At 42.0% G+C, this 128,343-nt stretch overlaps 1 protein-coding gene across 1 annotated transcript; it reads right to left on the reverse strand.

The window, feature by feature from the left end:
- Nucleotides 1–70,543: 70,543 nt before the first annotated feature.
- LOC309549047 (cytochrome P450 2K1-like) lies at nt 70,544–121,471 on the reverse strand. Its single transcript, XM_082249009.1, has 10 exons — nt 121,335–121,471; nt 113,525–113,721; nt 111,543–111,705; nt 105,334–105,483; nt 100,778–100,938; nt 98,876–99,052; nt 98,483–98,624; nt 93,610–93,794; nt 72,183–72,315; nt 70,544–70,748 (listed from the first exon to the last, which is right to left on the reverse strand). Exons 2-10 carry the CDS (start codon nt 113,705–113,707, stop codon nt 70,570–70,572), a joined length of 1,473 nt encoding a protein of 490 aa, XP_082105135.1. The 5' UTR covers nt 113,708–113,721; nt 121,335–121,471; the 3' UTR covers nt 70,544–70,569.
- Between the last annotated feature and the right edge of the window lie 6,872 nt (nt 121,472–128,343).

Raw genomic sequence — 128,343 nt, forward strand, 5'->3', positions numbered from 1 at the left:
ATCTTTCTGGGCCTTTCCCTCCACATGGGCATAACTAAACAAAGTGAATTGCGGCTATATTGGTCCACTAGCCCAGCTCACCATATGCGCATGTACTCTGGCTCCATGTCCAGGGGGAGATACGAGCAAATTCTGCGATTTATGCATTTCAGCGACAATGAAATCTGTCGTCCTCGGGGAGACCCTGCATACGATCGGCTCCACAAAATTCGGCCCCTCATAGACCACTTCAATCAGCGGTTTGCAGCCTTGTTTACCCCCGAACAAGTTGTCTGCATTGACGAGTCCCTGATTAAATTTACTGGCCGTCTTGCTATCAAACAGTACCTCCCCAGCAAGCGTGCCAGATACGGGGTCAAGTTGTATAAGCTCTGTGACAGGGCCACAGGCTATACAGTTAATTTCCGTGTCTATGAGGGAAAAGATAGCACTGTGGAGCCCCCGAACTGCCCAGACTACATAGGGAGCAGCGGTAAGATTGTTTGGGACTTGGTGTCACCCTTATCCGGAAAGGGGTACCATTTGTACGTGGACAATTTTTACACAAGCGTGCCACTATTTAGTCACCTGCTTGATTTACAAATCGGCGCATGTGGCACCGTGCGACCTAATCGCCGGGGCTTCCCCCAACGGCTTGTACATTCCCGTCTTAGTCGGGGGGCAAGAGCCTGCTTGAAAACGGACAAATTGCTTGCGGTGAAGTGGAAGGATACACGGGATGTTTATGTTCTGTCCTCCCTTCACGCAGACACGACAGTCCAAATCCCTACGGCAACTGGCGTTATGGAGAAACCCCTCTGTGTCCACGAATATAACCTTAACATGGGAGGGGTGGACCTTAACGACCAGCTTTTGGCGCCGTATTTAGTTGCCCGTAAAGCCAGACGCTGGTACAAAAAAGTGTCTGTTTACCTTTTCCAATTGGCTATGCTGAACGCCTTTGTCCTATACAGGGCGTCAGGACGAACTGGACCCTTCCGGGAATTCCAGGAAGCGGTCATCCTTGCCTACCTGTGCCCAGGAGGCATGCCTGCCCAACTTCCCCTTCCAGATGCAGTGAGCCGGCTGCATGAGAGGCATTTTCCTTATGCCCTCCTGAGTACCCCTACCCAAATACGACCCCAAAGACGATGTCGTGTCTGTAGCAGGCGCGGATTTAGGCGTGACACCCGTTATTATTGTCCCAAATGTCCTGACCAACCTGGTCTCTGCATCGGGGAATGTTTTGAGCGCTACCATACACTAGTGGAGTATTAGTGTAGGGTACAGCACGACACAGTGTAGGGCACACAAACACAGGGTCTCGAAGGATGTTGGATGTCCATCGACATTTTGAGAAACCCAAGCTGGAAGATCGCAGTCCCAAATCAAGACATAAAGAAACAGTTAGAGAGAAAAATAAAAGGATCCAAAAACTGTTGTTGTGTCAGTCATTTTATATGTCCTTCTACTCTTCTTACTGTACTTTTAAATGTCCTTTGTTATATGGATATATATGGATACCTTTGCTGATAGCAGCTGTGGTGATTTTCTGATTTCAGCACTGCAGTTAAAATCTTATTTTGGTATACGTGGATAGTGCCGTGTCATCATTAAATTCAGTGGGTGGTTGTTTGGGCGGTTAATGATGAGAATCCAAAAACTTTTGTTGTGTCAGTCATTTTATATGTCCTACTCTTCCTAATGTACTTTTTTTTTAATGTACTTTGTTTGTTTTTTCATTCTTTTGTGACCTGTTTCTCTTGCAGGTACTCGTCGGCTACCACGCATTGATTTTATATATTCTGACACAAACAGCGTTTGCGCTCAGCATATATGGATACCTTTGCTGATAGCAGCTGTGGTGATTTTCTGATTTCAGCACTGCAGTTAAAATCCTATTTTGGTATACGTGGATAGTTTCGTGTATACCCATCATTAAATTCAGTGGGTGGTTGTTTGGGCGGTTAATGATGAGTAATACTACGCATTATTCCTGTGCTGATTTCTGATAGGTTCTCTTTTTTTCCGTTCAGCCCACTGGTACGTTGCTGGACTTGTACCAGGGCTTGATTTCTGACACTCACCCCTTCACTCTGGGTTTTCCACTTTTGGTTCCACTTCGGGTCTTGCATTTACAGCTCAATATATATGTCCTATTGGCATTTTCTATTACCACCGGTTTTTCAGTTGTTTCAACATGTCTAGCACTCACACCTGCAACTTCCCTTTTTTTCCTCTTTTTCACTCTTTCTTCACATTCACATATCCCCACACACACTCCCCCTTCCTTGTGCATGTTATCTTACAAACTTCACAGGTTCATATAAAATCCCTTATATTTATTTCCAGGAAATACTGTCTCTACACTACCTTTATACCCAAGCCCTCATTTTTGTGTACTCCAGCCGCACACAAGTATTTTGTGGATGGGATATCAGAAAGTTTTTGTGCAGTTTAAGGGTCTTTACCACCCTCAGTTACATGTCTGTCTGACCTGTCAAAAATATCTGTATACTATTTATACTACATTGGGAGCACACGGAGATATGCTGAGCCTGCTTAACTGATTTTAACACATGCAAGCAAAACCATCTCTACACAGCTAAGGCTATGCAAGTATGTATCCATTCAGAATTGTCACCTAAGACTTCGGAAAGTTATTTAAATATATGTAATTGTTTCTAACATGTTTTCATGTTGATCTCATTGTAGAATTCTATATACGATTTTTTACATTTCCCCTGAAGAAGAAGCAAATCGCTTCGAAACGCGTTGGGTATATGAATGTGAATAATCCAATTGCACGCCCCAATAGCTGTGTTGTATTTTAACATCTGCTTGCTTATGTTTTTATGTATGTGAAATATTATTGCTGTTTTTACAATTTTTCTATTGATATCAATAAAAACCTTTTGTTATTCTTTCAAATACTACATATTTATACCTTATTTCTACTAAACTGAGTGCCGTTAAAGTCCCAACCCCTTAGGGGAACCCCTTCTCTATTTTGTGTCTTGCTTTCTTGGGATGTGGCACCTCCCCCTATAGGGGGCTACTGGTCTAGGACAATCCTTTGTATACTTTGATAGGTAGAAAATACCACTTCCCCGCTCCGTCCTTGACCATCTCCCCCTACAATTTTTCGTTTTTTCCTTATTATATACATATAATCTTTCCTTACCATTTGGTAAAGCTATTTTTTTATAAATTCCTGCTGAATCCGTTTATTTATATATTTGAAACTTGGGAAGTTAACTATTTGATTGCAATGTCGGAATTCACTGGAAAAGAATGGGACACGCTTATGTCTAATTATTTAAAAGATTTTGGAAAGAATGAAATGGTCGATTCAGATATATCCTCCCTTTTCTTTAGGATGTCCAAACTCCTGGAGAAAAAATTGCTTTTTTTCCTGGCATGTACAGTCATTCCAGGACTATATTAAGGAAAACATCAATCCCTTTGGCCTCAGGGTCCAGATATTTCCCATGTTGGACAACCTGGGCCCTGAGTTCAAGAGGGATTGGGAAAAAGCTTTGAGCGATTGCTCTAAGGCAATGATGACCCTCCTGATAAAAGAATATAAGTCAAGATCAGAAAAGGTTGACGTTGAAATCAACCTACTCCATACCAAAATCCAAAATTACAAATCTCATAGTTCGTTTGCTGAAAAAAACAAAAAATTAAAGGAGCATCTTGATGTCTTTAATAAAAATGTACTCATTAAAAAACAAAAGAAATTTGTAAGGGACATCAATGCCTTCCAAAATCAAAAAGCATATAAATGGACACAAAGTAGGAGATTTAATCAATGGGAGGAGAAAAAAGACCATTATGCAAATCTATCACATTCCTCTTCCAGTCTATCTTCTATATCTTCTCAAACATCGGGCAATTCTAAAATTCCTTCAAAAGGAAAACGACAATTCCCCGAAGATTCTTCGGGAAGTCAAACTAAAAAACCAAATACAGTAAAAGCCCCTAAGACTGGCCTGTCCCTTTTCAAATCCAATGATTCCGCACAAAGAGATCACAGATCCTCACTTTTTGATTTAACACATCTTTCTTTAGACCACCCTGCAGAACCCCTAGAGGGAATGCATACATCATTCAACAACACACTTTTGGAGAATGCCTCCACTCACAACCCCCCTTTGGGGTTTCACCTTCCTCCCTCACTGTCCCATCTCTACACATAGTCGAACAATTTCCCTCACCCACTGATCCCAACCCTCCAGCACCCACTAACACTATCACTGATTTATCTATCATCAACCTTTCTTCCTATTCCCTTTCGGGATGAAGAAATCAATGTTCTCTCACAAGGTTTGAGTTTTTGCCCAAATGAGGTTTTGGACAAGTTTGAATTTCTAAAAGATATACATCTCTTTGCACGGAAACTCAATTTCAAAATGATGTTTCACAAACAACAACACTCTGAAAAACAAAATACTGTGAACGATTCTGCTCTTGAGATATTGATGTCCCTCCTAGAGGAAAACGAGGATTTGATCGACCGTGTCGATCTCCCTCGTCTCCTCAGGGAGGTAGATAATGAAAATTCTTCAACTGTCCCTAAGCCCTCCTCGCTATCAAAAAAATCGGACAAATACCCCAACACCAATTTAAATCCAAACATTAACACCTTTCTTAAGTTGGTGAGTGCAGATATTGAAAAACTCAAAATATTTCCGTCTAAAACTCCAAATATTACTCCTTTAGAGAGACAAACTCTTAGGAAACTCTCTAAAAACCACTCTATCATCATAAAGCCCGCAGACAAGGGCGGAAATGTCGTCCTGATGGACTCCCAAAAATATGTCAAAATGTGCATGAAAATTCTGAACAATGTATTTTGGTATAGACGAATAACAGTCGACATTATAGCCAAATATACAAAAGATTTCTATGAACTTGTGGATTTTGCATTTTCTAATGACACAATCTCAAAAAAGACTTGGGAGTATATCAGAACTACATTCCGGGTTACACCTACATTTTATGCCCTTCCTAAAGTGCACAAAAATAAAAACATTCCCCCTGGGAGACCAATTATCTCCGGACGGGGAGCACTAACAGAAAATGCTAGCAGGCTAGTGGATGAATTCCTACGCCCTCATGTCATCTCACTACCATCGTACATACGTGGCACCATTCACCTTTTACAAACTATAGAGGACATTACTATTCCAGCTGAAGCCCTACTTGTCACAATTGACGTTGAGGCTTTATATAGCTCGATCCCCCATTCCAGGGGGATCGCAGCTATTAAACATGTCTTGTCACAACTGGGACCCGGCCAACAGGCATATGGCGAATTTATTGTCTCTTTATTGGAGTTCATCCTTTCACACAATGTTTTTTCATTCAATGGCTCCCACTACCTCCAGGTACAGGGCGTAGCGATGGGCACCTGTTGTGCCCCATCCTACGCCAATCTGTACCTGGGGGAGTGGGAGCGATCGGTCTTTACAGACGACTCTTTGTCGATATATAACGACCACGTTTTAATGTGGTATCGTTATATTGATGACATTTTTGTCGTATGGCTGGGGCCCCAAGATCTATTACATCAATATATGGCAAGACTAAACAAGAATGAATTCAACCTCTGTTTTACCTTTCAGGCAGACCCAAGCCTCATTTCTTTCCTGGATGTGGAGATCAGAAGGGGAGAGGATGGCTCCCTCCGCAGCAGCCTGTTCTGAAAGTCCACAGCAGGTAATACTATATTACATGCTTCGAGTTTTCATCCGAAATCATTGATTAATTCAATTCCTTATAGTCAATACTTACGCATTAGACGTAACTGTTCGGACTTTACATCGTTTCAAACGGCTGCTGTTGGACTTCGGGACAGGCTCCTGCGGAGGGGCTATTCCAAGACCTCTCTTAAGAGGGCCTACAAAAAGGCTGCTACTTCCAACAGGTCAGACCTCATTCGTCCCCCCTCCAGGAAAGAAAAAGACCAAGCTGATATCGTTAGAATAATTACAAAATTCTCAGATCAACATCCTCAGGTGAGACAAATCATCAAAAAATATTGGCATGTCCTCTCTATGGACCCTATCTTGGGTTGCTATCTATCCCCCACCCCACAGTTTACCTTTACAAAGGTCTCTGCCCTGAAAGATTGCTTAGTCCAAAGCGAATATAAAGGTATAAACATGAACTGCCCCTGCAAATACAGGGGCACGTTCATGTGCGGAAGCTGCAAGTACTGTAAATTTATGTGCACAACCAAAAATCTTACATTGCCTAATGGTTCAAAATATCGTCCCATACACTTTGCAAACTGCCGTACCTTTGGTGTGGTGTATCTCTTGCTATGTGATTGCGGTTGCTTTTACATTGGCAAGACAAAGCAGGAGTTCTGGAGGCACGCTTATCCTCACATATTAAGCATGCGCACCTGTGACCCAGACCTCCCTTTAGGCCGCCACACCACGTTGGTCCATGGTGGGAAGTTTCCCAGGATTAGGTTCCTTATATTGGACCGTATCCACCCGAGCCCCAGAGGAGGGGACTGGAACAAGGTCCTCCTCCAGATGGAGCTCAGGTGGATAGTTAGTAATAAAGCTACCCAGCCCCCAGGTCTGAATGACATGGTTTCATTCAGACCCTTTTTGGAGGGTTTTGTCTCAGGAGGCATGGAAAAATAATTACCATTATGCTTGTTCTTTTCTCTTCCCCTCTTCCCCTTTTTTTCTCTTTCCCCTTCCCTTCCCTTCCCCTTCTTCCTTTCTATTTTTTTTTTTTAATTACCATTAAAAATGACACCCCAAAATACATTCTGCTACTCCTCCTGAGTATGGCGATACCACATGTGTGAGACTTTTACGCAGTCAGTTCACATACAGAGGCCCAACATTGAAAGAACACCATCAGGTGTTCTAGGGACACATAGCATGCACATACCATGAATTACACCCCAAAATACATTCTGCTGAGCAAAGGGTAAACAAAAGCTTACCTGTAGTTTTAGAAGCACAGTTGTCCACAGGAGTTGAGTCCAGGCAGCAGGCAGGGACTTGGTCAGCAACAGTGCATGCAATTCTCCAGGCAAGGATACCAGTCCAGTGTCAGTGCAGGCCAAGATATTGTGAGCAGTGCTGGTGTGGTCAGTTCATGCGGCAGGCAGAGGCATGATGGTAGTAAGTCCTGCAGGCAGAAGTAGGGCCTCTGTCGGGATAGAATGGGGACAGGGGTAGAGGCTTCTCCCACCCAAATCGCTTTGAAGCCTCCGGGATCCAGACCCTAATCTGAGAAGAAGAAAAACAAAAAAATTGTTTTCTTCATCCAGAAAAACAATTCTGGTCCCCTCACATATGCGAGACCCCTGTGGTATGAATCCCACTACTTCAAGAGGCAGGCAAAAATTGTGGTCAAACAGTCCAGGGTCAGTTCCAGAGCAGGCAGAGGTAGGTACAAAATCAGCAGGCAAAGGCGTGGTCAAATAACAGTCCAGGGTCAGTTCCAGATCAGGCAGAGGTATCAACAGAATCAGCAGGCAGAAGCATGGTCAAAAAACAGGCCAGGGTCAGTTCCGGAGCAGGCAGACATATGTACAAAATCAGCAGGCAAAGGCGTCGTTGAATAAAAGGCCAGGGTCATTTCAGGAGCATACAGTGGCATAAGGGGTGAAGGTGAAGGACTACATTTACCATACTTCACTAATAATTTAGACAAGTATGGTAACGGCGGAAACAGTCTTCTACACAGAGGCCTGGTTGGGAAGGACACTGGGGACAATGATAACGGGTGTCTTTTCTAATTCCTGCCTTGGTACACACCCTACATTTTTTCTGCCGTTTTTGGTTTGTTTGTGTGGGAGGGATTTTACTGGGAAAATGGCGTTCAGAAAGTCTACTGATTACATCAGATCTAATGTTTTCTGGTGGGCCGTTTGGAAATATAAGGGCAGTGAAGATTTCCTCCAGGTAATAAAGGAAGGGTTGGGGGCTTTCGGTGGACTTGCGGTATAATATGTACGAATTGTATGTGGCCAAATGAAAAATATAAATTGCTACTTTTTTGTACCAATGATATGTACGTCTTGTGGGTAGATAGGGTTCCATCATTTGGTCGTTGAAATCCACTCCCCCCATGAACAAGTTGTACTCAGATTGGGCCATTCCTTCTTCGGGCCTCCACATAGTTGTCATTGTGGATTGAAGACAACATGTACACGTCTCTTCTGTCCCTCCACTTCACAGCCAAATCTTCCTCATTTCTCAGACTCGCCGTCTCCCCTCTTCTCAGCTTGGTGTTAACGAGCTTTTGAGGAAAGCCTTTCCGTTTTTTTCGGACCGTGCCACATGCAGGAGTCTTCTTTCTGTGAAGTTTTCGGAACAGGAGCAAACTGGTGTAGAAGTTATCTACGTAAAGGTGGTAGCCTTTTTCAATGAGAGGGTAAATGAGGTCCCAAACTACTTTCCCGCTTGATCCCAAGTAGTCCGGACATTCAGGGGGATGCAGCTGGGTGTCCTTCCCTTCGTACACCCTGAAGGCATATGTGTACCCTGTGGCTCGGTCACATAATTTGTACAGTTTCACCCCATAGCGGGCCCGTTTGCTGGGAATAAATTGTTTGATGCCCAGCCTGCCGGTAAATTTAACCAGGGACTCATCCACACATACATGTTGGTCTGGGGTAAATAATTGAGGGAATATTTCTGAAAAATAATTTAGAAGTGGCCGAATTTTATATAGCTTGTCAAATGCTGGGGAATTTCGGGGAGGGCACTGGGTATTGTCATTAAAATGGAGGAACCTCATTATCATCAAATACCTGGCCCTGGGCATTACTGCAGAGTAGATGGGCATATGGTAGATAGGTTTGGTTGACCAATATGCTTGCAATTCATTTTTTTTATTGAGTCCCATGTTGAAGGTGAGGCCTAAAAAGATCTTGAACTCCCCCAGCGTCCCGCTGCTTATGACCGGCTCGTAATTTACTTCGGAGTCAGACTCTGACTCCGAAGAAGATTCCGAAGCAGAAAGCTCCCTGTTGATATCCATGTCCACACTGAGGATATTGAAGACCTCCTCGGCTGAAAAAAAATTTTTTGCCATCGTTGGTGATACTGATGGGCACTTTGACACTGGCACACTGATGGACACTGTGATGGGCACACTGAAGGGCACTGTGGGCACACTGATGAGCACACTGATGAGCACTGTGGGCACACTGATATGCACTGTGGGCACACTGATGGGCACTATGGGCACACTGACGGGCACTATGGGCACACTGATGAGCACTGTGGGTGCACTGATGAGCACTGGGCACACTGATGAGCACTGGGCGGGCACTGATGAGCACTGGGCGGGCACTGATGGGCACACTGGTGGGCACACTGGTGGGCACTGGGCACACTGATGAGCACTGGGCACACTGATCTGTGGGCACAGATGGGCACTGATGGGCACACTGGTGGGCACTGTGGGCAACTCAGATGATACACTGTAACACTCACGATCTCTCCTCTCCTCACACTACAGTCTGTGTGTGAGGAAGGAGAGCTGGCAATGAGAGATGATCTCATATGTTTACATTTGAGATCATCTCACATTGGATGCCTCGATCGAGTGACGAATGGCCGCTGTGATTGGCCATTCGCCACGATCTGTGATTGGCTGTGTCCAAGGGACACGGCCAACACAGATTATCCCCGGTGCGCGCTCGCAGGAGCGCGCGGGGAGACTGTTACTGGGAGGCAATGAGTGATGATCTCATATGTTTACATTTGAGATCATCTCACATTGGATGCCTCGATCGAGTGACGAATGGCCGCTGTGATTGGCCATTCGTCACGATCTGTGATTGGCTGTGTCCAAGGGACACGGCCATGTAAATGAAGTAGAAAGTGGCACTTCCAGACCCAGGAACTTGGAAACTTGAGTTTATTCCTTCAAATCATAGGTACAACATCAGACAAGACTGCAAGACAAACTGGACAGCAGACGCGTTTCACACCTTGTGCTTATTCATTGCTGATTGCACACAGACAAGTGCCTCCTCTTTATGAGCCAGGTCGTATCACCTTCACCAATCAAAAATGTAATTGCCGGGACACAAACACCTGGCTCTAACAAAGGGAGACTCAATCATCTGAGTGCTAGCAACACCCACACACATGCAATATGTATTCTCAATCGTTTTTACGATATATAAAATTACAAATTTTTTCCTACAATCTGCATGTGTGTGTACAAATCCACAATGTTCAATATGTATGAACAGACAAATATACAAAAAAGGTTTATAAAATCATTAATAGAAAAAAGAAATAATTCTTACATAAATCACACAATACATAGCTGACGAATAAATGCATATATGTGGATGCAATTAGAAAAGATAAAGAGGCGCTCTAAACATAAAAAAAAACTGTAAAAATAGGAAAATGACAAAGTCATTCCCTAAAACATGAATGTCACAATATAGCGCATCCTTTGTGTTGAAAGACTAGCGGAGCACTGAAAAGACTCACCCTCCCCCCTTCCTTTTTTTTCTCTTTTATGCTTGACACACCTTTATCACTGAAAGCCAACATCGATCTGGGAAAAAACCCTATTCTCTTCATGTGTATGTGTATACAAAAGAGACAAACTTCAACCGATCACATGTGAGAGTTTGCCATATTCTCATCTCGGACATGTGAATATTTTTGGAAATAGACACAATCAAAAAATATATACTTGTAACAATTTGTGAAGTTCTTTTCACTGTTTACAATTAAAGGGTGTATCTACACAGCTCCAATAAATATTGGTCCACATACTTGATCAACAGTTATTAAACCTATCGGGAAGGTAATAGAGAGGGTTAAACTTTCATGTAGAGGAGGTGATTTGTTCAAGAGCCTATGTAAAAGAGAGGTGTACTGGATATTCCATCTAGACACCCGCATTCCGAAAGGTATGAACTTTGAATGTGATGTATCCCACTATTTTGAGTGAAGTGTCTGTCCCTCATTAACATAGTTTGCCTCCATATTAATCCCTCTCTGTTCCATCCGCAAAATTTTCCCTTTCTTGGGGTCTGTCTGTGGCATCTTTGGTTGGAGTTTCGATTGGGCCCATGATTTCTCCTATTTCCTATGATTGTGGGGTTTTTCATTTTGCATATAGGGTCTTTGCCCATTAGGGGAACATACATATACGGTCAAACTGCTTATTTTTCTCCAAACCATAGGGGATTAACCTACTAATTTAGGTACCTTTATTTTCATATAAATAATATGATTGTCTATTAACACAAAAAATATATGCACAGACAATCTGTTCATTTTGCACCAGACACCAAACAGGGGTCAATTTTTACACATATATAAAAAGTATGTCTGCATAAAATATACGTATAGACTATATGTTTATCCTATACCAGGGTCTAATAATAATAATTCTTTACACATATACTATTATCTTCCCGATAGGTTTAACCACTTGCCGACCGCCGCAAGTAGATTTACTGCGGCGGTCAGCCCCTGCCAGGCAGAGTGACGTTAATTAACGTCACTAGCCTGGGAGGGTCTGGGGAGCGAGCGCGCGCCGCCGGAGGCGCGCTCCCGCGCGGTCACGGACCCCCCGCGCGTGTGACCGGCGGACCCGATGTCCGCGGGTCACTCGGCGATCGTCGGGGGAGAGGGAGAAAGTCAGGCGGCTTGTGTAAACAAGCCACCTGTCATTCTCCTCGGTGTAAAAAGACTGATCACACGGATCTAGTATGTAGATCCGTTGATCAGTGTCCTTACAGCTGAAGCCACAGCCAATCACAGTAGAAAGCACGCCCCTAGGGACACACACAGCTCCTCCCTCCCAAATAAAGTTAACCCCTTCACTACCAGTGTATTTTTACAGTAACAGTGCATATGTATAGCACTGATTACTGTAGAAATGTCACTGGTAACCCCAAAAGTGTCAAAAATGTCAGTCAAGGGTCCGATCTGTCCGCCCCAATGTCGCAGTACCACAAAAAAAATCGCAGATCGCCGCCATTACGCGTTAAAAAAGAAAACAACAAAAATGACAAAAATCTTTCCCTTTGTTAGTAAACGCGATAACTTTCTCGCAAACCAATCAAAATACGCTTTTTGCAATTTTTTTTACCAAACATATGTAGCATAAAACAAATTGGCCGAAAATGTTAAAAAATTTTGATTTTTACATTTTTTTGGGGGGGAATTTCATATAAAAAAATGTGAAAAATATTGCTATTTTTGCAAAATTGACGCTCTTTTTATGTTTATAGCGCGTGATCAAAAAATCGCACAGGTGATCAAATACCACCAAAAGAAAGCTCTGTTTGTGGGAAAAAAAGGACGTCAAATTCGTTAAGGTACAGCGTCGCACGACCGCGCAATTGTCCGTTAAAGTCACGCAGTGCGGAATCGCAAACTACCCCCTGGTCTTTTAGCAGGAAAATCCTCCGGGGCTTAAGTGGTTAATAACTGTTGATCAAGTATGTGGACCAATATTTATTGGAGCTGTGTAGATACACCCTTTAATTGTAACAATTTGTGAAGTTCTTTTCACTGTTTACAAGTATATATTTTTTGATTGTGTCTATTTCCAAAAATATTCACATGTCCGAGATGAGAATATGGCAAACTCTCACATGTGATCGGTTGAAGTTTGTCTCTTTTGTATACACATACACATGAAGAGAATAGGATTTTTTCCCTGATCGATGTTGGCTTTCAGTGATAAAGGTGTGTCAAGCATAAAAGAGAAAAAAAAGGAAGGGGGGAGGGTGAGTCTTTTCAGTGCTCAGCTAGTCTTTCAACACAAAGGATGCGCTCTATTGTGACATTCATGTTTTAGGGAATGACTTTGTCATTTTCCTATTTTTAATTTTTTTTTTTTATGTTTAGAGCGCCTCTTTATCTTTTCTAATTGCATCCACATGTATGCATTTATTCGTCAGCTATGTATTGTGTGATTTATGTAAGAATTCTTTCTTTTTTCTTTTTTCTATTAATGATTTTATAAACCTTTTTTGTATATTTGTCTGTTCATACATATTGAACATTGTGGATTTGTACACACACATGCAGATTGTAGGAAAAAATTTGTAATTTTATATATCGTAAAAACGATTGAGAATACATATTGCATGTGTGTGGGTGTTGCTAGCACTCAGATGATTGAGTCTCCCTTTGTTAGAGCCAGGTGTTTGTGTCCCGGCAATTACATTTTTGATTGGTGAAGGTGATACGACCTGGCTCATAAAGAGGAGGCACTTGTCTGTGTGCAATCAGCAATGAATAAGCACAAGGTGTGAAACGCGTCTGCTGTCCAGTTTGTCTTGCAGTCTTGTCTGATGTTGTACCTATGATTTGAAGGAATAAACTCAAGTTTCCAAGTTCCTGGGTCTGGAAGTGCCACTTTCTTCTTCATTTACATGGATTCCTCAGGTCACGGACCTTGGTGAGCACCCACTCCTATAGGACTGCCACAGTTGCTCGGGATCCATCTGGCTCATGTGATTTGTTTCATTTTGGTTTCAAGGGACACGGCCAACACAGCTTTTCCCCGATGCTCGCTCGCGGGAGCGCGCAGGGAGCGTGTTAGTGGGAGGCCATATAAAGACGGCCTCCCGAAAATGTGAGTCCCCGCTGCAGCCGTACATAGGCTGTAGCGCGGATGGGAGAAGGTTAATTTGGAACTACTAATCAATATGAGGATAGGAGTTGACTATCTAAAAAAATTTCAGAACAGAAGCCATATAGGAACTTTGTTCGTCTTGACTTCCTCTCCTTCTGCAATGTCGCTGCGGTATGAAAAATTAAGAATAAGAAAAAATATTTTGCGCTTAGTGCAACAATATGTTTACAGAGCTGCACCTACTTAACATCAGAATACTGGATGTTAGATCTAAATACATACACATATAATAGATGTGCATCAACCCAAATAAAGTCCATGTTTTTTACATTCAACCTAGTGTGTCAGAGGGGTTGAAGTTCTTAAAGAGGTTGAGGCAAATAACAGAAGACCCATCCTAACCCGTGGCTCCTATAGCTTACAGATAACACTACATCTGTTTGCTGGTATATGGGGCCACTGGTAAAGAGCCACTAATGGCTGATACAGAGAGAGGCGTGGAGACAAGCCCCTGATCTAAAGTTAGCTGTGACCCAATGAAATTAGCAGCAGACCCAGAATTAATGAATGCAAGAACAATGTTTTACTCACCTGTGGCATGGAGATGGATAACGAGAGCCAAAGAATTTACAGAAAATGAAGAGGAATGGTCCTGTAGGCCCCCTTAAAGTGTACTAACCCTGGAGGGTTCTTGGACTCTGGGGATATTGATTGAAGAAATGCCCATTCTCCCATTAAAAGATGCAGTGGTCCTGGACCCAATGATTATCTTTTTCCTCAAAATATAGGCAAGCTCAACCCAGATGCGTGGGTTTATCTGATGAGGATTCCTGACAAGAAATGTCCACCAGTAAGTAGTTAGAGGAGGAGTCCCTTTATAGTGCAGTTTAAGCAGTGGAATCTGCAGCTAGCACATTTCTCCTGTGTAAGGAGTAAGTATCTCCCATGGTTAAGAGAAGTGGTATTTATCTTTAATTTTATGAATAATGTAGGACCCACTGAAAATTGGGTACTTTGATGCAGTAGTGGGCTTAAGCATGGTATAACCATATGGTGTGACTAAATCCCCATATTTACTTATTAGGATCAGGTGTTTTTAGGTAGCATTGTAAGATTTGAAAGCAACCTTTTTTTGTGTATGTGCACTATTCTCTGTGGTTCTATTTGTATATTGGTCTTTATAGCAGCACCAGCTTAAAAAATGCATGTTTAGAGTGTGCATGTTGAGAGTTTGTTTGTTTGTTTGGTTGGTTGGTTGGTACGTACATATTGAGTCCTGACCAGACTTCCTGGGGTGGAGCACCTCACTCTCCCACACCAGTACTTCATTATCAGTGTCCACCAGTAAGTAGTTATAGGAAGAGTCCCTTTATAGGTCAGTAAAGGCAGTGGAATCTGCAGCTAGCACATTTCTTCCATGTAAGAAGTAAATATGCCCCATAGTTAAGAGAAGTGGGATTTATCTTTCTTTTTTTGAATAGTGTAGGACCCACTGAAAATGGGGTTCTTTGACGCAGTTGTGGGCTTAAGCATGATATTGCCATATAGTGGGACTAAATCTCCATATTTACTTGTTAAGAACAGGTGTTTTTAAGTAGCGTTGTAAGATTTGAAAGTAACTTTTTTTTTGTATGTGTGTGCTATTCTCTGTGGCTCTATTTGTATATTGGTCCTTATAGCAGCACCAGCTTTAAAAATGCATGTTTAGGGTGTGCCCACCCTTTGTTTATATTAATTGAATTAAGGTCTACTACATGCCAAACAGTCTTTCCTGGCTTGTCATGCTTCTAGTTTTCTTAACAAGGTGGCTTCTAGATGCTCAGAGGTGAGCATAGGCACCTGGCATGTGTCCACACTTGAATCAAGCATTCTGTCACAAACTGAGTTGTGGAACCTGCTCCTCTATGTGAGAACTTGACTTATGTGTGAAATCTAAGGGATAGCTGCTTGCTACCCCAGGCAACTGACCTTACAGGTAATTGTACATGTGGAAGGGGTTGCTGCCTGCTGATGGAAAACTGGAGTGAGAGAGAGACATGAAACACAGGACAGCTGCAGTCAGGAATGAGGCTGGAGACTGAGTGCTGAGATTGTACAGCACAGGTTTAGTTTATGGAAGCAGTAGAGACTGAAGGTGTAGAGAAGACAAAGTGGCAACTGATGATGTGCAAAAACCAAATCAATGGTTAATAAAAAAACATCTGTTTAGAAAGGTGCTTGTGTGCCAAAACTTATTTAAAACTTTCATCCACATTGAACATTCCAAAAAAAACATTATAAGTGCAAATAAATCATAAAAAATGTGCAAAAATGTTTTTCCGGTTCAAAACAAGCCAGTAAAAGACTATAAAATTATGTTTACTGTTTAGTTCCATAGTATTCTGTAACTCTCATGCAGTGATCTGCACCCCAAAGTTATTGAACATACCAGACCTTAACAATACTGCATGTGGGTCTATCAAGCTTGTTCTGGTAAGTGGAGAGAGGTCACTTCCTGTGGGTCCTTAAGAGATCACCACTCGTATATAGGAGAGAGAGGATCCAAATAGTGTAATACGTTCCTTTTATTTAAATACGCATAAAACAATTCACTTACAGTGTTCCAGAGATAGATTTGCAATTCATACAATCTGTGCAATACAATGAGGGCAATCGTGCAGTTCACCTAGTCTAGGAACAAGCATGATGTCCGCATTTCCATGTGCATTCCACTGCTAACCGGACGTGTTGTCACAGAGAAACCCCAATCTGCGTTGACGTGTTTCGCTCCTCCCACAGGGCGTTGTCAGAGCCATGCACGGACGATGCCCACTCACATGACCTCATTATTATTTCCTGTTGGGTGTACTAGGCTTCACAGCCAGCTTGTATGATTTCTTCCTGTAATCACAACCTGTTGTTTCCCACAGCCTAATACTAAAAGCTATTATTATTTGCATATTCAATATATACATCATATCCTATTACTTCCTCATACTGTTGCTTATAACTCTTGTTGTTTGGATATTCTAAATGTATCTTTATTCCTAAAGACCCCTTACAACTAAACCTGCAAACCCAGCTAGATGGACTAATTATGAAACCAATGGGGTATTGGGAAGTCTTTAAAGGTTATGTCCAAAAATTTGATATATACTGTATTGCAAAAAATATTAATCTATTATAGATTCAATTATGAAAATACAAATAAAAGATATTTCAAATAAAAAATGTAAAAAAAAAATTATTTTTGTGATGAAAAATATTAATAAAAAATTCCTTTAATAAAAAATATAAAAAAACAAAAAAGTTCTGAAAAGCCAAAATCCAAGCAATAAAAAATATATTTTATGTGAATATAAAAAAACTATTACTAAAAACTATTCCAAAGTCAGCTGCAGACACTACAATACAACAACAAGATTAAAAGTGTTATAACACATAATAAAATCATAATTGTAATTATAAATACCGTGTATACAAGTGTATAAAAATTGGTGAAAAATGTCAAAAGTACAAATGCAAAAAAATGTGCAAAAAAGTATCAAATAAAAGTACCCCAGAGGAAGTCCAAGATGACAAAATGTACATCGGGTTACAGTGAGCTTTCTCCTCGATACTGCGCCTATTCAAGACACGTGTTCTTATGCTTATCATTCATATGAAAAATGTAAGTTCTTTACCTTTCAATAAATGTCCAATTTTGGACGTTATCACACTATGTGGAGTTTCTTTATCTTTTTGAGCACCTGAGCCAGTGAAAGGGGGACTATACATCAAGGGTCATTTCTGCAAGTTTATATAACTAAGGCTCATGCGACTCTCTTACTGTATGGTAACTAGAGTCCACTATTTCTGATAAGCGCTCCCAATTTTTCTTATTTGGTGATTGGAGCACTGGCAGTGTCTTTTCCTTCTTTCTAATTTGGAACACACAACTCCCTTTCCTATGGATATCATCATTTATTTATTAGGTTTGCAAGTTTTGCACTTTTTCGGTTCCCATTGGAAGGTGGAAGCATTATTGGACTTTTATTTGATACTTTTTTGCACATTTTTAAAATATAATATGTGGCAATTAGATATAATGAAAGATATTTTACTACTGAGATCTTGGATCACTCTGTAGATAATGAACCACTGGAAAATCCCAAAAAAGTATTAAAAATACAGCAAAAAGACAATTAGCTGTTATGGGAATCTTACCAATTCGATAAAAAACAGTTGAGGTCTATGTTCAATGTTCAACCCCTTAGGGCTCATCTTATTTAACAAGTATATCTATTTGGTTTCATTTTGGGATATACCTTTTTCATGTCCCCTCCCTTCCAATGGTCGAGATGAGAATATATTGAGGACTCTTAAAGACTTTTATATTATATGTTCATATATCCATATTCAGTATGGCAGTCTAGAGTCCCCTCTTAATCCTTGAATATACTTTCAAAATAATACGTTTTAGGATTTCAGTCTGAGTCTGTTTGTTATGTTGTCTTTATTATGAATATGTGTCAAGTATAACATGAAATGTTCTTCCAAAAATTATAAGATTCCCGGAAAGAGATGTTTATGAAAACAAGCCCCTTATTACCGTAAAATGTAAAAAGCCCCCAATCAATCATTTTTAATTGTCAGACTAACTTTTCACTCGACGTCATTATAATGTCAGGATGACCGTATGTGTAATTAGACTGTATTATGAAATCTTGTGCAATATTGTGAAACTTTGTATAGTCTGTAACTTGGGTTTGTGCCCATTTATGTATTATAAAAAGTCTGTAACAAATTTAATCTGTGTCACACATCCACTGAAGGATGGTGTGAACCGCTGTATGGCGTATATTCTGAGTAAACATATGGAGACGAATGCAAACCTGATTGGCGTAGATTATTTCATGGCTCAAGCTTAACATGAATTTAACATTTGGTGACCCCTCGAACCGTGTCTTTCTGACCGTATCGAAACCCGCCAGTTTGCACCCCGCAACAGGAGGGACAGCACAGAGGCCTCAGGTGAGAAAACATTTTTATTTCTCATGATGAAACTGTCTTTTTCTGATGTGTGGTGGTGTGCCGGTTGGGGGAAATGCGGCTACGAAAGGTAACACGTATCCTTTGAATTTAATTGCATTCTGTCTGTGTATGATTACTGAGATTATTAAATGGTACCAATAGGAAATACTATGTATGAAAAATATTATTTTCTAAAAAAAATATATATTTTTTTTAATTCTCCTTATTACAAGAAATGACAATATATATATAAGGGACGATTTCAGCAGAGATATTAATATTTTCTGGAGTGTGTGTGTGTGGTGTTGAAAGACAAATGTGGAGGTATTAGGGCAGGTATTGCCTTAAACCCCAGTGTCTGTATAACCTGCTGAGTGTTCTTTGGATTGGGGAGTCAGAGAAAGACTAGCCTATATTCACTCGTTCAGAAGACGTTCGAACGTGTATAGAACAGATTAAGACATGTCGTAATGATAAAGTACCGGGCTGTTGGTACGCAGCTGTTGTGATAAAGAAACGGAGTTCTTGATCCCAGAATCTCCAAATATTGTCATTTCTTAAAGTGGTAACGAGAAATAATAAAATGGGAAATTTAATTGATAAGAATGTTTTGCCCATTATGAAAAACTTCGGGCTTACAAAAACTAAAGCAAAAATGTATTAAAAATAGCAAAGAAAACGGGCTTAAATGTTGCTAAATTGCATCCAGGTGCACCCATCGTTAAGATGATGGTGAGTGGTGATCCAGACGCCCTCAAACATCATGTAAAATGGTGCAGAATTACAAAAAAAGCGTATGAAGAAGATCCCTCTAAATGGTGGCCACCAGAGGGCTATTTTGAGTACGCCTAAAAATTGATGCCTTGTTTAACTTGCTATTTAAAATGTCTGATTGTGGGGGAATTAAATGTCTAGCAGCATGGGAAGGAAAAAATATATAGGTGAAGCCCCTCCCTATAAAATGTGTTCATAAAAAACTGCTTTAACAAATAGATGGTTTAAGAGTAATAGAAACTGTTTTATCAGGGAAAATGTAGTTTGCCGTAGTTGGCAGGACACTTTGAGATTATTTTTTATATATAGAATTGCAGATAATGAGAATTTACATTTTGCTTATAAATCCCTGTATGAAAGGGAGCTGTGCTGCAAAATTTTGAAAATTGGCTACTTGTCAATTAAGGGTTCAACAGTAAATATCTTCGGTCCCGTTATAATTATGGAATTTATTTTTGCACAGAAAGGGTTACCGCAATTAGTGTGACAATTGGACCCTGTTGGCACCGAGCCAAAAGTTTTAAATCAGATTAACTTTTTATCTGATTATAGTTTTTGAATGGTATTTTAAGGGTGTCCTCTATTGAAGGAGGGGAACCTCTCGTCAGATTTTTGTAAAAATGACACAAAAAAGGAAAAAAAGTAGAAAGTTTTTTTTGTAAGTTTGGCACGGAGCCAAGAAAATGTTTTAGTTTTATAGTTTTATCTGATTTTAGCATACAAGTGGTATCTGATGTGCCATCTCTACTGATGGCCATACCATCCGCTGCTACTCACTTTTACAGTGAAGTAATGCGTTTTTTTTTTTTAGCGTCCTGGTGGACGAGGAGACAAAGCCATCTTAGTTTCTTGTTTTTCAGTCCAGGTAACTGACCTGGTGTAGAAATGCCCTTAAAAATGGGTGATGGAGGTTAGTATACAGCAAGGATATGGAAATTGTATATCCCTTAGAAACCCCAAGAAATTAGGGCAATTGTAGAAAAACTCCCAAACATTGCCAAGAGTCTTAAAAGAAATGGTACAAAAGGTTGATGTGAATGGAGAAAACTCAGCAAGCTACATATATAGATATGTGGATTTTGATTGATTGTGCAGTACCTGAGGAAAAATATATGTGTATGTATGGAACACAGTTGCAGTAAATAAGTACGCATGAATAAGGGATATTGAGGATACAGGCACATGGCCAAAATACGTATGAAACAAAGATTGATACAATGAAATTCTAAAGAAATGGGTAACAAGTATGTTTGATAAAGGACAGGATATACGAATGTTATTGGATGTTGTTTAGAAGGAAGGTGAGGAGATGTTGAACTATTGTAATAGATTCAAAGATGCTATATAGAAGCAAAGTGATTGGGTGACTGAAAATGAAGATGACATGAAACAACCTAAAGTGATAAAAATTTTTGTAAGTGGATTCTTGTCTGAGATTAGAAAAGAAAATGGAGCTCCGCATAGCAGGCTGGAGAATTAAACCTGTCCCTGAGTTGGTTGACATACCACAGATAGCTTGTGAAGTGTTACAAAAAGAAAGGAAAAAAAAATAGAGAGAAAGGAAAAAACTAAAATAATGAATATGCAAGTCCCTGAGGTAAAGGAAAAGGTACATAAACCCAGGGGAATGTCAGTTTCTACAGTACAGGTGACGGAACTCCCTTATCCCCGTCAGGAATAAGTGTACATTTCCAATTTTGGGGTCCCCAGGTCAAAAGGGAGAACTGGAGATCCAAAGAGGGGCAGTGTAGGACCCCTACAGGAATTGTTAAAAAGACAAACAAAAAGCAATAATAAATTTACTTTAGAAGAGTTAACCCCTTCAGTTAGGGAGGCATTTAAACAAATCAAGCAATCTTTGCTAACAGTGCCCAGTCTTGGTTTGTCAGACTATAGCAAAGATTTCTATTTATTTTGCACAGAAATAAATGGACAAATGCGAATGGGGTGTTAACGCAACACTTCTGTGCCAGACATCGCCCAGTGGGGTACTATAGTTACCCATTGGACAGCTACCTGGATGTCTAAAATCAGTAGCGGCAGTTGCCCTACTGGTTGAAAAAACTGCAGATATTGTATTAGGCAACACTTTGTATTTGATGTGCCCCCATGATTTGGAGGCTATGTTAAATAGTGCCTATACTAAACACTTTGCAGTACAAAGGATAGCACATTACAAGTTGATTTTGTTATCAGCTTCTAATCTAAAAATTCAGCGCTGCCAGACTCTGAATCCAGCTATTTTTCTATCGGAAGCTGACGGTGAGGAGATTGATGGTTCTGAAATACCTAATACATGATTGTGCTACCTTTATTGATGAAGTAACAAAACCCAGATCTGATCTTCAGGATGAATCCATTGCTGGTCTGCCTGTATGTTCAGACTTGTTGGTAGATGGCTCATCCCTCAGATGACCTGATAGGTTAACATTAGCTGCCTGTGCGGTAGTAAACGGTGAGAGCCGACTACTGCATACTGAAATTCTGCTAAATTCTAAGTCAGCGCAGGCTGCGGAACTTACAGCTCTCTGTGTTGCATTGGAGCGAGCAGAATGAGATACGGTAAATATCTACAGTGATTCTGCTTATGCTGTGGGTATATTGCACAGCGTTGCACAATTATGGCAGGAAAGGGGTTACCTGATAGCAACAGGAACACCCATTCAACACAAAGAGTTAATTGACAGACTGTTGTTTGCAGTCCAATCGCCTCTTAAAGTAACAGTAATTAAATGTAAAGTACATACCGGGTTTAATGACAGTGTATCGGTTGGGAATGTTTTGGCAGATAAATATGCAAAAGAAGCTATTCATTCTTATCAGCCACATGTAGTCCCTATATTTTTGGTCACAAATCTTCAAGTTGACCATGGGGTTGTCAAGGCCCTACAGGAAAATTCACCCCACTGATCCACTTGGTCTACAAAAAAGAATTGTTTGCGGACCAGATGGCCTGTGGTGGTTGAATGATAAACTGGTTGCTCCACCGACTCTTTTTCCTTCATTGTTGGCCTTGAGCGATGGGCATTGCCATGTCTCAACAGGAGGCATTATGAACAAACAGTGGTGGGCACCAGGTTTTTACACATATGCTGCTAAACAAGTTAATGAACGTACTGTATGTCAAATGCATAACATGGGTAAACCAGTGCCTACCCCTATGAAACACATTCCGCATACTGAGGAGCCGTTTCAAAATTGTGCAAATTGACTTCTCAGATATGCCCCCTTGTGGCCGATTTAAGTATCTTTTAGTTTGCGAATAAGGATGCCAGAACAGTAGTTAAGTGTCTTACTAGAGAATTGATTCCTAGGTTTGGTATGGGAGCTGTGATCTCTTCAGACAGAGGTACACACTTTGATAACAAACTAATAGCAGAGGTAGTAGGTATTTTAGGTCTGAAACAACAGTTACACACCACATATAGACCACAGGTTAGTGGGATGGTGGAACGCAGTAATCAAACCCTAAAAAGGTATCTGGCCAAGATGACTACTAATGGAAAGAGCACATGGGTAGAAGCATTGCCTATAGCCCTAGCAACTATCAGGACTACCCCAAAGGAGAAGATGTATTGTTTGGGCACCCTCCTAAAAAACTTCCTACAGCATCTGTAACATCAGAAACAGTGACTTTAAGACTTTAACACAAATGTGTTTTCTGATACTTTTTCCAAAGCAGGACAACCAGTGGACCTAAGTGAAAAGACTCATGGACTAAATTCTGGAGAGTGGGTGTACATCAAGAATCACACCCCGAAGACTACTCTGTCCCCTAAGTGGAAGGGACCGTTCCAGATTATTCTTGTGTCTCCCACAGCTGTAAAGCTAAAGGATTACAAGTATTGGGTGCATGGTTCCCATTGTAAGAAAGCAGTGGATTTGAACAAACATACAGGCCAGTGTACTGCTGGCAAGGACTTTTCTGTACCTTTACCTTCTAGGTCATCTCCACCGCTGACTCGGGCTCGAGCCAGAAGACTACGAATACAGGAGAATGCATCTTATAATGCCGAGAGCCGATCTGCATCTCTGGGGAATCATCCTAAGTGGAGGAGCCTTGGTGTGGATCACGGTCATGATGTATGAATGGACTCACATGATAAAAAAAGGTGAGACGCATGATACCTTTTTCCTCAATGCTACTGTAATGACTAAAAAGTTACACATTACCTCAGAGTCGGGAGTTGAGCAAAGGCTGAAGAGAGACTTACATGCTAAGCTGAGACAACCCTTCTATAATTCATTTGTGGCTATGCAGTTGCAAGCTGCCAAGAAGTTGGAAATCACTAAGCGTTGGATATGCACACATTCACCTATCTCACACAAGACTTTGCCCTTACTAGGTATACCCAGTACCCTAGCTGAGATGGAAGACGGTGCTCACTTTAGCAATATCAGTGCTAAAATGGTTGACAAGGCCATTTCACTGCTACTATTTACCAAGGGCCCAATGAGAATACCAGCAGTATGTATTAACTTTACCCGTATTTATCTGCCAGAACTACTTAAGAAAGGTTTCAAGAATACTGATCGAGCAATTGGAGACTCTCAGTGCATGGACAATGCGGATGTCAGGTATTGGTTCGATGGTAAAGATGTAATGTGGAGCACAGACCGATATCAGGAATTGCATGATTTCACACACCGCCAGCATTCACGCCAGAATAATTTGAAGTTATTAATGTGCCTACTACATGGTACATGAGTGACAATGAGTTTAAAGAGACGCAATTGCATAAAATTCCTGCCCATTTCTTCAAAAGAGCCCTCACTGAACAGGATATTCCAGTACAGGCTACCCTTGGACAAATGGCAGATGACACTGAAGAAGAGACTAATCTTGAAATACTAACACCTATTCCAACCCAGAATGAAGACCCAGAAAGAAATGATGATGATATTAATATTGAGTCCCATGATAAAGAGATAAGACCAATATTTTCTATACCTTGGGTGAATAGATGTTGTATTAAAAAGGCTTTCAGTTTTATTATAGATTTACAGTAGCTGATTTAAGGGTTTAACATAATTGCTCTGTATAACAGAAATTTCATATTAATGGCCACTGAATTAAAAATGATTAAAAAGGAGGTTTTGCAACACCGACTGGTGTTGGATTACCTTACTGCTAGTCAGGGAGGAATGTGTACCGTAGTGGGAACCTCATGCTGCAATTACATAGGAAATGATACGAAAGCTGAAGATGCAATCATTTCACATGTATAAAGGGCGCAGCAATTAAAGCTTTATTTTTGTAAGGAACATACCGAAACCGCTTGGATTGGAGTTAGCTGGGAAAGTTGACTCTCTTGGCTAAAACCTGTCAACTGGTTTACCGGTATTGGAGGGTGGTTCACAGGTATATTGCATGGTATCCTGTATATTGTTGGAGTTATAGTATTGATTATACTGGTAGTTAAATGTGTACCAATGCTATGCAAATGTTGTATGAAAATGGCTACTGCTCGTACTAATACCGGTTCTTTTGAGCTCTCGAGGTCTCGCATAAAGACGGCCCATGAGATGGTTACCCGCATACCTGAAAACCAACCTAAAGACACAGAAGAAGTTTAAAAGTATAAAAGAAAAGACACAGATGAATTCTAAACTCAGGAGGGACTGTCGAGATGAGAATATATTGAGGACTCTTAAAGACTTTTATATTATATGTTCATATATCCATATTGAGTATGGCAGTCTAGAGTCCCCTCTTAATCCTTGAATATACTTTCAAAATAATACGTTTTAGGATTTCAGTCTGAGTCTGTTTGTTATGTTGTCTTTATTATGAATATGTGTCAAGTATAACATGTTCTTCCAAAAATGATAAGATTCCCTGAAAGAGATGTTTATGAAAACAAGCCCCTTATTACCGTAAAATGTAAAAAGCCCCCAATCAATAATTTTTAATTGTCAGACTAACTTTTCACTCGACGTCATTATAATGTCAGGATGACCGTATGTGTAATTAGACTGTATTATGAAATCTTGTGCAATATTGTGAAACTTTGTATAGTCTGTAACTTGGGCTTGTGCCCATTTATGTATTATAAAAAGTCTGTAACAAATTTAATCTGTGTCACACATCCATTGAAGGATGGTGTAAACTGCTGTATGGCGTATATTCTGAGTAAACATATGGAGACGAATGCAAACCTGATTGGTGTAGATTATTTCATGGCTCAAGCTTAACATGAATTTAACACAATTAGTTAAGACTCTATCTATTCCACAAAACGTCAACAATGTGGGATCTCGGTTATTGGCCAATCTAAAGTGATTGGATAAACTGTGATGTTTGAGCCCTTTTTTTATATTATTGACATGCTTACGCACTCTGATCCCGAGCTTTCTTTTGGTCCTCCGGCATATTGTAGCTTGCATGGACATTCAAGGAGATAAGTTACATGGGTGCTTTCGCAAGATACAAACTTATCTATCTTGAATGTTGTCCTTTTAGTCTGTGATTCAAAGTGGGTGGTTTTCCTTTTCTTATTTTGAATGGTTTTACATGCTACACATCTCCCACAATTGAAAAATCACACCTGATCCAAAAATGTGGTTGTTGTTTGGGGGGGTCTATTACATTTTTTTGCCAGCTTATTTCTTAGAGTAGGGGGCTTTGTATAAATAAATAAAAAAACATTTTTAAATCGTTCCCAACGTTTGGTCTTTCAGTATTATATACCAATGTTTCTGTATTATTTTTTCTAGTTGTTTGTATTTCCTAGAAAAATTGGTCATAAAGGCCAGTCCATCAGGAACTCCTGTGGTGCCTTTGAGGTCTATTATGGGTACTTATCACTGTTGTGAGACCTATCATCTCAGGATGGGTCCCCATTGTACCTATGATACTCTTCGGTGCATTAATATTTTGTTATATAATACTGATGGTTGGAATCTTTAGATTTCTAGGTTTACAACTCACAAGTGCCTTTTCTCTCCCCCCCCCTCGCTGGTTTGTCCCTCATGTGCCTTTTCGTGGGTGCCCGCGCCCTTAACGGGGACAATTCGGTGTCTCGCCGCGGGTTCCTGTGGTCCCGGGGCGCTGGACCCCACGAATGGTGTCTGGACTTAATAGTCCTGTGTTTTGTTGTATTTTTGATGGGTTTACATGAGTTGCCCGTCTCCCTGAGATGTTTTTCACATCTTAGAGTCTTTAGGACTCCTGTTGGTATTGTTTTTCTTTTGATACCACAAAAATATTGTTTTTTGAAAAATAGAAAGTCATCCATTCAGATCATTATAACCTTTTTACTGACTCCTCAGTCAGTTGACCTGTTTGCGATCTCTTGCTTGAAGGTTGCACCACTTCCTGTTTTGGGAATATTTTTGCCATGCTATCATCAAAATGTTGCATTTAAAATGTCTCTTGTATATTGGCTTCAAACACGCTTAATAGTTTTTTCAATAATTGGGCTCAGTCTCAGCTATCTTATCCACTGATTATCAGATTATATAGATCTTTCCTCCTCATTAATGATGGTTCTTAAAATAATTTCACATAATGTTCAGGGTTTCAATTCCCCAAATAAAAGACATAAAGCATTTAGACATTAGGTATTAAAGAGTTCACTTTTTACTCCCACCCCCATGAAAGCACGGCCAGATTGGACTATATTTTTTGCACACTGATTTTACTGGCTAACTCCTCGGATGCTAGGATACACACCTGTCCTTGGTCGGACCATAAAATTGTGTCATTCGAGGCATGCGGGGTCGGTTTAAAGAGCTCAACATTTAATTGGAGACTTAATGATTCTTTGCTGAATGACTCCACATTTACAACCCAGATTGCATCCTCCTTGGAGGAATATTTTAGTATAAACGAAAATGGTAATACTCTCACGTCAACAGTATGGATAGCACATAAAGCGGTAATTATTATTGCCCTAGCTTCAGCCAAAAATAAATCTAGACTAACCGACATAAAATCCCTTACTAAAGAGTTAGATAGGTTATACAATTTACATAACCAAGCTCCCTCCTCAGATTTGATGGATTTGATCTCCACCAAAAGACGTGCCCTAGACGAGATTTTATCTGGTGATACTGAAAAGGCCCTCAGGTGGTCCAAGGCAAAATTTATGCTTAATAGCAACACCATGTCTACGATGTTCGCTAAAAAACTTACGCAAGATTCCAAACCCACCCATATTTATAAACTTAGAAGGCAGGATGGAAAGATGGTTTCTCACCCTGAAGAGGTATTGAAGATTTATACAAATTTTTATAAAGACCTGCTATCAGTATCATCCGATGTATCTCTGGCTGAGTTTGACTCTTGGGTGGGGAAATTACAGATTCCCTCCCTCTCTGCTTCTCAGAGGGAAGAGTTGGAGGCTCCTTGTTCGGAAGAGGAGATCCTACACTTGATCAAATCCTTGAAATCTTCCACCGCTCCGGGTCCAGATGGATTCTCCACCTCTTACTATAAAAGTTTTGCCTCAATCCTGACTCCTAAATTAACCAAATTATTTAACTATATTTTACAAGGCGGTAACTTCCCTGAAGAAATGCTATATGCTAACATGTCACTCATCCCCAAACCCGATAAAGATCATTCTCTCCCACAAAACTTTAGGCCCATCTCGGTCATGAATAATGACTTGAAATTGTTTGGTCGCCTACTTGCTAATAGATTGGCTAAGTATATCTGCCATTTGATTAATCCTGATCAAACAGGTTTCATCCCGGGTAGGCAACTTACCGACAATATTAGGCTAGTCTCTAATATAATACAGGATGCCAATATTAGCAAATCTCCCACTTGCCTAGTTAGTCTAGACATCAACAAGGCGTTTGACAGAGTCAGTTGGGCTTTTTTAGATCATCTGCTCCCAAGATATGGCCTGGGTGATGGATTCGTTCATGGCTTTAGGGCCCTGTATGAATCCCCACAGACGAGAATCCGCCTTCCTGGATGCAACTCCGACTTTTTTCAGTTAAAACGGGGTACCAGACAGGGGTGCCCCCTTTCCCCTCTTTTGTTTGCCCTGGCAATTGAACCTTTAGCAATCTCTATAAGAAACAATGTCAAGATTAGTGGCTACCGTAAGGAGGGAAGGGAGTTCAAACTTAGCCTTTACGCTGATGATGTCCTTCTTTTTTTGTCCCAACCTCATATATCTCTTCCTCAACTATTAGTGGAACTGCAGCAATTTAGCTCAATCTCAGGTTTAGGAGTTAATCTCTCCAAATGTTCTCTCATGCCAATCAACCTCCCGAATTGGATGCAGATTTCCATCAGAGAATGATTTTCATTTTCTTGGTGCCCGAGATCATTCAAGTACTTGGGAGTGCATATTACCCCTCACTATGATTCTCTATTTTTGCTGAATTTCCCTAATATGTTCAAAAAACTAACACTATTACTAAAAACCTGGTCTACTTATCATATCTCTCTCCTGGGTAGAGTTTTAGCGGTAAAGATGATTGTGCTCCCTAAGTTGTTATTTCTTTTCCGTGCCCTCCCCATCAATGTCCCAAAGACACATATTTTGTCATTCCAAAGAGAGATTTCAAAGTTTGTTTGGTGTGGAAATTCTAGATATAATTAATCTAGATATAATAAACAGGTTTTACATGCCCCTCAATCTCAAGGTGGTCTGGGTCTCCCTGATTTTTGGCTTTATTACCTCTCTGCCAAATTCCAACAGTTGGCACAGTGGTGTTCCAAGGATGATAGTGTCCCTTGGTTGGATTTTGAACGGGCTTCGGCTGCCCCATGCTTGTTGGGGGCAATACTCTGGGACATTTCAAGACCACCTCGGTACAAAACTTTCCCCAACAAAATTATTAACCATTTACTTCAACTATGGTTCAAGCTGAGGACTCCTTTGGAAATGGTATCCCAAACCTCACCTCTGACCTCCTTTATGAACTATTTGGGCTCTCCCTCTTTCCCACTAGAGGAAACAGAACTGGAACCTTGGATATCCAGAGACCTGGTTTCCCTTAAAGCCATCACAATTTGTAATACACTCTGCACTTTTGATCAACTCACTCAACTACACAATATTCCCAGCTCTGAACTGGGCCATTATTTAACTATAATTGATTTTTTTCGCTCAAAAGGCACCATATCACTTAACACACCATTTACTGTGTTTGAGAACATTTGCTCCTCCTCTCCCAGAGGAAAGGGTATTATTTCTTCATTGTACTCACATTTGGTTGGTGTCTCTCTTCCTGAGAAGCAGGGGTATATGATTAAATGGGAGGGAGACCTGAGTTGTGTTTTTTCACCTCTGGAATGGAATAATATGTGGAGTAATCTACGCAAATGTTCCCGTTCTAGCGCTTGCAGGGAATCCCCCCTTAAACTCTTTACTAGATGGTATTTAACCCCCTCTTTAATGCACTCTTTCTACGAGTCGGTCCCTTCTTCTTGCTTTAGGGGTTGTACTGAAGAAGGTACTCTGCTTCATCTCTTCTGGGACTGCAATTTTTTTGCGACCCATTTGGGATCAAGCCCAAAAGCTCATTTCGAAAATTGTTGTGTCAAGTTTTTCCCTCACCCCTAAAGTTTGTTTACTCTTTATGAAAATTCCTGATATTCCAACCCTAACGGGGAGATTAATCCATACATTAATGTGTTCCATTCATTAGATGGTAGCTCTTAATTGGAGGTCAGATACCTTGATATGGTCTCAGGTTCTCTCCCGAATGGAACGCTGTCAAAAAAAGTCTTTCATTCTGTACATAACTCAATGGCAATATTTCAGGCCAAATGGGCCATATGGGACTCCAATGTTTGAACTTTTAAACTTTAGTACATGGCCTCTTTGATCTTGTAGTAGAACCATACGGCACTTTTTTATCTTTTTCGGTGCCATTGTCATTATGCTTGTCTTCCTTGTGATTTCTAATATGCAGACCCTTGTTTGTAATATCTTTATTATGAGATGCAACCACTGTGTATCGCTAAAAAATTCCCCCTTTTTTTTTTCTTTTTGATATATGTTGAAAATGATCTGTACTGTTTTTCATGACTTTCTAATAAAAATCTTTTGAAAACAAAAAATAAAGGCCAGTCCATAATTGTTGTCGGTATTTTTCCTTTTTCTTTCCAGCATTTTTTCTCTATCTAACCTACGTACGTCTTCACTTACCATATAATATCTCATTGGGCTGTTTGACTTTAATAATCCTTTTCATTATCGCAGTTTCTCTGTATTTTTACCATCTGACCTTTTGGTATCCCATTAACCTCACTGGCGGTATTCCCGAGTGTGCCTCGGGTTGAAATTTCAGTGCCATTAGTATCCCCGAACCACACTCGGGTACCGCCAGGGAGCATCGCTGGATCCCGGTAGAGGGTACTTACCTTGTCCCCGGGATCCCACGATGTGTCACTGCAGCATACGGCAGCCGGCTCTTCTGCCCGATGCTGTGAGCCCCTTCTTCCCTCTCCTGCGACGTGACGCTTGCAGGGGGGTGGAACCGGCGGCAAATTTGAAAAGTAAAACACACAAACACATTGATATATTGTAATCCTATTGGATTACATTACAAAATAAACTAAATTGACATTGGTTTGACCCCTAGTGCCCTTTCCTGCAGTTTTACTGTACTTTTTATATATATATATATATATATATATATATATACATATATATATATATACACACATATATTATATATATATATATATATGTATATATAATATATAATATATGTATACGTATATATATATATATACTTTAACTTGTTTATAGTTATTTATTTATTATATTATAATTTATGATTTTGTGTTTCAAACTTTATCATACCCAAGATGTTATAAAGAAGAACGCACAGTAAAAAAAAAAAAATCATATGTCAATAGTTGGTTTGGGCTGCTTGTCCTTAAGAATTACTAGCAAAATAATTGTACCGCTTTCAGCACCTAAAATCGGAAACAATCCCCGCCAGGGAGGTTAAGCAATCTGGGAGGGGGGCAACTGCTTTTCAGAATGTACCCATTCTGATCAACCTCCTTAAAATGTGTCCTGGTATTCAATTTCCCATCCTGTTTAAATATAACCATGTCTAGGGAATTGACAGGTATTGCGTCAAATGTTTCTGAGAATGTGATATCATATCTATTGTTGGTCATTTCTTTGAAGAATTCCAGGAAAGTTTACTACTTGTTGACTACTTGACAAAGCTAAATAGATTGGTAGAGGACCAGGACACTTATGAAAAATTAAAGAGGAACCCCACAAATAAAAATAAGGCAAAATTAAAGAGATGAATTAAAAAAAAGCACAGAAGGAGGAACTGATTAATAAGAAAGAAACAAGATATTTTTTACCTAATGCCCCAAGGATGCCAGTAATATATCAAATACAGAAGATACATAAATGTAGGGAAAAACCTCCGGGGAGACCATTACTAAGCAGTATTGATTGATTATATTTTGGTGAGTATTGATGTTAACTAGCTTTACACAAACATCAAACAGAACCATTCCTTAGAGGTGGTAACATGGGCTCTGGGAAGAACTGGCCTAAAAAAGGAAACAGAAGGAATTTTTGCTCAGGGCCTTGGATTTGGCTATGAGCAAAAATATTTTCTGGCATAATGGAAACTACTACAGACAGAAAAAAGGAGTAGCTAAGGGGGCCAATTATGCACCCTTAGTAGCAAATATATTTATGAGCAGATGGGAACATGAGGCCATATATGGGAAATCCAGACCAGAATTAAAATTATAAAGGAGGTATATCGACAATATCCTTATTGTGTGGGCAGTAACGCAAGAAACTTTTCTGGAATTCCTCAAAGAAATGACCAACAATAGATATGATATCACATTCTCAGAAACATTTGACACAATGGCCATCGATTTTCTAGACTTGGTTATAATTAAAGAGGATTGGAAATTAAATACAAGGACATAGTTTAAGGAGGTCGATTGTAATAAGTACATACCGAAAAGCAGTTGTCACCATCCCAGATGGCTTAATGGGATACCAAAAGGTCAGATGGTAAGAATATGGAGAAACTGTGAAAATGAAAAGGATTATGAAAGTCAAACAGCTACTATTATAAAAAGGTTTCAAGAGAAAGGGTATAAGTCCAATAAACTATTATAAGGTATGAGAAAAAGTAAAAAAAAAAAAATTTTACATACAAGCATCTATTCTAAGAAATAGGCTGGCAAAAAATGTAATAGCCCCCCCCCCCCCCCCCCAAAAAAAAAGCAAACAAACACATATTTGGATCAGGTGGGTATTTTTAATTCTGGGAGATGTGTAACATGTAAAACCATTCAAAATAAGAAAAGGAAAACCACCCACTTTGATTCACAGACTAAAGGGACAACATTAACGATAGATAAGTTCATATCTTGCAAAAGCACCCATGTAACTTATCTCCTTGAATGTCCATGCAAGCTTCAATATGTGGGGAGGACCACAAGAAAGCTTGGGATCAGACCGCGTGAGCATGTCAATAATATAAAAAAGGGGGTTCAAACATCACAGTTTATCCAATCATTTTAGATTGGCCGATAACCAAGATCCCACATTGTTGAAGTTTTGTGGAATAGATAGAGTCCTACCTAATTGGAGGGGAGGGGACATGAAAAAGGGTATATCCCAAAATGAAACCAAATCGATATACTTGTTAAATGTGATGAGCCCTAGGGGGTTGAACATTGAACATAGACCTCAACTGTTTTTTATTGAATTGATAAGGTTTTCATAACAGCTAATTGTCTTTTTGCCATTTTTTAATACGTTTTTTGGGATTTTCCAATGATTCACTATCTAAAGAGTGTATGTCAGGGACTCAGATGCCGCTGTGCAGCCTATGATCCATCTAGGCGAGTGCGCATGTGCGTGCGTCATGATGCACATTGTACCAACCCAGCCTCCTCTTAAGGATCACTCACCCTCTAATCCAGTGCTGGATTATCGTCAGCTTCCTGTTTCCTGTTGTGACCTCGGCTTGCTACATGGACTTGTCTCTGCCTGATAACCTGTGTACCGACCCCCTCTTGCTCCACGGACCTGCTTCTGCCTGATAACCTGTGTACCGACCCCGGCTTGCTCCACGGATCTGCTTCTGCCTGATAACTTGTGTACTGACCCCGGCTTGCTGTTACTTGGACTGACCACATGTGTATGACCCCCGGCCTGGCATTTACCACTGCACTGCTTGCTTTCACTGAAGCTTCTCAGAAGGGACCCAGATATCCCTCTCAGCCATCCACCTGCACCACCACAAGCATCCAGTCGCGTCACCTCCTGTCTCACTTCCAGGGGTGATTCGCACCGAGCTGCAAGGGAAGCCCTCTCAGCACTTTGGCCTCCACCCAGTGATCTGACAGTGTAGGGGAAACCCCAAAACTCGTGGGTTTCTGTAACATTTTGACTGTTGAAGCCAGATTGAAAAATATATTTATTTTACAAAGATGTAGGTAGAAAGACATGTTTGGAGAGCAATTCAGTCACATTACATTCCGTTGGTTTAAAAACAATTGCTCTAAGGACTTGTATTACAATGTATATGTTTTACAAAAGGTGGGACCTCTCTATATAAAGTTTCTTTGAAGTCACATCTTGATTGAAATGCAGAATAGTTGTTCACAAAGACTTGTCACTTCCAGTAGTTTGGCTCCTTGGAGGAACAGGTCTTCAAAAGCCTAGATAGCAATCTAACAGTTGGATGTGTAAATGGCTTTTGAAGACAACAGCTGTTATACAATATGACTTCTAACAACATATAAATCCAATATATCTGCTTAATCATGAATACATGTTTGATAATCATAAATAAATGTTTGATAAATAAAATGGCTGTTCCATTTTCCCTTTCAAAAATGATCCAAGATCTCAATAGTACAATATCGTTCAGTACATATAATTGTTACATATTATATTTATTAATTTTTAAAAATAATTTTTATTGCTTGGATTATGGCTTTTCTGAATTTTTTTGTTTTTTTTTTATATTTTTTATTAAATGACTTTTTTTATTAATATTTTCATCACAAAAATAATATTTTTATTCAATTTTTTATTTTAAATGTCTTTATTCGTATTTTCATAATGTAATCTATAATAAATGAATATTTTTTGCAATACAATATATATCATATTTTTGGACATAACAAGAGGGTGAAAGTGTTGTGCGGCCCTTGGACTAATCAATATATATGGTACCTTCAAATGGAAAGAATTACAAATTCACATCAATAGGTAAAGTGCATTAGCCTTACTTAATACCGACTTAAAAAACTATTTCATAACCAACTAATTCTCATAAAGTACCAAAGTGCAAATAAAGAACAAATACTGCAACGTGCAACACATTGTGTAAAAATAAACAATAAAATCGGAATTAAACAAGTCCTTGACGTGTAAGCAAATGTGTCCCTTCACATCTGTAAAGCACACCGTGCAAAAAATGCAATCTTGAATAAAAAATAATCTATAAAATATATCAATAAAGTCAATTGAGTGTGAACAAATCCTTAATGCTCGTTCAAGTGAATCCCTTCACCGATGTGTAGAAAAAATGTATAGGGTGCTCTTCTTCCTCTGCATGCCCCTAACTGTGCTCTCTAAATTCTCACCTCAGTATAACTTGAAAAATGCATATAATACTAGCCCATCATTGGAGTGGTCATAATCTTTTCTGCCACTAGATGTCCTCGGCGTGTATATTTCCCATCATGTGTCAGCCCTATCTATTGGAAATAGACTTCTCAACCGTCAAGATACTTCAGGAAAGTTATTTATTCTATTAAAGTAAAGCAAAACAAACAATACAGAACAAAACAGAAAAGCTTTCACGCATAAAAAGGAGAGAAAGAGACGTGTTACGTGTCTTCAGAGTGTAAGATATTATTTTCTCTTCTATGTTTAATCTATAGATATAACAAATATAACAATATTCAGCGCAAACATACAAAATAAAATTCAAAATTGGAATGCCAACCAAGAATACCAAAAATCCTCATAAAACATATAATAAAACAAAGTGCAGCGCATTAAAAGAACAAACTGATAAAAAGGGGACACCCAATTATATATGTAAATACAGTTAGATCAGTCCATGAGCAGCTGGACCTAAATTAATAATGCAATCAGAGAGTAACAGGAAAAATACAGCCACTGTGGGATGGATCGTGCTTCCCTAAAAGATGCGGGTTTTAAAGGTAACACTCAGCCCATCCACCAGAGACAAACACTGCCTCTCACCTCCTGAATTCGACCTGAAAAGTTATACAGTATAAACCCAAGGCATCTGACGTAAACTCCTGTATACAAATCCTGTTGACAGATAGAGATGTACAGAACTGTTCGCCGGCGAACAGTTCCCGGCGAACTTCGCATGTTCGCGTTCGCCGCTGCGGGCGAACATATGCGATGTTCGGTCCGCCTCCTATACATCATCATTGAGGCAAACTTTGACCCTGAACATCACAGTCAGCAGACACATTCCAGGCCAATCAGCATACCTCCCTCCCACACCCTCCCACCTCCTATAAATAAGCAAGGGCAGCATCCATCTTAGATCATTTCTGTGTTACTGAGAGCAGGGAAAGTGCTGGTGCTGCTGCTGCTGTTATAGCTGGGGACAGTTCCCGGTCTTGTTAGCCAGTGTTCTTGGTACACTCCTGCTGTAAGGACAGCACCCCAAAAAGCCCTTCCTAGGGCTGGTATTTTTTTTTTTTTTGATATATATATATATATATATATATATATATATATATATATATATCTATTGTCCCCAAAAGCCCTTTTGAGGGCTGGTATTTGTGTAATTTTTTTGTTCTGTGATATATATATATATATATATTGTCCCCAAAAGCCCTTTTGAGGGCTGGTATTTGTGTAATTTTTTTTGTTCTGTGATATATATATATATATATATATATATATATATATATATATATATATTGTCCCCAAAAGCCCCTTTGAGGGCTGGTATTTGAGTATTTTTTTAATATATATATATATATATATATATATATATATATATATATATATATGTAGCATGTCCAGAACCAGAAAAAAAAGATCATATAGGTGTAAAAGGGGTTCCCACCATCCCTGCTCTACTGAAAAATTATCTTTTTTTTTCTGGTTCTGGACATGCTACAGAGCTGAAACTTCACAGGTACACTTTTTAGACCCCCTAGACACTAAATCACACAAAAAAAGTTCTTAAAAATTGTCATTTTTGATAGAGAGCCAATTATTGGAAAAAAAAAAACTTAACAAAAAAAAATTTCTTTGGATTTATTGTTTGGGGGGGTCTAAAAAGTGTACCTGTGAAGTTTCAGCTCTGCAGCATGTCCAGAACCAGGAAAAAAAGATCATATAGGTGTAAAAGGGGTTCCCACCATCCCTGCTCTACTGAAAAATTCTTTTTTTTTCTGGTTCTGGACATGCTACAGAGGTGAAACTTCACAAGTACACTTTTTAGACCCCCTAGACACTAAATCACACAAAAAAAGTTCTTAAAAATTGTCATTTTTAATAGAGAGCCAATTATTGGAAAAAAAAAAAAAACTTAAAAAAAAAAATTTCTTTGGATTTATTGTTTGGGGGGTCTAAAAAGTGTACCTGTGAAGTTTCAGCTCTGCAGCATGTCCAGAACCAGGAAAAAAAGATCATATAGGTGTAAAAAGGGGTTCCCACCATCCCTGCTCTACTGAAAAATTATTTTTTTTTCTGGTTCTGGACATGCTACAGAGCTGAAACTTCACAAGTACACTTTTTAGACCCCCTAGACACTAAATCACACAAAAAAGTTCTTAAAAATTGTCATTTTTGATAGAGAGCCAATTATTGGAAAACTTAAAAAAAAAAAAAAACTTAAAAAAAAAAAATTTCTTTGGATTTATTGTCTGGGGGGTCTAAAACGTGTACCTGTGAAGTTTCAGCTCTGTAGCATGTCCAGAACCAGAAATAAAAATAGAATCAGGGTTAGGGCTAGGGTTAGGGTTAGGGCTAGGGTTAGGGTTAGGGTTAGGGTTAGGGTTAGGGTCAGGGCTAAAGTTAGGGTTATTTTTAGTGCTTAGGGTTAGAGTTAGAGGGGTAGGGGTAGGGCTACTAACTCTAACCCTAAGTATCTCACCGTAACCCTAACCCTTGCCCCTAACACTAAACCTAACCCTAACCCTCTAACCATAACCCTAACCCTCTAACCTTAACCCTAACCCTCTAAGCCTAGCCATAAAAATAACCCTAACCCTAACCCTAGCCCTAATTCGTATTTTTTTCTGGTTCCGGACATGCTACAGAGCTGAAACTTCACAGGTACACTTTTTAGACCCCCCAGATGCTAAATCCAAAGAAATTTTTTATTTCTTTTTATTTTTCCAAAAATTGGCTCTCTATCAAAAAATTACAATTTTTAAGAACTTTTTTTTGTGTGATCCCTCTCCGGCATGCCACAGTCCAGGTGTTTGTCCCCTTGAAACAACTTTTCCATTACTATTGTGGCCAGAAAGAGTCCCTGTGGGTTTTAAAATTCGCCTGCCTATTAAAGTCTATGGCGGTTCGCAATGTTCGCCGGTTCGCGAACATTCGCCGATGTTCGCGTACGCCGTTCGCGAACAGCGAATTTTATGTTCGCGACATCACTATTGACAGACTCCCAATTATCAATTCTTAGATGGAATGGCTGCATTTGTTTTCTTTTTTTCTTCTATTTTCTTTTTTTTTTTTTTTTCCAAAACAGTTTTTATTGAATAAAAGGTACAGGTCATACAGCCATTTGAAAGAGTTGCAACATATAAATGGAACAATAAATTTTGTACGAGTAGTCATATGAATAGCATTCAGTTACATACAATAGAAACAAATATGTTAGCCTCAGTATAAAAAGAAAAATGGGCTATGCTCAATAGAACATATCAAGCTTTTTAAATACTAAACAGATTAAGTATACAAGTCCTATAGATAATGTTTAAAGAAGATGCGAGTAGAAAAACTCCGTTGGAGTATGTAACGCTACAGTATAGTTTGTAGGCCTTGCTAGTAAGTACTATAAACGATCAGGTTTGGAAGGTTATATAGTCTTTGTTCGACTAGGATAGTCGATTATCTCGTTTAATTATAGGTAATAATCAGAGCGTGGTTTTGAGGATACAATCATCCGCGTATCCTTTGAGATGGATCATGTCTGTATAGCTAGCAATTGCCTAATACCGTGAGTCTCGTCAGGAGATTTCAAAAGGTGTGAGAGGTCAAGTCGAAAGATATTAAACTTGGGATGTTGCTGCTAATGATTCTTGGGCACGTAAAGCTGTGTGAAAAATTGTGGACGAGAGGAGAGGGATATCCTAGGGGGATAGGTTCCCTGCTACTCTCGTTTTGCTTACAAAGAGTAAAATATGAGGGTGTGGGGGGGGGGGATAAGTGGGGGGGTAGTGTGGATAGGGAGGGGAAAATGTAGGATAGGTCAGGTCAACTCGGTCTCTGCCCTTCTCTGAGGAAGAGTCGATGGGAGTTTATTGGGGTGGGGAAAGATCCCAAAGTGAGTAGGATCTGTGTGATTATGGGTCATTTCAAAGTGGGAAAGTTTTGTCTGGTAAATGGGGAGGACTCTTACCAACAACCCGGTTTTAGGGGGTAAGAGTGGATTCCCTGTATAGAGAGCGTATGGGACTGTATTACTTCTGGCCAGGTTAGGTAGGGCCAAGTGTCTAAAGGTATATGTTATTAGGTTAAGGATGCTACATAAGCGTCAAATGATGTGAAGGTGAACCATTTGTCCCAGATGAGAGCGAATTTGTCATTCGTATCATGTGCGATTGCAATCAATTCTTCTAATTTTACGATTTTATCGATTCGGTGTATCCAGTCTTTCAGAGTGGGAGGGAATTTAGAGTTCCACTGGGATGGTATACATGCTTTGGCTGCATTTATTAGATAGGGTGTCATTGATTTGCAATAACGGCGAGGTGGAATTGTAGTGTGGTGGAGTAGGTATTGTGCAGGAGAGAAAGGAATTTGGAGGCCAAGGTGGGTTGTGAGGATATCGTGGATTTTAGTCCAGAAGGGTTGGATTTTCGGGCATGTCCAAAAAATATAAAGAAGGGAGCCTGAACATTCGCAACCTCTCCAGCATTTGTCTGGAATGTCCGGAAAGAACCTGTGTAGAATAGTTGGTGTCCTATACCAGCGCGATAGGAGTTTGTAGCAGGATTCTTGCATTGAGACGTTTAAAGAGTTTTTGTGGGTGATAAAACAAATGTTCTCCCAATCGTGTTCAGAGAGCGAGATATCTAGATCAGATTCCCAGTCACTAAGGATTTTGGGTTTCAGTATGTTAGCGGCTGTGAAGAGGAGATTGTATGTAAAGGAGATTAAGTGTCTTAGTGGCTTGTTAGCAAGGATGACTTTCTCGAACGGTGTCAACTGTCTTGAGAAAGACTTCGATCGATTTCGGGAAGTGAGGAAGTGTCTGGTTTGCAGAAAAGACCAAAGTGGCATGGCCGTTGTTTCAGATGAATAAGGCAAGCGTGATCGCTCAAGGAATGAACCATCTTTAAAGAATTGGTGTGCGCGCATTAACTCAAATTTCCAGAGATTGGGACGAAAGGAGGTTGACATTCCGGGCGGAAAATCAGGATTGTGTTGAATTGGTGTGAGGGGACCTATTATGGAGGAGAGTGATGATTGTTTGCAAACCTCTGAAAAGATACGAAGGGTAGTACCAATTAGGGGATGGGATTTCACAATTTGAGGGGCTTTGTCTAAGCTCAACCAAGGAAGGAGTTTAAGTGGGGTATTTCCAAGAGAGTTTTCTAGAGTCACCCAGTCTTTATTATTTTCATGCAAGGACCAGTCTAGGATTCTGGTGAGATGGCAAGCCCAGTGGTATTTTTGTAGGTCGGGAAGCCCTATGCCTCCTTTCAGTTTTGGCTTAGAGAGGAGGGCGAATGCGAGTCTGGGTCTTTTTTGGTAACAAAGAAATTTTGTGCATAGAGATTTGAATGAAGTAAAGAAGGTTGAGGGGATTTTAATCGGGATGGTCTGGAGGAGGTATAGGATGCGTGGGAGAATGTTCATTTTGATGATTGCGGCCCTACCAAACCATGAGAAAAAGGGTTTGTTCCATTTCTGGATGTCCTCCTTGATGGCTTTGAGGGCAGGTGTGAAATTCTTTTCGAAGAGGTCTGAAAGTTTAGGGGGTAGGTTTATGCCTAAATATTTGATGGACTCCTTTTGCCATTGGAATGGGAAGTTATTTTCACATTGGGCAACAGTGTTTGCTGGTAGGGAGATATTAAGAGCGTGTGATTTAGAGAAGTTAATTTTGAAATTAGATATAGACTGGAAGAGTTTAAATTGGGATAGAAGGGTTGGAATGGAGAGAAGGGGTTTGCTTAAAAAGAGTAAAATATCATCCGCAAAGGCGGCTATTTTGTAGGAGTGCGTATGAATTTTGATTCCGTGTATGTCCGGATTAGAATCTAGGGAACGGAGGAACGGTTCCAGGGTGAGGACGAAAAGGATGGGGGAAAGGGGGCATCCCTGTCTGGTCCCGTTTTCGATGGAGAAGGCGTCTGACAGGTGACCGTTGACCTTTATTTTGGCTGTAGGTTTAGAGTATAGGGATAAGATGAAGTTTAACATTCTAGCTGGGAGGCCCAGTTGTTTTAATACGCTAGTCATGTAGGTCCAGTCAAGCCTGTCAAACGCCTTCTCAGCATCCAGTGACAGCATAAATCCCTCAGACTTAGAAGAGGAAATCCAGTTATGGATATTGATGGCCTTAATGGTATTGTCCCTTGCCTCTTGGCCTGGGACAAAACCAACTTGATTTTTATTGATTAGGGAGGGAATGATGGGGAGCAATCTGTTAGCGAGGATCTTTGCAAATAGCTTAATGTCTACGTTTAAAAGGGAAATTGGTCTATAGTTTACAACAGATGTAGTGTCTTTACCTTCTTTAGGGATTACAGTAACATGTGCTTCCAGGAGCCTGTTAGGGGTATCGAGGGGGGATGCCAAAGAGTTGAATGCTTTAATCATAGGGCCAGAGAGGATGTCAATGAATGTTTTATAGTACGGGGCTGTGAAGCCATCTGGGCCAGGGCTTTTTCCGACCTTAAGCTGCTTGATCGCAGTTAAAAGCTCTTCTGGGGAAATGGGTTCGTCTAGTATACGGGCAAAATCTCGTGGAATCGGATCAGGGCAATGTTGTGATAAAAAATTGTTTATAAGAGATTCCTTTGCTGTGGCTGAAGAGGTAGAAGGGAGATTGTAGAGTTTGGAATAGTACTGCTTAAATTGATCTGCAATATCTAGAGTGTTGGCAAAAGGTTGTCCTTGACTGTTTTTGATGGAGTGTACAGTGGAGGCCGCTTTTTTCGCCTGGAGGGCTCTCGCAAGGTATCTACCGCTTTTGTTGCCATATTCATAGAAGAGTTTTTGTCTCAGTATAAATTTGCGCTTTACTTTTATATGTAAGTCCTCCAGAAGTTGTTGTCTGAGCTGGGTAAGATCATCATAGGTGGCCAGGGCCTGTGTACGTTTGTGCAAAGCTTCAAGTGATTTAATTTTTTGTAGGAGCGTTTGTGATTTTGCCTGTACTTCTTTTTTTTTGGAGGTCTTGAGAGCTATCAGAATGCCCCTCAAGACGCATTTGTGTGTTTCCCATATGTTAATTGGGGAAGTGTCAGGTGAATCGTTGAGGAGAAAGAAGTCTGTAAGTGATTTTTTTAGATACTCAATATCAGGGGTCTTATTAAGAAGTGTAGAGTCTAAACGCCAGAATTTAGAGTTTGGGTTGAACGAGGGGATAGAAATGGTCAAGGAGATTGGATGGTGATCCGAGAGAATCAATGGTTCAATTAAGGCGTTTTTAAGTAACGATAAGTCTGCTTGGGATAGAAAAAGATAATCCAATCGCGAGAATCTGTTGTGTGTAATCTTTGGAGGATGGGTTGAGGGTACGCCAGGAGTCGTGTAGAAGCAAGTCCTGAAGTTGGGTTCTAATTTGTTTAAGGGCTCTAAAAGGCATGGAAGAGGTGCCCGTTGATGTGTCAAGTAGTGGGTATAGGGGGATGTTGAAGTCTCCTCCTAGTATAGTCGTGCCCTTCTGAAATTCTGAGAGGATATTTGTAATATTTCTAAAAAAAGAAACTTGGGCTGAGTTAGGGCTGTAAATGTTGGCCAGAGTGAATATTTTGTTTCCGATTTGTCCTCTTAAGAAAATATATCTGCCTTCCTGGTCTAATATGGAGTCATGGAGTGTCCAGTCTATTTTTTTGGATATAAGGATAGCCACTCCTTTTGTTTTGGCCAGGGGGTTATTAGAGAGGTAAGTGGTGTCGTATATGTGGTTAGAGAGTTTGGGAATGTTGTTTGAGCGGAAATGTGTTTCCTGGAGGTAGACTATGTCAGCTTTCATTTTTTTCATGAGGTCTAGTATTTGAGTACGCTTCTCTGGAATGTTAAGCCCTTTGGCGTTGAGCGAAACGATTTTAAGAGGCAAAGAGTCAGGAGACTGTGGTTGGTTAGGCATTTTGAGATTTGGGTAGAGTGGTGTCGGTTAACGCTGGGATAGGGGGCTGAGTAACTTGGTACACAGATATGGAGTCAAGAGAGTGAATGTGTGTGATAATTGGGAGAGGGCAGAGACCGAGGGGGAATTACTGTTGGGGGGAAGAGAGGGGTGGAAAGTGGGGGGGAGGAGGGGGATGGGGGTATGTAGAAGTGTGGAGGTTTTCCCGAGACTGGAGAGACAAAAGTTGGGTAACTCTCCAGTTGTGTTTTAACAATTCGGGTTAGTGCGACAGGAGGAGGGGGGAGCCCAACCCTGTCTCTTGGAGGCGTGATTCACGTCTGGGCAAAGAAGGGAACCAGATAGGAGACCCAGTCCACCCAGGGGAATAGGTTTTTAGTCTAGACTGGGTCCCAACCGATGGGAAGATTTGATCAGTAGGCATGTGGAGGGGGGGGGGGTTATTTGGGGGTTGTGATGAGGTGCGATAATTTTGGAATTCAGTGCGATGGGGTGAGTCAACTTAGAGACTGTGAAGGGTTCATTGTCAGATGTGAGCTGGGAAGAATAAAATGGGGAGGTAACGTTATGATCTCTTTCGACAAGGCTGTGTAGGGCGGGTGTAGAAAAGGGGATTAGGAGTAACCCAAGAGAGGAAAGTGGGGATCTTTACCAAAATCAGGAACTAGAGAGGGAATATGAGGGGAGGATCAGGTAGAGAGCAGGAAGAGTGGGCAAGAGGAATTGAGAGGAAGTATCTGTCAACGCAGTGTCCTGAGTTTTTCTCACTAAGTGAGTTTATGCTTCCGTTAGATCATTTCTTCTGTTCGGGGTCTGCGATGAGCCGGGGAAGCGGAAGGGCTGGTAACATCGCTGGGGTGTAATTGTGGAGCAGGGTCTTTTTGGGAAGCCGAGGATCTCCTACGACCTAGCTGGAAGTCCTCTCGTTCTGGTATGGTGTCCATGGATGAGGCTCTGCGGAGATGAGGAGGTTGAAGGCTCCTGAACCAATCTGGGAGGTTGATCTGTTGTAGGCCTAGCGCGTTGCAAAAAGCAGGTAAGTCCCCTGGAACACGGAGGTAAGCTGTGCGACCATTTGTGGAAGCAGAGAGGCAAAATGGGAACTTCCACCTGTACTGTATGTTTCTTCTTCGGAGGGCATCCAGCAGGGGGCGGAGATCTCTCCTGCGTTGCAGGGTGATGGGTGACAAGTCCTGAAAAATTTTTATTTCTACGCCATTGTACAAAATGTTACGTCTATCTCTAGCTCCTCTCAAGATATCTTCCTTCAGCCTGTAGTTGACGATACAGCAAATTATATCTCTTGGGGGGTCAGAGTCCCTGGGTTTTTGTCTGAGAGCCCTATGTATTCGCTCAAATTCTATAGGAACATCAGGGGGCCTTCCTAGAATGTTGTTGCATATTTCAACAGTAGCTTGGGTAATTTGAGCAGGTTCAATTGTCTCGGGCAGACCTCTAATCCTTAAGTTATGCCTGCGACCCCTATTATCTAGGTCTTCCATTTGGCGGCTTAAGTCTCTAAGTTGGATCGAGTGAGACTCACTTGCAACAGTTAGAGAGTTTATGGAATCTTCTTGCTGGTGTGCTTTAGCTTCAACAGCTTCAATCCTGCCCGTAATAAGGTGGATGTCCCTTTTTATATCTGCCACAGCAAAGGCTAATGAGGCCTTAATTTCATCCGCCAGTGATGACTTGATCTCATCTGCTATGGACCTTAAGTCATTAAAGTTCAGCGGGGGGGGGGGGGGGGGTTTGCACTGCGTGCGGTATTTGAACTGGTGCCATAGCCCCCATGTCAGCGGAGGATTGCGGAGGGGTTGAGTAGCCACTCATTTCCTTATCAGGACTTACTTTTGGCGGCGAACGAACGGCATCTGCGTAGGCCCGAGATGAAGCCGGGGCCTCGCGTGATTGCTGCTGCTGCCGGAACAGATCGGGTATGCTGCGGCTGCTTGTAGCGGGCGGAGCTCGGGGCGAGCGGGATCTGGAGGGGGAGGAATGTGTTGAGGATCTCCCCATGCTCTTTTGGAGGTGTATGGTCAGTTGGGTACGCTTCTTTTCGGGCTTTTTCCCCTGAATCGGCCGGGAGAGAGGAGATCAGGCAGCCATCTCAGTCCGGCGCCAAGCCACGCCCCTCTCTATTTTCATCTGGTTATCCAGCCAGTAAGTCTGCTGTTCTCACAGGTGAAGGGCTTCTCCCAGTCGCCAACAAAACAAATGTTATGCAAACCTTTTATTTGTCTCTTTCAGAGCAGTCTTTCACATCTAAAGCTCTCCCAGGTTTTGGCTTTAGAGCAACCTGGTCAACCTAGATCATCAAAGATTTTCTTCCTTCAGTCTCGTAAATTTGTTTAGCTTGTTGTAAAACTCGTACATCCTTGACCATATCATATAACTGTTTTCCTATTTCAATGTGAGGAAGAGGTAAATTATATCTTTGATATTGACAAATTATATTATTCTATAATCTAAATTATTGGTGGAAAGGTAAAATTTCCTCTATCCCAATAAATTTCAATAACTGAAAGGTTTGTACAATATAGACCTTTATACATTATCTTTGACATGGAACAATTATACGTATGATATGTAATTTACTCATCTGTAGACACATGAAAACATACTCTCCATTATTCAATTGCCATATTAATGGTTTATGTATTCTCTAACCAACAAACAACTTTTTTCTATATTCTTCTTTTCCCAACATTCCGTATTATTCAGTTCAACAGTAACTCCATTGGGACATATTAAATCAGATCCTTCTGGATATAATTAGCATCTTCCTCACCAGAAGTATATATCCATAAATCATGATGTGAAATTCCTAAACACTAGGCTCTTTTCCATTTATCAGCTTCTATCAGCAGATTGTCGTCTTTAGAAATCTTAAAAGAGTCTAGTAATTTTATGTTAAGTCTATCTAAACCTGTTGCTGCCCATACAGCTGCTTTTAACCTGCCGGTCTGTGTTCTTAAATCCAACACATCAAATCCCTCAGCATTATGAATTTGTACATGGTAGTGCGAAGGAAGATATGAGAGGAAATACTGTTCAATTTCAGCCTCATCTTGTATTTGCAGTTTAGACATAAAATTTTCAAAGGTACAAATATTTTGAAAAATACCCTTTTTCCATAATATGATGGGATGCTTTTAAATAATTGTAATCTATTGAGAACCCTACTAGAATGTTCTACTGTTTTAGATTTAGGAGTAGAAAACAATTGGCTACACCCAGAATCGTTTTCATCATGTTTAAACTCAAATTGTAAACTTTTTTAAAATTCCCTTAATTTCTGTTTCCTTATCCCCCCAATCTTTTAAAGCTGGTTGTAAAGCTTTTTGTAATGGTTTAAAATCACCTGCTTGTGAAGCTTCAGATTCACTAGTTTTTCCCATCCATTCATCTAATTTGCATTCAGTTCTTTCCACAATATCAATCAATGGATTCTCCTGAAAGCTTTGCTTTTCTTTCTGTAATTTTTTAGAATGACCACATGTAACAACATATTTTCTTTTGGCTTTAAGGGCTTGAATATTCATCAAAAGATAACAATTTATATGCTGCATTAAACTTAGTTGATTCTTTGCTAAACATTTTGTTGTCAACACTCTGGCACTGATCAATAAACCACTGCATGCCTGTTTTCCATATATGGAATGTATCAGGTCCTGATAATACAGGATTTGGTTTATACTTTTGAGCTTGAGATGTTAACCATTGCATTTTTTCTGCTTATATGAACAAACACACTCACTCCTGTTAAGAATGACAGTCCTGTGCACATCTAAAGAAAAACAAGAGATGAGTAGTGTCTTTTTTTCTTTTGGCTTTTGTTCTTTCTTTTGTCTTTGGACTCCCTTCTTCAATATTCAGAATCCGACTTCCAAACCTCCCTCATCCAAAGGGAACTTCTACCGGGTTTCCTATAATGGTGGGCTTTAAAAAATTATGTGAAGTCTTAGTGCCAATTAAAGCCCTTTCCTCTGGGATTCAATTTGATATCCTGTGAGAACGTCTCACGTGTCCTGGCTACCAGCTTCCACTGGCAGGGACTATAATCTTGGCAGAAATCTTCACTAAGGTAACTTTACGATTTCCACATAACCTGAAAGTCCTTTCTGGATCTAAAATACTTGAAGAAAACTGTCCAGATGACAATGTCAATCAACCGCTTACAAGCTGTTTCTTTTTTTTTTTCTTCTCCTCCTGAACCGCAAGCTATTAATAGATGAGAAAACAGACAAAAAACTCACCCCCTGGAGCAGGATCGGTAACTGGAGTCAAAGATAAATAGACTTCCAGGTCCGCATTCTTCACCAAAATGTTCGAAATAGACTTCTCAGCTGTCATGATACTTCAGGAAACTTATTTATTCTCTTAAAGTAAAGCAAAACATACAATACAGAACAAAACAAAAAGGTTTTCACGCATCTAGGGAGAGAAAGACGGGTGTTACGTGTCTTCGGAGTGTAAGATGTTCTTTTCTTTTCTCTGTTTAATTTATAGATATAGCTGTCTTTTATGCTATATGTAAAGACAATGTCAGCAAAAAGTGTGTGCCAAGATGGTAGTAATTTAAATAAAAATGTAACACCCACTCTTGCATATATGGTTTTAGTCTATAGTTGACACATAACCCTACCCAACATACTAACATAGAAACTCAGAATAGGAATACATACATAGCAAAATGGCTTCTCTCTCCTTGACAAAGGGACATATGAAATAACCTTCAAACAAACATCATTACATTATATATATTTCAGAGACTTTTATAATTTAAACTCTAAATCTAGATCTAAAATTTCTTACACTATTAATGGCTGATCCTCCCGAAGGCTGCTCAGCTCACTTGTCACCATATAGTCATGGGGATACAAAAGGATACTCTTATGGTATAGTATGTATAACTGTTTATTAAAACAAATGCTGCATAAACTCACAGTTCAGATTAAAACATCCAGCAAAATCTCGCAAACATTTGTATCCATGACAACGTAACTTCTGGTAACCTCCGTCCACACCCTATGCGTTGCGTCATGATCATGGGACGTTTGCAAAATTTCACTGGATGTTTTATTCTGAACTGTGAGTTTAGAGGCACAGTTCTTCATTATGGTTGAGCGGACACCTAGATGTCCGTGTTCGACGGGTTTGGCCGAACTTTAAAAAAAAGTCCGGGTCCGTGTCCCGGACTTTTACCGAACTTTTCCCGGACACCGAACCCCATTGAAGTCAATGGGGACCCGAACTTTAAGGCACTAAAATGGCTCTAAAACACCAAAGGAAAGGGCTAGAGTGCTGCAAATGGCAGCAAAACGTAATTAAGAGCATGGCAAGTGCTCTGCAAACAAATGTGGATAGGGAAATAACTTAAAACAACAAAAAAAAAACAGAAAAATAAAACAATGTTCTTCTTCATCTCTGAAGGACGAGGCCCATATGGAGTAGGAGGGAGGTTGAGGTGGTGGTGGATGTGGCGGTGACATAGGCATGCGCACAGGGTGTGCCGGGTGTGCCTGGGCACACCCTAATCACCTAGGGCACATAGCATTGCCAGTGAGGAGATGGGAAAGATCTCCCTCGGACCTGCTCTGCTCTATTTCTCTTTGCCTACAGGTACATGGCCCCGATACATTACTCTCCCTGCTGGCAAACACATGCATGTGTATTTCAACTTTGGGGTGCACACCTTAATGCAATAGGCTGCGCACACCTATGGGCGGTGTAGGTGGAAGCGGCGGTGGAGGAGGACCAGGGCCGGATTAAGAGCATCATGGGCTTGGTGCTGAGGATTTTGAAGGGCCTTAAGGGCCGTGCCTTGCCATGCACCCAGAGGAGGAAGGGTGCAGCCATGCATGCCTAATTCAACATGGGATGCTGTCTCTGAAGCCCATAAACACATCCATGCATCGGCAACTGTCCCTCCTTGTCCGGCCTTCGCGCTGTGTGGGGAGGTTCTGAGGGTGCTGCCTGGGGAAGCGAGCATAGAAGCCAGACTTCTGTGTTTACAAGTGACAGAAGAGCGGTAACAGTGAATATGGCCAACCCGGGGCCTATATAAAAGGTAGGGGCCTGGAGCTGCAGCTCCAATAGCCCCTACGTTAATCTGGCCCTGAGGAGGAGGACGAGGTAGCCAACACTGCTTCTTTTCACAAATATTAAATGAGGGTACACCCCAAAAGAGTGAGAAAGAGCAAAAATGGAACAATGGGTGGGTAAGGTCGGTATCCATTGCTATTCTGCATAAGGTACGGAAAAGTCCCGTGGGATCCATGCCTGGTTCATTTTAATGAACGTGAGCTTGTCCACATTGTCTCTGGACAGGCGGCTGCGCTTGTCTGTTATAACGCCCCCAGCCGTGCTAAATACCCGTTCAGATAATACACTGGCTGCAGGGCACGCCAGCACCTCCAAGGCGTAAAGGGCAAGCTCAGGCCATGTGCCCAATTTGGAGACCCAGAAGTTGAAGGGGGCAGACCCCTCATTCACTACATGTAGGCGTGTGCACACATACTGCTCCACCATGTTGGTAAAATGCTGCCTCCTGCTAAGACGTTCCATCTGAGCTGCTGGTGCTGCTGTTTGTTGTGGCGTGCTGACAAAGCTTTTCCACATTTCGGCCATGCTAACCCTGCCTTCTGAGGTGCTGGCGGTGCCCTGGTTGCGTTGGCGACCTCCTCCTCCTCCCCCTCCTCCTCTGCCTTGTGCTTCCACTGCGGCCCCGCTGTCAGATGGGAATGCCAGCAGCATGGCGTCTACCAGCGTGCGCTTGTACTCGCGCATCTTGCGATCGCGCTCCAGTGAGTGAATTAAGGACGGTACGTTGTCCTTGTAACGGGGATCCAGCAGCGTGGCCACCCAGTAATCAGCACAAGTTAGAATGTGGGCAACTCGGCGGTCGTTGTGGAGACACTGCAGCATGTAATCGCTCATGTGTGCCAGGCTGCCCAGAGGCAACGAAAGGCTGTCCTCTGTGGGAGGTGTATCGTCCGTGTCCTCTGTATCCCCCCAGCCACGCACCAGTGATGGCCATGAGCTGGCCTGGGTGCCACCCTGCTGTGAACATGGTTCCATCTCCTCCTCCAGCTCCTCCTCCTCCTCATCCTCCTCATCCTCCAGAACTGTGCCCCTGCTGGACAATTGTGTCCCTGGCGTTTGTGTGTGCAGGAACCCACCCTCGGAGCCCCTTGCGAATGACTGCCCTGAAAGCCTTTGAAATGTTACCTCTTCATCCTCCTCCTCCTCCTCATCCTGTGCCACATCCTCTTCCATCATCGCCCGAATTGTTTTTTCAAGGAGGCATAGAAGTGGGATAGTTAAGCTGAGAACGGCGTCATTGCCACTGGCCATGTTGGTGGAGTACTCAAAACAGCGCAACAAGGCACACAGGTCTCGCATGGAGGCCCAGTTATTGGTGGTGAAGTGGTGCTGTTCCGCAGAGCGACTCACGCGTGCGTGCTGCAGCTGAAACTCCACTATGGCCTGCTGCTGCTCGCACAGTCTTTCCAGCATGTGCAAGGTGGAGTTCCACCTTGTGGGCACGTCACATATGAGGCGGTGAGCGGGAAGGCCGAAGTTACGCTGCAGAGCTGCCAGGTGAGCAGCAGCAGGGTGAGAACGCCAAAAGTGCACACAAACGGCCCGCACTTTCTGCAGCAGCTCTGACATATCGGGGTAGTTTTTAAGGAACCTCTGCACCACCAAATTCAGCACATGCGCCAGGCAAGGGATGTGCGTCAAACCGGCTAGGCCCAGAGCTGCTATGAGATTTCGCCCGTTATCGCACACCACCAGGCCGGGCTTGAGGCTCGCTGGCAGCAACCACTCATTTGTCTGCTGTTCCATGCTCCTCCACAACTCCTGCGTGGTGTGTGGTTTGTCCCCCAAACAGGCAAGTTGTAAAACTGCCTGCTGTCGTTTACCCCTGGCCGTGCTGAAGTTGGTGGTGAAGGTGTTACGCTGTCCGGATGAGGAGGCAGTAGAGGATGAGGAAGCGGAGTAGGAGGAGTTAGGAACAGGAGGCAAACTGAAGCGCCCTGCAATCCTCGGTGGTGGAAGGACATGCGTCAAATTGCTATCCGCCTCAGGCCCATCCGCCACTGCATTTACCCAGTGTGCCGTTAGGGAGATATAACGCCCCTGACCGTGCTTACTGGTCCACGTATCGGTAGTTAGGTGGACCTTGGCACAGATGGCGTTGCGCAGTGCACACCTTATTTTTTCCCCCACTTGGTTGTGCAGGGAAGGGATGGCTTGCCTGGAAAAGTAGTGGCGGCTGGGCACGACGTACTGTGGGACAGCCACCGACATAAGGTTTTTAAAACTGTGCGTCTCCACCAGACGGAATGACAGCATTTCAAAGGCCAATAATTTTGAAATGCTGGCATTCAGGGCCAGGGATCGCGGGTGGGTAGGGGGGTACTTCCTCTTCCTCTCAAGTGTTTGGGAGATGGAAAGCTGAACGCTTCCACGGGACATTGTGGAGATGGTTGTTGGTGACCCAGGTGGTGGTGTTGCTGACAGATCGTCTGTTTGCGGGGTGGCAGGTGCCGGTATCACTACAGATGTGGCTGGAGCGGCCGAGACTGCAGCAGAAGAGGAAGCAGGATGAGCCAGAGACGTTTCTTGGTTTTGAAGGTGTGTACTCCACTGCAGCTCGTGCTTTGCACTTAGATGCCTGATCATGCAGGTTGTGCTCAGGTTGAGAAGGTTTATGCCTCGCTTCAAGCTCTGATTGCACAGGGTGCAAACCACTCGTGTCCTGTCATCAGCACATTTTCTAAAGAACTTCCACGCTAGAGAACTCCTTTGAGCTGACTTTGGTGTGCTCGTTCCCTTGCTGCGTTGGGCAGTAGCGGGCGTAGTGTCTAGGGCACGGCCGCTCCGCTTCTTCACCCTGCTCCCTCTTCTGCTGTGCTGGTGGCTCTGTGCGACCACCGCCTCTTCCTCCAAACTACTCAGGTCACCTGCATGACGTTCATTCCATGTGGGGTCGAGGACCTCATCGTCCTCCACATCATCTTCCACCCAGTCTTCACCCCTGCCCTCCTTGTCGGTCTCCACAATGCTGAACGCCGCAGCAGTTGGCACCTGCGTTTTGTCATCATCGGAGACGTGCTGCGATGATCCTTGCATGTACTCATCTTGAGAAATAAGTGGTTGGGCATCGCTGCACTCAATCTCTTCCACTTCTGGGGCAGGGCTAGGTGGATGGCCCTGGGAAACCCTGCTGACAGAGTCATCAAAAAGAAGAAGAGACTGCTGTATGGCTTGGGGCTCAGACTGCTTGCCTGATTTGCAAGGGGGTGAGGTGAAAGACGGTTGGACATCGGCTGCAGGTGCCAACTGTGACCTTTCTGCAGTAGACTGGGTGGGAGACAATGTGAAGGAACTGGAGGCACTGTCAGCAGCAAACCAATCTACTATCGCCTCCACTTGTTCTGGCCTCATCACTTCTAGGGGCGTATGATGCCCTACCAAATACTGATGCAGGTTCTGTCGCCTACTCACACTTGAGGAAGGTGTTTCACTTGTGCGTGTAGCTGGCACAGATCGACCACGTCCTCTCCTTGCAACAGGAGCTCTACCAGCAGCACCACGACCCAGGCCACGGCCCTTATTTGACGGTCTCCTCATATTTCTGTAATTTAAGATCTTGCCCTAGAAAGGTTTTTATTGAATAGCGGAATAGGAAATATGATCCAAAAAAGTGTATGTATCTCGCACGTACAAAACCACACTAGGCCCCAATTACTATTGTTTCTACCCCTAAAAGGATGGATGAGGAGTAGAAGGAGTATGGAACAGACAGCACCCTCAAATCTTCAGAAGTATGAGATGAACCTCAAAAACTTGGAAAGGTGGATCTCACACGTACCGACACAGACTATCCCGCAATTCAATTGATCCTCAAAGGTTTTTATTGAATAGCGGAATAGGAAATATGATCAAAAAGAAAGTGTATGTATCTCGCACGTACACCACCACACTAGGCCCCAATTACTATTGTTTGTACCCCTAAAAGGATGGTTGAGCAGTAGGAGGAGGAGTATGGAACAGGCAGCACCCTCAAATCTTCAGAAGTATGAGATGAACCCCAAAAACTTGGAAAGGTGGATCTCACACGTACCGACACAGACTATCACGCAATTTAATTGATCCCCAAAGGTTTTAATTGAATAGCGGAATAGAAAATATGATCAAAAAGAAAGTGTATGTATCTCACACGTACACCACCACACTAGGCCCCAATTACTATTGTTTGTACCCCTAAAAGGATGGTTGAGCAGTAGGAGGAGGAGTATGGAACAGGCAGCACCCTCAAATCTTCAGAAGTATGAGATGAACCTCAAAAACTTGGAAAGGTGGATTTCACACATACCGACACAGACTATCCCGCAATTCAATTGATCCTCAAAGGTTTTTATTGAATAGCGGAATAGGAAATATGATCAAAAAGAAAGTGTATGTATCTCGCACGTACACCACCACACTAGGCCCCAATTACTATTGTTTGTACCCCTAAAAGGATGGTTGAGCAGTAGGAGGAGGAGTATGGAACAGGCAGCACCCTCAAATCTTCAGAAGTATGAGATGAACCCCAAAAACTTGGAAAGGTGGATCTCACACGTACCGACACAGACTATCATGCAATTTAATTGATCCCCAAAGGATTTAATTGAATAGCGGAATAGAAAATTTGGTCAAAAAGAAAGTGTATGTATCTCACACGTACACCACCACATTAGGCCCCAATTACTATTGTTTGTACCCCTAAAAGGATGGTTGAGCAGTAGGAGGAGGAGTATGGAACAGGCAGCACCCTCAAATGTTCAGAAGTATGAGATTGTGTTCACTGTACCCCACAAAGATTGTGTTCACTGCACCCCACAAAGATTGTGTTCACTGCACCTCAAAAAGGATTTTGTTCACTGCACCCCACAAAGATTGTGTTCACTGCACCCTAAAAGGATTTTGTTCACTGCACCCCAAAAAGATTGTGTTCACTGTACCCCCCAAAGATTGTGTTCACTGCACCCCACAAAGATTCTGTTCCCTGTACCCCACAAAGATTGTGTTCACTGCACCCCACAAAGGATTTTGTTCACTGCACCCCAAAAAGATTGTGTTCACTGCACCCCAAAAAGGATGTTGTTCACTGCACCCCAAAAAGGATTTTGTTCACTGCACCCCAAAAAGATTGTGTTCACTGCACCCCACAAAGATTGTGTTCACTGCACCCCACAAAAGATTTTGTTCACTGCAGCCCAAAAAGATTGTGTTCACTGTACCCCCCAAAGATTGTGTTCACTGCACCCCACAAAGATTCTGTTCACTGTACCCCACAAAGATTGTGTTCACTGCACCCTAAAAGGATTTTGTTCACTGCACCCCAAAAAGGATGTTGTTCACTGCACCCCAAAAAGGATTTTGTTCACTGCACCCCAAAAAGGATGTTGTTCACTGCACCCCAAAAAGGATTTTGTTCACTGCACCCCACAAAGATTGTGTTCACTGCACCCCACAAAGGATTTTGTTCACTGCACCCCAAAAAGATTGTGTTCACTGCACCCCACAAAGATTGTGTTCACTGCACCCCACAAAGGATTTTGTTCACTGCACCCCAAAAAGATTGTGTTCACTGTAACCCCCAAAGATTGTGTTCACTGCACCCCACAAAGATTCTGTTCACTGTACCCCACAAAGAATGTGTTCACTGCACCCTAAAAGGATTTTGTTCACTGCACCCCAAAAAGGATGTTGTTCACTGCACCCCAAAAAGGATTTTGTTCACTGCACCCCAAAAAGATTGTGTTCACTGCACCCCACAAAGATTGTGTTCACTGCACCCCACAAAGGATTTTGTTCACTGCACCCCAAAAAGATTGTGTTCACTGTACCCCCCAAAGATTGTGTTCACTGCACCCCACAAAGATTCTGTTCACTGTACCCCACAAAGATTGTGTTCACTGCACCCTAAAAGGATTTTGTTCACTGCACCCCAAAAAGGATGTTGTTCACTGTACCCCAAAAAGGATTTTGTTCACTGCACCCCAAAAAGGATGTTGTTCACTGCACCCCAAAAAGGATTTTGTTCACTGCACCCCACAAAGATTGTGTTCACTGCACCCCACAAAGGATTTTGTTCACTGCACCCCAAAAAGATTGTGTTCACTGCACCCCACAAAGATTGTGTTCACTGCACCCCACAAAGGATTTTGTTCACTGCACCCCAAAAAGATTGTGTTCACTGTAACCCCCAAAGATTGTGTTCACTGCACCCCACAAAGATTCTGTTCACTGTACCCCACAAAGATTGTGTTCACTGCACCCTAAAAGGATTTTGTTCACTGCATCCCAAAAAGGATGTTGTTCACTGCACCCCAAAAAGGATGTTGTTCACTGCACCCCAAAAAGGATGTTGTTCACTGCACCCCAAAAAGGATTTTGTTCACTGCACCCCAAAAAGATTGTGTTCACTGCACCCCACAAAGATTGTGTTCACTGCACCCCACAAAGGATTTTGTTCACTGCACCCCAAAAAGATTGTGTTCACTGCACCCCACAAAGATTGTGTTCACTGCACCCCACAAAGGATTTTGTTCACTGCACCCCAAAAAGATTGTGTTCACTGTAACCCCCAAAGATTGTGTTCACTGCACCCCACAAAGATTCTGTTCACTGTACCCCACAAAGATTGTGTTCACTGCACCCTAAAAGGATTTTGTTCACTGCACCCCAAAAAGGATGTTGTTCACTGCACCCCAAAAAGGATTTTGTTCACTGCACCCCAAAAAGGATGTTGTTAACTGCACCCCAAAAAGGATTTTGTTCACTGCACCCCAAAAAGATTGTGTTCACTGCACCCCACAAAGATTGTGTTCACTGCACCCCACAAAGGATTTTGTTCACTGCACCCCAAAAAGATTGTGTTCACTGCACCCCAAAAAGGATTTTGTTCACTGCACCCCAAAAAGGATGTTGTTCACTGCACCCCAAAAAGATTGTGTTCACTGCACCCCACAAAGATTGTGTTCACTGCACCCCACAAAGGATTTTGTTCACTGCACCCCAAAAAGATTGTGTTCACTGCACCCCAAAAAGGATGTTGTTCACTGCACCCCAAAAAGGATTTTGTTCACTGCACCCCAAAAAGATTGTGTTCACTGTACCCCCCAAAGATTGTGTTCACTGCACCCCACAAAGATTCTGTTCCCTGTACCCCACAAAGATTGTGTTCACTGCAGCTCACACACAGAAAAATGGATGTGGATCACTGACACCTGCCTATCTCCTATCCCACACCACACAGCAATATCGATTGTAGTTTGTAGAACACAGTTTCCCTAAAATTCAGCAGCAGCAGCCTCTCCCTAACAGGATTGAGAAGAGATCGTAGATCAGGATTGAGTGCAGAGTCACCCCACCCCCCACACAGCAATATCGATTGTACTTTGTAGAAGACACTGACCCTATAATTCAGCAGACTCTATCCCTAAAATGCCTACAACTCGCCCTGCCTAAACACTCCGACCTGTCCCTCAATTCTATCCGGACACAAATGTTTTTTTCCTGCCTGTCTTTCCCTAATCAGCAGCCAGCACGTTGATGTGTGCTCTGTCCCTGATCTAAGCAGCAGAATGAAGACGCTGCGGCTGCCTGGAACTTATAAAGACTTGGTCACATGCTTCAGACGGCCAATCACAGCTACTGAGACATTTGCAGGCATGGCTGGGATGGCTTAAGGCACACCAGTTAAAGGATTGTTGATTGGCTGTTGAAAGCCCGCCATGAAAAGAGCGCCAAAGCATGCAAAACCCGGAAATAAAACGACCGAACACGGATTTTTACCCGAACATACAGTAAAGTGTCCGTGTCCGTGTTCGGGTACAAAAAATCCAATTATTCGGTACGAACACGAATAATACAGTCCGTGTTTGCTCAACACTATTCTTCATCTGTCAGGAGCACAGAGGAGGGGGCAGAGAGCTGCAGTTAGAGTACTTGAACATTGTCTGAGAGCTGATTGGAGGAAAATGACACCCCCTCCCCCCCTTTACACACAGCACAGGAACAAAGGAAGAATACGGAGCTGTGTTCTGAATAGACAAGCTGTGTACTGAGCCGCCCTTCCAGTCACAAATTTATCGCAAGTGTTGGGAAAACTTCTCAGAAAGGACACATGCTGATAGCAGAGGAACGGAGCACCAGAGAGAAATGACACTTAGAGCTTTGGAGATAGACAAAAAAAAACACTACAGATATATGCGCTTTGTTCAGATTTCATTACTGATATTTACAACCACTTTAAGCTTTGACAAACAAAACCTGGAAGATGATTGGTTTCTTTGCAGAGCTGTACCAGATTTTGCACTCTCCAGTTTTAGAAAATCATCCCCATTGTATACTTTTAATTTACTGGCCAATGCAGAGATCCCCTCATAGTTATTTTGTATATTGCTAAAATACTGACTGTCTACTGCCAGGTGATAAATAACAAATGTGTGTGTTCTTTAGTGAAATTACTTTAATATTTTATCTCTTTTTTTTCAGTATTTACCTCACATTCAATATTTTACTTTGATGAGTTGACTCTCCTATGATCTCATGTGATATGTCTGAAAAATGAGTCATGTTACCTAACATAACACATGTGGAATACTCTACTGAATTGACCTAAAAGTCTCAGGAATACCTAAAAGAGGGTCCATGTTATCTTGTCGGCCTCTGACTTGTCATTTTTCCCATTAGGCTATGTGCTTTAGGTGGCAAAGGAAGTCCATCTCACAAGTCCAGTCAAGTAGAGAAGGGGTGCCCAATCTTCAGTTTCTAGGGATGATGGTACAAACTGCAGTTAAGGAGTGGTGGAGTAAGCTTGTTTTGTCCTGCTTATAAGAGCCAGGGAGCATGGATAATGAGTATCATCAGAATGTTAGGAATTTGATTGCCCACTAGTTTGTGGTATAATAGGAGGATTTTGTTCCAAAAATGTATTATTTAAGGGCACGTTCTGCAGTTATGGGTTATTGTGCTCAGGGCTAACTGACATCTCTGGCTGGTATCAGGAATCAAAGCATCAATGTCATGGAGCACTTTGGGGCATCATTACCACCTGGATAGGATTTTGTAGATATGTTCCTGTGCCCTAGCGGATATAGAGATCCTGTCACTTTCTAACTCATCCTTGGTAGTGTTAAGTTCTTCCTGCCATTCAGAGAGAAATGTGGGTTCATTGGGTAGGCTTCTCTCATGAGGAGTCGGTATACTAGAGATAACACATGTGAAGGCCTATCAGACAGCCCCCCCCCCCCCCCAGTACATTAAGGTAGTGGTAAGATTGAAGTCCTAATCCTGGGTTTCCTGTGCTGATATATAATGTTACGAAGAGTTTTTTCACATAGTTGATAAAGCCTGGTGTAGGAGGAAAAGGGACCTTTTGAAATACATAGAATCATTTGAGTAGGATGTCACTTTTATCATATTTCTTATACCCTAGGATGTTTTTATTTTAACATTTGACATAAAATTGAAAATGGTTTTATACTGTATGTCCATTCATTTAAATATGTCAATTCCAATATGCCCATTCATTTAATTATGTTAATACAGGTATATAGAAAAACAAGAAATTCAGATCTAGAAAAATCTGATTCACTCTCATACCCCGTTAGCATGCTAAATAAACTCTAGAATATGCAGTGTTCATTATAAAAGCAAGTACATTTTATACTGATACACTAATAGAGAACAATAAATTGTATTAAAAGAAAAGGGAGGGGAAGGGGGGGGGGAATGGGGATGGGGAAAAGTGGGACTTTAGATGAGACTCTTGCCATTGAGTCTTCATCCCTATATGCGATTAAGCAATAGAACACATAGTGTTCAAAAATAATTGGGACTTTATATGAGGTGTGGCCAGTTTACAAATAATTATATAAATGATAATTCATTTACATATGCTGGTAAGCACAAACAAGTATATAATCAATTAACTTCCTCTCCCCCGCCTCAGCCTATGGTGGGGGGTGGGTTTGGTCGCGGCTCATTGGCTCCGTGCGGAGCGTGGCGTCATCACATGGCATCGGCGTCCCGACACGTGACTCCATCAGCGTTCATTTGAGGGAGACCATCCTGGGCAACAACAGTCTGCCTGGTGGACTCCCATTACTTTGAACATCCTGGGCTGGCTGATGCACAGCTGTACACATTCTGTTTGTTTCTCCTGGTATCTTGGTCTTGTGTCCACCTACCTTATTAACACAACTTCATGGTTTCTCTATATATACTACCGATTTGATATTTTTATACAGCCTTACTTGACTATCAAGCTGAGCCCCTTAAGACCCACTATGGAGATCTTTACCATGTTGTCACGATTGGCCACGCCCACGGCGACTAGCTAACCGAGGCGTGGTTTTCATGACTGGGGAGTATAAGGGAATAAGGGGAATTCCTACTGAGTAATAAGACTGGCTGTGACATTTTCACAGCCCGCACTGCCTTTGGTCACCACTAGAGGGAGACTCCACTCCAATCCAGCTGGCTGAACACACACAGGCAGATACAAATCTTACATACAATCTGGTGCACTGTAAGGGTTGGGGAGCAGTCTAGCAATTATCACACACTACTAGGATTCCTCCAGCTATCCTACAAGCTAGAACCCCTGTGTTAATCACTCTTCACTCTGTCACCACCTAACAGTTTGTTCGCAGACTGGTCTGCTGGGACACCACACACACGCAGATCTCCGTCTGGTTTACAATCTGCATGCAATCTGCCAACACACAGTGCAATTGCATACAGATTGGCATGTAGCGTAGACCAAGCAATTAGGCACTAAAATGCAACAATCTCTTCAGAGATTTGAGTCCTAGCTTAGCACACAGAAGTCACTTATTCATTTTATAATTTAATATCCCAAAAGTGGGCAGTGCATAAGAAATATATACAAAGCAAAGGAGTTACAAAAAATACACAAAAAGATAAAAAGACACACAATTGGCAATTTGCTATGAAAATAAAAAGGAATAAAAACAGAAATAAACTTTACCGAAGCTTATCCCTTGGTAGAAGCATACCGGAAACCGTGTGGGGACTCCCCAGTTTAGAACTGGCTTCATGGAAGAACAGTGTTCATATCTTAGGTTCCCCAATGTATTGGAATATGGATGTGGGCTGGACTTTAGCCCTTGGCCAATCAACCCCAGGGGGTTGTCCTCGTCTCAGCCCACAGGAGGTTTTGTGTCCTGAACTGAACAGAGATGAATTGACCCAGAACGGGGCTGACTGCTGAGTCAGGGATAGGAATTCTGACACCAGCGTATCAGTCTGATCGCGACAGTACCAAACACTGCCTGCCTGCCATAATCAGGCGCCATATAACGGTTTTGTGCATTTCTGTAGGATTCTACACAAGCTATAAATACAGATTTTCATGTACATGTGAGCCATAAGAAGGATTTATTTTCATCTCTCTGCCACTAATATTTTAACTTTTATGAGAGATAAAATACATTTCTTAAATCTGATGATACCAACCAGAGCTTGCAGACCATTTGGAGCCTCTCCTTGTCCCCTCGTAGCCAAGATGTCTAGCAGTTTCCTTTGAGGCCTCAGGAAGGTGACCATTTCGTCTTCGAGGCTCCAGGAAGGTGACAATTTTGTTTCCTTGCATCGGAGACTTTTATTGCGATGTAGGTGTCAACTCTATCCTGGAGAATGGTCCTGTCCCATTTCAGATGCAAATAACAGGACATATGTGTATGACTGATACTACATAATACAATTCTTAAATAATAAACTTATGCGCGATTTTGAGGTAAGCGATCAGATGGATCTTCCCAATCTAAAAAATAGATGTGGAACTCCTCCAAGCCAGCAGCTGATTCTAATAGTGTCACCACTAATCACAACGTAATTAAAAAATAAGATCAGCGCTCAACTTTTCAACAGGGGGACCACTAGATCTAATATAAATGTATGTAGAAAAGACGTGACTTAAAAGAATATTGAATGGTGATCAAATTAATAAATGTGTCAATAATGCTGAATGTATAGAGTGATGATAGAATAAATAAATGTATACAAAATAAATCCAATCAAAGATGCAATGCTGAGTGACTGTTCAAGTAAACCAAGCTCATGTGTGACTCTATACAATCAAATAAATACAACTCATAAAAGTGTAGAACATGAGTGACAGTGACAAAAATAAAAACTAAATATAGCAATATTATGCTAAAAACGTGCTTCAATAGTCCATAAAGTGCATATATTAATTTAACAAATATACATGATAGCAGTCCCAAATGAAGTAAATAAAGTGCAGTGTGCCAAAAACAAATCTTTCTATATATGGTGATCTTTCCAATCAACTCAAAAAAGTGAAAAGTGCTCTTCAAACACAGCAAGGTGAGTGTATCCCGGTGAGCATACAATCCAGACACCGAGTGCAGTGGCCGCTCACCTCCACAACACTCAGATTGAGCGTTAGATATAACAATCCTGGCAACCCTTTTCAACTTGTTCGCTAACAACCCAGCGTGCTCCAGCAGCAATGGATACAATAATGGAGATATCGCAGCATAGGAAGCTCAGAACTGCCTTAATTCCTGTGTTGGTAACTGCACATGCTGATATGCCCCTCACACTAAAAAGGACCCGGTCCTTTTTAGTGTGAGGGGCATATCAGCATGTGCAGTTACCAACACAGGAATTAAGGCAGTTCTGAGCTTCCTATGCTGCGATATCTCCATTATTGTATCCATTGCTGCTGGAGCACGCTGGGTTGTTAGCGAACAAGTTGAAAAGGGTTGCCAGGATTGTTATATCTAACGCTCAATCTGAGTGTTGTGGAGGTGAGCGGCCACTGCACTCGGTGTCTGGATTGTATGCTCACCGGGATACACTCACCTTGCTGTGTTTGAAGAGCACTTTTCACTTTTTTGAGTTGATTGGAAAGATCACCATATATAGAAAGATTTGTTTTTGGCACACTGCACTTTATTTACTTCATTTGGGACTGCTATCATGTATATTTGTTAAATTAATATATGCACTTTATGGACTATTTAAGCACGTTTTTAGCATAATATTGCTATATTTAGTTTTTATTTTTGTCACTGTCACTCATGTTCTACACTTTTATGAGTTGTATTTATTTGATTGTATAGAGTCACACATGAGCTTGGTTTACTTGAACAGTCACTCAGCATTGCAACTTTGTATACATTTATTTATTCTCTCATCACTCTATACATTCAGCATTATTGACACATTTATTAATTTGATCACCATTCAATATTCTTTTAAGTCACGTCTTTTCTACATACATTTATATTAGATCTAGTGGTCCCCCTGTTGAAAAGTTGAGCGCTGATCTTATTTTTTAAATAATACAATTCTTAATAACCCAAAATGACACTACATCTACAATTATACTATTTTTACAGATCACTTCATATCTCGCTAATGCAAAGCTACCCTACTCTGACATTTATGTTACACGTGTACATGGACCTTGCGCTCTGGCCTTGTGCGGGGGTTAATGCTCCCTCAGTTCCCATTTTGGACTTATTTCTGGGTGATTCACAGCCTCATTGACAGTTAAAACCTATGTGTAAGTTACACTTCGTACCTAATATTTCAAATATACTTTTTCATTGGATGCAATATCACTTATGTATATGTGTCCTTTTAGATATCAGAATCATGCCTGCCCCTGAGGAAGTGAAACCTATTTTCACAAAACGCATTGAGCCTATGAGGCAATCTATATTTGCAAGCTCCATCATGCATTTAACCATTCTCTACTCATTTCAATTACACATTTCTTTGGAAAATTATTTTATTGCCCTTATCATTGTGTATGGTTTTATCAGATTATTCTTTATATATACATACCTTGTATGTTTGTCTACTGTTTTTGCATTTTATATGTACTGATGTTAACTGCTATGGATATGTAATAAATACGTGATGTTGATTGATTATATACTTGTTTGTGCTTACCAGCATATGTATATGAATTATCATTTATATCATTATTTGTAAACTGGCCACACCTCATATAAAGTCCCAATTATTTTTGAAAACTATGTGTTCTATTGCTTAAGAGAACAATAAATTGTTACAACAACTGCACTGTTTTTATTTAGAGAGGAAAGGAAGAGTGATTTGTTACAAAATAGTGTTACCTGTTTCCTCATTTAGCCCTCCTGGGACAATGCTATTCAGTGTAAATATCCAATAAGTTTCCTGAGCTTCAAAAAACACACAAACAGTAGCTGCTACTACGTGTTTGAATGTAACATTCTGTCGTTTTAAAATAAGGTGGTTCTCACAGAGGAATAGATTATTTCATTTATGATTAGGGCATTTAGAGATTCAGCTTAACAATTTTAAAATATTTTTTTTAAAAAAAGAAAAAGTATTCAAGAAAATACCTACAAAAATATATATTACAAAACAGAAAAATAAGCAAATATGTCCAATTAATTTTCAGAGTAAGTCCAAGCTGATATATTAGAGTCACTGGCTCTTATAAATTATTTTTAGCATTTTTCTGCATAGCTGCAAATGCAGACATCATTTTAACTACCCGAGGATGTTTACAGAAATACCGAAATACACAACTAATAAAAGGGTCTGAGGGTTGTGCTGAAGAAGCTGGAGACTATTTCATGATGCTTAGTAGACATACACTTAATGCCAACTTTTCTAAATTCATCTATGGTTCCATCTGACAGGTTTTACCATGCAATTACCAACATATGATTGCACAGAAGAAAATTTCCATTTGATAGAGACCAATTATGATATAAAGCAGATGCATATATCTCTTAGAATATCTAATATGTTCCATTGGTCTGTTGGATTTTGTAATATAGGTGTGTTTGGTGTTATATATATTTTTTTTATTTTTTTTTTTTATACATTACAGGTTTGATGAATGTTGTCCACTTGTCCACTGGGCTCAGTACCTAAAAAACCCACACTAAAATTTGTAATTGCTCAAATTATTCAACAAATTGGTTTAAAAACAGTCATTTATGAGTGAACTACATTGCAAATATTGGTTGTTTCTGTATTAAATTGTAGCAGAGCTGCATTCTATTCTAGCTGATCTGTGTCATTGGTGGTGATTTACTAAAGGCAAATAGACTGTGCACTTTGCAAGTGCAGTTACATTCATTTCCCCCAGAGCTTAGTGAATGTGGTAAAACTCTGCTGACTTCCATCATCCAATCATGTGCAAGCAAAAATCCTGTTTTCCTTGCACCAAATATTCTTCATCACATTCATTAAGCATTGGGAAACATAAGTGCAACTGCACTTGCAAAGTGCACAGCCTATTTACCTTTAGTAAGTCAACCCCAGTGTGTCTTAAGCTGGTTGTTTTCTTTTGTGTGATTTTTTGGTGAAACAAGGTTGGCACTGTGTTAATTAGGACTTTACCACCCTCTCCACACTGATTGGGATTGTCAGACCTCATTATTGTCAGTGATTATCTACAAGAATAGGCAGAAAGAGGCCAAGCAAGTTATAAGAACTTCTAAAGCGCAGGCAGAAGAAAAACTAGCTCAGTCTATGAAAAAGGGGGATAAGACATTCTTCAGATATATAAATGAAAAAAGGAAATTAAAACAAGGAATAACTAAATTAAAAACAAAGGACGGAAGGTATGTAGAAGAGAATAAAGGGCTAGCCGACTGCCTTAATGAATACTTCTGTTCAGTTTTTACAGAAGAAAAAGAAGGAGAAGGACCTCCACTTGAAAGGATGACTAATGAATTGTTTGATGCATGTGTCTTTACAGAGGAAGACGTTCTAAGATTGCTGTCTAAAGTGAAGACAAATAAGTCACAGGGTCCTGATGAGATACACCCAAAATTATTAAAAGAGCTTAGTGTTGAGCTGGCAAAATCATTAACAGATTTATTTAACCAATTATTAGTAACAGGAGTCGTCCCGGAAGATTGGAAATTGGCAAATGTCGTGCCCATTCACAAGAAAGGTAGTAGGGAGGAATCGAGCAACTATAGACCAGTGAGTCTGACATCAATAGTAGGCAAATTAATGGAAACCCTATTAAAGGATAGGATTGTGGAACATCTTAAATCCCATGGATTGCAAGATGAAAAACAACATGGGTTTACTTCAGGGAGATCATGTCAAACAAATCTTATAGATTATTTTGACTGGGTGACTAAAATAATAGACAGTGGAGGTGCAGTAGACATTGCATTTCTAGATTTTAGTAAGGCTTTTGACACTGTCCCACATAGAAGACTTATCAATAAACTGCAGTCATTGAGCATGGACTCCCATATTGTTGAGTGGATTAGGCAGTGGCTGAGTGACAGACAACAGAGGGTTGTAGTCAATGGAGAACATTCAGAACAAGGTCATGTTACCAGTGGGGTACCTCAGGGATCTGTACTGGGACCAATTTTGTTTAATATCTTCATAAGTGATATTGCAAAAGGCCTCGATGGTAAGGTTTGTCTTTTTGCTGATGACACAAAGATATGTAACAGGGTTGATGTTCCTGGAGGGAAACGCCAAATGGAAAAGGATTTAGGAAAACTAGAAGAATGGTCAGAACTCTGGCAACTGAAATTTAATGTGGATAAGTGCAAGATAATGCACCTGGGGCGTAAAAACCCAAGGGCAGAATATAGAATATTTGACACAGTCCTGACCTCAGTATCTGAGGAAAGGGATTTAGGAGTAATTATTTCAGAAGACTTAAAGGTGGGAAGACAATGTAATAGAGCAGCACGAAATGCCAGCAGAATGCTTGGATGTATAGGGAGAGGTATAAGCAGTAGAAAGAGAGAAGTGCTTATGCCGCTGTACAGAACACTGGTGAGACCTCACTTGGAGTATTGTGCACAGTACTGGAGGCCATATCTCCAGAAGGATATAGATACTCTAGAGAGAGTTCAGAGAAGAGCTACTAAACTAGTACATGGATTGCAGGAAAAAACTTACCAGGAAAGGTTAAAGGACCTTAAGAGACAGAGGGGATATGATAGAAACTTTTAAATACATAAAGGGAATCAACTCGGTAAAGGAGGAGAGCATATTTAAAAGAAGAAAAACTACCACAAGAGGACACAGTTTTAAATTAGAGGGGCAAAGGTTTAAAAGTAATATGAGGAAGTATTACTTTACTGAGAGAGTAGTGGATGCATGGAATAACCTTCCTGCAGAAGTGGTAGCTGCAAATACAGTGAAGGAGTTTAAGCATGCATGGGATAGGCATAAGGCTATCCTTCATATAAGATAGGGCCAGGGACTATTCATAGGATTCAGATATATTGGGCAGACTAGATGGGCCAAATGGTTCTTATCTGTCGACACATTCTATGTTTCTATGTTTCTATGATTAATATATTTATGTTTCTGTCATGGTCAGGGGTTAGGGTTAGGGACCAGTAGCTATAGCAATAAAAAGGCTCCCACAAACCAACTGGATAAGTACACAAGCAGGTGACCCTGGCAGATAATGGGCTCACATAAGGTGCGGGGTCTAAGCACTAACCAGAGCTCCTAATGGTGGAGATAGTATTTACTGCATATTAGTACTAGGTTGCGGTCCTCGGGATGGATGTGTATAGCCCTTTAAATAAGGGGCTACCTATAGCGCTTGCTAATAATATATATGTGACAATTTCAGATGTTTAAACCATAATACTTGTGGGTAATAAAACATACAATAAATTATGAGTAAGTGCATCAAATGAAATTGTGCAAAATTATGCAGTGGTAATCAATATTTCTCAGTGCATACAATACAGCAATTCAAAATAAAGTGCATATGAAATATAAGGTGCTGGTGTCTCTTTAGTGCTCTGTATAGTACATATAAGTATAAGGTGACTTTTGTGATCACAGTTCAAAGGACTGTTCCTGTGCAAAAAAGTTCAGGTGCTCAATGCAGGTCTGCCAATCAGCCTTGTGGTATGCGAATGGCACCGATCACTCTCCACCGTGTAATGGTAGTAGTAGATGGGTCGCTCACCAGATGTAGTTGGTCTTACATGCCATATAGCATTAAGACCAAACAGGGCTTGGTTGGCCACCAGGGCCAGGGTAGGTACCCACTGAAGCCGTCAACGTAGTGACGAAAACCCCCAAATAGCCAAGCGAGCTAACTCTCTGTAGCGGCAAGGAGGACTGTTCCACCGGAGGAGGAAAGATATCAATGGGGAGGATCTGGGACTTATCCCAATTAATTTTGAGGCCTGAGAAGACCCCAAAATGTTCAAAAATTTGAAGGGCAAGTTCGAACGAAGGTCCAGAATCAGGGAGGTACAGAAGCATATCATCCACGTAGAGTCCAATTTTCTCCACCAGATCACCGGAGCGCAATACCTGGAAACCAGGGTGGGCCCTCAGGGCCATGGCCAACGGCTCCACAGCCAAGGCATACAACAGGGGCGAAATGGGAAACCCCTGACGCGCCCCCCTAGACAGGGGGAACGCAGCCGAGGTCCATCCATTAGCGACAACTTTCGTCCTCTGTGCATTATATAATATAGTGAGCCATTTAATAAAGTTAGGGCCAAAGCCAAAGCGGCGGTGTCACTGCCACAGGTACGGCCATTCAACAGAGTCAAAAGCCTTGGCTGCATCTAAAGACACTACCACTCTGGTGCTGATCTGCGTGTGAGAAGTTTGAAGATTCATATACAAAAGCCCGGTATTAAAAGCGGTATTCTTAGCGGGCATGAATCCAGTTTGATCTGGAGACACCTTATTTAGTCTCAATGCCAAGATCTTGATATCCGTTTGCAGCAACGATATTGGTCTGCACGACCCCGGCTGATGGGGATCATTGCCCGGTTTAGGTATGAGCACGATGAGTGCCTCTCTCATAGACTTCGGCAGAACATTCACCTCATAGGCCGCCTGATATAGCTCTAGAAGTTTAGGGACCAGTGGATCAGAGAATTCCCAATAAAACTCAATCAGCAAGCCGTCTGACCCAGGGGCTTTAGACCTAGCAAAATGGGACATCGCCGTCACAATATCCTCCTCCAATATAGGTGCCTCCAACATCTGAACCTGCGAAGCAGAGAGTGTGGGGAAGGTAAGTTCACCTAAAAAATGACATAACAATGGAAGAGAATAGTCAGCCTTAGATGCATATACCGCACTAAAAAAAGTAACAAACTCGGTAGCCACTTCTTCCAGTTCCCTAATAAGGCCATGGGCCTGGGATTGTAACATTATTACCACAGGGGGCCTAGAGTCAACGTGGGCCAGATAGGCCAAATGCCTACCCAGGCGTTCCCCTTGCTCAAACAACCATTGTTTAGCAAAAAACATTTGGCGCCTGGCTTTTTCAAAGCATAGTTGTTCAGTCACCCGAGTCTGAAGTTTGTGATCCGCAAATGCATCAGGCACGGGGGCCTCCACATAACGGTCCTTCAGGGCACGGAGGCGATCCATCGCCTGGGAGTACAATACCTCAGAGGAGCGTTTATGCCTATTGATACGTTCGCTCAAAAGAAGCCGGGAGTGCTTCTTGAACATTTCCCACACAAGCAAGGGAGAGACCGTATCCGCATTAGAGCTGAAGAAAAATCGCCACTCATCTGCTAGATTATTGAGATCTGGCAGAAGAGACAACCAAAAGGGGTTCAGCCTCCAAGTCGGAACGGGGGTGTCACACACCGCCTAAAAGTAACCCAATAGGGAGCGTGGTCAGATGGAATGCGTGGGCTAAATCCTGCACCCTGCAGCCTGGGGAGGAGACACTGGGAGATCAGGACTTGGTCAATATGAGACATGGAGGAGTGAGGAGTAGAGAAACAGGAGTAGGCCCTATGAGTGGGATAAAGGTGTCTCCAGGTGTCCTCAAGTGCAAAATCAGCCAGCAAACGTGCAAGCTGCTTATCATTTTTATTTATATCAATTATACTGTTTACATTGGCACAGGGGATATACCACTAGTATATAATTCTGACGGTCCTAGGGATGGCCCCACCAGCAGGTGAACAAGCCGGTGTCCAGTAGCAGATATAGCAGGTAGGGATCAAGCAGACCAGTAGTCAGTAAATAAGCTGGAGGTCAGTAACAAGTGGTTGCAGATTGGGATCTGGAAGCATAGTTGAGGAACAAGCCAAAGGTCCATTACAAATGGTTGCATGTAGGGATTAAGCATAAGCATAGTCAAGGAACAAGCCAAAGGTAACAAGTGGAAGTGGAGATAAGGACAGATTCTGGTAAGCAAATGAGCAAGATATCAGCTGGACAAAGCACAATAATCTGGTAAACAGGAAGTGCAGAGACATGGCTCAAATCAGGCTGTTCATGGGAGGAGCATAGAGTTCAAGGTTCACTGGAAATAGGTGGCAAAGCAAGAATGTTCTAAGAGATCCGACAGTGAGCTTCCCAGCATCTCAGATGGCTCAGCAAGAAGAGCTACTGCCGGATGCAGTAAGGTCATATGTTCAGGCCCAGTCCTGACAGGTGCTTTCACGATCCAATTCCTGTATCAGTACTTAGTCTTTTATATGCCAATATTTTAGCATTTTAAATGCTAATATTTTAGCATATTATGTACATGTTATTCGTAGTTCATTTATTTTATCTTGTTCAGTTTTACTTCTAAACCTGCACCTTTGACCAATTTGGAGGTGCCTTTGATCATGGGAACTTTCAATTACATTTCTTTCTTTTGGGCCACAAGCATCCCACGATCTTGTTTGCGCGATTTTGCCGTGATTTGTCGCGTGGCAAAATCGCACCACGATTGGGGTGCTATTAAGAAGTAATTTGGAATCGTGATTCCACCCACAATTCCAAAAGCCTAGGTGTGAATGGAGCCTAAATGGTTACTGCACCTCCCCACACATTAGCCTTCTGGATCTTGGAAAATAGGTGTGTTTGGTGTCGGACTGATTGCTTATTTTTTTTTACATTACAGGTTTTATAAATGTATTGTCTATCACAGCCTGTATTATGGAATATGAACCAGATTTGTGCTTGGTTCCATTCTAGCTAATCTGCTTTGTGTCAATATGTCCTAAAGTAGAACTAAACCCTCCAATCTTTTCAGCCAAGGAAGCTGCCATTTTAGCCTCAGTTTAAACAGCAGTTGCCATGGTGCTGCACCTGTGATCAGTTGTGACACCAGCCATTTTATGGCTTGACAGTTCACTTGAGAGCACACAAAACTGTTATCATGGAATGCCTTGAATGTAACTGTTTTTGGTATTTAATTTGCGGGGTTTAGTTCCAATGTAAGCTTGTTGTTTTCTTTTGTTCATCATATTACCTTTCCTGAATGCTAACACAGACATGAGATTTAAATCTGAAAGTTTTTGTTATTAGCAAGTCTTGGAGAAATGAAGATGGCATTGTGTGCAACATGACTTCCCCACTCTCTCCACATGGTATTGAGTTGTCAGACCTTATCTTCACAATCAGTGATTTACATATTTATGTTCCATTTGTGTTCCTATATTAATACTTATTAGTCTTAAGCATATTACAGTATGTAATTGACCTCCTTCCTAGTTCGTTTATTTAATCTTGTTCAGTTTCACTTATAAACATACAACTCACTAATCTCGAGGTGCCTTTGATCTTCATATATGGAGCTTTGAATTACAATTCTAGAAATCAAAAAACACATCCTCTTTCAGAAAATAATAAACCCAGTCCACAATTACTATTCATTTATTTACTTCCATTTTAATTGCGAGGGATTGCACAGAGCTCATGCTTCAGTGGAGGGGTTGTGAAACCAATAGCACCTGTGAGGTCCAATTTTGCTCCAGGTGGAGCCTGAAAGGTGAAGTTTTGAAGCAGTGTTGTGAAGAAGAGAAACAGTTCCATTTTAGCCAGAGTCTCTCCAGCACAACTCCTCTTACCTTGGAAAAGAAATAAAGTAAAAATCATTATTAAAATAATTACTAAGAAATATTATTGACTGTTACACCTGTAGAACAGACAACATTCCATTTCTGTGTCCCTCTAGATTCAGATGGAGACCTCTTCATGTGCCATCTCCTCACTCTTTCCAATGTGGGTGCGTTGTGGGGGCAGATCACATTGTTAGAGCCATGACAGGGCTTTGCACTACACCAATCAATATGTACAGCGCTTTTTCTGTGCTCACATATCCTTGTCACTAAAGAGTTCTCAACACTTTGTACAAATCAATGTATAGTATGCATAAATGTTAGAACAAAAATAAAAAATAAAAATAAAGAGAGGGCGCAAGCATCTTGCACGATAAAAACAGCTTTCAATAAATATTAATAGAAAAGTAAATAAAATTTACATAGGGCAATGGTTTGACACCCATGCAATCTAGAGAATAAGCTAGAGCCATGGCCGGCAGCAAAAACTGCAGGGATGAAGTGACTCTTCTCAAACTTTCAGGACAGCTTTCAGATAGGTGGCTGTGTTTATGAGACTGTACCTGCAGTGGGCTCCGCGCCAGAGCACACTTGAAGCTGTGGGAGTTAGTTATACATTTACTTCACTGTGTTCCTGGTTGTCAATGCAATGCATTTTGGGGAAATGCCCCCCCTTCTCAAGCCTGCAGCCTTTGTCTCTCAGCATTACTCTATCTTACATACCAGATTGCATGGCTTTCAAAACATGGCATCTATATACCCTAGTTCTTGTGAGTACATTATATATGTTTTTTTTTATTTATTTTTTTATTGGTATTTATTATAGGTTGTCTTTATTGCACAAGATCTTTGCACTCTTTTTTTCCACCTTTGTTTAAGATTTCAAGCACTCCTTGCTGCTGTTTTAGAGAGAGATGCAAGATCTGTTTTTCAGCTGTCTTGCCTTGAAAGTTCATAGTTAAAACTTCTCTTAATTAGTGCCCTGTTCAAACTGCAGAGCAAGGATGAGAAAAGTAAAAAATACATATATTTTATTGCATATGGGAGTGAGAAGTAGTGAAGTCAATACCCAAAGCAAAAGAATCATCTGATTGAAGGCAGCAACACAGCGAATGCATGGAAAATGTATCACCCAAACTATTTGGTGGACAATGTGGTCTCATGTCAGGGAGATCTTATTATTGGAGTATCATAGATCCATGCCCTCCATACTTTTTATTATATCACTTTTAATGTAGACTGATTAAAGGCTTTGGCTTAAAAGATGTCTATCTTTCCACATTAGAAAACTGGACAGCACGAAATGACTAACTGTAGCCCCATTTGTAATCTTTGGGTTGGTGCACTCTGTTGACTTGGTCTGTCACTGTTTTTCTCACAGTCATAAAGGTACACTTGACGTATTTGTAACAATTTAAATTTCCTCTCCTTTGGTTTACTCACCTGCAGAAAATGGTATAAAAGCTTCATTATTAACAAGGTTTCCCTCTGAGTCTAGAAAGTGCTGAGGGTAAAACTCTTCTGGCTTCTCAAAGTACTCTTTGTCTCGTAGAACAGAATACAGTAATGGAGTTCCCTGCAGAAAATAGATGGGAGAGGCATTTGGATGAAGTTGTTATTAGTTGATGGATCTGTTCAAGGCACTCAGATCAAAGCTATAAATTAAGCACTGAAATGCAGAAGGTAAAGGCTACCTACTCACTAATTGAAGTTATTATAAAGGCTAAAATGCCCTGGGCACTTTGGTATTATGTGAGGTGGGGGGTGCCACAAGGAGATTGGGGGGGATTTGTGGTGAAGGGGGGATTTGGGGGGCAGAATGGGGGTAAGCATTTTACTAGTAGGGGACATTTTGGTGGTGATTTAGGGGGATTTATGTTGGGAGGGGGGATAGGGTGGGGAAGAAACTTTGAACTGGGAGGAGGGGGAATTTATGCTTAGGGAGTAAGCATGCAGATTAGGGCTCAGTGTTGTAACGCTCCTGCGTTTTTATATGGTGTGGATTTTCAGCTGCAGAAATAGTTCCACGTCAGCAGTCATGTAAGAGATATGCCGAGATACCATTCCCAACCTCAATGACTCATCATGTGTGGAAGGTCTTATTTCAGCCAGTAAATACACACAATTAGCAAGCTGGTTCTTAGAGTGACTTTATGCATGTGGTAACACAATGATGAAGATTGAGGGATAGGTTGAGTGGAGGTGGTAGGTGATAGACACTTGATGGTGAGACAGTAGCAGATGGATGCAGGAAGGTTTAGCAATGTTGTATGATAGCAGATGATAGAATAGCAGGTGGACATACAAAAGAGATCAACCCAGTGCAGAAAAGTAGCAGTAGTCTCAAGAGCTAGCAATCTAGTTTATGCAGATGTGATAAACAGTCTCTACTATGCAGAGCTAGATAGTGTAAGCTTAGTATAAGTTTATAGAGAATTCTCCTGCGGGGTACTTAGCACTATTAGCGATACAGCCGAAGGGTGGTTCAGGAGAGGCGGATGATCCAGTAGCGGGATACAGGGATCAGCGCAGCGAGGTTCCGTCAGCGAAGTAAGCTTGCAAGCATGGAAGCTTCAAGCAAGGTTAGCATCCAGATAAGGGTGTTTGAACGAACACATGTGAGTGAGAACCGACGCCTTAAATAGCCATCTAGTCCGGCGCTGAGTGATGACAGCTCCAGTCTTAAAGGTGTATGCACACCTTTCCAAAAGTAAATGGTAGGGCGCATACACTTGTGGAAAGTGTAATTTAGGGTACCAAAGGTACCGGAACATTACAATACCCCCCCCTTAAGGCCTGCTCCTGAAGGCCTCTGGAGCTGGTTTGTCTGGGTATCTCGCATGAAAATTGCGGATTAATCTAGGGGCATGTATGTCAGAGGTGTTTAGCCAGGTGTCGTCTTGGGGCCCATAGTTCTTCCATCTAACCAAGTACTGAAGTCTTCTTCTGTAGATACGAGAATCCAGAATCTCTTTTATCTCGTATTCTTCTCCACCTTCAACTTGTACAGGAGGGGGAGGTGGAATATTAGGCCTTATTCCTTGGTCCGGAACATGGGGTTTTAGTAGCGACACATGGAAAATGGGATGGATTTTTAGGTCCATTGTCAATGTAAGCTGCACTGCAGCTTTTCCAATAAGTTTCTTGATTGGGAAAGGTCCCAAGAACAGAGGTCCAAGCTTTTTGCTAGGGATCTTCAGTCTCAAGTTTTTTGTTGAGAGCCAAACGAGGTCCCCGATAGTATACTGTGAAGAAGGTCTTCTACGAAGATCATAGTACTTCTTTTGTTGACTGTGAGCGTGTGCAATGGTAGTATTTAGTAAACCCAGAGAATCCTTTATTTGGGAAAGATAGTCTGAGGCTACTGGGTTATTTGAAGGAAGGATGCGTGGAGGGAGAATAGAGGGATGGAACCCATAGTTCAAGTAGAACGGACTCTGCTTGGTTGTACTGTGAGTTGCGTTGTTGTAGGCAAATTCTGCCAGGGGGAGAAGATCCAACCAATCATCCTGTTGGTAAGAGGTGTAACAACGTAAATACTGCTCGATGCATTGGTTGACTCTTTCAGTCTGTCCGTTGGTCTGCGGATGGTAAGGAGAAGTGAGCTTCCACTCAATCCGTAGTATGTGACATAGTTCTTGCCAGAATTTAGAAATAAATTGGGATCCACGGTCAGACAAAAGAGTTTTTGGGATACCATGTAATCTGAAGACATGTTTCATCAGGAGTTCTGCCGTTTGTTTGGACGAAGGTAGTCTGCGAATAGCAATGAAATGTGCCATCTTTGTCAGATGGTCCACTGACACCAAGATGGTATTAAATCCTTTGGAAGGAGGCAATTCTACGATGAAGTCCAATGACAGAACCTCCCATGGAGTTTGGGGTATTGGTAGACTGCATAGTAGACCGGATGGTCTCGTAGTGTCAATTTTGGACCTGGCACAGACATTGCATGAAGAGACGAATTTTTGTATAGATGTTTTCATGTCAGGCCACCAGAATTGCAGAGAAATCAAATTGAAAGTCTTTGTCATACCCATATGTCCTGCCATAGGCACATCATGCGATAATTCCAAGATCTTGGTGCGTAGGGTAGGTGGTATGTAAAGTTTGTCGTTGTAGTAGAGGAAGCCTTCTGCATCGGTAGTTAGTTGTGGTGGGGGTGAATCCAACCTGATACCATGCAGAACCTCTTCCTTCAAGGAACGGACAACTCCAATAATGCGTTTGTGAGGTATTATAGGAACGGAAGGAATTTCAAAGTAGTTTTCTTCAGTTAGTCGTGATAGTGCATCCGCCTTTTTGTTCTTATCTGCAGGTGTGTAGGTCACTAGGAAGTTAAACCTTAGAAAGAATAGTGACCATCGTACCTGTCGATGCGAGAGAGTTTTGCTAGTCTGAAGATATTGGAGGTTTTTATGGTCCGTGTATATAATTATTGGTAATTGGGTGCCTTCGAGTAAATGTCGCCAATTCTCCAGAGCCAATTTTATAGCAAGCAGTTCCTTCTCACCCACAGGGTAATTTATCTCGGGACTAGTGTTGAGCGAACACGGACTGTACTATTCGTGTTCGTACCGAATAATTGGATTTTTTTTACCCGAACACGGACACGGACACTTTACTGTATGTTCGGGTAAAAATCCGTGTTCGGTCGTTTTATTTCCGGGTTTTGCATGCTTTGGCGCTCTTTTCATGGCGGGCTTTCAACAGCCAATCAACAATCGTTTAACTGGTGTGCCTTAAGCCATCCCAGCCATGCCTGCAAATGTCTTAGTAGCTGTGATTGGCCGTCTGAAGCATGTGACCAAGTCTTTATAAGTTCGAGGCAGCCGCCGCAGCAGCGTCATTCTGCTGCTTAGCTAAGGGACAGAGCACACATCAATGTGCTGGCTGCTGATTAGGGAAAGATAGGCAGGAAAAAACCATTTGTGTCCGGATAGAATTGAGGGACAGGTCGGAGTGTTTAGGCAGGGCGAGTTGTAGGCATTTTAGGGATAGAGTCTGCTGAATTATAGGGTCAGTGTCTTCTACAAACTACAATCGATATTGCTGTGTGGGGGGTGGGGTGAATCTGCACTCAATCCTGATCTACGATCTCTTCTCAATCCTGTTAGGGACAGAGTCTGCTGAATTTTAGGGAAACTGTGTTCTACAAACTACAATCGATATTGCTGTGTGGTGTGGGATTGGAGATAGGCAGTAGTGTTGAGCGAACACGGACTGTATTATTCGTGTTCGTACCGAATAATTGGATTTTTTGTACCCGAACACGGACACGGACACTTTACTGTATGTTCGGGTAAAAATCCGTGTTTGGTCGTTTTATTTCCGGGTTTTGCATGCTTTGGCGCTCTTTTCATGGCGGGCTTTCAACAGCCAATCAACAATCGTTTAACTGGTGTGCCTTAAGCCATCCCAGCCATGCCTGCAAATGTCTTAGTAGCTGTGATTGGCCGTCTGAAGCATGTGACCAAGTCTTTATAAGTTCGAGGCAGCCGCCGCAGCAGCGTCATTCTGCTGCTTAGCTAAGGGACAGAGCACACATCAATGTGCTGGCTGCTGATTAGGGAAAGATAGGCAGGAAAAAACCATTTGTGTCCGGATAGAATTGAGGGACAGGTCGGAGTGTTTAGGCAGGGCGAGTTGTAGGCATTTTAGGGATAGAGTCTGCTGAATTATAGGGTCAGTGTCTTCTACAAACTACAATCGATATTGCTGTGTGGGGGGTGGGGTGAATCTGCACTCAATCCTGATCTACGATCTCTTCTCAATCCTGTTAGGGACAGAGTCTGCTGAATTTTAGGGAAACTGTGTTCTACAAACTACAATCGATATTGCTGTGTGGTGTGGGATTGGAGATAGGCAGGTGTCAGTGATCCACATCCATTTTTCTGTGTGTGAGCTGCAGTGAACACAATCTTTTTGGGCTGCAGTGAACACAATCTTTTTGGGCTGCAGTGAACACAATCTTTTTGGGCTGCAGTGAACACAATCTTTTTGGGCTGCAGTGAACACAATCTTTTTGGGGTGCAGTGAACAAAATCTTTTTGGGGTGCAGTGAACACAATCCTTTTTGGTGTGCAGTGAACACAATCTTTGTGGGGTGCAGTGAACAAAATCCTTTGTGGGGTGCAGTGAACACAATCTTTTTGGGGTGCAGTGAACAAAATCCTTTTTGGGGTGCAGTGAACAACATCCTTTTTGGGGTGCAGTGAACACAATCTTTTTGGGGTGCAGTAAACAAAATCCTTTGTGGGGTGCAGTGAACACAATCTTTTTGGGGTGCAGTGAACACAATCTTTTTGGGGTGGAGTGAACAACATCCTTTTTGGGGTGCAGTGAACAAAATCCTTTTTGGGGTGCAGTGAACAAAATCATTTTTGGGGTGCAGTGAACACAATCTTTTTGGGGTGCAGTGAACACAATCTTTGTGGGGTGCAGTGAACACAATCTTTTTGGGGTGGAGTGAACAACATCCTTTTTGGGGTGCAGTGAACAACATCCTTTTTGGGGTGCAGTGAACACAATCTTTTTGGGGTGCAGTGAACACAATCTTTGTGGGGTACAGTGAACAGAATCTTTGTGGGGTGCAGTGAACACAATCTTTGGGGGGTACAGTGAACACAATCTTTTTGGGGTGCAGTGAACACAATCTTTGTGGGGTGCAGTGAACACAATCTTTTTGGGGTGGAGTGAACAAAATCATTTTTGGGGTGCAGTGAACAACATCCTTTTTGGGGTGCAGTGATCAAAATCCTTTTTGGGGTGCAGTGAACACAATCTTTTTGGGGTGCAGTGAACAAAATCCTTTGTGGGGTGCAGTGAACAGAATCTTTGTGGGGTGCAGTGAACACAATCTTTGGGGGGGTACAGTGAACACAATCTTTTTGGGGTGCAGTGAACACAATCTTTGTGGGGTACAGTGAACAGAATCTTTGTGGGGTGCAGTGAACACAATCTTTGGGGGGTACAGTGAACACAATCTTTTTGGGGTGCAGTGAACACAATCTTTGGGGGGTACAGTGAACACAATCTTTTTGGGGTGCAGTGAACACAATCTTTGTGGGGTGCAGTGAACACAATCTTTGGGGGGGTACAGTGAACACAATCTTTTTGGGGTGCAGTGAACAACATCCTTTTAGGGTGCAGTGAACACAATCTTTGTGGGGTGCAGTGAACAACATCCTTTTAGGGTGCAGTGAACACAATCTTTGTGGGGTACAGTGAACAGAATCTTTGTGGGGTGCAGTGAACACAATCTTTGGGGGGTACAGTGAACACAATCTTTGTGAGGTGCAGTGAACACAATCTTTGTGGGGTGCAGTGAACACAATCATTGTGGGGTGCAGTGAACTCAATCTTTGTGGGGTACAGTGAACACAATCTCATACTTCTGAAGATTTGAGGGTGCTGCCTGTTCCATACTCCCCCTACTCCTCATCTAGCCTTTTAGGGGTACAAACAATAGTAATTGGGGCCTAGTGTGGTTGTGTACGTGTGATATACATACACTTTTTTTGGATCATATTTTCTATTCCGCTATTTAATCAAAAACCTTTGGGGATCAGTTAAATTGGGGGATAGTCTGTGTTGGTACGTGTGAGAGAGATCCACCTTTCCAAGTTGTTGGGGTTCATCTCATACTTCTGAAGGTTTGAGGGTGCTGCCTGTTCCATACTCCCCCTACTCCTAGCCTTTTAGGGGTACAAACAATAGTAATTGGGGCCTAGTGTGGTTGTGTACGTGTGATATACATACACTTTTTTTGGATCATATTTTCTATTCCGCTATTTAATCAAAAACCTTTGGGGATCAGTTAAATTGGGGGATAGTCTGTGTTGGTACGTGTGAGAGAGATCCACCTTTCCAAGTTGTTGGGGTTCATCTCATACTTCTGAAGGTTTGAGGGTGCTGCCTGTTCCATACCCCCCCTACTCCTCATCTAGCCTTTTAGGGGTACAAACAATAGTAATTGGGGCCTAGTGTGGTTGTGTACGTGTGATATACATACACTTTTTTTGGATCATATTTTCTATTCCGCTATTTAATCAAAAACCTTTGGGGATCAGTTAAATTGGGGGATAGTCTGTGTTGGTACGTGTGAGAGAGATCCACCTTTCCAAGTTGTTGGGGTTCATCTCATACTTCTGAAGGTTTGAGGGTGCTGCCTGTTCCATACTCCCCCTACTCCTAGCCTTTTAGGGGTACAAACAATAGTAATTGGGGCCTAGTGTGGTTGTGTACGTGTGATATACATACACTTTTTTTGGATCATATTTTCTATTCCGCTATTTAATCAAAAACCTTTGGGGATCAGTTAAATTGGGGGATAGTCTGTGTTGGTACGTGTGAGAGAGATCCACCTTTCCAAGTTGTTGGGGTTCATCTCATACTTCTGAAGGTTTGAGGGTGCTGCCTGTTCCATACTCCCCCTACTCCTCATCTAGCCTTTTAGGGTTACAAACAATAGTAATTGGGGCCCAGTGTGGTTGTGTACGTGTGATATACATACACTTTTTTTGGATCATATTTTCTATTCCGCTATTTAATCAAAAACCTTTGGGGATCAGTTAAATTGGGGGATAGTCTGTGTTGGTACGTGTGAGAGAGATCCACCTTTCCAAGTTGTTGGGGTTCATCTCATACTTCTGAAGGTTTGAGGGTGCTGCCTGTTCCATACCCCCCCTACTCCTCATCTAGCCTTTTAGGGGTACAAACAATAGTAATTGGGGCCTAGTGTGGTTGTGTACGTGTGATATACATACACTTTTTTTGGATCATATTTTCTATTCCGCTATTTAATCAAAAACCTTTGGGGATCAGTTAAATTGGGGGATAGTCTGTGTTGGTACGTGTGAGAGAGATCCACCTTTCCAAGTTGTTGGGGTTCATCTCATACTTCTGAAGGTTTGAGGGTGCTGCCTGTTCCATACCCCCCCTACTCCTCATCTAGCCTTTTAGGGGTACAAACAATAGTAATTGGGGCCTAGTGTGGTTGTGTACGTGTGATATACATACACTTTTTTTGGATCATATTTTCTATTCCGCTATTTAATCAAAAACCTTTGGGGATCAGTTAAATTGGGGGATAGTCTGTGTTGGTACGTGTGAGAGAGATCCACCTTTCCAAGTTGTTGGGGTTCATCTCATACTTCTGAAGGTTTGAGGGTGCTGCCTGTTCCATACTCCCCCTACTCCTCATCTAGCCTTTTAGGGGTACAAACAATAGTAATTGGGGCCCAGTGTGGTTGTGTACGTGTGATATACATACACTTTTTTTGGATCATATTTTCTATTCCGCTATTTAATCAAAAACCTTTGGGGATCAGTTAAATTGGGGGATAGTCTGTGTTGGTACGTGTGAGAGAGATCCACCTTTCCAAGTTGTTGGGGTTCATCTCATACTTCTGAAGGTTTGAGGGTGCTGCCTGTTCCATACCCCCCCTACTCCTCATCTAGCCTTTTAGGGGTACAAACAATAGTAATTGGGGCCTAGTGTGGTTGTGTACGTGTGATATACATACACTTTTTTTGGATCATATTTTCTATTCCGCTATTTAATCAAAAACCTTTGGGGATCAGTTAAATTGGGGGATAGTCTGTGTTGGTACGTGTGAGAGAGATCCACCTTTCCAAGTTTTTGGGGTTCATCTCATACTTCTGAAGATTTGAGGGTGCTGCCTGTTCCATACCCCCCCTACTCCTCATCTAGCCTTTTAGGGGTACAAACAATAGTAATTGGGGCCTAGTGTGGTTGTGTACGTGTGATATACATACACTTTTTTTGGATCATATTTTCTATTCCGCTATTTAATCAAAAACCTTTGGGGATCAGTTAAATTGGGGGATAGTCTGTGTTGGTACGTGTGAGAGAGATCCACCTTTCCAAGTTGTTGGGGTTCATCTCATACTTCTGAAGGTTTGAGGGTGCTGCCTGTTCCATACTCCCCCTACTCCTAGCCTTTTAGGGGTACAAACAATAGTAATTGGGGCCTAGTGTGGTTGTGTACGTGTGATATACATACACTTTTTTTGGATCATATTTTCTATTCCGCTATTTAATCAAAAACCTTTGGGGATCAGTTAAATTGGGGGATAGTCTGTGTTGGTACGTGTGAGAGAGATCCACCTTTCCAAGTTGTTGGGGTTCATCTCATACTTCTGAAGGTTTGAGGGTGCTGCCTGTTCCATACTCCCCCTACTCCTCATCTAGCCTTTTAGGGGTACAAACAATAGTAATTGGGGCCCAGTGTGGTTGTGTACGTGTGATATACATACACTTTTTTTGGATCATATTTTCTATTCCGCTATTTAATCAAAAACCTTTGGGGATCAGTTAAATTGGGGGATAGTCTGTGTTGGTACGTGTGAGAGAGATCCACCTTTCCAAGTTGTTGGGGTTCATCTCATACTTCTGAAGGTTTGAGGGTGCTGCCTGTTCCATACCCCCCCTACTCCTCATCTAGCCTTTTAGGGGTACAAACAATAGTAATTGGGGCCTAGTGTGGTTGTGTACGTGTGATATACATACACTTTTTTTGGATTATATTTTCTATTCCGCTATTTAATCAAAAACCTTTGGGGATCAGTTAAATTGGGGGATAGTCTGTGTTGGTACGTGTGAGAGAGATCCACCTTTCCAAGTTTTTGGGGTTCATCTCATACTTCTGAAGGTTTGAGGGTGCTGCCTGTTCCATACTCCCCCTACTCCTAGCCTTTTAGGGGTACAAACAATAGTAATTGGGGCCTAGTGTGGTTGTGTACGTGTGATATACATACACTTTTTTTGGATCATATTTTCTATTCCGCTATTTAATCAAAAACCTTTGGGGATCAGTTAAATTGGGGGATAGTCTGTGTTGGTACGTGTGAGAGAGATCCACCTTTCCAAGTTGTTGGGGTTCATCTCATACTTCTGAAGGTTTGAGGGTGCTGCCTGTTCCATACCCCCCCTACTCCTCATCTAGCCTTTTAGGGGTACAAACAATAGTAATTGGGGCCTAGTGTGGTTGTGTACGTGTGATATACATACACTTTTTTTGGATCATATTTTCTATTCCGCTATTTAATCAAAAACCTTTGGGGATCAGTTAAATTGGGGGATAGTCTGTGTTGGTACGTGTGAGAGAGATCCACCTTTCCAAGTTGTTGGGGTTCATCTCATACTTCTGAAGGTTTGAGGGTGCTGCCTGTTCCATACCCCCCCTACTCCTCATCTAGCCTTTTAGGGGTACAAACAATAGTAATTGGGGCCTAGTGTGGTTGTGTACGTGTGATATACATACACTTTTTTTGGATCATATTTTCTATTCCGCTATTTAATCAAAAACCTTTGGGGATCAGTTAAATTGGGGGATAGTCTGTGTTGGTACGTGTGAGAGAGATCCACCTTTCCAAGTTGTTGGGGTTCATCTCATACTTCTGAAGGTTTGAGGGTGCTGCCTGTTCCATACTCCCCCTACTCCTAGCCTTTTAGGGGTACAAACAATAGTAATTGGGGCCTAGTGTGGTTGTGTACGTGTGATATACATACACTTTTTTTGGATCATATTTTCTATTCCGCTATTTAATCAAAAACCTTTGGGGATCAGTTAAATTGGGGGATAGTCTGTGTTGGTACGTGTGAGAGAGATCCACCTTTCCAAGTTGTTGGGGTTCATCTCATACTTCTGAAGGTTTGAGGGTGCTGCCTGTTCCATACCCCCCCTCTTCTCCTCATCTAGCCTTTTAGGGGTACAAACAATAGTAATTGGGGCCTAGTGTGGTTGTGTACGTGTGATATACATACACTTTTTTTGGATCATATTTTCTATTCCGCTATTTAATCAAAAACCTTTGGGGATCAGTTAAATTGGGGGATAGTCTGTGTTGGTACGTGTGAGAGAGATCCACCTTTCCAAGTTGTTGGGGTTCATCTCATACTTCTGAAGGTTTGAGGGTGCTGCCTGTTCCATACTCCCCCTACTCCTCATCTAGCCTTTTAGGGGTACAAACAATAGTAATTGGGGCCCAGTGTGGTTGTGTACGTGTGATATACATACACTTTTTTTGGATCATATTTTCTATTCCGCTATTTAATTTAACTGGGCCTCCATGCGAGACCTGTGTGCCTTGTTGCGCTGTTTTGAGTACTCCACCAACATGGCCAGTGGCAATGACGCCGTTCTCAGCTTAACTATCCCACTTCTATGCCTCCTTGAAAAAACAATTCGGGCGATGATGGAAGAGGATGTGGCACAGGATGAGGAGGAGGAGGAGGATGAAGAGGTAACATTTCCAAGGCTTTCAGGGCAGTCATTCGCAAGGGGCTCCGAGGGTGGGTTCCTGCACACGCAAACGCCAGGGACGCAATTGTCCAGCAGGGGCACAGTTCTGGAGGATGAGGAGGATGAGGAGGAGGAGGAGCTGGAGGAGGAGATGGAACCATGTTCACAGCAGGGTGGCACCCAGGCCAGCTCATGGCCATCACTGGTGCGTGGCTGGGGGGATACAGAGGACACGGACGATACACCTCCCACAGAGGACAGCCTTTCGTTGCCTCTGGGCAGCCTGGCACACATGAGCGATTACATGCTGCAGTGTCTCCACAACGACCGCCGAGTTGCCCACATTCTAACTTGTGCTGATTACTGGGTGGCCACGCTGCTGGATCCCCGTTACAAGGACAACGTACCGTCCTTAATTCACTCACTGGAGCGCGATCGCAAGATGCGCGAGTACAAGCGCACGCTGGTAGACGCCATGCTGCTGGCATTCCCATCTGACAGCGGGGCCACAGTGGAAGCACAAGGCAGAGGAGGAGGAGGAGGAGGTCGCCAACGCAACCAGGGCACCGCCAGCACCTCAGAAGGCAGGGTTAGCATGGCCGAAATGTGGAAAAGCTTTGTCAGCACGCCACAACAAACAGCAGCACCAGCAGCTCAGATGGAACGTCTTAGCAGGAGGCAGCATTTTACCAACATGGTGGAGCAGTATGTGTGCACACGCCTACATGTAGTGAATGACGGGTCTGCCCCCTTCAACTTCTGGGTCTCCAAATTGGGCACATGGCCTGAGCTTGCCCTTTACGCCTTGGAGGTGCTGGCGTGCCCTGCAGCCAGTGTATTATCTGAACGGGTATTTAGCACGGCTGGGGGCGTTATAACAGACAAGCGCAGCCGCCTGTCCAGAGACAATGTGGACAAGCTCACGTTCATTAAAATGAACCAGGCATGGATCCCACGGGACTTTTCCGTACCTTATGCAGAATAGCAATGGATACCGACCTTACCCACCCATTGTTCCATTTTTGCTCTTTCTCACTCTTTTGGGGTGTACCCTCATTTAAAATTTTTGAAAAGAAGCAGTGTTGGCTACCTCGTCCTCCTCCTCAGGGCCAGATTAATGTAGGGGCTATTGGAGCTGCAGCTCCAGGCCCCTACCTTTTATATAGGCCCCGGGTTGGCCATATTCACTGTTACCGCTCTTCTGTCACTTGTAAACACAGAAGTCTGGCTTCTATGCTCGCTTCCCCAGGCAGCACCCTCAGAACCTCCCCACACAGCGTGAAGGCCGGACAAGGAGGGACAGTTGGCGATGCATGGATGTGTTTATGGGCTTCAGAGACAGCATCCCATGTTGAATTAGGCATGCATGGCTGCACCCTTCCTCCTCTGGGTGCATGGCAAGGCACGGCCCTTAAGGCCCTTCAAAATCCTCAGCACCAAGCCCATGATGCTGTTAATCCGGCCCTGGTCCTCCTCCACCGCCGCTTCCACCTACACCGCCCATAGGTGTGCGCAGCCTATTGCATTAAGGTGTGCACCCCAAAGTTGAAATACACATGCATGTGTTTGCCAGCAGGGAGAGTAATGTATCGGGGCCATGTACCTGTAGGCAAGGAGAAATAGAGCAGAGCAGGTCCCAGGGAGATCTTTCCCATCTCCTCACTGGCAATGCTATGTGCCCTAGGTGATTAGGGTGTGCCCAGGCACACCCAGCACACCCTGTGCGCACGCCTATGTCACCGCTAGGCTTGTGACGGTATCAGATTTTCATGCTGCGATTAATTGATTAAGGTTTTGCCACGGTATACGGTATTATCACGGTATTCTATTATTAAATTTAAATTATTAAATTTCCACCTCACTTCAATTTCATTGCTGAATTTAGGGGCTTTGGTTCACTTATGCACATTATTATATAGTCAGTCAGTACAGACTCTGTGAACCAGGCCTAAAATAGGTCATCAAGCAGTGTCTGGCCTAACTGGTGATAACTGGTTCTGGCGCTCGGCTCCGATCCGATGGCCTGGTCATTAAGAGGGCAAATCCTTGTGGTCAAGAAGTGGTTAAACCTGAAGGAGGTGTTGTTTATAAATTACTTTACTATTGCTTTAGGCCTGGTTCACATGTATGCGGGTTGGTGGTTCACATTTGCACAGGCATAGCAGCCCATTGATTTGAATGGGCTGCTATGCCCTCATTTTCCGCAGAAAAAAGGTGCATGCAGCATTTTTTTAAAATTCAGTGGCCTTGAAATCCATCCTGCTTTTGCACCATGCGACTAACCTGCAGTTCCTGCTCTGGCAAGCTTTCTGCATTTTTTGTATACGTGGGCACGGCATTTAAAAATAAACAGTTTGCGTGTGCAGCAACGGCAGGTAAGTCGCATGGTGCAAAAGAAGGATGGATTTCATGGCCACTGCATTTTTTTAAATTCTGCATGCACCTTTTTTCAGCTGAAAACGCAGGCATAGCAGCTCAAGCCCATTCACATCAATGGGCTGCTATGCCTGTGCAAATGTGGGCCCCCAACCCGCATACATGTGAACCAGGCCTAAAGCAATAGTAAAGTCATTAATTGGTTAAACCTGCAGGAGGACCGGTGTTTTTATCTATTAATGACTTTACTATTGCTTTAGGCCTGGTTCACATGTATGCGGGTTGGGGGCCCACATTTGCACAGGCATAGCAGCCCATTGATGTGAATGGGCTTGAGCTGCTATGCCTGCGTTTTCAGCTGAAAAAAGGTGCATGCAGAATTTAAAAAAATGCAGTGGCCATGAAATCCATCCTTCTTTTGCACCATGCGACTTACCTGCCGTTGCTGCACACGCAAACTGTTTATTTTTAAATGCCGTGCCCACGTATACAAAAAATGCAGAAAGCTTGCCAGAGCAGGAACTGCAGGTTAGTCGCATGGTGCAAAAGCAGGATGGATTTCAAGGCCACTGAATTTAAAAAAAATGCTGCATGCACCTTTTTTCTGCGGAAAATGAGGGCATAGCAGCCCGTTCAAATCAATGGGCTGCTATGCCTGTGCAAATGTGGGCCGCCAACCCGCATACATGTGAACCGCCAACCCGCATACATGTGAACCAGGCCTAAAGCAATAGTAAAGTCATTAATAGATAAAAACACCGGTCCTCCTGCAGGTTTAACCACTTCTGGATCGCAAGGATTTGCCCCTTTAAAGACCAGGCCATCGGATCAGAGCGCCAGGACCAGTCATCACCAGGTAGGCCAGACACTGCTTGATGGCTATATAATAATGTAATGTGGGCTGCTAGGCGTGTGTGTGTGTATATATATATTTATTAGAGCTGCACGATTCTGGCCAAAATGAGAATCACGATTTTTTAGCTTGGAATAAAGATCACGATTCTCTCACGATTCTCTGTGTAACAAAAAAAAAAAAAATTGGGATAACTTTACTGTTACGTTTTTTTTGTTTTTTTTTATTCATTAAAGTCTAATCATTGCGTTTGAAAGACTGCTGCGCAAATACAGTGTGACATAAAATATTACAACAATCGCCATTTTATTCTGTAGGGTCTCTGCTAAAAAAATATATAAAATGTTTGGGGGTTCTAAGTACTTTTCTAGCAAAAAAAAAACTGATTTTAACTTGCAAGCAGCAAGTGTCAGAAAAAGATCCAGTCTTTAAGAGGTTAAACTTCCTTTCTCCCTGGCAGAGGGAAGGAAAAGATACAAATGTAATCATTTTTGTTTATAGTTAGGAGACTTAATGCTGAAAGGTGTTAGCTGAGTGAGTGAATGAGTCATCCAGCTCACTGAAATGTATCAATTCACAAGTCAGGCAGACTTGACAGAGAAACTCGGTATTTTAAAAATGCCACAATAACAATACCGTGGCTATGCAATACCGCGATATATCGAATTACCGAAAACCGGCATATGTCTAGTCACCGCCACATCCACCACCACCTCAACCTCCCTCCTACTCCATATGGGCCTCGTCCTTCAGAGATGAAGAAGAACATTGTTTTATTTTTCTGTTTTTTTTTGTTGTTTTAAGTTATTTCCCTATCCACATTTGTTTGCAGAGCACTTGCCATGCTCTTAATTACGTTTTGCTGCCATTTGCAGCACTCTAGCCCTTTCCTTTGGTGTTTTAGAGCCATTTTAGTGCCTTAAAGTTCGGGTCCCCATTGACTTCAATGGGGTTCGGTGTCCGGGAAAAGTTCGGTAAAAGTCCGGGACACGGACCCGGACTTTTTTTTAAAGTTCGGCCGAACCCGTCGAACACGGACATCTAGGTGTCCGCTCAACCCTACTCGGGACTGCTCAGGGATTTAGAAAAAAAGGCGACTGGATGAAGTGGTGAAGTGGGGGTAGGTCGTTGGGAGAGTATTGCTCCTACTGCCAGGTTTGACGCATCTACCTCCAGAATGTATTGGAGGGATGGGTCTGGATGGCGTAATATGGGAGCGGAAGTAAACCTTGTCTTTAACAAGTGGAAAGCCTTATTTGCTTCTTCTGACCATTTAAATGGTATTTTTATGCTAGTGAGCTGTGTGAGGGGTCTCACAATAGCAGAAAAGTTTTTTATGAACTTCCTGTAGAAATTTGAAAATCCCAGGAATCGCTGTAGCGCCTTGCGTGTAGTTGGTGTAGGCCAATCCTGAATGCAGGATATTTTACTCATGTCCATCTCGATTCCTGTTTTGGATATGATGTAGCCTAGAAAGAGTACCTCATCTTTATGGAACAAGCATTTCTTCAGCTTCACATAAAGATTATGTGCAAGCAATCTCGATAATACAAGTCTTACATGTCTTATGTGTTCAGACAGGGTCCGTGAATATATAAGTATATCGTCCAGATATACCACAACACAGAAATCTAGTAAGTCTTTAAAAATATTGTTTATAAATCGTTGGAAAACTGCAGGGGCATTGCATAGGCCGAATGGCATCACAAGATATTCGAACAATCCGTATCTAGTTCTGAACGCAGTCTTCCACTCGTGTCCATCACAGATTCGAATGAGATTGTATGCTCCTTTCAGGTCTAATTTTGAAAAATAGGTAGCTCCACGCACCTGCTCAATGAGCTCAGGGATAAGCGGTAGAGGATAGCGATCTTTTATTGTGATAGCATTCAATTTCCTGTAGTCGATGATAGGTCTGAGACTTGAATCTTTATTGCGAACAAAAAAGAGTCCTGCTGCTGTGGAAGAAGTGGAAGGTCTAATAAAACCTTTTTCCAAGTTCTCATCCAAATAGGTTTTGAGATGGGTAAGTTCATCCTGTGAAAGAGGATAAACATGACCGAACGGCAATTTGCTATTTGGGAGTAGATCAATGCTACAATCATAGTCTCGATGAGGAGGTAATGCTTGAGCATTTTTCTCAAGAAAAACCTCAGAAAGATCCTGATAACATAGTGGTGCAATCGCATCTGTCACCACAGACAGAATCTTCCCGGAAAACGGGAGGTTACACGTTTCCTCGCAATAACAAGAAGGGAAGGTCAAGGACCGTTTCTTCCAATCTATGGTTGGTTGGTGTGTGTGCAACCAGGGAAGTCCCAACACAATGGGAAAGTGGGGTGATGGTATTAAATCGAAGGTAGAAGTCTCCCTATGAGACTCGTTAATAGTGACTAGAAGTGCTTGTGTCTGATCGGTGATCGGACCAGAGGATAACGGAACACCGGTAATAAGACTTACTGAGACAGGTTTGAGTTTAGAAATAATAGGAATTTTATTTAAAGCAGCAAAACATATATCCATATAATTTCCACAAGATCCTGTGTCAATCATGGCCTTAGTAGTAATCCTGTTCTGGTCCCACTGTAATGTCAAAAAAACAGAAATGTAGGGGTTAGTGAATGAAGTTGTCAATCCTCCTAGAGAGACATGTGAACACTCACCCTTCTTTTTGTTGACTAGGGGACAGACATTTATCTTGTGATCCGGGGATGCACAGTACAAGCAGAGATTTTCATTTCGTCTTTTGGCTTTTTCCATAGTTGATAGCGGTGGGCGTATGGTTCCTACCTCCATAGGAACGGCCAGACTCCGAGAGGAAACGGATAATGGCATTCCCATCTTTTCAGCCTTTCTTTCTCGTAGTCTTCTATCTATGGTAATACTGAGTTGTATTAATGCATCCAGGGTTTTTGGCAGATCCGCTCGGGCGAGCTCGTCCTTAACGGCTTCTGATAGGCCAAGCCTAAATTGGGTTTTCAGAGATGCATCATTCCATTCTGAATCAAGGGTCCATCTCTTGAACTCTGCGACAAAGTCTTCCACAGGCCTCCTTCCTTGTTTCAAGGATCTTAACTGAAGATCAGCAGTACTCTGCCTATTGGGGTCATCATATAGGCTAGTGAGCTCTGCCAGGAACAAGGCATAGGAGTTGAGAAGCTGGTCGTTTTTCTCAAAAAGAGAATCTGCCCAGGCTCGAGGATCGCTTGATAGGTAAGAAATAATAGTACAAACCTTAATGTGATCAGTAAGGTAGGTATGAGGTTTTAGCAAAAAAAGTAACTCACATGCGTTTTTAAATTCGCGAAATTTTTTGCGATCACCTGTAAATACCAAAGGGGGATTTATCTTGGGTTCAGGGGACTGAGCAGAGGTAAGTTGTGTCAGTCTAATTACCTGCTGCGACAGAGCCTGATTGTCTTCTTTTAATTCAGCAAGTGCGTGTATTAACGCAGATACTTGCTGTTTTAATTGTGTCACCTGAGTGGTTATTTCTGGAACTATTTCTGCTGAATCCATTTTTAGGTTCGTTCAATCTGTAACGCTCCTGTTTTTATATGGTGTGGATTTTCAGCTGCAGAAATAGTTCCACGTCAGCAGTCATGTAAGAGATATGCCGAGATACCATTCCCAACCTCAATGACTCATCATGTGTGGAAGGTCTTATTTCAGCCAGTAAATACACACAATTAGCAAGCTGGTTCTTAGAGTGACTTTATGCATGTGGTAACACAATGATTAAGATTGAGGGATAGGTTGAGTGGAGGTGGTAGGTGATAGACACTTGAAGGTGAGACAGTAGCAGATGGATGCAGGAAGGTTTAGCAATGTTGTATGATAGCAGATGATAGAATAGCAGGTGGACATACAAAAGAGATCAACCCAGTGCAGAAAAGTAGCAGTAGTCTCAAGAGCTAGCAATCTAGTTTATGCAGATGTGATAAACAGTCTCTACTATGCAGAGCTAGATAGTGTAAGCTTAGTATAAGTTTATAGAGAATTCCCCTGCGGGGTACTTAGCACTATTAGCGATACAGCCGAAGGGTGGTTCAGGAGAGGCGGATGATCCAGTAGCGGGATACAGGGATCAGCGCAGCGAGGTTCCGTCAGCGAAGTAAGCTTGCAAGCATGGAAGCTTCAAGCAAGGTTAGCATCCAGATAAGGGTGTTTGAACGAACACATGTGAGTGAGAACCGACGCCTTAAATAGCCATCTAGTCCGGCGCTGAGTGATGACAGCTCCAGTCTTAAAGGTGTATGCGCACCTTTCCAAAAGTAAATGGTAGGGCGCATACACTTGTGGAAAGTGTAATTTAGGGTACCAAAGGTACCGGAACATTACAAGTGTTTTTGTTGGGGGATTTTTGCTGACACTTAATACTCATGCATCTTGGGGTGGGGGGCGCAGTTTGGCATGTTCGCTCTGGGCTCTAGATGACCTTGCCCCGTCACTGCACGCATGGCATACTTTAGAGCCAGGCTGTGCCCCCCCCTCACTCCTCACAGAATTGGGCTAACAGCCTGCTGCTGCCTGAGTCTCCTGTGAGACCAGGAAGTGAAGGGAGAAGACCTGCATCCAGGGACAGCACTGGATCACTGACAGGCTCAGATAAGTGTTTGGGGGGAAGTGGGGGGAACAGTTAGTGGGGAGTTTCATACCTTAATGCAGGCAATGCATTATGGTAAATAAAAACAAAAAAGACTTTTATCTACACATTGCTTTAGTACCCCATTCCAACTTCCCCCTTTAATAAATTATCTGGTGACCTGGGAACCCTTTTTCTCACCTGTTCGTAATGCAGGAGATCTATTCCCAGACATACCCACTATAGACGCTTAGTTGTCTTTTACATGCAGAATGTTTGATGTATTCTAGAATCAATACTATGATGTTACTCACAATCACCATGCCGGTGATACAGCATACAGAAAGATAGAAAATAATGGAAGCCTCTCACAATAAACAAGTGAAAAAAACCTAGAAACCAGGAGGTCAGTGATAAAGGTCATTCAAATATGAGTCCAAGGTATTTCAGAAATGGGAAGGGGGAGTAAGACTCCATCAGTTTGTCCCCTGAAGATTTTATTTTTAGTGCAGATGGGACATGCAGCCTACATACTGGGCACCAGTATTTGCAAGAAATAAATATAAACTCTTGCACAGTCCCTGGTGCTGGCCAGCTTAGAGAAGTGACTGTCCAGGATGTGATATACACATTTGGAACAGGTGAATCTGGAACAGGTACAATGGTGCTGAAAGCAGAATCTGGAATGCATAAGTTTTAAAGTCACGATCAGGTTCCAGGTCCTCCACCTCCAAGGATAGGAACGGTGAATCAGCTTTGATATTTTTAGCTCCAGGACAGTAAGACACATTGAAACCACACAGAGCCCAGTCAACATGTTGAGAATTGAGCCTTTTAGCAGTCTGAAGATATTGAAGATTCTTTTTGATCCCGAAATGATAATAGGCTAAATCACTCCCTCTAGAAGATGCCACCACTCTTTGAGTATGATCATGGATCCCTTATGAAATCATTTCTCTAAACAAAGAAGGTTTGAAGAATCTACAGCATTAGTGTTGATCAGAAGCATTTTGTTGCATAAGAACTTCACCAATTCTTACAGAAGTGGTATACACACCCAAAAAGAATAGCGGAGAGGTGTTCGGGTGAAACAGAAAGAGGGCAGATAGGAAAAACTCCTTCAAGAATCTTACATATCTGCTCCAGGGGGACAAATTCCACATCTCTTTGTCCTTCCTGGTTAGAGTGTTGATGGGAGCTGCTACAGTTAAGCCTAGTACTGACAGCTCAGATCAGAGTCACTGTACTAACAATCTGATGTTAATACAGCAATCTCTCTTGCTGAGCTTTGGTGTTCTGACAGGGGGGCGCCCCTGCCAGAACACTCCAGTCAGTGCTCTCAGCCACTGGCTGAGAGCCATGATCGAGAACTGGTCGTCAGACCTTTTTCAGTCATGACCCTTCGACAGAAGCGGGCTGAAAAGGCATTGCAGAGACCAAAGGGTGTAACTAAATATTTGTCATATGAAGTCCTAAAGGCAGTCCTCCATTCATCCCCTTTTTTGGGGATAAAGTGCCCTGAAAATCGAATTTAGTAAAAATGGATGCTAAGTGCAGGCGAGAGGTCTCTGAGATCCATGAAAGGGGATATTTGTTCTTTAATCCCCTTTCACACTTGTGCGACTTGTCCTGTGACTTGGGACTGCAAGTCAAAGTTGTACCACATGATTTTCAATGAGTACTGTTCATATCTGTGCGACTTCAAAGTAGTCCCTGCACTGCTTTGGTCTGACGTTTATGTGACTTGAGTTTCATAGACCTCAAGATTACACAGGCATTGTTTCAAGTGCAAAGTAATGGCAAAATCGCATCAAAAATCACGGCAAGGTCGCACAGTTGTGAAATTACTGTATCTTGTTTAAACCCTTGAAATTAGTTGAGGGTGAAGAGAACCATCTTTTTCCTATCACAATAAACGAAATTACTGACACAGACAGGGTGGAATTGGGAGAACTTGCTAATACACTGATGAAATGATGAAAACAGGATGTCCCCCCCAATATCGTATGCTCCAAAATTCCAACTGACCTTGGTACTAAAAACGTTGGCAGAACTGGGGTCGAACAGAGCAGGAGATGGCACATATAGTATTTAGATGATTGTTGGGGCAGATACGAGGCTCAGGGCAGGGGCAGGGGCAGGGGCGAAGGCCTGTGAAAGCAGCAATAAAAGAGGTGTGGGGACCAACAGCCGAGTGAGCTGCAGGAGGATTTCAGAGATCTGATCCAATTTCGTCTTCGTTTTATAAACCTAAAAAACAGGCCCTGTTGAAACGCCTAAGTGGAGTTCATGTTCTGAGCAAACTATCATTTAGGTGGTGGACCTTCTGTGTCACCAAGAATATGTGGGCCCTTAAAAGGGTAGAGACACAAGGTCAAAGGAGCCGCTGGGTGTTTACTGGAGCACTTTAATAGGGGATGATGGACTTTGCTGCAAACATTTACTAGGTTGCTGTCCCCAGTTACACTCGGAGTAACAACAGCTGACAGCAAGCAGAAGAAAGCATAATACAAAATCAAAAGACAAGATCACTGTCAAGCAGCTAAAAGGTCAGGGCAGGAGGATAAAATGGATAATCAGGAAGCAGGCAGGCATCAGAATGGGAACAGAGATCAGGGGGACAGCAGTCTGGGAATATATAGTCAAAGAGGTCATTGATCAGACAACCTGTTTTTTCCCCCTCCATGTTTGTAACACTAGGTTTTGGAGTTGTTCACAAGTTTGTACAAAAATCCCTTTCATATTTTATATTCTAGTAATGAATGAAGGATAAAATGTAATACTTACTTTGGGTATAAAAAAATCTTTAAAAGTCACATCCTGTGTAGTGGCATGTGGAACATTTGTGGGCACGATATTGGCAAACCTTTGGATTTCATGAATAACGGCATCGGTATACGGCATTTGTTTTCGATGTTTCAGACTAGGCTCTCCGGAACCAATGACTTTTTCAATTTCCTTCTGAACATTTTCTGTTATTAAAAGAAAAACATACTTCAGGGTTTTTCTTTTTTTCTTTATAATCTATTAACATTCCCAAGCTTCTTATTAGTTAAAAGATAACAAAGCCATTTCAATAGTATTTTTGTGGACACAGTTATCCCCTATGAACAGATTCCCCTGTATCCTGCAGTTAGATTAAATTACAACCTGTCCAAATATGGAAGCCGTCTCTCCTGATTTGTGTTTAAAAGTGTTAGCCCTAGAGTTGTTGGCCACGGCAGCTATATTAAAGTGGTTATAAGGGCTCAAGATTTCTTTTTATACCTTAATGCATTTTATGCATCAAGGTAAAAAAAACCTTCTGGGTGCAGCTCCCCCACCCCCCCTTTACCCAAGCCCCTTCTTGATCCAGTGATGTGCATGAGAGCAGCAGCTTTCCCAGGTCTCTCCCTCCTCACTGGCTCACACAGCAGGAGGAGCCATTGGTTCCTGCTGCTGTCAATAACAGCCTGTGAGCCACTGAGATGACAGCGGGGGTGGGACTTGGTGGGGGGAGGAGGCAGGACCGCCAGCAGGGGACCCAAAAAAAAAAAAGAAGATTGGGCTACTATATGCAAAATCATTGCACAGAACACCTAGGTACAGCATGTTTGTTATTTTTTTTTTCAATTTTGTCCTTTACAATCACTTTAAAGAGGAGCTCCAGTCGATTTTGTTTTTTTTTACAAGACAGCAGCTACAAAAATTGTAGCTGCTGACTTTTAAAAAAACACTCATCTGTCCCAGGATCCAGCGATGTGGCCACCCAAAGACTAGATTCTTTCCATCTACTCTCGATGGCATTACAACTAAAGGCACCCGGCTGTGACAGCTTGCGACTTTTGCGCTTTGCCTCCCAAATGGTCGGAAAATTTTCTGGGACCTGTAAGAGCAGAACTTCCACTTGGATCGCTGAAAAAAAAAAAATGCCAAATGTGGCATAGGAGGAGGAAGGAGTGCTTAAAGTGGAACTTCCCCTTTTCGGTGGAGCCTACGTTTAATAACAAATATATTATTGTGCACACCAATGATAGAAAAAAGCTGGAAGCATAAAGCACTACAAATGTTAAATCAAAAATGCTGGGCTATAGTAAATACTAAAATACAAAATACAAAAATGTGTTTGATCAAATTAAATAAACATACGACTGTACCAAGAAAAAATGTTCAGTGTATAAGCTCAAAGAAGAATAACCCAGTGATACTGTACACATTCACGTGAACACACAAATACAAAATTACATAATGAAAGTTATCATAATTTGTCCATAAACCCTGAAATCTGTGATCTTCCACCCTTAGAACACTTAGAATAATCCCAGTGAAACCTCCACCAAACTCTTATGGGTATTCCCTCACTTTAGTTTTTATCACTTTGTGCTTGGAGCTTTTTATCACTGATGTGGGTAAGGTTATATTTGTTACAATAATTTAGAGGATCACTTGTTGAATGATTTATTTTAGTCTAGTAGCACAATATGGACCTAATTAATTTCATAGAACACAGATAAGGCGTTTGAGTAATTATGTCTGCTCTGTATAAAAATACAAGTGTATATTAAATTCACAAACTACATTGCTGGAAACAAATAATAAATAGGCAGTATCAGTGCTAACCTAATCCACTTTTCAAACGTGCATATCAAAATTTCAAAAAAAATTCACTGATATTTGGGTGGGGGGGGGGGGGGGGGTTGCTACAGGGGAAGCTGTAAACTGAAAGTTTTTTTTACCTTTATGCATAAAATACATTAGGGTAAAAAACCTTTAGGCTTTACAACTACTTTAAATATTGTATTTATTATTATTTTTTGTTTGTAACAGAGAAGGGTATATTAAGTTATGAATACAAGTGTGTTGATCCCTCATGCTCAATGTCCCTGATGATGTCATTGCTGACGCAACATATTGAGCGGAGCAAAGGTATAGTTCAGTAACTGTGAGACATTGAGTTTTGGCTTGTCTGCTGGAGATCACAGTGTAGTGGAGCTTATGTATTAGCTGGAGCAGTGCTGCCTTTTTGTGGTCACTCTGTATATGAGGGCTTGTTTCAACCATTTACAAAAACTGAATGAGTGTATCCATTTTAACAATAAAAAAAACTTTTTTTATTATCTTCAACAGAGAACATTATGTCTCCTTTTGTATCCTTGATTTGAGCTGGGTTCCAGAAATACAACCAGCATTTTTCCACTGGAGAAGAGACTGTCGTGTCTCATCTCATCGTGTTAGAATATCATCAAAAAGTAAACTTATTTCAGTAGTTCAATTTTTTTAATTTTGATGATTATGGTTTACAGCTAGCGAAAACCCAAAATTCAGTATCTCAGAAAATTAGAATATTACATAAGACCAAAAAAAAAAAAAAAAGGATTTTTAATACAGAAATGTTGGCTTACTAAAAGGTATGTCCATGTACAGTATAGTATACACTCAATACTTGGCCAGGGCCCTTTTTCATGAATTATTGCATCATGCGTGGCATGGAGGTGATCAGCCTGTGGCACTGCTGAGGTGTTATAGAAGCCCAGGTTGCTTTGATCGTGGCTTTCAGCTCATCTGCATTGTTGCGTCTGGTGTCTGTCATCTTCCTCTTGACAATATCCCACAGATTATCTACTTCACACTGGACCTCATGCAACTTGGATTCTGTGCCTCTCCAGACTCTGGGAACTTGATTTCCAAATTAAATGCAAAATTTTCCATAGTCCGTGATGATTTTAAAGTCAGTCATCGCAGCCCTCTACCAGGAAATTCTAGAGCACTCCTTGCTTCCCTCTGCTGACCAGCTTTATATAGATGTTGATTTAATTTTCCAGCAGGACTTGGCACCTGCCCACACTGCCAAAAGTGCCAATACCTGGTTTAATGATCATGGTATCACTGTGCTTGATTGGCCAGCAAACTCGCCTTACCTAAACCCCATAGAGAATCTGTAGGGTATTGTCAAGAGGAAGATGAGAGACACCAGACCCAACATGCAGATGAGTTGAAAACCGCTATCAAAGAAACCTGGGCTTCCATAATGCCTCAGCAGTGCCACAGACTGGTCGCCTCCATGCCACGCTGCAATAATGCAGTAATTCATGCAAAAGGAGCCCAACCAAGTATTGAGTGCATACTATACTGTGCATGGACATACTTTTTAGTAAGCCAACATTTCCGTATTAAAAAAAAATATATATTTTTTTTTTTTATTGGTCTTATGTAATATTCTAATTTTCTGAGATATTGAATTTTTGGGTGTTCACTAGCTGTAGGCCATAATCATTAAAATAAAAGAAAGAAATTATTAAAATAATATCTCTCTGTGTGGACTTTTTGAATTCAATTACTGAAATAAATTAACTTTTTGATGATATTAGAAGTTTATGAGATGCGCCTGTATGTGATAAACCTTCTTTTTTAAAGTGATATTAAAGTCTTGTTGTTCTTTTTTTTTTTTTAATAACAAACATGTTATACTTACCTGCTCTGTGCAGTGGTTTGCACAGAGCATCCCAGATCCTCCTCTTTTTGGGTCCCCCGCTGCCGCTCCTGGCCCTTCCCTCCTGCTGAGTGCCCCCAGAGCAAGCAGCTTGCTCTGGGGGCACCAAAGCAGGCCCCCTCCCGAATGGTGGCTCTGTATGTACTCATGGCCACCATTGCTGCCTCAGCCAATGAGGAGCGAGAGTCCCCAGAAAGTCGAGTCGTCCACATCACTGAATCAAGATGGGGCTCAGATAAGTATAAGGAGGTCTGGGGGTAAAAACCCTTGAGCCTTTATAACTACTTTAACGGTAATATCAATAAGGTGAGGGAGTGCCTATAAGAGTTTGGTGGGGGTTTCACTGGGGTTAGTCATAAGAGTGTTCTGATAGTAGAAGATGACAGATTTATTTCTGGACAATTTATAATTTTCGATATGTCATTTTGTATTTGTGTGCTCACATGATTACGTATCACCTAATCACATGATTACCTATACACTGGTATGTTTAATTCATTTAATAATACCTGTTTTAGCATTTTGTATTTCCATATTCACAATAGCGCAGAATTGTTTTTTCTTTATTTAATGGCAGTAATGTTACTTAAAGTATTAATAAAGTCTTGTTTTTTTCGTTTAAAAAGTAAAAAACATGTTGTACTTACCTGCTCTGCAAAGTGGTTTTGCACAGAGCAGCCCAGATCCACCTCTTCTCAGGTCCCTCGCTGGTGCTCCTGGCCCCTTCCTCCTGCTGAGTGACCCCACAGCAAGCAGCTTGCTATGGGGGCACCCAAGCAAAGCCACTGCTCTGTGTGTCCATTCAGACACGGAGCCACAGCTCCACCCCTCCCCCTCTCTACTTATTGTTTTATTGAGCGAATAGTGCCTGCAGCTGTGTTTCAGCCAATCAGGAGGGAGAGTCCCAGACAGCCGAGGCTCTTGTGCAACATCGCTGGATCAAGATGGGGCTCAGGTAAGTATTAGGGGGGCTGCTGCACACAGAAGTTTTTTTTATCTTAATGTATAGAATGCATTAGGTTAAAAAAACCTTCTGCCTTTAGAACCACTTTAATCATGATCAGGTGGCATGGCACAAGGACAAATTACATTTATACAGTCATATTGTCTAGGTTATTAGGGAGTTGTCATGTAAATGGGAAGATTGGGGTAAATGATGAAAGAAAACAGTACATCAAATAAATCACTTACCTTGTATTTCTGGGTATTTCATCATCAGAAGTAGGCCCCATCGGAGAGTGGTTGAAGTCGTCTCCATTCCAGCAACAAGCAAGTCTATCACCAAAACTGTTAGATTTGTATCATTGAAATATAACTCTGGATTTGGCTTTTCCTGAAATTCATACAATTGAGAGAAAATGCTTTAGCTCTTTTCTAGGGTAGGATTACCATCAGTAGGGCCTGTAGACTCGTAATCTTTGGGGCGCAAATAACTCCCCCCTCTCCCACAGTTGAACTGTTCCTGGTTATCCCCATCTTTTGCATGGTTTACTGCTGCCTCTACCAGTTGAGCCTGTCCCCCTTACAACTTTAATGAAAATAAGCAATCAGGTGCAAGTAGGTTCTGTATAAAATGACAAATACCTCCTTTTGTTTGACCAGGAAGACATCAATGAAGTTCCTCTGATCATTGACATCCAGCTGCTTTCTCCGCTTGGTGAAGGTTTCTCTGACAAAAGTGTGCATTTCCTCTACATTTGGTTTGACTTCTCTGTGACTCCCGGGAAGCCATCGGACCAGAGATGGAAATGCATTGTACAACTAAAAGAAGAAACATAAAGGTAGTTTTATGATAATGTTAAGTAGCCGTATTCTATGAAAGGAAGAAAACAAAAATTATAGGTTTAAGAAGTAATGTATTTTTTAATCTAAGCAGTGTACAGTAAGTACCCGACTTTGATTTGGTATCAGCCAGTACAAGGCACCAATCAGTTCACATGTGGACAAGATGTATAATGATAGTGTAGCACTTGGCCAAGAAAGTTAGGCTAAACTTAGTTTTTGGCTTCACTGTACTCAATGGAGTGATGAGCTGTGTTTTGGTCTGGTCAGGCTTTCCTAAGGTCAGTAGCTGATTGCTTCTGTCTGCCTCTGGAAGAATCTTCCAAAACATAGAAGAGGAGAATCAACTCCTGATTTATAAATGTTTATTGGATCAATTCCTGGGGAGGAGGTGGGTTCCCAGAAGGTGGCTGCGGAGGTGATAAATGTTTGATAGGTCTGGCAGGGTGTTTTTTCTTCTCAAGGAGGGTTCCTATTCTCCTGGGGCTGTTAACCCCTGGGAGGCAGCTAATAGGAGACAAGAGTTGCAGTTTGGGTCTAAGCATGTGATGGGCTGAAAGCATGAAGTATATTGTGCAAGGATTTTTGCTGAAGGGCACTATTCTGAATGGGCTGAAGGCATGAAGACGATTGCTAAAGGATTTTTGCTTAAGGCCACTGTTCTAAAATCCTGGGCTGGAGAAGGATCTTTTATCTCTCTCACTGAAGAGTGTTGTGTGGACTCCCCTTATTGATTGCGGATATCATTTTTGAGTACCCTGGGCCCCCTACCGCTCTCTTGTCCAAGTTATTCACAAAAAAAATCACAAAAAGACATTCCCTAGACTGAGCCTGAGTTGTCACTGTGCAATGCAGCCTCTGTACTATTTTGAAAGAACCTGTGTATTGCCAGCAGGCCCCTACAGGAGTGAATGCTACAATAGGAAGAGAAAGCAGTGATAGAGAGATGAGCTTCTCTTTTCACTGTCCAATCACAAGCTAGTTAATGCTCAGGACAACCTGGCCTCAGAATATGTGGTTTGAATGATGCTGGTCATCAGGCTAAGCGCAGCTAGCAGTAGAAACAATTACTGCTGGGGAAATTTCTGATTTAAAACTGAACATTTCAGCAAAAACTGGTTTTGTTATTTTATCTTTTAATGGGCAACTCATTTGTATCTTGTTATTTGTGGCTTTAATTCTGCTTTAGAAGATGTAGTGTATCAATGAGCAGGGTAGGGGCAATGTGAAGATCAGAAAGTGGTGACAATTTTGCAGTGGTAGGAAAACTGCAGCCAGGAGAGCTTTCCTATCCTTCTAGATTAATTGTTCCAGTTGAATGCAATCGTGCAATGGTTCTATAGATATATGAATGTTGTTGGATCTAACTAAACAACTTCACTTTTCATGTTTTGAATGTTGGGTGTTATTCTCATTATCTGTTCTTATTCTGTATGTATGGTCATTGCACCATGGCATTTTTCCTGATCTTCCTGGTCAGTAAATGGCCCAGTTCCCTTTTGGCCAGCGAGGCTAATTTTGGCAACTAAAATTAAGACAGGGATTTGGTTGATAATTGCCTAAAACTATGCTGGAGTTTTGGGGATCCCCTGGTACTTTGAAAATAAACACCTGGAGCTGTGTGCTTTATATACCTTGCACGACGTTACAAGGAAAGTAAACCAATGGTATTATGTTAAAATGTTGCAGTAAATATAACTTTACCAAAACCATTGGGGAACCAACAATTCTAATATTATCATTGATTATTGTCAAAAGCCTCAGAAGTTTTGGATCGTCATATTCAAAGCGATGACCAAGCAATATGGACACAATGATATTGGCAACAGCAGCATTCATGATCATGGTGTTTTCAAATGGCTTTCCTGAAATACAAGTAGGTATATTAGTAAGAAGGCAGAGTTTAATATACAAAATTCTAAGCAACAAGGGTTAAAAAAAATAATGTAAAAGGGTTATAAAGAAAGAAAAAGTCTACCCTGTGTTTGTTGAAGTATGAAGAATGTCTCTGGAGGGTTTTGCAAACATACTGTTGTCTGTCACAGATTGGTGTATGTCTCTGGATGGACACTGCTGAGTTCAGCAGACTTCTGGCATCCAACCAGAGGTTTGCAGAAGGGCTAAATGTGAGGATCTGCTAATGGCTCAGTTGTTTCAGAGGGCCGAGGAGGGCTTTGTGGGCAGTCAATTTTTTTACTGGGACCATTCCTATTTTCAATGTAGCACTTTTCTAGATGGGTGCTAGGATTGGATAGGAGCCTTATGCTCAAGTTAATGAGGACATGGCCTATTTTTGGTAGGGCGGGGGGGGTGTAGCACACTCCTAGGTAGATGCTAGGATTAGTTAGATTTAGTTCTTGTTCACTGTGTTCAGTGGAGCTGGGTGTGTTGTAACTAGCTGCTTTTCAGAGAGCTTTGAGAATTCTCTGAAACATAGGTGTGGAGCTATGCAGATGGCAGTATGATTTTTTTTTTTTACAGCTCTGCCCAATCTCAGGGAGTAAAGCCCTAAAGGGTGCTGGGTGTCTATATATATTCTCTGAGAGACTGAGCTTCTGGGCCATTCCCTGCAGAGGAGGAGTCCAGCCTGGGACAGAGGCAACCAACTGTCCCTGGACATTCTGTGAGTACAGACTGCTGTGAGAAACCTATAGAGACTTCCCTCTTGTGCTAGAAAGTCAGCTGTGTGTTTTTCTAAAAGCAAAATCAGCTGGTGTTCTGAGGAGCTTAGTTTATCCAATTACTTGTGAAGGGACTAAGCTGTTATTGCCCCAAATAAAGAAGCCTTCATTTAACTGCACTTCGTTCTACTACACTGCCAAGTCCACAGTTTGCTATATGCAAGGTCTTCTGCTTCAGCTGTTTAATAAGGAGATTACGGTCCTCAACTTGTACATAGTTTCTATTTTTGGAGTATTCAACTCAATTACTTCAACCCTATTCAAGTTCTCCAAAAATAAAAACAATGAAAACACACCTAGACTAGCTATTGATGAAAAGTGTGGCTGATATTGGCTGCAGGACAATTCAATGGAGAAGAATCTGGGCAAATTTACAGCAGTTCCTATATGAAATGCTACATCAACAAAATTTACATCCTAGTAAGATGCCATATGGGTATCATGAGTATATAAGCACCCCCGCCCCAGAGATATTTATGTTACATTCAACAAGGAACAATCACAAAATAAATTATTTAATGTAGATATGCTCTAGTCTGCTCTGCTTCCCTGCTGATAAGGATGAGCTTGATTGTCCTGCATCTTCTTGGTTAATAGGAGGTGTCAAAATAAATCAATGTAGGTTTGCATTGCCATGGGGAACATGTACCAACGCAAAAGATTTTTTTCTATATTCCATTCAGCCAAAAGCAGTGATTTTTTTAAAATGTTTAAAGTAAAATATTAAAATTCCAAATTTCTTTAAATACCATGTCTGGGTGCCACTGGCCATATTTTGGATAGTGATAACTGCTAACCCCACCCCTTTGCTTACATGGCAGGGACTCCCAGTGATGTCAGCAGTTACTAGAGATGCAGCAGGTGTTAAAAAGAATGTGAAGATTGGTGATGGCGCTACCTATAAAATAAAAGCAACCATATATAGTGCCCCTAGTGACGTGAAAGGGGGTATAATGGTAGAGTGACCCACAAATAGTGCGATATCATAAATGAGAAAATTAAAATAAATTGTAAATAAAAAGTGGGAACAAAGATATATTCAAATCAACCAATAAATACAAGAAATAAAGTGAACTGATAACGTGACAGAATACCCACCATCACAAGTATGTGAATAGTTTTCAAATAAACTATAAATGTGCCACATACATGTGTGTAAACATTGGTGAAAAAAAGTGGATGGGTGAAATTCCACGAGTGGCCACTAGGTGGCGTTTGAAAGTTCGTACAACCTGTATGCTGGTATATGGGGAGATTCCTCTTCGTAATTGGCAAGCAGTCAAAAGGTCAGCGGCGGATGCCCTGAATGCTCACATGAAAAGAAGAATGCCCCATGGTGAATGATTGAATCATGCAGTCATACAATAGCGGCGTAGTAAACTCACTCGTTCAGTAGATCAGGATCAGAAGAATCGTGCGCGCCGGGAAGCTTCCGCGTTCCACGGCCGACAACCGGAAGTGACGTTTGACGTCGGAGACTTCTGATCCTGATCTACTGAACGAGTGAGTTTACTACGCCGCTATTGTATGACTGCATGATTCAATCATTCACCATGGGGCATTCTTCTTTTCATGTGAGCATTCAGGGCATCCGCCGCTGACCTTTTGACTGCTCGCCTATTACGAAGAGGAATCTCCCCATATACCAGCATACAGGTTGTACGAACTTTCAAACGCCACCTAGTGGCCACTCGTGGAATTTCACCTATCCACTTTTTTTTCACCAATGTTTACACACATGTATGTGGCACATTTATAGTTTATTTGAAAACTATTCACATACTTGTGGTTGTGGGTATTCTGTCACGTTATCAGTTCACTTTATTTCTTGTATTTATTGGTTGATTTGAATATATCTTTGTTCGCACTTTTTATTTACAATTTATTTTAATTTTTTCATTTATGATATCGCACTATTTGTGGGTCACTCTACCATTATACCCCCTTTCACGTCACTAGGGGCACTATATATGGTTGCTTTTATTTTATAGGTAGCGCCATCACCAATCTTCACATTCTTTTTAACACTTGCACCTTACACTTAAGGTTTGATTGGGGCAGCTTACACCTCTAATTTTGTTATCACTTTCCCAAACATATAGTCTGTAGCGCTGGTCACATTCTCTTCATTACTATGCAGCAGGTGCTTCCTTGGGAACCAGTAACAGCAGGATGCTATCATAAATAGAAGCAATAGAAATGTTGCTTCTATATATGATTCTCGAATCCAGCCATACAAGTGGCTGAATGGGCAAAGGTTTGGCATTCGTTTGAATGACTGAACAGCCAAAGTTGAGTCCAAAGCTAGATTTGGATTGAAACATTGGCTCATTCCTACTGGCAGGTCATGAAATAGACAATTACAAATACAAATTACAGCAGTTCTCATATATGAATTTCAAGTTATTCCATTATCATTGAAGAGCTTGTGCAAAGGGGAGATTGTCTAGGTTGCATAAATGAAAAACCTGAAAGAGCGATGCCAACCTGTGACTACTTCCTATCAGTAACTGGACACCACCTAATAACACAGGTTTATAGTAAGGAGTTTAGATATGACTTTCAAAACAAAGGAAGGCACTCCTTGAGGGTGTGAGAAGCCTGAAGAATATGAGCAGAAATAGGTGTAGTAAGGCCCTGTCTCCTGGGTATATGTATGGAAATCTACAGAGATAGTTAGAACTCTCAACTTTTTCATATGGGAATGAGGGACACCTATTAGCAAAAGTAGGTAGGCATAGGACACCCCCTGCCTCACCCCCCTAAAGGAGAAATTGTACAAAAAAAAAGATTGGTTAAACCCACAAATGCTTTTTTTTACCACTACTATTCCCTTATATTGGCTTTTGGCAATTTAGAAATTGGATGGAAGGTTTGGGACTGCAAAAAACTTTTTGATTGAAAAATAGTGCATTTTATATACAACTATATAGATCAGACCAAAATTATAAAAAAATGAGGAGGAAAGAGGGACAGAGGGACTTTGTTCTGAATGAGGCACAGTACCTTCAAATCACAGGGTATCAGGACAATATCCCCCCGGACAATATCCCCCCCGGACAACATCCCCCCGGACAACATCCCCCTGGACAACATCCCCCTGGACATAATCCCCCCGGGACAACATCCCCCCGGATAATATCCCCCCCGGGACAACATCCCCCGGGCAATATCCCCCGGGACATAGGGGTAGGGTTAGAGGGTTAGGGTTAGAGGAGGGATATTGTCTAGGGGGATATTGTCCAGGGAGGATATTGTCCAGGGGGATGTTGTCCCGGGGGTTATTGTCCGGGGGGATGTTGTCCAGGGGGGGATATTGTCCGGGGGGATATTGTCCGTGGGGATATTGTCCTAGAATCAAATCACAGACAGTTGGGAGCTATGTGTTAAGTATATAGGATTGTGTAGATGGGTGTTATTGTTAAATGTTGCCTCTCGCATTTGAACACAGTGCTGCTTAACAAATGCGCTCAAACATACTCATCTTATCAGGACCTGCTGTGTCTATAGAAATGCAACAGAAATCAGAACAAGACAAATGCAGTCTCAGAACAGTCTTTACTCTACACTACTACTGACCTTTGTAGGCTTTAAAAGTCTTTATTAAGCTTTTACACTCTTTAATTATCTTATCTTCTGTTGTTCTCTTCCCCACTCCAAAATCTCGCAGTGTAGAAAGAGTAAATCTTCTCATTGTTTTCCAGTTTTTGCCATTAGAAAATGTAAGACCTAAAGAAAAAATAAAATATCAGAGAGATTCTATCAGTTTAAAGGGCAATTCCAGGCAACAAGTGAGCTGCTTAAAGCCCAACTGAAGCTTATTTTTTTATTAGTATAATGCAGTCAGGCTCAGGGTAGCCATGGGGGGGGGGGGGGGGCAGCCCATATACATAGGGAGCCCAGGCTGAATATATGGGGATGTCTCTGCTGAATATATGGGGATGTCTGAAAGGAAAAAAGCTAGTGCGCTATCTTAAACAAATTAAAACCAAAAAACACAAGAACAGATGCTTTGCAGTGAAAACTCAGAGGGAAAACACAGGAAAAACAAATGAAGTTAGATGCAAACATACATAACTAACCACCTTATGCTTCTGTAAATATTGCACTTCAATGCAAATAAATGTGACATATGTGATATATTGGGTAACCATACAGATGCCAAGGCAGTGAAACAATATCAAGTGGTAAAAAGAACTTTCACATTTCTATCACTGGAAAAAAGTCCCATATGAAAGCTGTGAATGATTAAAAATTAGTCCAAAATATGTGAACAAAACTGGAAAGGTGCCATTGGAAAACTCCACCGAGTGATGCATGCATCACCTGCATGCTCAAAAGTGGATTAGATGGCCGCTTACCAGACACCAGCGGTCAGAAGGCTTGTAGGAATGCTCCACTGAGCGGACTCAATCTGTGTCACCTTCCCAGTCAGTTAAAAACTCTCGGCCCGTAGATGAGAAGGAGAGAACAGGACTAATATTGCATTATCTTTCAAACAAAAATTTATCATTAAAGTATTTTTATGTAAGTGCAACTCTTTTCCAATCAATTTGTGTTTGAAAGATAATGCACTAATATATTAGTCCTCTTCTCTCCTACTCATCTACGGGCCAAGAGTTTTTACCTGATTTTCTTTTGGTGATTTGAATGTGGCAAAGTGAACAAACAAAAGAAAAATCTTTATCAAATGATTACAATGACTCTTTAAATCATCTTTGGCTTAACAAAAACAATATTATTTCGAATCGGTACTCTAATAACACATACAGTCATTACATAGTTACATAGTAGATGAGGTTGAATAAAGACAATAGTCCATCCAGTTCAACCTGTGTAGGTGTGTGTGGCTGTAATCATCTCACATAGCCCTGAATGTTCTGATCCTTGAGCTGTACGTCTAAGAGTCTTTTGAAAGCCACCATACTTCCCGCAGAAACCACCTCTTGTGGTAGAGAATTCCACAATCTTGTAGCCCTCACAGTAAAGAACCCCCCACGTTGCCTGAGGTTAAAACGCTTCTCCTCTAATCGCATTGTATGCCCTCGAGTCCTCTTGCAATCCCTTCGCTTGAACAGCTTTTTTTCTAAGCTGAGATCCCCATTGAGATATTTGTAAATTGCTATCATGTCCCCCCTCAGGCGTCTCTTCTCCAGGGAGAATAAATCAAGCGATTGCAGACGCTCTTCATAATAAGGTCCTCCAATCCCCTGATCAGTTTAGTTGCCCTTCTCTGGACTCTCTCCAGCTCCAACACATCCCTTTCTGATTTCAGAAATATATGTTTACAGTTCGAATTCGACTGGAATTCAATGTAAAATTAGATTCAAATTTCAATTAAAATTTCTGAAATTCTGAAAAATTTTGTTTCGGTATTTGGAGCATTCAGTAAATGTAGTTTATACTGCAATTTGGGTATTTGGATATATTAGAATCCCTGAATAACGAAACATTTGTCCGAGCAAACTCATTTTGTTAAAATGAAACTGTTTCACCTTTACATATACTTTTCTACACACTACCTACCTTTTAAAAGAACTTCAGGAGTAATGTATATAAAATGCAGTAGTCAGGAGTATGAAATGTAAAACACAGTGAGGGAGAATTTATCAAAATTGGAGCACACTGAGCATGAAGCAGCAATGCCTAGTAACCAAACAGCTTCTATCTTCAGCTTGTGTTCGGGCTCTTTCACACAGTATGTCCGTCGGACGGACTCCGTTTTTCTCAGCGGGAGATCGATCCGCTGATCCCCCGCTGAGCAGGAGGATGATAGCTGTTCTCCGCGCTGTGTGCGGAGACATAGCTGTCAGTTCCCCATACATCTCTATGGGGAAATCAGATGGGAACGGACGATCCCATCCGATCCGCAGGACGGATGGAAAATAGGGTTTCCATCCGTCCAGATTTGACAGATCAGATCGGATCGGATGTCAGCGGACAAACCCCCTCCCCAGTACAGACTACTCAGTAAAGTTGCACCCCATCCCTCCCCAGTACAGCCCTCTCAGTAGTAGAGACTAGGGATGATCGAACGGTTCGGGTCCACCATCGGTTCGGCCCGAACATTGGGTGTTCAAGGTTCGGCCGAATTTAGAACTTTTTGCCCAAAAAGTTTGGAATTCGGCAACCAGAACCGACCAAAATGCAATGCTTCAGGAAATGGGCTTTAAAAGCCCGTGATTGGACCAGAACCATTAGCAAAAGCCAATTGAGGGTGCAGGAGAATGCTAGGAATGTGATTGGAGTGACTAGGGGGTCCCTAGACCAATCATTAGTGAATACGCCCCCCAGTATATAAGATCGCCCCCGCCATATTCCTAGCATTGTTATACTGGACATGGAAGAGAGTGGAAGCAGTTCTGTTAATTTTACTTTAAAAGTGTCATTTAGCTATTTATTAGTGTGAGGAAAGGGATATCTAGTGTAGTTAGAGTGCTCCTTTACACTTAAGTTAGCTTCAAAAATTTAGTTTCTGTAGGGAAAGTGTTAAGTGTCAGGGGACCGTAATGTAGTGTAGGGTTAACTGGCAGTGACTGCTATGGCAGGGTGACAAAACCCTTCCATAGCAGGGTGACCACTATAGAGAAATGATCATTTCTCTGAATTGCTTCGGCACACCCATAGGGCTTCTCACCAGCCAAGCATTTTTTATGCTGCAGGGGCTGCCACAGCCAGTGCTTTTTTGAGTTTTTTATGGTAAAGTTTTTATGGTAATGCACTAGGTCGGTGCGCCCCTCTTTTTTCTTTTTTAGTGCTTTTTTGAGGACATGTTTGATGTCAGACATGACATCTGAACATGTGTATAGGGGGTATATATACACATATATGTCTGTATATATACCCCTAGACATATATAGGTGTGATAGTAGCAGAAATAAATGCTTGCGCTAATTAAATCATTTACAGTAATATATTTCTGCTACTATCACACCTATATATGGCTAGGTGTCTACATACATATAATTATGTGTGTATATATACCACTATACACAAGTTCAGATGTTTTGCCTGCCTCAAAAGAACCCAAAAAAATGCCAAAAAAACGCTAGCGTCAAAAAAAAAAATGCCCAGGTGTGTTTTTGCTGGCATTTTTTGGGGGGTTTTGGAGGCAGGCAAAACATCTGAACTTGTGTATAGTGGTGTATATACACACAGCCATATATTTATATACACACCTAGACATATATAGGTGTGATAGTAGCAGAAATATATGCTTGCGCTAATGAAATCATTTACAGTAATATATTTCTGCTACTATCACACCTATATATGTCTAGGTGTGTATATAAATATATGGATGTGTGTATATACACCACTATACACAAGTTCAGATGTTTTGCCTGCCTCAAAAGAACCCCAAAAAATGACAAAAAGAAGCGCTAGCGTCAAAAAAAATGCCCAGGTGTGTTTTTCAGTAAATTAATACCCGTGCTGTGATGAATAAATAATAATAGATGTTATATATTTTTATATGTATATATATCCTGAAGCTGCTGCTCACCAAGTAAAACACCAGGAAAAACTAAGAAACATATAGGCAGCGCTAGCAGGTAAAATCTATAAATAAGTGCTATATGATTAAAGATGGGTATGCTGTGATAAAAGGTTTTTCTAAAAATTAGGTATATATAAATACAGTAAATATAAATTCATAAATACATAAAGTGCGACAATAAATATGGTTAGGTGTATACAAAATCAGTGAATTCAAATTCATAAAGTGCGACAATAAATATGATCCAGTGTCCAAAATATAATCATAAATAAAGTGCAGAATGCATTAAAGGTGCAGTCCAAACTTATATTCTTCCAAAGTTATAGTGCCAAAAAAGGTGCTCAGAAATCCAAATAAAGTGCCCAAGTGCTCTTCAAAGAAAATCCCCCTATGGGGATGCACTCACCAGATTTGGGATGTAAATGAGCCTTAAACGTATGTATTATTTCGGTTGAAAAGTAAAAGCAGCCTCACGGATACTTAAGGTTTCCCTTGCCCGGATGGATGGATGGCTGCAATCCTTTCACTATTGGCTCCTTACTAGCTCCTCTCCACTCTCTCCCCAATGGTGTATTCAGAAGAAAGGAAAGAAGCCAGACATCGAGAAGCCCGTAATATATTTATTAATATAATTAAAAAAATGGTACTCACAAAGGTAATGAATTATTAGGCGTTAATCAGCATATACAGCAGAGTCCTTCACTTCCGTGTCCGCTGCCGGCGTGCGGTTCACGGTGGTTCTCAGGAAATGATGCTGTAGCGTACCGCTGCCCGGAAGTGCGTCGACGCGTTTCGCCCGCCTTGTGGGCGTTATCAAAGACAATGTCTTTGTTAACGCTCACAAGGCGGGCGAAACGCGTCGACGCACTTCCGGGCAGCTGTACGCTACAGCGTCATTTCCTGAGAACCACCGTGAACCGCACGCCGGCAGCGGACACGGAAGTGAAGGACTCTGCTGTATATGCTGACTAACGCTAGCGTCAAAAAAAATGCCCAGGTGTGTTTTTGCTGGCATTTTTTGGGGGTTTTTGGAGGCAGGCAAAACATCAGAACTTGTGCACAGTACCACTATACACAAGTTCAGATGTTTTTCCTGACTGCAAAGAACCCAAAAAAATGCCTGCTATTAACCCGGCAAGGTGTTACAGCAGCGAAGCCAACCTCCTGTGCTGAAAGTTTTCTAATACAAACAATCTTTTTTTTTATGGTTCTGGACATGCTACAGAGCTGAAACTTCACATGTACGCTTTTTAGACCCCCCAGATACGAAATCTCTTTTTATTTTTTTTTATTTTTCAATAATTGGCTTTTTTATCAAAAATGACAATTTTTAAGAACTTTTTTTTGTGTGATTTTGTGTCTGGGGGGTCTAAAAGGTGTACCTGTGAAGTTTCAGCTCTGTAGCATGTCCAGAACCAGAAAAAAAGATCATATAGGTGTTAAAGGAGGGTCCCACATCCCTGTTCTACTGAAAAATTATCTTTTTTTTTTCATGGTTCTGGACATGCTACAGAGCTGAAACTTCACATGCACAGCTTTTAGACCCCCCAGATACTAAATCCAAAGTCAAAATCAAAAAATCTCTCTCTTTTTATTTTTTTTTATTTTTTCAATAATTGGCTTTTTTTTATCAAAAATGACAATTTTTAAGAACTTTTTTTGTGTGATTAATAGTTAATGGGGCATGACCCAGAACCCTAGGCACTTTTTAGGGGCATTTATTGGGTTTTAGGGCTTAGAAATTGTGTTTTTTGATTACCGAAGTTCGGGTCCCATTGATTTCAATGGGGTTCTGAAATCCGGGCCGAACTTTCGGGAAGTTCGGATGTTCTGGCCGAACCGAACTTTTCAAAGTTCGATCATCCTTAGTAGAGACCCCTTTTTCCCAGTACAGACCCCTCAAAACAGATCCCCCTCCCCTGAACTCACCAAAGGACCAACAGGGGCTCAGAATAAAAGGAAGTCCTGCTCTCGGCTCTGTCATAAGGGCCAAGCAGGGGAGGAGACTTCCTCTCCAACTAAGCTCCCACTGTAACTGTAGCAGTCAGGTGGCCGCAGCACCCCCAGCAAGTGGGGACTGCACATTCCACTCTCTCCCAAGTATGTCACTGCTAGGATGTCCTATCATTGCATCAAAACTACGCTATGAAAAATGGGGGTCTTCTTGATCTGCAACCTTGCCAACTCATCCTAAAATCTGACCACATGATCAGTGTGTACTGTATGTGCTATAGTTCTCTGTATGTTCATCTGGTCATGAAATAGAATACCTAAAATAATGTATATCTACCATGTTTCTTGCCTATGTCAATAAAAACTGGAATATATGGTCTTCCAGAAAACTCCTCAGCATGGTTGACCAGCGCGTCTTTCACTGTTGCATAGCCGCACAGCACTACCATCTTCTGAGATCCTATCTGTAGGCTGTACACAGAGCCATATTTCTCAGCAAGCTGCAAAAAAATAAATAAATAAATAAAAGTAGTAAAATATAGATATAAATAGTAAAATATTTAAAGTCTAATGCAAGCAATTTTTTCACTGTATCATTAGTGAGCACCTAAGTAATAGGTGCCTATACTGCGTCAAAGTTATTGCAGCCAGCTAAGTAGTGAGTTGAGATCAGATGCTCCAGTGAAGGGGACATAACTCTGCATAGCAAAACTACAACATTGTCCTTCAAGTGAAACCTTTGAAGCAACTGACATTTTGACAACCCCTTAGAAAGGCCCTTTACTTCTAGTTGCCTGCTGCAGATATTGCCATCTACTTACTGATGTTTTGTGATGGTCTATGCAACCATTTTTTTTTTATCCCCTTTATACTGGTGAACAGGGAAGGACTCTTGATAACACCCAATTTTCTAATAGTGGACAATAAAAATGCCCCCACTAGTGGTCAGTGGAGAAGTGCTCCCCTACACCAGTGGACAATAACATTTTAAAGTGATTGTAAAGTCTTGTTTTTTTTTTTTAATAAAATAACAAATATATTAAAAACTTACCTGCTTTGTGCAGTGGGTTTTGCACAGGGCAGCCCCAATCCTCCTCTTCTCGGGTCCCTGGCTGAAGCTCCTGGCCCCTCCCTCCTGTTGAGTGCCGCCCAAAGCAAGAAGCTTGCTATGGGAGCACCCGAGCCAAGCTGCGGCTCCATGTAACTATTCAGACAGAGAGCTGCGGTTCTGCCCCGCCACCTCTCTCTCCTGATAGGCTAACTGAGTTTGATTGACAGCATCGGGAGTCAATGGCTCCACTGCTGTGTCTCGGCCAATCAGGAGGGAGAGTCCCAGACAGCCAAGGCACTCGTGCACATCTCTGGGTAGAGAGGGGGCTCAGGTAAGTATTAGGGGGACCGAGGGGAGCTGCTGCACACAGAAGACTTTTTATCTTAATGCATATAATGCATTAAGATAAAAAAAACCTTCTGCCTTTACAATCACTTGGGGGAAAGAGAGAAGTGGGAGGTCAGTGGGAAGCAAAAACATTCAACTCTAGGCAAAACTTTTTAGAGTAAGGTGTGTGTTTGGGGGGGGGGGGGATGGTTATAACCACTGTAAGGATTATTTTTGCATTCTTTGTCCCATTGGGGACATTTAACTTTCTGTCCCATAGCTAAACAGGAGATCTCTGCAAATTAGGGGAATCTCTTGGGGACCCCCAAGTCACCAGAACTAGTATCCCCATTGGAATATTTCCCTTCTTTTACTTTTCTGGGGACAACCCAAAACTTGAGATTTTGTTTTACTTTCACTTTTAATGATGACGATAAGACAAAAATAGAGGGTGAATCTCACTAATAGGGGCACAGGCAGCAATAAAAACTGACAGGTATTCTAATCCATCTCCCTTCTTCCAAAACTAAAAAAAAAAAAAACGGTTTACCTTCAGTTAACTTTAATATTAACGATTACTTCTTGAGAGCAAAGATAGTAGTAAACACTCTGTTGATCCCATCACAGCAATAAAATGTTAGCACAGGAACTACGTATATGGGTACCTATGGGCTGGAGAACAATCATCCAAGAGCAGACTTGTTGGCTGTGTCTTGACTCCCTGGGATGGATAGGAAGATAAGGAGAACATCCCAGAGCTCTGCCACTCAGCCCCTGCCATGGCTCAATAGGAAAAAGTTTCCAACAGTAGTCTGTGCCTCTGCCCACTCCAGCATATTTTATTACGTAATAATATTGTATTTTACATTAAAAAATGTATAGGTGAGGAGAAAACTATTTACATACACTTTAACCAAGCATTTAATTGTCCAAGATCTTACCTCATGAAATGTTATATAGGGTTTATTCATATTTATAATGTGCATATTTCCAATAATAGGCAAACATGGTGGTCCAGGAGGATAACTTGGATTATTATTTTTTTTCCGACCAAACAAAAAAATTGCCAGGAAAACACAGGTGACTACAGAGAGGACAGTTGTAACTGGATCAGTTAAATACATGTTTGCAGCAAAACCTGGAGAAAAATGAAAATTAGATATTCGAACTGAACAAAAATGAAGCCAAGTGGAGAAGAATCAGAGAACTTGGGGAAATTAGCTTTGTGTCAGTTTTATTATTAGACATGTTCCTTGACTCACCTGCTCAACAAACCACAAGTGACACACTGGTAAAAAAGTTAGAGGATGGCACAAATATTATATTTTCTCTTCACCACTGTCTGTGTCATCATGGACATGCTTTGGATAAAAACTCCTCCTGTAGCTTTGCGGTTGCCAATGTGTGATGTGAGTTTACTGATGGATCTCGAATGAAAGAGTTCTCTGTAGCTACCCAACATGTGGAGGAACCCTAGAGTTATTGGTCCCTTTAAGGCATGATTGCTGCAGCATGAGGTGATGAGCAGGGATGAGCTTCGAGTTCGAGTCGAAGCTAAGTTCAACTGGAACATCGGCCGTTCAATCGTTCGTCGAATGACAAACAAATTTGCTTCTTCGAGGGAAACTCAAGCACCCATAATGTACTGCGTGTGTGCGGTGCGTGCAGTACGTTATGTGATTGGCCAAAGCATGCACTCTGACCTCCATGCATTGGCCAATAAGATCATCTGTGCCATGATTGCACAAAAGGCAGGCTGCCTTTAGCCAATCATGGCTCAGGGGCTAAGTACATGCCCCACACTTTATAAAGGCTGCTTGCACAGCTGCAGCGTGTAGTGTGATTGTGTGGGCGAGATAGGAGATAGGAGGAACGTGTTGGAGGCAGGGAGAGAATAGTTATTTTGCAGTTTGTTAGACAGTGCAGTGAAACATTGCTAGCAGTGTGAGTATAGGGAGACAGAGGATTGTGTTTTTCAGGCAGGGAGAGCAAAATGATTTGCAGTTTTTCAGACAGTGCAGTGTAGTCTGATTAGGGACATTGCTAGCAGTTAGGCAGGGAGAGCGATTTGTGCTTTTTACAGGTTAGGAGATCAGATAGTGAAGTATATTCAGCAGAGCAGTATATACCATATACCATACATTGATCTCTATTTATATATAGGGCAATAGATTAGATATCAGGTCAAGGAGTATCTATCGGTCATTTGTGTATACCCTATATTGATCTGATCTCTATCTGTATATAGGGCTATTGATTTGATCATATCAGGTCATTGAATATCTATCGGTCACTTGCATTTACCCTATATTGATCTTATCTCTATCTATATATATAGGGCAATAGATTAGATATCAGGCCATTGAGTATCTATCGGTCACTTGCATATACCCTATACTGATCTGATCTCTATCTATATATAGGGCTATTGAGTAGATCATATCAGGTCATTGAGTATCTATCGGTCACTTGCGTATGCCCTATATTGATCTGATCTTTATCTATATATAGGGCTATTGATTAGATCATATCAGGTCATTAAGTATCCATCGGTCTCTTGCGTATAACCTATATTAATCTCTATCCACATCATGTCCGAAAGGCTGACAAGGAGAGGCAGACGCTCACAGGCCACGAAAAGAGGGCAAGCAGCCTCTGTGTCCACGGTGAAAAGTGGTGGTCACAGTCGACATGGTGCCCGTCCTTTATTTCCGTGTTATTCAGCCACAACATGTGGAAGAGTTAGTGGAGTGGATGAATAAGCCGTCCTCATCCTCCTCGTCCTCTTACACCCACACTCACAGTAGTTTGCCTTCCACCACAGATGCCAAAGCAGCCCGTTCCACAGGCTCCTTCTCCACAGTTACTCCTTCTGTCGCCACACCATCATGCACGGAGGAGTCACCTGAACTATTCAATCATAGTGTCAGTGACATGCTGCTGGAGGATGCGCAGCAATTTGAAAGCTGTGATGTTGATTCCCAGGTTGATGAAGGGAATAACATAAGCCTAGAGAGAGGGGGTGACAATGACGGACAAGAAAATAGCAGTCATGTTCCCACAGCTGCAGCATACTGCCAAGTTTTCTCCAGTGATAGGAAGGGAGGGGATGATGAGGTCACTGACTGTACTTGGGTTCCTGACAGGATAGATGATGAGGGGGAGGAGGAGGAGGAGGCACAACTCCAGTGAGGCAGGATGTGCTCCAGGGGCTGCCATAGAGGTAGCCAACCTATTGCCTCACAGCACAGAGCTCCACAGGTGAAGGGTGCTGCAAACTCCCCGCGGACTCCCAAAAGTTCATTAGTGTGGGCTTTTTCAGCACATGTGCAGTAGACCGCAGCATTGCTATTTGCAACATCTGTCTGGAGCGGATCAAGCATGGCCAGAACACCAGCCGCTTGGGCCCCACATGCTTGACAAGGCATATGACGACCTGCCGTGCAGTCCATTGGCAACAGCACCTGAAAGAGCCACAAGATCATGCCACAAGCATACTGCACCTTGGTCCTCATCTGGGATCTCTAACCCTACTATACCTCATGTCTTCTCAAATACCTTTATTGAGAGGGATGACGGTATAGCAATGAGTGCCACAGAGACTTGCACCCAATCTGATAGCAGTACACCACCACTTGATTTGAGCAGCAGGCAAATTTCACTACCCCAGTTGCTGAACCGTAGAAAGAAATACTGTCCCAGCCATCCACATGCTCTGCATGTTAATGCTAGCTTGGCAAAATTGCTAACATTATAGTTGCTGCCTTTTTATCTGGTAGACTTTGCTCCCTTTCGCAAATTTGTGGAATGTGCTGTACCACAGTGGCAGGTACCAAAAAGGCATTTCTTTTCATGTAAGGCCATTCTGGCTCTCTACCATCATGTGGAAGGTAGTGTTTTGGCCTAGTTGGACAGAACGGTCAGCAGGAAGGTGCACATTACTGCTGACTCTTGGTCCAGCAGGCATGGACAGGGATGCTACATTTCTTTCATGGCGCACTGGGTAACTCTGCTGGCAGCTGGGAAGGATGCAAGACAGGGTTCAGTGTTGCAGCTTGTTTTGCCACCATGCCTCCAAAAAGCTGGTGCTGGTTCTGCCACATGAGGCTACACCACCACCACCTCCTCCTCTTCCTCCTCTTCTTCTTCCTCCATGTCCTCTTCTGCTCAATTGTCCTCTGAAGCAGCAGTGCTCCCTAAGTGTTCAAGGGCCTATGCAAGAAGTCAGGCTAAAAGATTCCACAACGTGCTTCAGTTGGTCTGTCTAGGAGAGCAGGGGCAGGCTCAGAGATAGTTGACGTCACGATAGCTTGAGCCAGGAATGGTTGTATGTGACAATGGCACCAACCTTCTCTCCGTCCTCCATCAGGGACACTTGACATATGTTCCATGCTTGGCACATGTCCTGAATTTGGTGGTGCAGCGTTTTTTTGACCAGATACCTGGGCTTCCAAGATCTCTTGAGGAGGGCAGGAAAGTCTGTGGCCATTTCCGGCGTTCATACAATGCCAGTGCTTGCTTATCTGAGATTCAACGGGAATTCAACCTGCCCACCAACTGCCTCATTTGTGACATGCCCACCAGGTGGGACTCAACATTGGCAATGCTGCAGAGGGCCATCAATGAGTACCTGTGTGAGTATGGCACAAGGACAGGGTCAGGTGAGCTTGGCTTTTTTTCGCCACGCCAGTGGCTTTTGATAAAGGATGCATGCATCATCCTGTCACCATTTGAGGAGGCCACAAGGATGGTGAGCCGGGACGATGCATGCATCAGTGACACTATGCCTCTAGTTTACCTGCTGGAGCACACGTTTCATTGAATCATGGACAGGCCACTTGAGGTAGAACAGAGGCAGGAAGAGGAGGACTTCCTTTTCTCACAAGGCCCCCGTTATGCAGATATTATCCCTGCAGGGACACAAACACACAGGAGGAAGAGAAGGAGGAGGATTGCGGCAGCATGGATGTAGGAGATAGCATACATTAGTCTTCAAAGGATGGTTTGGATACCCCAGAAACCCCAGGAGTTGTACTTGGTTGGGGAGAGGTTGCTCCTGCTGACAATGTAATCCTTAGTGACCCAGAGGACTCAGAAGCTCATGCCTCCTCCAACTTACGTTGCATGTGCTCCCTGATTCTGCAAAGCCTGCGAAAGGACCCGAGGATTTGTGCTATCAAGGAGAGGGATAATTACTGGTTGGCAACAATTCTTGATCCACGTTACAAGGGTAAAGTTGCAAAGCTCATTCTGCCTTCGCAGAGGGAGCAGAGGATAAAACATCTTGAGGAGGCCTTAAAAAAAATTTGTATACCACCTTTCAAGACATTGGGAGGTTAATATTCTCTGGTCGTGTTTCTGAGGCATTGTTCAGCCAAAGGAGGAGCAGTGGAGAAGGCGGCCGGCTGACCGATGCCTTTAAAAACATTTCTTTAGTCCTCAGCAGCACCCAAGGCTGTTAGGTTTAAGCAATCATCAGCAGCATCTCCATCATACGGTGCATGATTATCTAGGCGCAAGAGCAGACTTTAAGACCTTTCCAGCTGAGCATCCACTGGGTTACTGGGTCTTGAGGATGGACCACTGGCCAGAACTTGCTCAATATGCAATGGAGCTACAGGCCTGTCCTGCTTCCAGCGTGCTTTCCGAATGGACATTCAGTGCTGCTGGAGGTTTTGTGATGGATAAAAGAGTGCGTCTGTCCACAGACTCTGTTGACCAGCTGACTTTTATCAAAATTAATCAGTCCTGGATCAACAACAGCTCTCAAGCCCCTGATGCTGATGTACAGTGACTGATTGAATTTGCTAGGGGTCTGCCATCCTTTGAAGATTGCTTATGCTGCCTATCCTATTCCTCAACCTTGATTCTGCTAGCTTCCAACAATGTTTTTGGTTTAGGTCACTACCAACCCCCAAGGCTTAATTTTTCTGCACTTGTATGACAGGTGCATACAATTTAAATTTTGTATGTAATTTTTAACAGCAGCCCCTGTCCCTGTGCCCAGCAAGAGTAACTGTGAGGGGTTACGGTGTTCAGGCACCACCAACACCAAAGGCCCAATTTTTGGAACCTGTATGACAAGTACAAGCGATTTCAAATTTGTATGGAATTCTTACCAGCAGGTCCCGTTCCTGTGCCCAGCAAGAGTAACTGTGATGGGTTGGTTACGGTGTTCAGGCACCAGCAACACCAAAGGCCCATTTTTTGGCACCAGTATGACAAGTACATGCGATTTCAAATTTGTATGGAATTCTCACCAGCATGTCCCGTTCCGGAAACCAGCAAGAGTAACTGTGGGGGGTTATGGTGTTCAGGCATCACCAACAACATAGGCACAAATTTTGGCACCAGTATGACAAGTACATGTGATTTCAAATTTGTATGGAATTCTTACTAGCAGGTCCCATTCCTGCGCCCAGCAAGAGTAACTGTGAGGGGTTTGTTACGGTATTCAGGCACCAGCAACAGCAAAGGCCCAATTTTTGGCACCTGTGTGACAAGAACATGCAATTTCAAATCTGAATGGAATTCTTACCTGCAGGTCCCATTCCTGCACCCAGCAAGAGTAACTGTGATGGGTTGGTTACGGTGTTCAGGCACCACCAACACCAAAGGCCCAATTTCAGTTTCAGTTCCTGCCAATACTAGCCTTCCAGGTCCCCATCACTCCAGCCCGTTTGCATAGCCGACCCCAACCTTGGCCAGGTCAGATGACAGCACAGCGCCCCCACTAGATCACTGATAAGAACACATACAACACTTGATCTTTGCCAATTTCAAATTGGTATGGAATTTTTAGCAGCAGGGCCCATTCCTGCACCCAGCAAGAGGAACTGCGAGGGGTTGCGGTGTTTAGGCTCCACCAACACCCAAGGCCCAATTTTTCTGCACCTCTATGACAACTGACAAGTACATGCGATTTCAAATTTGTATGGAATTCTTACCAGCATGTCCCGATCCTGTGCCCAGCAAGAGTACCTGTGAGGGGGTGACAGTGTTCAGGCACCACCAACATCAAAAGCCCAATATTTTTGCACCTGTATGACAAGTACATGCCATTTGAAATTTGTACGTACAGTATATTTGTATATGACATTTTTTCCTTTAGAAATGTCACTATTGCTGCAACAGACTACATACATCGTAGAGATACACTACTTTACAGGCACATTCAATGGACGCCCCAGGCACGATATTTGAAGGAATTTTTCATTTTTATAGTTTCCCTTTAAGCCTCATTAAGATCAGTAAATCACTGCTCCTTTTTCAAAACTATCGCTTTTAAAAACTTTTTTTGCATTGCTACATGTTCCCCAGGTCAGTACCCGGACTTCCATACACTTTATTTGGTTAATAATTTGCATTTAAGCCTTAAAAATTAGGCTGTTTGATTTTTTACGTTCGAGTCCCATAGACTTCAATAGAGTTTGGGCAGGTCCACCAAATATGTAGCTGGGTTCCCTCCACTTGGCTGCAGCGCCAACATGCATCAGAGGCCGTAGGAAAGATTTTGTTATGATGGGACTGAGTTTTATACCATCTCGATCACAGTTTGTATCAGCTCTCCTGGACATTGATAGAGTGTCACGTACCTTTTTCCAGAGCCTGACGTGTAGAGGGAGGCCTCTTTTACAGCCCCAGCTCTGGGACCACTGATGCTGTGACAGTGGCTACGAGAGCGTGGCGAGGAATGAGTGCTTGTAAGATGTTTCATCAACCGCGGGTTGCAGGTGGGTCGCCAGAGACAGGTCAGATTGTTGGAACAGCAGATGGCAGCAGAGGCAGCAGACCAAGGACTGAGCAGACAGCAGGTGGTAGGTGCTTGACAGGCAGCTGACAGGTAGCAGGTGCGGAAGGACTGGCAGCACTCAGCAGGTGAAGGACCAGCAGAGACCAGGTAGCGTGCAGAGCAGGACAAGTGGAAAACTGAATGCAAGGTCAGACAAGCCAGTTCAGCAACAGATGGTAAGATACAGGCATGGACAGCAGGCAGAGAATTGTCAGGATACAAGCAGAAGGCAGCGCATAGAATTAGGCAGATGAGCAGGAGGCAGAGCGAATTCAGAGACAGGCCAAGGCCAGGGCAGGTAGCATTCAAGCAAGGTCAGGGCAAGCCAGGTCAAAAACAGAAGTCAACACAGAAACAAATGAAGGGACACGGGTAATAGTTGTAGATCAGACAGTACTGGCTAATAGAACTGCTGCAGTTTAAGTAGTCACGTCAATATTTTATGATACCTCACGTGTGGTGCAGTAACGATTTACATATATATATATGCAGGACCTACATTCGCATTTGTGCGTGAGCACAAGGGGACGAAAGTGCTTTACATTTTTGTAATAATATTTATTCAATTTAAAAAAATTTTGCACGTGTTATTCATTTTTTTAATTCCACTTTATTGCTATCACAAGGGATAAAGAAGGGAGAGAGATCAGGGGTCTATAAATCCCCTGATTCGTCCACTACTGTCCAAGGCAGCCGATCAAACACAGATCAGTTTGATTGACTGCCTCCCTGCCTGGTAACGGCCGGGAAAACAAAGTTTTCAGCAGTGGCAGCCCACTTATGCTGAGTTCTCTGTGTCATGCAAATTTATGAAAACATAGCCAAGTAGTAACTATATTTATTCAAAGGGACTGTAACTTTTAAATGCTCTGCCCAAGACTTGCGCACCTTAGATAAAGCCCCCACAATGATCCCAACACCATACAAACTAAATGCCATATTTCCAGTCTAGGTTTTACCTTTCACATTAGGATTGTATTGCAGTTCTTGTTCTCAGTTAGTCGTCAGCTGAAGTAATGGACTGTGCACTTTGGAATGTTTATATATGTTTTATAATGTTGTTAAAAGCTCACTCCAGGGAGGCTTTGCCCTCATGTACTGCAAAAAATCAAAAGAATTAAGCAATGGTTTGCAAACAACAAGTTTAATATACAGTTCTTTAACGAGCATTACCCTCCCAAAGGTAGGGACAAAAGAAAATAGGATTTTAAAATGTTCCTCCCAGGATCATTTTCATCAAACACAATCATTTATAATCAATAAAACACTATTTATCCAATATGAATCCATTACAAAGGAAGAATCACATTATTTACTGACTTCACAAATGAATACAATAGAGATTTCCCCTGCAATGGGTGAAATTGTTAGGTAGCTGCTGGCACCAAACACAAAGTGTAAGTGTAAAGAAACTAAAAATAAATGTTTTGTAGCGCTATCACTCCTGAGCAATGTGATCTAAACCAAAACCAATAGATGTACTACAGTGCACCTCTCATACTCATTAACCACCATTAACCACTTCCCTACCTGCACCCGTCCTGGGGGCTCGCAGCACGGCGACCAGGGATGCGGCGTGTCCCTTGGGACACAGCCAATCCCGATCAGTGTAAAAAGACAATAAAATAATGGCTTTTTACCATGTGACCGGCTGTGTCCAATCACAGCCAGCCACATGCACTGTCCTCGTGCACACCGCTCGTGCGTGCCCCCAGGGCACGCAGAGCGGCGATCAGGGATGGAGAGTGTCACCCTGACACAGTCCATCCCGATCCGGGTAAAGAGTCAATGAAAAAAAAAACCACGGTAACTAGCTGTTAAAGTGCTCTCCTCCTCACACAACGATCCTGTGTGAGGAGGAGATTGCAGTAACAGCTAGTTACCGATTACAGTTCACACTAAAACACACTTATTGCCCCCCCAATAAAGAGGACCAGTCACTAGCCCATCAAAGGGCCTGTCACTAGCCCATCCCAGTACCTGTCACCAGCCCATCAGGTACTCTGATGACAGGTACTCAGGTACTCTGATGGGCTGGTGACAGGTACTTAAGTACTCTGATGGGCTAGTGACAGGTACTCGGGTACTCTGATGGGCTTGTGACAGGTACTCGGGTACTCTGATGGGCTGGTGACAAGTACTTGGGTACTTTGATGGGCTGGTGACAGGTACTCGGGTACTACGATGACAGGTGCTCAGGTACTCTGATGACAGGTACTCAGATACTCCGGTGACAGGTACTCCTGTACTCTGAGTACCTGTCACCAGCCCATCAGAGTACCCGAGCACCTGTCTCCAGCCCAGAGTACCTGAGCACCTGTCATCAGAGTACCCAAGTATCTCTCTGCAGCCCATCAGAGTACCCGAATAAATGTCATCAGTGTACCCAAGTACCTGTCACCAGCTCATCAGAGTACCCGAGTACCTGTCTTCAGCCCTTCAGAGTACATATTTGCAGCCCATCAGAGTACCTAAGTACCTGTCTCCAGCCCATCAGGGTATCTGAGTACCTATCTGCAGCCCAATAGAGTACCCGAGTACCTGTCTCCTGCCCATCAAAGTACCCGAGTACCTGTCTCCAGCCCATCACAGTACCCGAATACGTCTCGGCAGCCCATCACAGTACCAGAGTACCTCTCTGTAGCCCAGAGTACCCGAGTACTTATCTGCAGACCATCAGAGTACCCGAGTACCTGTCTCCAGCCCGGAGTACCTGTCTCCAGCCCAGAGTACCCAAGTACCTATCTGCAGCCCATCAGATTACCCGACTACCTGTCTCTTGCCCATCGGAGTACCCAAGTACCTCACAGAAGCCCATCAGAGTACCTGAGTACCTTTCTGAAGCTGACCAGTGTACCTAAGTACCTGTCTGCAGCCCATCAGAGTACCTGAGTACCTATCTGCAGCCCATGCCTCATAGATTATGTGTTGAGGTGTTTGCTTTCCAAAATAGGGGCCATTGTGTGGTCGTTCCCATTGTCCTGGTGCTCCAGAGCCTTCAAAAGTGTGATAGGTCATTAGGAAATTATATGTGTCATTTATGCTCCTAGAACACCTGACTGTGCTCCTTGAATGTTGGGCCTCTGTATGTGGCCAGGCTGTGACAAAGTCTCACACATGTGGTATCACCACACTCAGGAGGAGTAGCAGAATGTATTTTAGGGTGTAATTTTTGCTGTGTACATGCTATGTGTTAGAAATATCTTATAAATTGGCAACTTTGTGTAAAAAAATAAAATACGTCTTCATTTTCTTTCCACATTTTCCAAAAACTTGTGGGAAAAAATGACATGTTCAAAAGCCTCATTATGCCTCAGAGAATATACGTTGGGGTGTTTGCTTTCCATAATGGGGTCATTTTGTGGGTAATTCATTTGTCCTGGTGCTCCAGGGCCTTCAAAAATGTGATTGATCGTTAGGAAATGATACAGTATGTGTAATTTATGCTCCTGGAACACCTGATGGTGCTCCTTGCATGTTTGGCCTCTGTATGTGGCCGGGCTGTGTCAAAGTGTGACACACATGTGGTATTGCCATACTCAGGAGGAGTAGCAGAATGTATTTTGGGATGTAATTGCAAGTATGTATATACTGTGTGTGAGAAATAACTTGTTATTATGACAATTTTGTGTAAAAAAAAAAGTATTTCTTCATTTTCCCAAGAATTGTGGGAAAAAATTATAACTTCAAAAAACTCACCATGCCTCTTACTAAATACCCTGTCTACTTTCCAAAAATGGGCCATATTTGTACTGTCCTGACATTTCAGGGCCTCAAGAAATGAGATAGGCCGTTGATCCATTAGGTGTGATTAGGTGTGATCAGTTTTCATTGATTGGCACCATAGCTTGTAGTTGTAGACTCTATAACTTTTACACAGTCTAAATAATATCTACTTATTCGGGTTATATTTACCAAATATACATAGCAGTATAAATTTTGGCTCAAATTTATGAAAAAGAAATTACTTATTGGCTAAATGTTATAATAGAAACTATAACAAAATGTTTTTTTTTTCTACATTTTCACTTTTTTCACTTATATTGCAAACAATAAAAAACCCAGTGATGATTAAATACTACCAAAAAAAAGCTCTATTTGTGTAAAAAAAAAATGATAAAAAACTTGACTGGGTACAGCGTTGCATGACTGAGTAATTATCATTCAAAGTGTGAGAGCACTGAAAGCTGAAAATTGGTCTGGGCAGGAAGGGGGTGAAAGTGCTCTGTATTGAAGTGGTTAATATGGGTGTTCACTTTGTGAAACTCCTTCCATATCAAAAATGTTTTGTTTAAATTGTATGTACATGCACAATACCAGAAGTATATAAATATTACTGTGCTACAAAACCCCTCCTATACATTGACAAAAAATATACACGTAAAATAGACCAAACTTATGTTGAATAAGGTGAACCAATATACCTAATGTCCACATATTCCCAACGTCCACACTCTAATAATATGCAACATCCAAAAACCAATGCTAAATTGCATATAATGGGACTACAAAGCCCCTCTTCTACAATAAAGTGAAAAAAGTCTCCGTACAGTTTTTAATCCACAGAGAGTGCGTAGTGAACTAGTGCGTCCTCACAATATGTGGTTCAGACAGGTATTGACACACCTGTTTCCCCTCCACAATTGATCTCATCAAAATTATTTGACCACTAGATTAAGCAGGCCAGATAGCGCTCAGGACAAAACTTTCCTTTCCTTTAATTCCCAATGGAGTGCAGGCACATTCTTCTTATGACAAAGATGTGCAGAGAAAGGCGCTTCTAAGTGCAGTATGTCAGCAATTTTATTAAAAGGCACTAGTTAAAATCTCTTACAGGATTACAGATTAAACAGGCTCATCAATGTTTGAAGTCCTCCTGAGAAGGTCTTCCCTTTCACTGTTCTGGCCCGCAGCCGCAGGAACCAGGGGTCTGGAGGAACAAGATGGCTGCCACACTTCCTGATACCATGTGGAACACGGATGGCAGAAGTGATATCAGCAAGGGGAGGTGACTAGTTTCAGAGCATGCTCAATTATCTCTGCCCAGCTTGCAAGCTCATTGGCCATTCATGTGATCTGTTCCCCGCCCCTTCTCCCTTTTAAAGCTGGCTCACCACTCTGGAGTTTAGGTCTTTTAGAAGGAGCCTTTGTGCATGCTCCGAAACTAGTCACCTCCCCTTGCTGACATCACTTCCGCCCGCTGTTTCACATGGTTTCAGGAAGTGCGGAAGCCATCTTGCTCCTCCAGACCCTCAGTTCCTATGGCTGCAGGCCAGCACAGTGACAGGGAAGACCATCTCAGGAGGACTTCAGACATTGATGAGCCTGTTTGCTTTGTAATCCTGTAAGTGTTTTTAACCGTTGGCTTTTAATTAAAATTGCTGATGTATTGCACTTACAGTGCCTTGCGAAAGTATTCGGCCCCCTTGAACTTTGCGACCTTTTGCCACATTTCAGGCTTCAAACATAAAGATATAAAACTGTAATATTTTGTGAAGGATCAACAACAAGTGGGACACAATCATGAAGTGGAACGAAATTTATTGGATATTTCAAACTTTGTTAACAAATAATAAACTGAAAAATTGGGCGTGCAAAATTATTCAGCCCCTTTACTTTCAGTGCAGCAAACTCTCTCCTGAAGTTCAGTGAGGATCTCTGAATGATCCAATGTTGACCTAAATGACTAATGATGATAAATAGAATCCACCTGTGTGTAATCAAGTCTCCATATAAATGCACCTGCACTGTGATAGTCTCAGAGGTCCGTTTAAAGCGCAGAGAGCATCATGAAGAACAAGGAACACACCAGGCAGGTCCGGGATACAGTTGTGGAGAAGTTTAAAGCCGGATTTGGATACAAAAAGATTTCCCAAGCTTTAAACATCCAAAGGAGCACTGTGCTAGCGATAATATTGAAATGGAAGGAGTATCAGACCACTGCAAATCTACGAAGACCTGGCCGTCCCTCTAAACTTTCAGCTCATACAAGGAGAAGACTGATCAGAGATGCAGCCAAGAGGCCCGTGATCACTCTGGATGAACTGCAGAGATCTACAGCTGAGGTGGGAGACTCTGTCCATAGGACAACAATCAGTCGTATACTGCACAAATCTGACCTTTATGGAAGAGTGGCAAGAAGAAAGCCATTTCTTAAAGATATCCATAAAAAGTGTTGTTTAAAGTTTGCCACAAGCCACCTGGGAGACACACCAAACATGTGGAAGAAGGTGCTCTGGTCAGATGAAACCAAAATCAAACTTTTTGGCAACAATGCAAAACGTTATGTTTGGCGTAAAAGCAACACAGCTCATCACCCTGAACACACCATACAAACTGTCAAACATGGTGGTGGCAGCATCATGGTTTGGGCCAGTTTTTCTTCAGCAGGGACAGGGAAGATGGTTAAAATTGATGGGAAGATGAATGGAGCCAAATACAGGACCATTCTGGAAGAAAACCTGATGGAGTCTGCAAAAGACCTGAGACTGGGACGGAGATTTGTTTTCCAACAAGAGAATGATCCAAAACATAAAGCAAAATCTACAATGGAATGGTTCACAAATAAACATATCCAGGTGTTAGAATGGCCAAGTCAAAGTCCAGACCTGAATCCAATCGAGAATCCGTGGAAAGAACTGAAAACTGTTCACAAACGCTCTCCATTCAACCTCACTGAGCTCAAGCTGTTTTGCAAGGAGGAATGGGCAAAAATTTCAGTCTCTCGATGTGCAAAACTGATAGAGACATACCCCAAGCGACTTACAGCTGTAATCGCAGCAAAAGGTGGCGCTACAAAGTATTAACTTAAGGGGGCTTAATAATTTTGCATGCCAATTTTTCAGTTTTTTATTTGTTAAAAAAGTTTGAAATATACAATAAATTTCGCTCCACTTCATGATTGTGTCCCACTTATTGTTGATTCTTCACAAAAAATTACAGTTTTATATCTTTATGTTTGAAGCCTGAGATGTGGCAAAAGGTTGCAAAGTTCAAGGGGGTCGAATACTTTCGCAAGGCACTGTAGAACGCCTTTCTCTACATATCTTTATCTATTCAGAGCCTGCTTCTCTCCTGTAAAGCTGGCCATACATTATACAATTTTCTGTACAATTTTCTTGAAATTTACCTTCAACTATGTAGTACAAAGGCCTACCTAACTGGATAAAAGTGAAAGTGTTGTTTAGCTTTGACCTCATATTATGTGGTTTGTGGTAAATCTGAAAATTGTACAAGAAAATTTAACATGTATGGCCAGCCTTAGTGTTGCTCGAGCTTGCTATCCTGCTACCTTTGATGATCATGAAGGTATACAGCACTTGGAGGACCCTTCTAGCAGTAGCGCTCCTACTTACCATTCTCCACAATCTTCCTATGATCAGCTGGAGCTTTCACTAAGATGAATACCCCCTTCATTCCTCCAAACGGAACATGCAGTGATGTATTGAATGAGGGAAACCTCCATAGTGTTATACCAATTATTAGATACATAAAACCATAGAATTGCACTTACAGAAGTAAGACAACAATGGCGCTGTAAGAGCGGTATGCTTTCCATTCCACGTCTTTGCTACAGAAAACTGGAAGCGATACAATCAATCCCACCCAATGCGTTTCAGCAGCATGACTTTATCAGGAGTGGCGCTTTCATGATGATGAAACGTGCTGGGCCATGGACCCCAGGAGCAACATTTGTATATTTTATGTGTCTTTTTTTTGTGTGTATTTTTTATCCATGTATGAGAGGGGTTTTGCAGCACAGTAATATTTATATTCTTTTGCTATTTTGTATAATATTTAAACAAAAGGTTTTTGATACAAAAGGAGTTTCAAAAGGAGATCACACATATTAGTGAGTGTGGGAGGTGCACTGTAGTACATCTATTGACTTTGGTTTAGGTCACATTGTTCAGGAGTGATAGCGCAACTTCATGAATTGTATTAGTCTCATATTTTTTTAGCTATACA

This window comes from Pelophylax lessonae, assembly GCF_965119305.1.
Source record: "Pelophylax lessonae genome assembly, chromosome: 3".
In the NCBI taxonomy this organism is placed as follows: domain Eukaryota; kingdom Metazoa; phylum Chordata; class Amphibia; order Anura; family Ranidae; genus Pelophylax; species Pelophylax lessonae.

Coding starts and splice junctions, on each gene's coding strand:
- LOC309549047 (XM_082249009.1), bottom strand. CDS start 113,707: ATGTATTTAACTGATCCAGTTACAACTGTCCTCTCTGTAGTCACCTGT. Junction 99,053..100,777: donor TTGGTTCCCCAATGGTTTTG/GTAAAGTTATAT, acceptor TTCTTCTTTTAG/TTGTACAATGCATTTCCATC. Junction 98,625..98,875: donor TCCTGGTCAAACAAAAGGAG/GTATTTGTCATT, acceptor TATGAATTTCAG/GAAAAGCCAAATCCAGAGTT.